General features: G+C 37.2%; 1 protein-coding gene across 1 annotated transcript; it reads right to left on the bottom strand.

Moving 5' to 3' along the window:
• Positions 1–42,380: 42,380 nt before the first annotated feature.
• LOC150102347 (U7-hexatoxin-Hi1a-like) lies at positions 42,381–102,034 on the bottom strand. Its single transcript, XM_090399162.1, has 3 exons — positions 101,735–102,034; positions 78,837–78,947; positions 42,381–44,323 (listed from the first exon to the last, which is right to left on the bottom strand). The coding sequence occupies exons 1-3, from the start codon at positions 101,927–101,929 to the stop codon at positions 44,219–44,221; spliced, it is 411 nt and encodes a 136-aa protein (XP_090255288.1). The 5' UTR covers positions 101,930–102,034; the 3' UTR covers positions 42,381–44,218.
• Between the last annotated feature and the right edge of the window lie 42,145 nt (positions 102,035–144,179).

Genomic DNA, 144,179 nt, shown 5'->3' with positions numbered 1-144,179 from the left:
GCTCGCCTTAAATCATTAAATGAACATTTATATGTTGCCAGATGCATATGTCACAGCTTTAATTTATGTGCAGCTGAGACATGCAAGAAACTACCAAATTCATTAGAACTCTGTGCAGATATTTACAATTTCATACAAAAGAAACCGAAAAGATTACCAGAATTTAAACAAATTCAGGAACTAACAAACTTAAAACCACATAATTTGCCGAGGTTGGGTCAAACTCATTGGCTGTCAATGCATGCTGTTGTGCAAAGAATAGTAGAACAATGGAATGCTTTGGTTTCATACTTTATCTTGAGCGCAGTAGAGGATGGAAGTGAGCAAGCCAAATCAGTTTTAACTGCACTACAAAATCCCTTAATTAAGGCATATTTTCTCTTCTTAGCATTCATCCTACCAACAGTAGTAAAGCTAAATTTAGATTACCAAGGCACTGAATATCGTCTTCATCTTCTTTTCTTCAGTAGGAGATAAAATGAAAATGATCATGAAATATTTCATGAAATCTCAATATGTTACAAATACACCAACTGAAAAGACAAATCCAGCTGATAATGGTCAGTTTTTAGACATAGAAAATGTATATCTAGGGGCGAGAGTGGAAGCCCTTCTAATGAGTTTAGATAAGAGTGAAGTTCCAGAAAGAGACATAACACACTTCAAGGTGAAATGTTTGTCCTTCTATGTTGAGTTCTGTAGCTAAGTTTTCAAACGAATAAATTTCAAAGATCCTGTATTAAAAAGTTTAGCGATGCTGAAATGTGCAAATCAAACTGTTTTTACAGTATAATGTCACTTGCTGTAAATTTTCCTAATGTTATTGAAGAAAATAGTTATGAAGACCTTGATAGAGAATGGCAATTATTGAAGACTGTAGAAGCATTGGAAAAAGGTCAAGAATTCGTGATTTTTTGGAATAAAGTTTTTGAAATGAAAAATGCAGTAGGAGAAAAAATGTTTCCTAATTTAACAACATTAGTTAAAGCTGTACTGTGTCTCCCTCATTCATCAGCAGCAACTGAAAGAATATTTTCAGCAGTGACAATAAATAAAAATAAAATATGAAATCAACTACAAACTCCCTTCATGAATGGACCCCTTTTCACAAAAGAAAAATTGAAACATTCATCAGCTACAAACTTCACCTATTTCTGAAGAGTTAATTTAGCAAAACCCATTAAAAATAATGAATAAATGCTTCCAGTGTTTTTCTTGTGAGTTGTAACCCCCTGTTATATATGTAAATAGTATATTAAATAACTGAAAATTTAATGTTATATTATTTACATAAAATGTTGCATAAAAATCTAGTACTTTTTTTTTTTTCAGATTTAGTACCTTTTTCCTGCATAAGTTGGTACAAAATTTTTTTGCTGGGTGGTCACCCTGAGTAGAGATGAAGAGTTGTAGGGTAGTTGTCCTCCCTCCAGGGGCGAATGCAGGTCTTGAAATTCACGCTTGCTCTGCTTATCATTCAGGGAGTGATTGAAGTCTGATTAGCGGAATAATGAATTACTGTTAAAAACTATATATTTAGAAATTTATCTACATTTAATCATACAAATAGGACATTTATTTTACAAACGATATTCTATCTTTTTCCTTTTAGCTACTTGAATACAAATTCTACCGTACGGTTCTTCTTTATGAACTAGTCAATAACATCGTTATAAAAATTTGGTTGTAACTTAATTTTCCCAAGCAACACGCACACTTGTAAAGGCTAGCTGAAGCTCACTGGCTAGAGCTACTTTGACTGCGTATGGCATTATGTTTAAGACCACGTGAAGGGAGTGGATATGGCTATGCGCGCGCATGAAATCACAGTGCTGCAGCGAGGAGAAGCTTCTACAACCGAGCAAGCCAAGGTAGCTTTGACTAGACGAGCAAGCATTGGCCTTTGATACACAACGCAAAGCTCAATTATTGCCGCGCAAGCTTAAGACGTCTTCTGTCTACAAAAATAAAAGCCTAAATGGAATGCTTATAAATGCATGCATTTATTAACAAATAAATATTACTTCTTTCTCAATTAATGAGCTTGCGCAGCAAGAATAGAGAATTCGCCACTGGCTCCCTCGATGAGTCTTTGGACTCCTTGGAGGTGCCACGTAATAATAATAAATATAATAGTCACTTTATTTCTTCTGTTAAATCTAAGAGAAATGACTAATTAATGATGAACTTCGAACAGTAAATTCAGCACAGGGATTAATATAATTTAACGTATTTGCTCATTCTGCCATAACCGAAGATATAGTAACAACACTATATCTTAGGTTATGGCAGATATAGTGTTATTACTTGAATTTTTTTTTTCTTAAAATGCAGTTTTTGTGATGGATCAGTGTAATATCATTATTGTCCTATGTTTTTTTTCCTTCATTATCAGTTTAATTTACTTGAGTTCAATGCATAGCTTTATTTTACTGTGCAGCTAAAATTAGTTATTAGTTTACATTGTAATGTCTTGTATGTTGACTAGTAAACATCATAAAACATCTTAAAATGTTTTCAGTAAATATCATAAAAATCCTGATTATTTTAAGCGAAAATTTCTTCAAAACAATTATAAGTTTTAAGATGTATTTTGAACAGCCTGCACTATCTGCGCTTTAAATAATGCCGCAATACCAATGTCGGCGCTAGTTGACAAGCTTCGTATTTTGGATTTTGAACAGTGCGCGCTATCTACGCTTTAAATTAAACCGCATTACCAATGTCGGCGCATGGCGCTATTGACAGCTTCGAGGTTACAAAATCTGATTGCATTGCCGAGATAGGAAGTTTCGCCTGGTTGCTCCTTAACTTCATTTGTTATTGAATCGTGTAAGAGAGGTGTTTGTTTCAAAACTAACTTTTTAGTGTGACTTTTCGTGTTTTCATTATTTGAGTGTAGTGCAAGTAAAAAATAAAAATAAAAAATAGATTAATTTTTTTATTATTTATTAACTTTGTAAAATTGTAAAAAAAAACTGATTAAAAAATTTAAAAAAAATAAAAATAAAATAAAAAGTTTTATTATTTATCATCCTTTAACAGCAGAAAAATCCAGAAGTTCAAAAAATTCAAAAGTACAAAATTTCATTTACTTTCCAACTAACTTTTATTTATTTTTATTCTTTTTATTATTATTATTTTTGGGGGCCCCAAATATAATTTGCCTAGGGGGCCCCCAACTATCCTTAATCCGCCACTGATCATAATAACGAACCTCAACTGCTAGGGATTTATTTGCTAATGTCAGTTGACTCATCAATAATTAAAGAAAAATAAGTAGTTTCAAGAAAGTATTTTACCTTGAGTATAATAAATGTTAAAGATACTAAGCTATTTTAAACCTGGTTTTACTCCATTTCCCAAGTAGCAAACATACAAACAAGTCAAGTTTGCACCTGCAAGTGTTGCAAGTCTAACTGACCCTGCAAGTAGTCCAAGACCAAGGCAACTCATGGAAATAGTAGAATAAGCTCTGATCACTAATCTTAATATTTACCCTTAATGTAAAACACATCTCCTAGAGGAGATGTATGATGATTTGTATTAAAGGCAAGGGGCCACTGCCCAGACCGGTTTCGACCTTTATTGCCTTTAATACAAGGCATCATACATCTCCTTCAAGAGATGTTTTGCATTAAGGGTAAATATTAAGATTAGTGATCAGAGCTTATTCTACTATTTCCATGAGTTGCCTTGGTCTTGGACTACATGCGGGGTCAGTTAGACTTGCAATGCTTGCAGGCGCAAACTTGACTTGTTTGTCTGTTTGCTACTTGGGAAATGGAGTAAAACCATGTTTAAAATAACTTGGTATCTTTAACATTTATTATACCCAAGGTAAAATATTACTTTCTACATTTATATCTCCTCCTGAGATTTTTATTTAATAAGGTTAAAACACCTTATTGTAACTTGTTCTGGTATAAGCTCTGTATTACTAAAATCTTGGTATTTCTAGCCTGGCTCCCACTGATGAGACCTCAATAAAGGCCGAAACCGGTCTGGGTAGTGGCCCCTTGTCTTTAATACAAAGCATCATACATCTCCTCCAGGAGATGTGCTTTGCATTAAGGGTAAATATTAAGATTAGTGATCAGAGCTTATTCTACTATTTCCATGAGTTGCCCCTTGGTCTTGGACTATGTGTGGGGTCAGTTAGACTTGCAACACTTGCAGGCGCAAACTTGACTTGTTTGTCTGTTTGCTACTTGTGGAGTAAAACCAGGTTTAAAATAACTTGGTATCTTTAACAATAAGTAGTTTGAAGTTTTTTAAGATTTCATTGAGTGAATCTACAGCCAAAACATTTTTTATAACAGTTACATTTAGTGCATCCACACTGTATTTTCTTAGCAATTTCACTAACAAGAGCAATTGTTTTCAATAGAGTTAGAGTATCCATAAGTCTCAAAGGCAGATTGTGTTCTGCAACATATGCAAATAATCTTAATTCTGGCTCTTTAATTTGTTTTTCCGACTGGTATTTGGAACTGGATTTAAACACTGGCATTATACGTGGTGTACTTCTTTTAGGTTCTACATTCTGCTTGTGTTTTGAAGTGTTTGCATGACGAATCATTAGACTTTTGCTACCATTAATGCTTTTATCACAAAATTTACAATAAGCAGTTTGTCCTTTACTTTTACCTAACCATGATTTAAGAATGGGATCCTCCAACCAGTCTTCTTTGAATTTTTGCTTATATGATTTTTTTATCTTTTTAGAATAACATTGTAAACCTGAATCTGAATTTTAATCATAACTAGCATCACTTGTCTTTTATCTGAATTACTTGTGTCAGAAGTGGTTTCTTGTGAGTGGGAAGGGCTGGCATTGAGATCTTCATTGTCAATGGCTCGTTTATTTAATTTCCACTTTGTCTGAGAGGGAAGTTTTTTGAGTGGAGAGTTATTGAGCTATAAGCTCGCCCTGGAAGGGCAGTGAGATTAGCTGTGTTCAGCTGAGCATAGAATTGAATTGGGTCTTTTGCATTTGTAGAATTCTGCTTCATGGTTGTCTGAAGCATGCTTGATCAGTGGATTTGGATGATTGCTTGTCTTGATGAAGAACGTTTCTGCTAGATCATAAAGGATGGATGTGATCAGTACCGTCGACAGGGTGTAGCCTACAGGCAGCCTGCCTCATGGCGTGGCTTAATAAGGGCGCTTGTTCAGCCATATTGCGGTAGGTGCCGTTGCTACACTAACAATTCCATAGTAAGTATGGAAAGAAGTTTTTCCATGCTTGATCTGATTAAAAATTATTTGCGAATAGTAATGACCCAAGAAAGATTGGTAAGTCTAGCAACTATATCGATAGAAGCGGACATACCTTATAATTTAAGTTTAGAAGAGCTTATGAAGAGTTTTATTGTGTGATATGCCTGTAGAGGAAACATTGAATTAATATTATTATGTAATCGATTTGCATTACTGTTTATCTTGTAATAAAAACAAAATAGCAACTGGAAATTTTCTTAAATTTTTGTCTTATAATCCATCGGGCGAAATTTAATTGTTTGCCTCAGGGCGCGACGGTACATTGCGCCCTTCGATTGGAATTGGCCTAAGTTCGATTCTCGTCGGGACGGGAGGAATCTTTATGTGGACTTTTTCAATCGAAGGTGAGTTAACCGATCTCATACGGAGGTAGCAGGGTTTTTTCTCCCGGAAACTCGGGTTTTTCATCCCGCATACAATTAAATCGGCCCTTCAGAACACATGCAATTTACAGACAAAAAATACTAATGGTGGTGGTGGAGATAGGCGGTAGATGGCGTCGATGGAGATGATTAGTAGTAGAGGTTCGGTGTAGTGGTGGAGACAGTTGTAAAGTAGGTAGGTGTCCTCCCGCGATGAGTCTTCGGACTCCTTGGAGGTGTCACGAATAATAATAATAATAATAATCTGGCGACGGCCCTGCCCCTACTGCAAAATACTACTCCATCATTACACTCAAAGTTAAGTAGTTTTCTCAAAAAACTAAACATCGCATATGAAGACTTGTGATTATATAAATGTATAATAATCCTTTCTAAACGAAACTCGCTTTAGCAGTGAAGTATATCGACTTGTAAAGGAAAGTGATTAGCTGCTGATTGGAGCAAAAGTACCTGTTTAACTATTTTGATTAACATATACACATTAAAAAAAAAAAAAGACACGTAGCCAGAAAAGCATCTCTGAATAATATAGATTTTGCCGTTTTAATGAGAATTAATTGAAAGAAAAGAAAAGAGATAAAAAGTGTACTCTTTTCCACACCACCTCAGAGGTAGAGTACCAGGCGCGTTTTTTTTTAGCGTGGTATCCCCCAGTAGGCCTAATCCACGATTTAATAGTGGTAGTAGCGGATAATTTTTTTTTTAATTTATTCATTTATTTTGGGGGAAAAGAGCAAAATATAATTTTTCATATAAAGAAAATAATATAATTAATACAGGGTTTCCATAAATGTTTACCCTCATTATAATATATATATAACTCTTTAGTGGATACTTGAAATGGAACACAAAGACTTCAATGCATAACATATAGAAAAAAAAAAGTCGATGAACAACTTCAACATGTGCACCGCCGGTAACACGTAAAATATCCAAGCGTAATCAATAACACGCCACACATTCTCCAACATTTGTTGTGTGCCCCCTTAAACTGCATTTCTGATGCATTGTCGCAAGGTCTGGAACTGGTGTTGCATAAACAAGATCCTTAACATACCCCCAAAGAAAAAAAGTCTAGGGGTGTAATGTCCGGTGACCTCGGGTCGGGAATTCTTGATTAAGACGATTGAGAACATCACGAGACCAATGAGGGGGGGGGTCTCCATTCTTTTGAAAGATAACATTTGGTTGCATCTCCTGTAGCTGGGGAATGGCATCATTATTGAGCATGTCTAAATACACATTTTCATTAATTGTCTTTTCAAGAAAAAAGAAAGGGCAATCACTCGATCATGCATTAGTCCACACGACACATTGAGTTTTGGACTAGCTCGAATGTGTTCTCTTATGGCATGTGGGTTTTTAGATTCCCAGATCCTTACATTGTGTCTGTTGACTACTCCACTCACGTGAAATGTTGCCTCAGAGAAAGAAACACGCTGCAAAAAATCATTATCCTCACCAATGTGGTTCAAAATGAGGTCAGCAAATTCTTCACGCCTTGGACAATCATCTGGCTTTATCTCCTGGACAATTTGGACTTTGTACGCAAACACTTTCAAACGTTTGAGTACCACTTTGTGGACTGTACTCCTTGGCATTTGAAGTTCTAGTGAAGCTCTTCTGATTGACTTCTGCGGTGACCGGGTGAAGGCAGTTTGAACTGCCTCAACTGTCTCCTCGGAAACCGATGGTCTACCACTGCTTGTACCCTTATGAAGTGAACCTGTTTCTAAAAACTTTGTCTTCCATAACTTAATGAGCTTGACATCAGGTGGGTTCTTTCCACACTATGCCCTAAACATTCGCTGCACTGTAACTGGAGATTTTGTTTCTGCTAGCCAGAGAACACATTGGGCTTTTTCCTGTACTGAAACCATTTTTAAAGAAACTCAGCAGCAGCGCTCCTGGTGGCAAAAGCAGTGTACTGAAGATACCAGTATGGAAACTTTATGAGTGTCCAAGTTTACCTGCAACAAAATTTATTCAGGTAGTTTCATTGTTAAAATATTATAGCCAGTTGAAATCAGGGTAATCCTTTGTGGACACTCTGTATAAAGATTGATTAACAATGGACAAGGACTGATCCCCGGGGGAAACTACTGGTCGCCTGAAACCTCGGAGACTCACATCCTCCAACATCTCTTTTTGATATCTGTCGCAAAATGGTAACAGCTAACAGCAACTGCCATTAATGCTTAATCCTATCGAAAAAGGTTTTGGCTGGATTAAATACCGTCTTCCCTACTGCTTCAATCTTCAACTATACACAACGATATGTTATCGTTGCCAGAGGTAGTTGTGATTGCTTTGTCTGTGAATGAGTTAAGAAAAAGTATGATAGGTATTGTGAATAATGGCTAGTGTGTCAATACAGGGTCTCCCGCGATGAGTCTTCTGACTCCATGGAGATACCTGTTGTAATAATAATAATAAAAGCACAAAGAATCGGCAATAATATGTAAACCAAAAAACAAATATCTGATTGCAAACGCTAAAGTCAAGCGGATCTTAAACAATTCATTACATTAGCCGACAATGCGAAGTATATCTATCTATATAAACGGGACTTTTTTCATTTTTCACATTTTTTGCCGAATATCAATAAACAAATTTCTGAATTTGTTTTATGACCAAATTTCTATATTACGATAAAATCTTATAATTATGATATTTCATAAGAAGTTATAACAACAACTATTTCCTTGTCGTTTTGTAATAGTCTTAAGAACTATGGGAAAAATGTACATAAAACAGAGAACAAAAAAAAAAAAAAAAAAAAAAAAACTTAAGCTTTCCCTAAGTTAATGACACATTAGTAAATAAATCAAACAAATTAAATATGTTTAAATGTTAGTCGGAGATTATACAAAGGTATTTATTACTTAATAGGGAAATTCTCGTTTCTTGAAACGAGAATTTGCTGCGAATGAAATATTCTGAAGTCCATATTCCTCTTTTTAAAACACACTTGATTTGGAAGTTTAGTTTAGGTTAGTTGAAGAAAGTTTAGAAAGATATGAGTCGAGTTAGGAATTAAGAATAAACCCTGATTGAAGGGCATAAGTATTTAGCCCTTTCTTTCCCTTACAGTTGACGATTACAATCGGATAAGTTTGGTTGATTCAAGACCTAATAAAAAAAATAAAAAAATAAAAATAAGTACGGAGAAAAGGACGTAATTTTTACAATAATAATCAAAACTTCAGTAATATTAGTTCACTTTATATTTTGACTAGGTTGAGACTAGGTTGGCCCAAAACTGGTTATTGAAACACAACAACGGGATTGGGGCCAACTGGAAAAAGATGGTATTGTACATGTGTCAGCGGATTCTTATTAATGATGTAGTTTCAATATAGAAAATGGCCCAATAAATGTTGAAGTAAGTTTCTCAGGTAGCGCCCATTTTTATTATCTCTCTCTCTCTCTCTATGGAAATCTCTCTCAAAGATAGATTGAGATCTTTGATACGTGTCTACCATTTATCAAACTTAGATCGTAGACATTTATTTTATTTTATTTTTTTTTTTTTTTTGGAATCGATTGTATACGAACTCGCTTCCGTGCTACAGGACGGACGCTAGCAGAATGTAATGAATTGTATTGATAATGAAGAGCTGGCATTGGGATTCATAAGTAACAGACATCTTTTTGGTATCCAGGTTGTTTAAGATTCTTCTGATGTCTTTCTTACAGAAGGCCACAGGAGACCTGCAGCACACTTTTCTGGGTAAATAAGGAAGTGATTTGTCTTCTTCATTTTCCAAGGATTAAATGAATCAGAAATGTTGTACCAGGAAACAGCCGCACGTTTTTAGCGATGATAGCAACGCAGTTTCTATTGTGACATCTATAAAACCCATATTATCATGTTTTAATCCTTCTCTATTGATATCAAGTTCCGAAAACAAACAGTCCTCCCTGCAAGTCTCTTTCTACGTAATAAATTAGGAAATGTTTTTTTTTTTTCTTAGAAAATGTTTCGTAATTATAACTATTACATCTGAATACTTCCGAAATCTTTTTCCAACTTGGTTGAATCATTTCCGACGATGTCCAAACGGTGGGAAATGATTAAAGCAAAGATTTCCATCATTAATTAATGATTGAAATATTCATTTCTCACTATGATGGAAAACAGAGCATGCAGAGCTTTCCACAGCGTTCCCAGTAATTGTTACTGGGACTACTTAAAAGCAGGCAACCTTAGCTTCCTATCGAAATATTTTCTCCAAGTGACTTTAACCTTCTACACTTCTTCACTGGAGTAGAAAGAATTTCATAATAATTCTAGCTAATTAACAGCAAATGTAAGAACTGCTCATCCGTATGTTTCTGATGGATGAAGAATTCAGATCGGTTTGTTTACTTAGGAAAAACGTTTAAAAGCTTTTCACTTTATTTGTTGATATTATGTGATCGGACGTGGATTATATCCCAAACTAATATTTAAATAAAACAACTGATGAACCTCATTGTAATGTGACTTCCGATTAAAACGTGTACTGATAAGAAATTTTGGCAAACTTTAACACACCACAAGAAGAAAGATTAATAAACCAATTCGAAAGACAATCACATCTGTAGTCCAATTTAGTGAATTTGCATGGTTTAGACTTAACACATCAATGGACCTTTTAAATCATACAGTCTCTATCTCTTTCTCTATTTCGAAATATCTGTTTTCAGCATATGCCTATATTATATGAAAAATATTGCAGACAATTCTTTTTTCATTCTGATTGCAGAAATCATTTAAAAAATCTTGAATGTTGAATACGGGTTGTCCATTGCTGGAAAGTGTTCTTCTTGTAATAGGTAATAGGTTCTTCTTGTAATATATATATATATATATATATATATATATATATATATATATATATATATATATATATATATATATATATATATATATTATGAGTAATAATAATAATAAACACTGCATAGTTGACATGAGTGAGAAGAAAACTACACCAATGTTACTTGTGTAAAAATGGCCGATTTGATATTGGAAGCGAAACTCCACACGAAAAATCAATTAAAGTATAAATAAAATATGATATTTCCAAATATTTTTTAAAATATTTATAAAACTCTTATTAAATTATTTAGGAAATTGAAATTTATTGAAATTAAAAATTTTATTTAGATGATTTTTAAAAAATATAAAAAAACAAATTTTATAAAAATTATAATCATAACTTACCAATTGTTATTTTACATAAGCTACTTACCACGTTAGTGGAGCAAGATCACTTCATCAATCTGAGGCAGAACAATCACGCCTCCTCTGAAACGGCATCTGACACTATAATTAACTCCTTAAGGAAGTTCTCTTGCAACAGCTCAATAAATTCAGTTGAATTCTTTTCACGAGACTTCAATGCTACCCAATGAATTTTCGGATAATTAAACTGACCAAAGATGGTTAATGGTTTGGCACTCATTAAGTTTATTTAATTGATGCATTTCACTGTCACTTGCAGCTGGTCCAGCAGGTCTAAAGATACACCCCCACCAGGTATTTGACCTTGTTAGATTCCACCTCACACCAAACAGCCTAAAACTCACTGCTCCATCGGATTACGAATACTGTTACTAATATTGAAATCATAATAATCTGTTCTAATTGGATACAATTTATCTGATATCCTTAGCATCACACTATTTCTTCTCCTGTCTTTCTTATCCTTGCTAATAATACTGTATCCTTTACACTCAATACCTTTTAGTATATCTACATTTGTGAGCCATGTCTGAATAATGCTAACAATCTTAGGCCCACCATATCAAGGCAAGAACCTCTACCCCTTTATTCCTTATACTCCCGGCATTTGTGAGCACGCATATCTATGTGTTTTTCTTTCTTTTTTGTGTACTTTCCTCTACAGCAGTGTTTCTCAATCTTTTTTTGGATCATGCCCTACCCCAAACGTCTCAAAGATTTTGATGCCCCCCTCTAGCCTAATAGTCAACCAAATTCTGAAAAAGTAGAATATAAATATGTATAAATATGTACATATACATTTTCTAATTGCCCCCAAAATATTCAAATTGCCCTCATGTGGGGTGTACGCCCCACGTTGAGAAACCTTTCTACAGACTGTATGACCAAGTAGGGCAGCTTTAAGATTCCTGTTCGTATGCAATACTTCCTTTTAATACACATTCATCTTTTCATCAAAATAACTTTAGTTGTTGATCATATTTATATCAGGAATACAGACGCATATCTTAATCGTTCTTACACCGATTCTTTCCATCACTCGTAAAATAATCTGGTTTCATCTCATCTCTCTCTCTTTGATCTTATTGCAATAAATATTTTCCTGACGTTTCTGATACCAAATACACAAGTACAGGCCATCCCTCTTGTATAAATCCCTTTTTCCTTTAAACTCACTCCACACATGAAATACTCGAAATCCTTTTTTCTACATAGATTAAGATCGAACTGTTTGTTATCATAATCCTTCATCTCAACTCCGTGTAATTCTTCTTCTTCTGCAGCTTCTCCCACTTAAGTGGGGTCACTGTTCATAATGAGTCTCCTCCACACCTTCCTGTCTTGGGCTGTCACCACATCCAAGTTCTTCATCCTCAAATCCTCTTCTACCAGCTCCCCCATCTCTTCTTTGGCCGCCCACGCTTCTGCCTTCCTTGCACATCCATCTGCATGACCCTTCTTCCCACATATTCGTCCTCCCTCCTCATCACATGACCAAACCATCTAAACCTTGCCTCCTGTATTTTCGCTCCTAAGTTCGTAACTTTCACTGTTCCCCTGACATAGTCATTTCTCAGACGATCCTTTCTGGGTACACCGCACATCCACCTAAGCATTCTCATCTCTGTTACTTCTGAGCCTGTGTAGCTCAGTGGATGTGGCGTTTGCATACCACGGCGCTTGGCCACACGAAGGAAGACTTGGTTTCGAGTCTAGTCGGCGACTAGAGGAAATTTTTCTAAGCCTTTTTCGACCGGTTCCCGAGTTAGTCGATCTCTGGCACGGGCAAGCGGGTTTTTCCTCCCGGAAACTCGGGTTTTTCGTCCTGTAAACTCAAGAAAATCGACCGTAGAACCCACATTATTTCAGACATTAAATATATTGTGTTAGGGTTAGGGACCACGAGATGGCGGCACATTTGAACCGTCTCTCTTCACTGTGTACCGCTTAATTAGTGATAGCCTTGGGCCATCTATCTCTGATTGGTACCAGTGGAGATTGAACTATCCACTCAGTCTCCAAAAGTTAGATAGGGCTAAATGGCCTCGCCTACTCCCCGTATACGGGAACAAAAAGGCGTTAGCTGATTTTTTTTTATCTCTGCTACTTCCATCCTGCTGATGTCATTTTTCCTCAGGGCCACAGTTTCTATAGCGTATGTCATAGCTGGCCTCACTACTGTCCTATAGATTTTGCCTTTCAGATTGATTGGCACCCTCTTATTGCATAACACTCCAGCCATCTCACTCCAGTTCCTCCAACCCGCTTGTATCCTGAATCCCACTTCCTTCTCAGCTCTTCCATCTTCTTCCACTGTTGAACCTAAGTATCTAAAGTTTCTCACCTTGCTGAAGACATTTCCTTCCAGCTCCAGATCTGTTTCCTGTCCGCCGCCCACTGTGCAACACATATACTCTGTCTTACTTCTACGGTCTCATACCTCTCTCTCTTCCAGTACTTTTCTCCATCTTTCCAGTTTAGTTCCCACTTCTTCTCTTGAATCTGCACACAGCAAGATGTCATCTGCATACAACATTGTCCAAGGCGAATCTTCTCTCACCTCCTCTGTTACCACCTCCATCACAATATTAAACAGAAACGGACTTAATGCTGAAACTTGATGCAAGCCAACTGTTACTTGAAAACTTTCTGTCTGTCACAGACAGGTCCGAACACTTGTCTTTACATCTGTACATTTCCCGCACCAACCTGACATATTTCTCCGGCACCTTCTTCTCCCTCAGACACCTCCAGACTTCTTGCCTTAGCACTCTATCGTATGCTTTCTCCAGATCAATAAATGCCAGATGTAGCTCCCTTTGTTTCTCTCGATACTTTTCCATCATCTGCCGTAATCCAAAGATAGTATCTGTTGTTGATCTACCAGGCATGAAGCCAAATTGTTCCTTTGCAGTCTACAACTCCTTCCTCAATCTACAATCAAGAACCCTTTCTAGGATTTTCATTGTGTGGGACATCAACTTTATTCCTCTGTAATTTTTACAGTCTTTTGCTTCCCCTTTACCCTTGTAGATGAGGACAAGAGTACTCTCCCTCCATTCCTCGGGTATATTTTCCTGTTGGCAAACTTTCATGAACAGGTCCCACAGCAGGTCAATTTCCTCTTCCCCCAGTGCCTTCCAAGCCTCCACTGGAATTCTGTCGGGCCCACCGATTTTCCATTCCTCATCCTCTTCATGGCCTCCGTCACTTCCACTCTACTGATGTTCTGCACCATCCCCTCAGAAGGCTGCCCATCTCTTCTGTGAGTCCTTGCATTTTCCTCATTCAAAAGTCCCTCAAAGTATATTTTCCATCTGTTTCTTATGTCCACATCCCTCTATAATACTCTTCCTTCAGCGTCTTTGATCTGCCTCACATGTAAGATGTCCCTTGCTGCTTTATTTCTACATTTCGCTAGTTGGTAAATTTTTCTCTGTCCTTTGTTGCTAATTGATCATACAGATCTTGATATGCCATAGCCTTCGCCTGTGCCACAAATCTCTTGGCTTCTTGCTTTCTCTCTCTCTACACCTCTCTGTCCTCTTCCACTCTTGACTCATCCCACTTCTGCTTTGCCTTCCTCTTAGCTGTCACTGCCACTTGTACATTATTATTCCACCACCAAACCTCCTTCTGCTTTCTAATCTTTCCAGATGTCTCACCAAGCACCTCGATTGCACAGCTCAGGATTACTTTTGAATTATGTTTCCACCAGTTTTACACTTTCCAGTCCATCCGAAATCCTCTCTAACACCCTCCCTTAAAACGATTCCTCAGACTCTCCTCTTTTAAGTGAAACCACTTAATTGTCTTCATCCCATGGCATCCGGAGGTTCTTATCTTCGATTTTATTTTAAAGTCTGCACACAGTAGTCGGTGTTGCTCTGCTACTTGATCTGTTGGAATTACTTTACAATTTGTCACAACTTTAAGATGTTTTCTTCTCGTCAAAATGTACTCAATTTAGGAGTTATCAAATGTTAACATTTGATAACTCCTAATTGATAATTTGATAACATTTAGGAGTTACTCCTAAATGTTATCAAATGTTCTTCCCTCTTGTAGAAAAACGAGTTCACAATTGCGAGATCAAACGCTACTGCAAAGTCCACAATCCTCTCTCTCTCTCCTGGTTCATCATTCCCACTCCGTGGCCACCATGCACCCTTTCACAGTTTCTATTCTGTCTTCCTATATGTCCGTTCAAGTCTCCTCCGACAATCACCATCTCCTTTTCTTCCAATTCCCTCATTTCTTCATCTAACACGGTCCAGAACTCATCTTTCTCCTCTGCTGTACAACCAACTTGCGGGGCATATACACATAATGCGACCACCCGCTCTTCTCCAAGACCCAATTTCATTCGCATGATCCTGTCGTTCCTTCTACCCACTTCCAGTACTTCACCCTTCATTCTGCAGCACACCACAATTCCTACACCATTTCTTCTCTCGTTATTCGCTCCAGAGTAGAACAATTTATATCATCTCCCAGTTCCTTTGCCTTTCCCCCCTTCCACCTTGTCTCCTGCACACATGAAATGTCCAACTTCCTCTTCCTCATCATGACTGCCACCTCTCTTCCCCGTTCTAGTCATGCTTCCAACATTCAGTGTTCCCACTCGCAACATCCTCTCCACCTGCTGGGCTCACGTCTTTAACCGTACCCGCCCTTGATGCGGTAGCCCTCGTCCACTTCTCGCAGCTGTAGGGCGATGTTGCATACTCGTCGCTTAAGGGGTATGCCCTAGCCCTTATATCATTTTCTCTTTGACTCATATCATAGTTTAATTTTTAATTCAGTGTAATCATATCTGATATTATATTAACTATTTTCACTTTCTCACTCTTCATTCTCGTTTCTTCGAGTAGTCAAGAGATCATTTCATATCCTCTCTCATACTGTATTTATCATCAGGCAAAGCGTTTACTCATTGTAAGACAATTGTCTCTTTTAGTTTTCCCCCCTGCTTTTTAAGGACATTAGTTGTTGTTGTTGTTGTTTTTAATTTGGCAGCCGGTAATCTAATCTCGAAGGCAGCAGCCCACTGTCACGTGTACGACCCACGTCAGAAACAAAGTTGGTAACTACAAATTCTCCATGAGAAATATCAAAACGAAGATGAAACACGACAATCAATTATAAACAAGGAATACTCGTACTAGTGAGAAAACCAAATTTTGGAAATACGCAGTGTCGAATTCTGAACAAAATGCAGCATAGGGAACGAGAGGAACTCATACCGTCAACATCAAACTTCAGAGAACTTTCCAGATCTCTTTCTCAAATATACGCAGTTTCATTTCTCACCTTAAAGATGTTCACTTCCACGTCCAGTCTATCCTGTATTTCCTGACAGTAACTTATATCTTAACCCTCTGAAAACACTACTCACCTCTGCTTTATAACTAACTTTGACTCCTTTTGTCTCCGAGGGGGAGAGTTGTGGATATATTCCCTCCGGTATACCATGCCAAATAGTATCCAAATGGAGTCTCCCAATTTTTAGCTCCTTTTGATAAAATCACTGAAAGTGCACTGCATATGTAGTCGCTCCTCTAGGCAGCTCAGACCACAATCTAATCCAGATTTGTTTCCTTGATTTTATTGATTTATTATTATTATTATTATTATCACGTCCAGGGAGTTCAAACACTCATCGAGGGAAGGAATCTTCTCAACGACTCTCCATCTCCACCAACCGCAACTACCTTCATCATCTACACCAACGCCATCTACTGCCGACAACCCATTCGAAACACAATCACATCTGTAGTCCAATTTAGCGAATTTGCATGATTTAGACTTAACACATCAATGTACCTTTTAAATCATACAGTCTCTCTCTGTCTTTCTCCATTTCGAAATTTCTGTTTTCAGCATATGCCTATATTATATGAAAAATATTGTAGACAAGTGTTTTCATTCTGATTGAAGGAATTATATAAAAATCTTGGATGTTGAATACGGGTTGTCCATTGCTCGAAAGTGTTCCTCTTGCAATAGGTTTTCATTTTTTATAAACAACAAAAACAACGTCTGTATAACAACAACAATAATAATAATAATAATAATAATAATAATAATAATAATAATAATAATAATAATAATAAACAGTGCATAGTTGGCATTATTTGTGTCAACCTCCACATGAAAAATGAATATAAGTATAAGTGAAATATTATATTTTCAAATGTTTCTTAAAATATTTGAAAAACTCTTTTTAAATTATTTAGGAAATTAAAAGTTATAATTTTATTTAAATGATTTTTAAAAAAAAATAAAAAAATAAATTTATCAAAATTATAATTAAAACTTACCAGTTTGTATTTTACATAACTTCCTTTAAATTATAGCGTACAGCTGTCAAACAAAATTACTATGTAGGCAGGGTGATCACAAGACACCAAATGTTGCATTCCAGGTTCTTAACTTTATTGGGCTAAGCAATACAAGGTGTAAAGAAGATATAGGATTAATCTTCTGATTAATGAAATCTTCTGAAAAATGAAAACCTATTGCCAAGGCCTTTGACAGGATTCCACATGGAATTCTAATCAGTAAATTGCAACATATGGGAATGGACATAGGGTTGGTGAGATGGATAGGAGGGTGGTTGACGGAGAGATATCAGAGAGTGGTTTACTCGGGAGTAGAGTCCACAAGACGGCCTGTGACTAGTGGTGTGCCACAAGGATCTGTTCTTGGTCCACTGCTGTTTAATTTGTTCATAAATGATATAGGAAATGATCTGAGAGGAACAGTTCATTTGTTTGCAGATGATGCGAAGTTGGGTAGGGCAATAGTGAATGCAGATGACGTCAAAATTTTGCAGGATGATTTGGATAGATTGGAGGTCTGGGCTAAGGAGAATGGATGTCAGTTTAATGTGGCAAAATGTAAGGTTATGCATTTTGGGGTGAAAAGATTGGCGGCAGTTTACTGCATTGGTGGAACTGTGCTCCAGGAAATTGATGAGGCACGAGATTTAGGAGTGTTGGTGGATAAGGAATTGAAATTTAGGGGGCACATTGCAAAAGTGGCCAAATCAGCTCATCAAATCACTTGGTTGCTGAAGAATACGTTGACAAGCAGGTTATTGTTCCTCTGTATTGAGCCTTGATAAGACCCCATCTAGACTACTGTGCTCAGATTTGGTCACCTAGCTTTCTTCTTGATGGGGAGGAGGTGGAGAGGATCCAGAGGCGAGTGACCAAGATGATAGCAGGTCTGTGGAATGAACCGTATGAGAACAGGTTGAGGATTTGTGGGTTGCAAAAATTGGTTGATAGGCAGAGGAGGGGAGATATGATTGAGACATTCAAATTACTGAAGGGTTTCTATAAAATTAATTCAGAAGATATTTTTGAGAACAGAGCTGGTTGTGGGAGGACTAGGGGACATCCATGGAAACTGGGCAAAAGTGTGGTTAGTAAAGGTGTTAGAGCTGGGTTCTTTACTTTTAGAGTAGTGAATGAGTGGAATGCGCTCCCTGAGTCTGTGGTGGATGCTGTGACAGTGAACGAGTTTAAGGCGAGGTATGATAGATACTGTATGAATGTCAAATAGTTGTGATGAATATGATTTGGGGACTCCCTCGATGAGTCCAATGACTCCCTGGAGTTGCCCGTAATAATAGTAATAATAGTAATAATCTTTAGCACTGGTTAGCCAAACTTTGACAAAAGTAAAAGGCATCAGTGAGACTTGGTTCACCGAGAATGATATAGTCATAGGAAGAGAATGCAAACGATAGAGTATCTTCGGAGAGAACAGAAAGAATAAGATGGGGAAGGGGGGTTACTAATAGGAGCAGACGAATTGAAGTCAGAAAAATGTAGAAGTACACCAGGGGTAGACAGGAATGCGAAGGGAAGTTAGTTCGAGGCCATCTAGTGTGAGATAGAGGCCAAAAGGACGAAATATGCAATTGGCACGAAGTTTGAGAGTGCTGCAGCTGATCATAGCATCAGGGAACTTAACAGTCACCAATCCACAATGTTCTTTAATGAAATATACACGATTTACTTATTCTAAATAACTCCGTCTATCGCGCGTACTTATAAAGGGTATCCCAAAATTCACGCAAGAAGTAATTTTGATAGAAAACACAGGTTTTTAATTAAAAATTGTAATTTCTTATTGATTCATAAAGTATACAGTATAGGGTTATGCATGGAATAGCATATCGGGGAAATGGCCTCCACGACTTTGCTGGGACATACGTACTCTTTTGTCGAAATTTTCCATGACCGTTTTGCATAAATGTGGCTGAATTTCGTTGATACAACGCTCAATTTCCACCTTTTAAGGCGTGGGTGGTCGTGGGTTTGTTGGCATAAACCTTAAACTTCAAAAAACCCCAAAGGAAAAAGTGCAACGGCGTTAAGTTACATGATCTGGGCGGCCAATTCTGATCACCAAAACGGGAAATTACACGACCAGGAAATGACTCATGCAGTAATTGAATTGTTTCTCGGGCTGTATGGCATGTGGCACCGTCTTGTTGAAACCACATGTCGTCCACATCCATATCTTGCAATTTAGGCACAAAAAACTGGATTATCATGTCGCGATAGCGAGCACCATTAACTGTTATTGCCTTACCAGCCGCATTTTCGAAGAAGAATAGACCGATGATGCCTCCAGCCCAAAATCCGCACCAAACAGTGACACATTGTGGATGCATTTGTTTCTCAACAATCACTCGTGGATTTTCTGAACCCCAAATGCGAAAATTTTGTCAATTAACGAAGCCATCAAGATGAAAATGAGCCTCATCGCTGAAGATGATTTTGTTCGAAAAATAAGCATCCATTTGTTGTTTTTCCATAATCCATTCAACGAACTCTCTTCGCTGTGTGTGGTCATTTTTAATAACCCTGAACTGTCAGCTGTCCTTTTTTTTTTCGTTGGCAACACTTTACCGCACAAATGGCGCTAAATTTAAATCTTGCGTGAACTTTGGGACACCCTGTAAAAGAAAATTGTACCATAAATTCAATCAGTATTATTAGTAAAAATTTGAAAAACAAATGACTTATCTTTCAGCTCTGCTTCGAACCACAGACGTTCACCAAATATTCTCGATCCCAAGTTGGAGATTAGCTCTTTCTCTTTTTTTAAGCACATACTGCTGCTCCACTATTAAATAACATCCTTTTCATTATTAATTCTAAAAATGACCCAAATAATTTCAATATAATTTTCATCCTATTAAAAATATAACTTGAAATCAAACAAAGGCAAACTTCGAAAAAATAGAATTACGGTTAGATGAATATTCATCTCCAAACTTCCTCACTCTCCGCAGGCTTCTCATTCTACGATTTCATTTGTCTGGGTTAAGTTAGAATTTAGAAATTATAAGAAACATTTAAGAAATGGAGAAAATGTAAAAGGGATTTTTTTTTTTCAGCGAGTTTAGTTGAATAGGAAAACCAGAATAATGCATGTAAGAAGCGATGCTGGATCTATTTGAAGAGTAATCGCATTTTGTTTTCACAGACAGGCCGATCGATCTGCTAAAAATGTTATAGGAACACTGGTCGTTTCTATTTCCTTCTTTGTTTCTGTCTGTATGCTTAATGAATTTAATATTTCATTTCTTTTATAATGTGTGCATTATTAAAGAAAATGGAGGCGTACAGAATGATGAATTGAAATAAAATGAAACTAATATGAAAGGAAGAAAATGGCAAAAAATTATAACCGATGTGATATGTGTACGATCTTCTCCTGTTGAGAATTCTTGAAATTATTGGCAGAAGAATAGACTAAAACGAAACAGAAATATTTCAGAATTGATTAAAACATAAAATTAGACATATTTCGATACTCCAAAATTGAACATTAAAGAAAGAAAAATGGAAATGTGTTTGGACTTGGGTGAGCAGCTGTTGCTTTTCTAATTCGGTCTTTCTACTGTTAGGAATCCATGTCACGACACGAATACTTCTTAATTCGTCAGCCTGCCTGCATAGTCAGCTACCATAGGCTTTCAGCGGTTTCGATTCTTGATTAATATCTGAATCTGAAGCACACATTTTAGGAAATCAACGAAAGAGGGGGGGGGGAAGGATTTTTTTTATCATTTTTTTTATTTTTTGCAGAACAGAGCAATTTAAGGGAATTCCTAGGAGAGGTTTTAATTATATCATCCTAGTTTCGCCACCAATTCTATTATGAAAACATATTTAAGTGATTTTTTTTCTTTTAAAATAATGAGCATATGTTTAACTAAAGTTGTTCTCAGTATGTCGCGGATTGTGATTATCGATTTCTATTTATTTATTTATTTTATAATAATCCAGATTTTCTTTAAGGCGATTGCAACCAACGTGAGAAATCTGCTAAAGAATGAAATACGTTCTTATAAAGAAGAAGGTTTCCAACTCTGTTCAATCAGAACAGAGTTGGAAAATACAGAAGAAGGAAATTTCGCAAATACTTCGGAGAAAATCTGCTGGATAAAAAAAAAAAATACTCAAGTTATTAATTTCTTATTCATAATGAAGGGCATTGTGGAAGGCTTCAAGGCTGCTTTGTGAACTAAAGTAAAAAAAAAAAATTCGTCAGAGCAGTGTCTTCGATTTCTCTCCATTGGTTCATTCATTGATAAAACAAAATGAAAATCTGCACGGAATATCTCCTTTAAACTGATACTGCAAAGAAGGAAACACGTGAAAAAAACGAAGAATGAAACAAATGAAAACAATGAAAAAAAAACAAGAAGTTGGAATGACAACCAAGGCGGAATTAATTGATAAAAAATAATAATGGAGAAACATAAGATAGATGGATGTATTCAGAGAAAGAAATATTTGATGAAATTTAGTAGAAAAAGGAGACGATATATATATATATATATAATGTAAAAAAAAAAAGATTAACGATGCATATTATAAGAGAAATTCGCCAAAAAAAAAAAAAAAAAAAAGTGGGAGAGAATATCACGAATAATACGACACCAATGATGTCTGCCAGTTTTAATGGGAACTATAATAACACAATGACAAATGTATGTACTGCATTACCAGCCCGGCATGTTTTATGATTACATTCAAGAGTTAGGTCATTGACTGGCAGCTTCCATTTTACACGATACATGCGCCTCTTTAAATTGAAATTAGTCAAGAAATTATATTCATGTTTTAATCTTTTATTTACTTCACGTAGATGCGCGTAAAGAATAATCAGGGGGAACCACTGCTGATAACAACGGTAAAACCACGGTTGAAGTAATGCAGAAGTCATATTTCCATATACAAGTAGTCAAAAGGTTTCTCATTTTATTAACAAAATACTCTGAATTAGAGATAGATGTTGAAAGATTTTTCACTTGTTTATACTGTCAATTAAAGATGCCAAGAAATTATATTCTTGGTTTAATCCTTTATCCAAATGTAAGCAAACAAATTTTGCGCGTGAAGTAACTTTACCAGGGCAAGTGATGTGAAGTAATTGGCCTCTATATAAAGTAGCCCTGTCGTGAAGTAACTTTGGCTGTTTTGGGACAGTTTGCTTTCTGTTTACCACGTCTCCATAATTACAATTCAAGAAAATTCCTATTCACTAAGGATATCCTTCCATGGTCATTCTTTCTTTCTTTTCTTGTTATGTAATGAAAGTATAAATTTCGGAGCAAATGAGTTTACGGGTTTTTCGTCCCGTAAACTCAAGAAAATCGACCGTAGTACCCACATTATTTCAAACAGTAACATCTTGTTAGAGTTAGGTACCAAGAGATGGCAGCACTTGCTTGCCAGCCTCTTCATCGGTCGCTGCTATAATTAGTGATAGACATGGGCCAGATATCTCCGATTGGCTACCGATGGAGATTGAACTACCCACTCAGTCTCCAAAAGCTAGATAGGGTATAAAGGCCTCGCCTACTTCCTATTAGGGAATAAAAGGCGTTAGCTGATTTTTTTGGTATAAATGACTTCATTGAGTGAAAATTATACAAATAAATAAATAAAATAAGTAAAAAACTAATAAGCAAATTGATCTTTTTAAATTTACTGTATCCTTAAGCAATAAATATTAATTTTATTAGTAACGCTAGGTTACGATTGCCACATCACGATCAACGCATGCGCAAAAACTTCAACTGAACATAATACAATTAAGATGTATACACAGTAAAATTAACCAAACTTATCACTTTGATGCTGCATAAGGGTCTCAAATATATCAATATTTTATGTGCTTTTAAATGTATAAATCATGTATACAGAAATTAATCATTACATTTACAATATTCATACTAATTATTCAAATTAAGTGGATATTGAATCGTACATTATTTCTTAGCCGAATAAGAAACTCAAAGATAGGAAATCTAATCTAAGAGTTTCATGCTGAATATAGAAAACTATAAAAGTTCGGCGAGTCCAAGCGTAAGCCAACACGTGGTACATGCTAGGGCAACTCGTCGTAGTAAAGGTGGAGTAAGATCCGATCACTGTCCTTACTATTTTCCCATAATGTAAAACACAACTCCTAGGAGATGTATGTTGTTATACATGATGGGAAAAGTCACTACCCAGACCGGTTTCGACGTTTTTTGAGGTGTATTTAAGTAAAGACCTCTCTTAAAATTAGGCGATCCCCCAGGCCACTCCCTACGAGTGACCGAAGGATCATCCAACTCAGCGTTGTTCCATTGAGTGGCAGGCTCACCCTGTCACCAAGAACTTCTCAGCGTTGGCTCTATCCAGTGGCAGGCTCACCCCACCACCAGACAGAGCCATAATCTCAGCAGTGGCCCTAATCAGAGAAGTCAAAAAATCTACCCCAAGCAGAGCCTCTCATGCATCAATGATACTTCTCTCATCAGTGAGTAGGTAGACCCAGATGTAAATACTGAGGTTTCAGTAGTGCAGAGCTTATTTCTTTACTGTAGGAGTTGTCAGAAGGTGCACTAATACAATTACTGAGATAAGAGTCAACAGGCTTCACTTCGGCAAAGTAACTTCACTTCATTTATAATATATCACATATCAATGTTTTTATTTTGACATCATCAACTAGGAATGAGATTACCATTTTAGCATACACCAATAGAGTATGCTAACAATTATCCCAAAATAAGGTAATTAGCATAGCATCCCTTAAACTATGGGTACACAATCATCTTAATTTTTTCCCCCTTCATAGTTGGACCTTTTCTAAAAAACAAAAAGGTGTCCGAATATAGTTAGTGTTTTTTGAGTACATTAATGAATACTTATATTTTCAGTATACTTATCTTTAGTATAATTTTGTTATATAAATGATTTCAAATTTTAATAATTCTTTAACAATGGCTGATAAAGACATTGTTAAGATATTTTAATGATTTCTGTATATTAAATGCAGTTAGGACTGTGTCTGGTGATAATGGAGTTTGGATTTTCAATTTTTTGCTGATCTGGCGCTGAATTCGCATACTTTTCATTATCTCAGTGGTTATGAATCGAACTCTAAAGTTGCTGATTTCGAGCTGTTTTGGGACAGTTTGCTTTCTGTTTACCACGTCTCCATAATTACAATTCAAGAAAATTCCTATTCACTAAGGATATCCTTCCATGGTCATTCTTTCTTTCTTTTCTTGTTATATAGCGAAAAAGAATTCTGATTTCCCTTAACCTGTTCACCTAACTATTTTCTTTTTTTCCCCCATAGTTTAAGTTGATCTTGGCGATGATACTCGCTCGTCGGCCTGGTTTTATTTTCTCCTTCTTATATCGCTTAAGTTGCACACAAATATAATCTACATAACATTTTCTTTTTTATGAAGCTCTTGTTTAATTTTTATTAAACTCTTTAACTCTGCCGTGAATACTTCTCTAGGATTGGAATTACAGCTTCCTACAAGTACTCCTTGACCACCTTCCATACAAATGCAAGCTGCCTTTTCAGTTTATTATATGCATACTAATTCTCGCAGTTCAATCTTCACCTGCCTGAAAATTTCATAGCGTCATAAAATGACGCTCCCTTTAACCAAAACTTCCATCCGATTTGCTACTGCTCTAGGTAAAATCAGCATCATAACGTTCACTAGTTTTATAGAATACAAGTTACGCCATTTATAGTCACACACACGCACACGTGTTAATATCGGGTTCCATTGTCTATTCCCACGAGTCCCTTTAATATGAACCTCCGTTGTTCAGTCAAGATCGACGATGCCCTTTGGTTGTTCGAATCTGGACTAAGACGAGAAGAACGTTTCTAAAAAATAAAATAAAAAAATCATCTAACGCCTATTTGTTCCCGTATAGGGAGTAGGCGGGGCCGTTTACCCTATCTAACTTTTGGAGACTGAGTGGGCAGTTCAATCTCCACTGGTAGCCAATCAGAGAGATAGATGGCCCAAGGCTATCACTGATTCATTGGTACGCAGTGAAGAAGGCGACAAGCTAGTGCCGCCATCTAGTGGTCCCTAACCCTAACACAATACTTTTAATGTCTGAAAATAGTGTGGGTTCGACGGTCGATTTTCTTGAGTTTACGGGACGAAAAACCCTCTAGCCCGTGCCAGAGATCGACTAACTCGGGAACCGGTCGAAAAAAAGGCTTAGAAAAATTTCCTCTAGTCGGCGACTAGATTTGAACCACCAAATCTTTTCTTTGTGCTGTCAAGCGCTGTAGAGTGTAAACGCCACTTCTACTGAGCTAAACAGGACGTTTCTAAGGGGTAATAAATCGTTTTTTTTTTTTAAAAAAAACAATCGGCTATGATCCCAATTAGCAACAACAACCCTTCCAAAAAGTGCTTCCTTACTAGCTATAAATGTTTTTCTCCCATTCTCCTTCTTCTGTCTCCAATTGATATATTTGAAATCCTCAATCTCATGATTGAAACATCCCATAACAACAACTCTTCTTGTATCCATAAGGCTATTTAATCTACCAGTGTATTTCCAAGTGATATTCGTTGACCCCGTGAATACAGCAGCATTACCTAACTACCTCCTTTGCTGTAAACATCAATTTTCCAACAAACAGTACTAATTGCTGTATAATAGGCCCTATTTGTGCCATTTTAAATCTCAATCTTCGACTTTGATGGCTGCAATCCATCAACATACATATATAAATACCATAATTTCTTCTCGTGGTATAGCCAATGTGTTAATTTGGAAATCTTCATGATAAGAAAGACATTTTTAGTGGAACCTTATGAAACTATCGAGAGTATGGTAGAAAAGTGTTTAAAATTTAAAATTAGTCCTATCATTTGCATATATGTTGTTCTAATCGTCTCGTCCAACATAAATTATGGTGTTTATTAGATTCTACATGAGTAATGAGCAACAAACTAAACAATATACTCACTATCTTTTAAGTCTAATTTGTGGAGAATTAAGGAACTGTTCATGTAGTCAAAAATTTTTCCTAATCTTTCGTATACGTTAGATGCACATTTCTAGACGTCATTAAAACCGCAACAAATAAAAGCTAATTGTTCTATTCGAGGTTGTCAGCAATTCAATAACAGTGTCGCTTATGCTGACGCATTGCTAATGATCTATTGTTGCAATATAAAAGGACACAATGACGCAGTTTTAAATTAAATGACAACTCAATGTTGCAAGTATTATTCACGATCATTTTTGCAAGTTTGATTAAATAACTTATAACGATGACAAACCACGTAGCACACAGCAAGATATAATGAACGTGCTACAGAAATGTTGTGCACACTACTTTAAATGAAGTGTAAGATAAGTTTAAAGGGAGATGGTAAATCCCGTTTTATTTTATAGCCGGGTACGAAACTCGGATCGAAATCCATCAAATCCATAGAGTTTCATGCCGAAAAAACTATCGGCGAGCCCAAGTGTAAGTGATCACTAGCACAAAACCGGGCAACTCCAAGCAAAGGTGGAGCAAGCTCCGTCCTAACCTTAATATTCTCTCATAATGTAAAACACAGCTCCTAAGAGATGTATATATACTGTTTTACATTATGAGAAGAGGTCACTACCCAGACCGGTTTCAACCTTATGAATAAGTAAAGCCGTCTCTAAAAATTCGGACGATCCCTAGGCCACTCAATTGTGGGCGAAAGACCGTCCATCTCAGCGTTGGCTCCACTCAGTGATGGCCTTCCACCCACCACCGAGCAGAACCGCTCATATTCCGAAGAAAAGCATTCACCGACAAAGCCCCTCACCGGGCCGTGCCGGAAAACACTCCCCCGGAGACTCAAATTGCTCTCTTAAGGCAAAATTAAGAGAGCGAACTGAAAATAGCCCCCCACCGGTTTCAACCTTTTTTGAGGTCTCATCAGTGAGTAGGAAGACCTGGAATATCAAGGTTTTAAGTGAACCGAACTTACATTTACCTCTACTATAGAATTGCTGAACTGGTGTACTCCTATATTGTTATTACTATTATAATAAGCCAAAAGGCTATTTTACCGGCGACATAAGTTAAGTTAAAGGGAGATGGTAAATCCCGTTTTATTTTATAGCCGGGTACGAAACTCGGATCGAAATCCATCGAATCCATAGCTTTTTGGCTTATTATAGAAGTGTAAGATATTCCATCATGGACTATAGCCAATGATAAAACAATTCGTAAAGTCTAAGAAATCATATAATTTTGTTAATGGATTAATTTTATTTATTTTCTTTTGAGGGGGAGGGTAGCGTTAAATTGCGGAATGCATTGTACATCGCTGGTTTTACATAACAACAACCTGTAGACACAGTGGCGTAGCTAGGGGGAGATCCGCCCCGGGCGGCACTTTGAACCTTACCCTACACGTCGTTTTGACTTTTTGTAGTATTTTTGGTGTGTATTGAGAGGGACGGCAAAAGCTTTAGCAACGCTACTGTATAGATATAAATGCTGCATGCATGTTTTTCATTGGTTGATATTGGTTGTAAAACTATTACACCAAATGGCGTCTCTGCCCAAATCCCTCTAAAACTGAAGTTTGCACATTTCACTTGAACAATCATCAAGCTGATAAACGGCTGAAGGTCTTATTCAAAGGAGAAACTATGAAGCACAATCCCAACCCAAAATATCTCGGAATCACCTTAAATCGCTTTTTAACCTTTAGGAAACACCTAGAAAATGTCTGACAAAAGTTACAAACTAGGAATAATATCATCAGGAAGCTTCTGTGTTCAGCTGTGGGGCAGGAGCCAACACTGCTGCCCATGCCCCAGTATTCTCTTGTGCAGAATACTGTGCTCCATGAGAATTATCACGGGTTGTATCAGTAGCGCACTCAGAATTTAATCTTGGGTGGGGGGGGGGGGAGAGTTGACTAGACCAGCGTTTTTCAACCTTTCTAAGCCCAAGGACCAGTAAAATGCCTAAAACAATTCTACGGACCACTAAGTTAGAGGCCTAGCTTGGGGAGGGGGGGGGGACCCTCCCCGGGATGCGCTTTTTTTGGCGTTTAAGAAATCTTGCCTGTCTATAAAACAGCAACTGAATGATGAAATAGACATCAACGATTTTGCGACCAAAAAAGCAAGAAAACTAACATTTTAGAATGTTGGAATTAAAGTTTTACTTCAAAAATAAGCATGGTGTACGTCATTGTGACTTTTTGTAATTTTTTTTTAAAAACTTATGTAGGAATTACCAACATTTCAGAAAAACTGTGCCATTGATAATTTAATAAATCTAAAAGCATGTTTTGAATACATTATGGAAACATAATTAATTAAATTGGAAGTAAGCGATTAAAAGTGCATCATCATTGAACAAAATTTTAATTTTTATTAAACAAGTAAATAATATGATATAATTATGTCACTACTTACTTTTAATGAGATGGTTGAGCTTCTCGGCCCTTGCAGAGTTGCTGGTTATCTGGCTCAATATTGGTCAACTTCAGTCGAAGATCGGCACGCACGCACACGCACGCACACACACACACACACACACACACACACACACACACACACACACACACACACACACACACACACACACACACACACACACACACACACACACACACACACAAATTAAGACGATTTCTGTATTTTGTTTTTATTTAAAGGAGCGATCAAAATCCTTTCTCACAAAGATAGGTCGTAGAAAACTGCATGACGATTTTCAATGCTTTTTCCAATAATTCGAGAAATTCACTTCTCGCCGAAGGCGAGATCAAATATCAAGCCAAACCAAGATCACGGAATTGCAAAAAAGAACAGTTCAATTAACTGTTCTTTTTTCGATAACGAAAGGTCGTTCTCGTGACTGCAAGCCTGAAATGGATCGCGAACCCACAGAAATTTCTTATAAAAGTTATTCGGAAAATATGTTTCAAAATTCCGTTTCAGATTTTTGAGGTGGTCACAAACCCTTTCCAGAAACTCAGAATCAACAAAATTATCATTTTTCACTAAAAAGGATTCCAGTGTTGGAAAAGGTGCGAATTCTCTCTCTTTTACATAATTAATGCATAAAACCAGTTTTTCTCGAATGCCTTTATTTTGTCGTAGGCATCAAGAACAGTTAAAGAATTCCCCTGAAGGGAGAGATTTAGTTCATTTAATTTTTAAAAAAAATGTCTGAAAGAGAAGATAGGATAGTGTTGATAGCCATGCTTCATCAACAAGGAGTGATGCAAAATCAGAATTACGTTCATTTACAAACAATAAAACTTCGTGCATTAATTGACATAACCTTGTTAGTACTTTGCCCGTGGAAAGCCAGCGAATTTCAGAATGAAGCAAAAGTTGTATATATTCACTGCCCATTTCATCGCAGAGTACTGAAAATAACCTGTTATTTAACTGTCGAGCTTTAATAAAATTGACTACTTTAGAGCATTGTATAGCACAGTTTTAAATTCTGGTGGCATTCCTTTGGAGGCTAACGCTTCCTTATATATGAAAAATGGAACCCATGGCCAAAACTATATCTTTCCCATGATTTAATGTCCCTAAGCGTCGCTGAAAAAATTTAATTGGCTTATTTTTATTTTTATTTTTTTCACATCACAATGTTTAGTTTCTAAATGTCGTCAGAGTTTCGCAGGTTTCATGCACTCGTTCGACAACACTTCATAACACAAAACACATTGAGGTTTCTCTTCACTTTCATCTCCACACCAAGTAAACCCAAATTGAAAATATGAACTGTTATATTTTCTACTGTATTTTTTCTTTCAACTACTTGTTTATTCTACTTTAATAGTATCAGATTTACTCGCCGTTACAACACGTGTATCACAATTAGGGTTAGCATCACTTGTTTCATTTGCCCTTCTTTTCAAAGTCCTAGTTCTAAGCCATTTTTCCATTATTAAAAAACGTTTCCAAAAATATATATAAATACTGGGGTTAACTCACGACACACTTTGTCCAAGTATCACTTAGCACTTCTGAAGATATACTGAGCCTTGGCTGAAGGAGGGAAACCTTCTACTAAAAATCAATAAACAAGCAATTAGTTGAAATGTAGATAACACATGTTCACTTCAAATCTGACAAAACAGCAAGGGAAGGTGGAAGCAATAAAACTATTATCATTATTAGACACCTCCAGGGAGTCCAAAGACTCATCAAGGGAGAGTGTGCCAACAGCATCGAACGATTGGGACCTCTTCCAACTACTAACCGCACTCAAACTTACTTAACTGAGCCATTAGTAGCAGAGGCTCTACCAATCAACCAACCTTTGCCGGCTTTTGTTCACTTCACCCTTCTTTTATTATTCGTCATTCTGCTGATACAAATTTAGCGGCAGAATGACGAATAAATCAGGGATGAAAGTGAACAATATAGTTTTATTGCTTCAACCTTTGAACATTCTGAAGCTATTTGTTGGTTTTTTTAAGTCTCCATTTGATTTCAATAATTTTTACTTATTTATTCAATTTTAATTTGTTAAAAAAATCAACTAATGCCTTTTATTCCCTAATAGGGAGTAGGCGAAGCCTTTATACCCTATCTAGCTTTTGGAGACTGAGTGGGCAGTTCAATCTCCACCAGTAGCCAATCAGAGATAGCTGGCCCATGTCTATCACTAATTATAGCAGCCGCCGAAGAAGAGGCTAGCAAACAAGTGCTGCCATCTCTTGGTACCTAACCCTAACAAGATATCTCACTGTCTGAAATAATGTGGGTACTACGGTCGATTTTCTTGAGTTTACGGGACGAAAAACCCGAGTTTCCAGGAGGAAAAACCCGCTTGCCTGTGCCAGAGATTGACTAACTCGGGAACCGGTCGAAGATAGGCTTAGAAAAAGTTCCTCCAGTCAGTGACTAGACCAGAACCTAGGTCTAACTTCAAGTGGCCAAGCACAGAGGACGCAAGTGTCACTTCCACTGAGCTACACAGGCCTTTTTTGTTTGGATAATTAAAAAATATATATTTATTTAATTAAGTCTGCCCGCAGACCACAGGTTGAGAAATACTGGACTAGACGATTTGAGAATACACACTACGCATCGCATACGAGCTATGACTGAGCATCTGCAATGATCGCTAATTCATAAATAGTACAGAAATAGAAGACATGACACAACATAAATGATAGTGATGAATTGAGGAGGCGGACAAAGATTATGAATATGCTAGCGCAGTTATGTGAGGAGAATGGAGTTCATTTTGTGAATGTGTGGGAGGAATTTGAGGGACAGATGGAATTGTATAAAGAAGATGGGCTGCATTTAAATGGTTTTGGTGTGAGTCTGCTGGAGAGATTGTTACTGGCAGGAGAAGTAATGACTGTAATGAATATATCTGAGGTGGTGCGAAGTGATATGAAAGAGCAAAAAAAGTAAGGTAGGGAGCGGTATTTGTTCATTTGCAAATGGGGAGGTGAATATTATGAATGAAGTAAATGAGAGAGTGGAGGTACAAGGTACAACACGAACAGGGAAACGGGGGGAAACTTTATGAAACATGCGGGTGCTGAATTCAGAGGTGAATGTGTAAGCAGACAAACACAGATTGAGATGGCCTGGGATGGGTGGGAAGAGTTTAGGTGTGAAGAAAGTTGTAGAATTGGTGGTAATATAGAGGAAGTGACTAGGGAAGATATTGAAGAGTTATAGGAGTGATGTTCTTAGGACTTGTAGAAGCAGTAATGATTTCTTATGTTTATTCACTAATGCTAGAAGTATTCGAAATAAGGGGAACGAAATTGTTGCTTTGCTCGAGCCTGTTCGCCCCAAAATTGTTGGTATAAGTGAGACGTGGTTAGATGACGATGACATCCTGACAGGAATAGAGATGAACGGATATGATATTTTTCATGAAGATAGATAGGGAAGGGAGGAGGAGTACTGTTAATGGTAGCATATGAGTTGTGCCCATCTAAGGTGGAATTGCAAGGTGCAAATAGTGGTCACGGTTTTGAGGCAGTATGGTGTGAGGTAGAAGTAAACAGGATGAAATATTTACAGGGTGTTCGGGATAAATTTGACAGTTTCGTAAGGAAAAAGAAAATCTTCTTTGTATCTATTAAATTTAATGAATTGACAAAAAAACATTACAGGCAGAGTTAATTACAATACTATCAACAAGATTTACTCAAAATAACCACCATTAGCATCGATCACAGCTTCAATTCTGCTTCGGAACCTCGAACAAGCTGATGCTACAGTCTCCCTGGGAAGGGCCGCAAAAACTGTTTTAATTTTATCCATTAACTGGGCTTTTGTATTACTGGAAGTGCGATTGGTGTCTTTTTCAACTGCGCCCCATACAAAATAATCCATGGGGTTAAGGTCTGGGGAGTTTGGAGGCCAAACATTTGGACTGGTGAAGTCGTAGAAATTTTCAGACAACCATTTTTGACTTTTCCCAGAGGTGTGGCAAGGGGCCGAATCCTGCTGCCATACATACGGCCTACCATTGGCTACCCTTGTTATCCAGGGCTTGACTACAGTTAGCAACTCCACGAACAAAGCCCGAATTCCAATGCCAGGGTTCTTCAACACCTGTTCCTGCAGATTTGCGAGGAATTCTGCTGTACGAACGCAGTCAGATCGTCTGCTAGGGATCTTTCTTCTTGCTACATCCTCGTAGTCACCATTGCAAGTCTCTAGTTCATGCCTGATTGTTTTTACTGTATTCAGGGAGCATTGGGCAGCAGTCGTAATATCCTTATTTTGATGGCGGGCACGAATCATCATGATACAAGTTATTCTCTTCCATGATTCAGGTGGGTTCCAGCTATCCATCCTTTCTGACATCTTGTATATGAATGAAGAAGGGTCCAAACTTTTAAATGAAGAGAAGTGTGTGTTAATACATGTAACTTACGGAAAAATATAATTAATTATAAATATGTCAAATTTATCCCGAACACCCTGTAGTTGGGTGTTGCTATAGACCTGGTAATATGAAGGGTAATGAGAAGGAAATGTATAAGCAAATTGGCCTAGCTAGCAAGAAACGAGTTATCATTATGGGCGACTTTAATTATGGTAATATAGACTGGAAGCAAGAGACTGCATCTGGGGGTAAAGAAAATGAATTTTTGGAGTTTTTGAAAGATAATTACCTTAGGCAGTACGTAACGGAGGGTACACGAGGATCAGGAGTATTGGATTTGATCATCTCATCAGATGATGTTATTATAAATGAGGTGTCAAATCTTCCACCATTTGGTGAGAGTGACCACGTGCAGGGTGACCAGTCATTCGAGGAAGTCTGTTAGAAAGGGATATATGTGGAATTATAAGACTGGTAATTACGAAAAGCTCAGGAAACAGCTTGCAATAATAAATTGGAAAGAGGAACTGGATGGAAAGGATATCAATGCTGCTTGGGCCATACTCAAGAACTATTTGGTGGAGGCAATATCAGAGTGTATTCCAAGAGTCAAGAGGGTAAACAGAGTGGGTGTAAAATGGATGAATCAAGAGATAAGGTATGCAATCTGGAAGAAGAAGGTATTATGGAAGAAACACAAAATGAGTATTCATAACAACCAGTTGAATGTGAAGTACAAAGAGCAGGCGAGGAAGGTGACTAGCGTGATAAGGGTAGCAAAAATGCAGTATGAGCAGCAGTTAGCTAAAGTGGCAAAAAAAAAAAAAAAAAAAAAAAAAAACCTAAGCAGTTTTTTCGATATGTCGCCAGTAGAAGAAAGAATGATTATGGTAGGATGGGATTGATTGGTGAAAACGGAGGAATGATAACCGCTGCAGAGGATATAGTTGATATTTAGTGAACAATTTCTAAAGGTATTTCATTTTTGTGAATGTGGCATCATGCAGAACTTGAAAGCGGTGGGAAAGGAGGAGGAGGAACTGTTAGTAAGTGAATAGGAGGTATATGAGGAATTGAATAGACTTGATGTAAAAAAGGCTGTGGGACTTGATGCTATTTCACCACGTGTCTTGAGGGAATGTACCAGAGAGTTAACAACAGCTTTTGTATATCTTTTCAACATAAGTCTCTCACTGGGTCAAGTTCCAAAAGAGTGGAAAGAGGGTAAAATTGTTCCAATTCATAAGGGAGGGATAAGAGTAAGGCTTTGAATTATAGACCAGTCTGTGTGTGTCTGGAGTTGTGGTCAAGGTATTAGAGAATTTAGTTAGGAATAAGATTCAGAATTGGGTTGACAACAGAAAAATACTCTTTGGCGGCCAGCATGGATTAACTAAAGGAAGATCGTGCTTTAGCAACGTGCTTACTTTTTATAATAAAGTGACAAATGCGTTGGATAAGGGTGTTGCATATACAGTGGTATATTTAGATTTTGCAAAGGCATTTGATAAATTGCCACATGACAAGCTGGTAATTAAATTGGAACGGATGAGGCTGAACAGTAGATTGGTTGTCTGATAGGTATCAGTGAGTTGTCTATGGAGGAGCAATATCCCAGAAGAGGAAAGTTACTAGTGGTGTACCTCAAGGGTCTGTTTTGGGTCTATTCCTGTTTAATTTGTATGTAAATGATATCTGGAGAGGTCTGAATGGTGATGTGCAGTTGTTTGCAGATGATGCAAAGTTGAGCAGAGCTATCAGGAGTAGTGTGGATGCTGTAGCTTTGCAAGAGGGCTTGAATACACTGTCTGAATGGGTAAATAAGTGGGGATGTCAATTCAATGTTTCAAAGTGTAAGGTTTTGAAATTTGGGAAGCAGAGATGGGATGTCAAGTACGCAATTGATGCGAATATCTTGGAAGAGGTAGAGGAAATGAGTGATCTGGAAGTGATTGTAGACAAGGACCTAAAATTTCGGGAACATGTTACTAAAATAGTGAAGACAACACAGCGGATAATGGGAATGATGCAGAGGACATTGACTTGTAGAAGGATGTTATGGTTCCTTTGTATAAGGCTTTGATCAGGCCACATATGGATTACTGTGCACAGATCTGGTCACCTGGTTTTCAAAAAGATGAAATTGCATTGGAAAATGTTCAGAGGCGATTGACTAAGGTGGTTTCTGGAATGTAGAGTATGAAGTCAGATTGACAAAATGCAATTTGCAGAAATTGGTGGATAGAAGGAGGAGGGATATGATTGAGACATATAAGCTGTTAAGTGGTTATTACCAGATCAACGTCAGGGAGGTTTTGCACAGAATGGGTGAGGATAGCAGGAGAACAAGAGGTCATTCTTGGAAGCTGTATAAGGAGGATGTGAGCAAAGGTGAGGAGCAGGTTTTTTGCATGGAGAATGGTGAGTGATTGGAATGCTTTGCCCAAGAGTGTGATGTGTGTGCAGAGACAGTGAATATATTTAAGGCACAGTATGATAAACTGTGTGTATAACAGTGGACCTCCCACGATGAGTCTTTGACTCCATGGAGGTTTTTATAATAATAATAATTTTTTTTTTTTTAAAAAAAAAAAGAATTTTAATTAGAAAAAGATTTATGGAAAATTTTCTAGTTTTTTTTTCCCTTTTTCTTTGGGGGGGGGGCCCTTGTTCCCCACTCTGGGTTGCATAAAATCTACACCTGTTGAGTGGTTACCAACACTCTAACATCATACTACCAGACCTAAGGAGGAAAGCTGCCGCTAACAGAAAGCGGATAAAATGTATGAGAAACAACTTACCCATCCATGAAGACCTCAAAGACCCCTACCTATTCGCTTAAAGTCCCACAACCAGATACATTCTTCTGAAACTGAATGGAAGAATCGCTGGCTTACTTCAACTATAAAAAATGGACACCTCACACAGAACCCACAACAGAGGCCCCTGGCTTTGATCTGCACAGATGACAATGGAGTAACACTCAACTGCCTGAGGACAGGTTATGCCAGATGTGCAACCATGATGTACAAGTAGAGCTTGTGTCAATCCCCAACATGTGACTGTGGTGCTGATCAACAGACTGTCAATCATACTATCCAGGACTGCCCACTGCAGTTTTTTTAAGGGCACAGTGATGGACCTGTTTCAGGCTACCTGGGATGCAGTCCAATGGATTATAGACAATCTGAACTTAAATTTGTCATTTTTAGTATCTAGTTTTAGCATGTGTATTCATTCATTCATTTTTTTCTGTTTTTATCTTTCTATTTGCACAAATCCAACCATATGAAATGTAATGTATGTATGTATTGGTTGATATAGCGCCTCCATAGTTCAGTCGATATAGACAAAGCCTTTTGGTTGGAAAAACCTGGTGTCAGTTCCCATCCATGACATGAGGTTTTTCATGATTGAGTTAGCTAGTCTCATATGGTGGTAGAGGGTTTTTCATCTCTCAGAACATGCAAATCACCCCATGAACACACACGTATCTACAGTCATAAAATATTAATCCCTAATGAGGGATTATATTAATGATGAAGTTTCCAATCTGTTGGGTAAACAAAAAAATAAAAATATAATTTGTTGTCGTTAATATCTGTTTTCCTTTGACCGCATTGTCTTTCTTTTCTTTGAAAGGGAGATAATTACATCCAAAGCTATCAGCAAGAATGTCAATGTGAAAAAAAAAAAAAAAAGCAGCTTAAATTCTGGACAAGATTACACTGTACTCATTGTACAGTGTACAGGATTTCACTGTACACTGCTTACAATAATTGCTAACCTACCAAAAGTCAACTAACAAACTGCAGATTATTATACGTGCATCCATCAGACAATTTACAAGTTAAATTATATTTTATTTCTCACCAAATATTTGGTTTCGAGGTTGCTATAAAATTATCCTTTGGAGGACGGATTCTGATCGCAATTATTTCTGTTTTCGAGATTATGAAGAAATATTTGGTTGTCTTATTGTTTCATTTCACTAGTCTGTTGGCAATATCTCTTCAGATCTTCCATACTAATTTTTGCCACAGGTGAAGAATATTCAAATCTAATGGTCTTTCCATGTCAGTTGTTACTATATTAAAGACAGTTTCTTTAAATCTTCAAATTGAAAGTTTTTTAAATTTCGACATGATGTTAATAAGTTTTCTTATAAATTCATCTGATTGTTTTGTATCGAAAACAACCGGAGTTCTACTTCAAGCTAAGTAAACCTCTACTCACTCTCTCTTTCTCATCCAAAGCCAAATTATGATGACAATTAAAAAATAAAAAGTGGTATACAGTGGGTGCAAATCTGCTAGAATTAAGGTCACTAGTGAAGTACCTCAGGGTTCAATCCTTTGGCCATTGTTGTTCAATCTATATATTAATGACATTAGGAAGGGTCTAACAGGGGATGTGCAATTGCTTGCCAATGATGCGAAGATAGGAGGGCAATCAGGGATGCTACTGATATCCAGCACTTACAGAATGATTTGAAGAGGCTGGAAATTTGGGCAAACGTAAATGCTATCAGTTTAATGTAAGTCTAAAGTTATGGATTTTGGCATGATGAGATTTCCAGTGGCATATTATATTAGTGGGGTTATGCTACAGGAAACTGATGATGCTAGGGAATCTTGCTGTAATGGTGGATAGGAATTTGAAGTTCAAAGGTCACATAGCAAAAGATGTGAATACAACTCAGAGGATAATTGCGATGTTCAAGTAAACCTTGTCATGTAAGGATAAGTATGTCATTTTGCCTCTTTAACAGGCTTTGATAAGACTACACCTGGATTATTGTGTGCAGATTTGGTCTCCTGGATTCCAAGGGGATAAAGAAGCTGTGGAAAGGGTGCAAAGAAGAGTCGCAAAGATTATATCCGGATTATGAGGACAGATTGTGAGTATGTGGATTACAGACTGGTTAAGAGGAGGGATATAATAAAGGTCTGTAAACTTTTGAATGGGTGTTATATCATCTGATGAAATTTTCCGTTACATGGAAGGTGGGGAGAGAACACAGGGATATTCATGGAAGTGAAGTTTGTTTGCAGTCAAGAAAGGAGTAAGAGCTAGGTTTTTCTCACATAGAGCAGTGAGTGAGTGGAATAGTTTACCTTTAGGGTCAGGGCTGGCTCTATCGACAGTGCCAGACATGCATTTGCATGGAGCAGCCCTGTTTAGGGTTAGTGAGAGCATCTGGTGTGAATGAATTTAAGGGAAGGTATGACAGCTGACTTGGGTGATTTATAGCCTCTCTCAATGAATACTTGACTCTTGATAGTCTCAGATAATAATAATCATAACATATCCTCCCCCCGTTAGTAACTCTTTGACTTAGCCAATTCCAGCAAAGAGCCTGTAAAACCACAAGTTCTTCTCTCACATAGTACATGTAAACACTGTCAGTAGTTTTGTTTTCAAAAGAAATGATAGTTCATTTTCATTGAAGTTTTCATCTTCCTTTTCTGTTTATTTCAAAGCCAAAATTGGTGCAAGCAAACTATCCACTCAACTGACTTTTAAAAGGCTAAGAGCAGGGAACTAACTTGTATCATATCTAAAGATCATGCTTTCTGGTCTCTTACCAAAACTATTTCCCATGACTTTTTTCTAACAGTGCTTCCACCTGTTTTTTACTTGGGTGATTCCATTGCATTACTATGGAAAAATTGTACCTAGTCAGTTTAGATGATGTTCTTTGGTTTTAAAGACCTAGGTTCAAATCCCATCTAGGATGCAAAGAACTTTTATCAGGGCTTTTCAACTGAATTTGAGTAAGCTGATCTCACATGGATGTGGCAGTGTTTCTCCCATAAAACAGGCAAACTGGTCATTAGAACACATGCATAATACACTGGTCTCAGAAGAAAAAAAAAAAAACAGTTTCCTGACTTTTTACTTTTCTTCTAATTCTTGCATAGACCATCTTGATTAATGCCTGGATTTTTTGCCAAGAGACCAGAAGAATCTTGTCCAACATGACAGTAGCGCACTCAGGATTCAACCTTGGGGGGGGGGGGGGGAATAAGTTGAGTAGATGATTTGAGAATACACACTTCGCATCACATACGACCTATGACTGAGCATCTGCAATGATCGCTAATTCATAAGTGGTATAGAAATAGAAGACATGACACAACATAAATTTCTAAAAAATGAATTTTAATTAGGAAAAGATTTTTGGAAAATTTTCTAGTGTTTTTCTTTTTCTTTTGGGGTGGCAGGGCCCCTTGGCCCCCTCCCTAGGTGCACCACTGCAACATGATAACAAAATACATCTTGGCCCTGACAGCATTTTTCCAATTGCATTGAAAGTTTCTGCTCTTGAGTTGATTCCCATTCTGTATTGCATTTTTTTCATTCCAGTGGTATCTATCTTCTAGCCTGATAATTAGCCTATACTTAATCCATTCCTGAAAAGTGCAACATACCTTTGTCATCTAATTATTGCCTAATATCAAGCACTTTTCTATCTAAAGTAATGGAAAAAAAAAACACTCAATTTTCTGAACCACCTTGAATCTTGTAGCTAATAAATTATTGCAAATATGGATTCTACCACTGTTTATCAACAGGGGATCTTGTTACGAGTTCCCTGCTCGTGTCACGACCTTTAGAAAAACACCACAGAAAAGTTTGTGAACTCTCAAGTGGTTGCTCTTGATATCTCTATGTCATTTGTTTGGATTTGCAAAGACTATTAAACTCATCTGGCTCTGACATGTATATATCAAGGTTGCATTGGACAAAGTGCATATTAAACATGCCACGCCATTGATATTACAGTGAATATATATCATGGATATGAAGTGCCTTGGGAGTGATATATTTCATCCACATGGACATTGGTGTGGTAAAGTTTGGTAATTTACAAAAGTCAGCTTCCATCATATGGCCTGTCTTCTGTAAATTACCAAACTTTCAGAATACCAATTTCTACAATTGTAAATGCTGATTTCCAAGCCATACTTCAATGCAGGTTCTGATAACATTCTTAATTTCAATGCTAATAAAACTAAATGCTTTACTTCACAAAAATAATTCTTTTGCTTCTACTTTTACTTTTGACATCACCAAAATCTCTGGACAAGATGGGATCTCTCTTCTTGGGATCACTCTATCTTCAAATCTCTCTTGGCAAAAACACATTATAAATATTATTATTATTATTACATGACACTTCCAGGGAGTCCAAAGATTCATATCCATGATATATATTCACTGTCTCCACCAACATATCCACCAACTACAACAAATTGCAACCACCATCATCATTATCTACTGCCCACCACCACTAGTATTTTCAGACAATCACAAACATCCATGCCCATGGCAGGATTCAAACCTGCAGCCTTTGAGCTGGAGAGCACTCACCAACCAGGTCAGCTCCTCTAATATCACCTTCAAATCATCCAAGAAAAGTTAGGTTTTCTCTTTTGCTCAAAACATTACTTCTGCCTCTGAACATTTGTTAACTCTATACAAATCACAAATCTGTCACACTGTTAAATACTGCTCTAAAACATTTGGGTGCACTCTTAAGAGCTACCTACCATGGACGCTGTATATATATCTGCATTGGAATCAATAATTCACTCACTCTTTGAAATCTGCTAAAATGGAGTAACTATTGTATAACAATATCCATTTAAAGTTTAACTCCAAACTCACAGAACAAATTTTTCTTCATCTTCGTTTCTTCTCCTGTTGTCTTTAGGAACACTCATCCTTATCTACAAGTCTTCAAATCCAATATTAAGTTTCTTTTTACCTTTCTACTCATTCATGGCACCGATGTAGTATAAGTTAAACCACAGCTCAGTATGGGATTACCATTAAGAAGTTTTGTCAAACTATCTATCTCTAGCTCACAGTCTGTGCAATGAAGGTGAAATCCATTCCTATAAGTTTCAGTTGTTCCTTTACCTTATTTCAATGAGGATGGTCTGCTATTTTCAGACCAAAATAATATATGTAAAGATAATTTAGTTTTATTCAATATTATTATTTTGCATATATGGGTATCTGGTTATTCTGTATCAAAAATATCATTAATCATGTTAGATAATCAATTACCAATCCAATCTACTAGCTTGATATTATATCCATATATTACAACTAAATATAAACATTAGCAATTTGTTAGGTGCTTTTGCCAAATCCAGAAAAATTAGAGTATGTTCAACTCTTCTTAATTTATAATAAACTAAAATTATATGAGTACTGTATGTCTCCCTAATTGCAAATTACTGTTTGGTAATACTTGTTATTAATCAACTGTCTAATACTGCCATTATCAGCTGTCAATGTCAATAAGTGAGTTTTTTTTAAATAGTTATATTATTAGTATGAGAATGTCTTCCTTCTCCTTGGTTGGTTAGAGTGATCATGCAGTCATTACTTGAGGGATGAACAGACAATCAGAAGTCTCAGGAGTCAGTGGTGCACCCAGAGGGGGGCCCTGGCAGCCCCCCCCCCCCCCAAAAAAAAAAACACTAGAAAATTTTCCAAAAATCTTTTCCTAATTAAAATTCTTTTTTTTATTTATGTTGTGTCGTGTCTTCTATTTCTATACTATTTATGAATTAGCGGTCACATAAGGTGGGAATACCTTATAGCTCTTGGGAATCATGACCGCTGTGAACACAAGGTGAACGAAGTAGTGCTTGGGTGAACCGAGTGCTACTACGTTTGCCTGAGCGCAAGTTGTGGTATAAAAAATTTGAAAAACTGTTTGCAATAGATCCATGCAAAAATGCCACTGATGCAGTTTCAAAATGATATATCCTAACATCTATAACTTATTAAAAATATTTGCAATGCTTCCGGTAACAACATGTGTCAGTGAAAGGTTCATTTTCTACCTTACGACTTTTAAAAAAACCTATTTAAGAGCTACCACGACACAATCACTCACTCACACTCACACACACACACACACAGATTAATGTAACTATGACTGAAGTAATTCAAGAGCTTTGTAAAAGAAAACTGGATTTTATTCTTTAAATAAAATTTTTATAATCACCTAATGAATTTTATTGAATTTACATTAAAAATATTTTTATCCGTTCGAATGTCCATAGCAAGATTAAATCCTGAGCGTGCCACTGTCAGGAGTATATGTAGAATTATCAGGCAGGTGATTGTAATACGTATAATATAACAATGCACAGAATAATTTGAAGGACGAGAGATCAGTAGTGCATGGAAGCTACTTAAATATTTGTTGGTACCAAATTACAATTATATATCATAAGTGAGATAAATAAAGAAATTTCGGATAAAATGACATCCATTTTATTTATTCAAACACAAATTTATTTATTTATTTATTCAAACAGGAAACAAATTCAAACATAAATTTATTTATTTAATCAAACAGGAAACAAATTTATTTATTTATTCAAACAGGAAATGCAGATGAAAAGAGAAGTTATGGAAAAGGTATAAAGAGAGGTAGAGTCAGTAGCATGAATAAGGTTCAAGATGAGAAAAGTGACTGTAAGGAGGGAAAAATTAGAATGAAAAGACAATTTTTTCTTAAAGAAAATCCCATAGTTTTTCATTACATGGCCTACAGGAAAATAAATGATTGTGGATGAGTAACTAATGCAGATTAAACTAGTAGAACTGTTTCATCCTGATGTAGCAATTTTAATTCCTGAAGATACAGAAGGGCAGAAGAATCAGAAACGAACAAAGAAGAGTACTCTAGATGCCAACAAGGTAGTGGAGTAGATGAGATATTGCTATATGTTTTAAGGAAATGACAGCAGGATAGAGCAATAGCAGTGGTAAAAATGAGGCATTAAATTATAGACCAGTAGTATTTCTTCTATGACTGTCAAGTGGAGAAATTAGTAAAAGTACGTATACGGAATTGGGTAGATGAAGGAATATTACTTATAAAAGTCAGATCTGTTAATAAGGCCCTGTTGTTTCAGTAATCTTGTTGCCATTTATTAGAAAGCATTCTTCTGTCTCCCATGTAATGAGAGAAAGAAGGATGGATCAAGACCACAAGCATTTAGTAATATATCATTGTGTTATGATATATTACTAAATGCTTTTGCAATTGTAATTTTTTTTAAGTGTTAATATCATATACAAATTGTTGAGCATTAGTTCTTTCAAATGTCTTACACTGCCAACGAATGCAGAAAGATTACTGCATTCACTTGCCTTTCTTATTTCCATTTTACCAGAAACATTAAATAAAATTGAAATGATTTACTCTCATGAAGATGCAGGTACGCAATTATACAGGTTATAGTAATATATAACTGATGGCATAATCTTACAGAAGTTGAAGGAAAGGGAGGATTTTGAGGTGATGGTGTGGAAAAGGACTTAAAATTTAGGAGATACACTGCTACATTTGTAAGAGATAACATGCATAAAGTAAAGAGGTTATAGCTCCTTTGTATAAGGACTTGTTCAGGTTGCATATGGATTACTGTGCACAGATTTGGTCATCTGGTTTTCAAGAGAACTGAGTATTCTTTCCAGTATAATTATACATTATACTGGAAAGAATCCAAAATCATAGACTAAGACGGTTTCTGTTCTCAGATATTGTGTATGAAGGAAAAGCAATTTACAGAGCACTGTGGATAGGAAGAGGGGATCTTAAATATAAGTTGATAAGTGGTTGTTACCAGATTAATAGGAAAGACATTTTTTGGTGAAGGGAGACTGGATAGAACAAAAGACCGTTTCTGGAAGCTGCATAAAGAGGGTATAAGCAGGGGTTTGCATAGCATAGGTTAAGCATAGTTTGATGAGTTGCATCAATGGGACATGGAGATCTCGTGATAATAAAACACTACTATTAGCATTATACAAATCATTTATTAACAGATAATAACAATAAATCCAGATGTTATGTTCTACTAATTTCAGTGATTTTTCATTAAAGTTCAATGAATAAACTTTAAAATAAAAACATGATAAAATAACTCTTCAACAATTTTTAGAATTCAGCATATATATATATTTGCTCAATTTTACAATAATAATAATAATAATAATAAAAGCAAAACATAAACAGTATGAATTTTGGTTCGATTCAAAATAAAATCTAAAAAAGCAAAAACAATTTCATAATATTCTACGATATCTAGCGTTCCACTTTGGTTGATTTTGGCTCACAGGAATAATGAAGTAACTTTTGAAAGTTCTCCCACTTTTTGACCCATACAGTTACAGCACATATTTCTGATGTCTGTAATAAAAAAAAAGTTTATTTTGTAATATAATATAAATCAATAATCATGATTTTCTTAGTGAAATACATTAATATCAGAAAATGTTTTTAGTGCTTTGATCAAGTGTGCTGATATGACTATTTTTTTTCAAACTTTTTGATCTCTTAAGAAATTTCAAACATGAGCTTCTAGAGTAGTAGAAGCTCATGTTTGAAATTTACGTATTGTTCTCAAGCAAATTATTGATCAGAAAATAAATTGTAATAATGAAACAAAGACGTTTCAATGTGGCAGAAAACTAAAAAGAATAAAATTCATTTGTATACACTACAAATTCAGTTTTTTTTTTTTTGACAATTTTTTTGAAAAAGTAAAATAACTATGCTTAATATCATTTTACTGTTTTCAAAATTTGGTTGCATTGGTGCATTATGGGTAATGTCGGCCTGGTTGGTCGAGTGGTTAGTGTATCCACTCTCCAGCCAAAAGGCTGCAGGTTTGAATCCCGCCATGGGAATGGACGTTTGTGATTGTCTGTGGAAATACCAGTGGTGGTGACCGGCAGTAGATGGCGTTGGTGTAGTTGCAGTTAGTTGTAGTTGATGGATTGAGTGGTGGAGACAGAGAGTTGTAGAATAAGTGTCCTCCCTCGATGAGTCTTTGGACTCCCTGGAGGTGTAGTAATAATAATAATACATGATAACCTTACTATTAATTTTAGTAAAAACTAAATGTTAAGATTAAAATTATTCTTGATCAGTTAACATTTTACAAAGTATTCACTGTGCTTTGCCTTATTTTCAATGAATCCAAATATGGGTTTACCCACAGTAAACACTGTGTCGAAAAGAGTAGTATAAGGAAAAGGTGGTTATCCCTGCTGCTGCTATATGGATTGTAAAAACCATATAGAAAATGGTAAAGATGATAAAAAAATAAATAAATAAAGGGACACAGAAATTAATCCTTTTCTTTGAGAGCTGTGCAAACTTTAAACAATGTTCTCCATATAAAGGAATAGTACTCTGTTCACACAAAAGGTGACTGAAGCTTAATGAGAAAGGGAAAAGAAATGTAAATGAGTATAAGAACATTGAATGCAAAATAATAATAAATTTTAAAAAGAAAATGGACATACTGTGAATGATGATAAACACACTTTTATGAATAACAGAACCTGAGATTACTAATACTAGTAGTACATAGTATATTTAGATTTTGCAAAGACTTTCGATAGATTGCCACATGACAGACTAGTAGTTAAATTGGAACAGATGGAGTTGAATAGTAGATTAGTATGCTGGATTGGATATTGAGTTCTGATAGGTATCAACAAGTTGTGTATGGAGGAGTGATATCCCAGAAAAGAAAAGTCATTAGTGGCATGCCCCAGGGGTCTGTTATGGGATCATTGTTGCTTAATTTGTATGTAAATGACATTGGAAAGGTCTTAAATGGTGATGTATAGTTTTTTGCAGATGATGCAAAGTTGGGGGGAGAGTTATGAGAAGTAAAGCAAATACTGTAGTTTTGGAGGAGGATCTAAATAGACTGTCTGAATGGGCGAGTGTGGAGATGTCATTTTAATGTTGCAAAGTGTAAGGTTTTAAAATCTGGGAAGCAAAGATAGAATGCAGAGTATAACATTGGTGGGGATATTTTAGAGGAGGTGGAAGAGAAGATGAAGGACTTTGGGGTTGTGATGATAGGGACTTGAAAATTTATGGACATCTTGAAAAAATGTGAGGGCAACACAGCAGATTGTGGGAATGATGCAGAGAACACTGACATGTAGAAGTAAGGATGCTCTGACTTCATTGTACAAGACTTTGATCAGGCTGCAAATAGATTACCGTACATAGATTTTGTTGCCAGGTTTGCAAAAGATGAGATGTTGGAGAGAGTCCAGAGACGATTCACTAAGTTGGTTTCTGGTCTTTGGAATGTTGAATATGAGAGAATGCAAATTACAGAGCCTAGTGGATAAAAAGAAGAGCAGAGACATATAAGTTGGTAAGGGATAATTTCCAGATTAGCGTGGATCAGATTTTTCATAGCATATCTGGAGACAGGGGAAGAACAAGAGGCCATCACTGGAAGCTGTATAAGGTAGGTGTGAACAAGGAGTTGAGGAGTAGATTTTATGCACAGAGAGTGATGGATGATTGGAATGCAATGCCTGAAAGTGTAGCGAGTGCATTTAATTCGAGGTACATAGTGCATGGGAAATTATGAAAAAAATTATATACTACGAGTGAACAAGAGGACACAATTTAGAGTAAAGTGGATGACCAACAATATCAAACAGGAACTGCATGTGAAAAAGAGGCTGTGGAAGAGATATAAGGAGACAGGTGAAAAAAAGATGCATGAAGAGTATAAGACACAGGCCAGAAGAGTGACTAGTATGGTAAGGAAGACGAAACTGGAATATGAGAGGAGATTAGCCCTAAGATCCAAAGAAAATCCTAGGGAGTTTTTTTTAGATATGTGGCCAGTAGGAGGAGATTTGACTGTGGAAGAATGATATTGTGGGATAAAAATGGGAATAGAGTGATGCAGAGGACATAGTAGAATTGTTTAATGAACACTTTATTGGATTATTTCATCCTGGAGGAGTCAGTTTTAATACTAGAGGGATAGGGCAGGTTCGAGGTTTAGAGGTACAAGAGGAGAGTGTGTTTCAAATACTGAGTACTCTGGATGTCAGTAAAGCTGTGGGACTGGATGGTATTTCACCACGAGTTTTGAGAGAATGTGCTAGGGAACTGACAGTGCCTTTGACCTGGCTTTTCAATGAAAGTCTGGCTGCAGGAAAGGTGCCCATGGAATGGAAGGAAGGTAAGATAGTGCCATTGCATAAGGGTGGTAGCAGACTGGAAGTGTCTAATTATAGGCCAGTTTGTGTGTCAGTAGTTAGTAAGATCTTGGAGAAAGTAGTGAAGGACCATATACAGCATTGGGCAGATGAGGGTAATGTTATCTGTGAAAGTCAACATGGATTTGTGAAGGGGTGCTCTTGTTTTAGCAATATGCTAGCCTTTTATGATAAAGTTACAAGAGTATTAGATGAGGGAAAGGCATATACTGCCATTTTCTTAGACTTAGCAAAGGTATTTGACAGAGTGCCACATGATAAGCTGATATTTAAGTTGCAGCACATGGGTCTGGATGTCAGATTGGTCAATTGGATTCAGGATTGGCTGTCCGATAGGTATCAGAGAGTTGTGTATGGTGGGGCAGTTTCAAGGAAGCAGAGGGTTACAAGTGGGGTCCCACAGGGCTCAGTACTGGGACCTATATTGTTTAACCTTTATATCAATGACATTGTCAGTGGATTGCAAGGGGATATTCAGTTGTTTGCAGATGATGCAAAGCTGGGAAGGATTATCAGTAATAGTGCAGATGCGGCAGCCCTGGAAGAGGATTTGAATAAGCTAGATAGATGGGCAAATGAATGCAAGCGTTGGTTTAATGCAGCAAAATGTAAGGTCTTGAGGTTTGGGAAACATCGATGGGACACTGCATACTCTATGGGAGGAGTTATACTGGAGGACGTAGGGGAGACAAGAGATCTGGGGTTGATGATTGATAGAAACCTGAAATTTAGGGGACATATTGCAAAGGTGGTGAAAGTAACACAGAGGATTGCTGCAATAATGGAAGGACACTGACCTGAAGAGATAAAACCGTTATTATTCAGTTGTATAAGACCCTGATCAGACCACACTTGGATTATTGTTCTCAGATTTGGTCCCCAGGATTTGAAGGGAATAAATTAACTGTGGAAAGGGTACAAAGGTGGATAACAAAGATGGTTTCAGGACTGTACAATGATAGTTATGAGGATCGGCTGAGGGAATGTGGACTGCAGAGTTTGGTGGATAGAAGAAGGAGAGGTGATATGATCGAGACTTTTAAACTGTTGAGAGGTGGTTAGAGGATTGACACTGGGGAGTTCTTTCGCTTGGTTGAACAGCAGGAAGAAGTAATGACAAGAGGCCATCCTTTTGCTTACAGTTTCCTTTCGTAACTGGAATTTATGAAAGGAAACTGTGAGCAAAAGGGTGAGGAGTGGTATGATAGACTTTGTGTTTCTTATGAAGGACCTCCCACGATAAGTCTTTTGACTCCATGGAGGCCTGAATAATAATAATATTGTTCCGAAAACTATGCATGTCTCTTTTAAAAAGTTCTGCAGTACTTATGCATAGCCCTAATCTCAACTTAATGATGGATTCTCTGCACCAAAAAATCTGGCTAATCTTTATTAAAAGTTATACTGTTTAATTATATTTAATTATATATGCTTTTATCACATGTATACACTTCATTTGATCCTAACAGTTTTTTGTTAGGATCAAATGAATATCATTTTTTTTACATGGCTGTCTCATAACTCATGTAAGGAAAGATTCCATTGTCTTTATATATTACGTTGAAACCTCTCAATTAAGGCAAATGACACTATTGCTTGGGGCATGCTTACTGAAAGGATGAACAAACTGCTAATAAACATGTCATAGGCTTGGACCATTTGCTCTACCAACTCCATATGAATGAAAATAATGCCACAGCTAAATGCAATGGCATAGACTCCACACATGTTCTTCTATTAACCACCTTACCGGCCATTATGGATCAAATACGCATCCTCATATGCTTCGTATTCATTATATATTTCAATGTAATATCAATGGTATTACAATTTTAATATGCACTTCACATCTATGATAACCTTGACATCCATAGACGTCAAGGTTATCATAGATGGCCGGTAGCGTGGTTAATGTGCATGTCGAACACCATATCTCATAGCATGTGTACTGAAGGGGGGGGGGGTCGAAGTACAGTTCTGATTTTTTTTTTTGCACCATATTATATTCATATATTATACCTTCATTGCTGTCTAATTTTTTAATTTCCAACTGTATGATACTGATGATGTTGATACATGTATCAGAATATTTGTGGTTTAATCTATGTTAATTAAATAACATTTTTCAACTGTGTCTGCATGTAACTTTAGAATAATGCACAGTTATCCCTTCATTAAAAACTACACTTTTGCTTTATCATACAGTAAGTAAATGGAAAAAAAATTTCAACTGATTATTTATTTAAAAAAAAAAAAGCAGCAGCTGTGAGTGGGAAAAGAAAGAAATGTTCTATTGCACAGGAAAAAGTTTCAACAGTAGGAAACAGGTTCTCGTTGTACTAATATTATTATTATTATTATTGTTCCGGGCAACTCCAAGGAGTCGACAGACTCATCGAGGGAGGCCCTAACATCATGTCAAGAACAACTATTCGACATTCACACGATATTTATCATACCTTGCCTTGAACTCATTCACGGTCGTAGCATCCACAACAGACTCTGGAAGCTTATTCCACTCATTCACTACTCTCCAAGTAAAAAACCTAGCTCTAACACCCTTGTCAACCACGCTCTTGCCCAGCTTCCATTCATGGCCTCTAGTCCTCCCACCACCTGTCATATTTTCAAAAATATCTTCTGGATCAATCTTATAGAAACCCTTCAGTAATTTGAATGTTTCAATCATATCACCCCTCCTTCGCCTATCGACCAATTTCTGCAACCCACAAATCTTCAACCTATTCTCATAAGGTTCATTCCACAGACCTGCTATCATCTTGGTCACTCGTCTCTGGATCCTCTCCACTTCCTCCCCATCACGAAGAAATCCTGGTGCCCATAACTGGGCATAGTAGTCCAGATGGGGTCTTATCAAGGCTCGATACAGAGGAACAACAACTTGTTTGTCTCTGCATGTTAAAGTATTTTTCAGAAGCCAAGTGATTTGGTGAGCTGTTTCAGTCACTTTTGCAATGTGCCCCCTAAACTTCAATTCTTCCCTATCCACCAACACTCCCAAATCCCTGGCCCAAATCCCAAATCCATAACCTTACACTTTGGCACATTAAATTGACATCCATTTTTCCTAGCCCAGTCCTCCAAACTATCCAAATCATCCTGTAAAATTTTGACATCCTGTGCACTCATAATTGCTCTACCCAACTTTGCATCATCAGCAAACAAGTGAACACTTCCTCTCAAATTATTTCCTATATCATTGATGAACAAATTGAAAAGCAGTGGTCCAAGAACAGAGCCCTGTGGCACTCCACTAGTCACAAGCCGTCTTTTGGACTCCACTCCTGAATAAACCACTCTCTGGTATCTCTCCTTCAACCACCCTCCTATCCATCTCACCAACCCTATATCTATCTCCATCTGCTCCAGTTTACTGATTAGGGTTCTATGTGGTATCCTATCAAAAGCCTTGGCAAGGTCCAGTAGTATTACTGTAAACCCATTTCCCCTATCCAGTTCAGCCGTCACTGTGTTATAAAACGTGAGCAAGTTACTGAGGCATGATCTACCCTTCACAAAACCATCTTGTCCCCCATACAATATCCCATTTTCATCTATCCAATCCTGTATTCTTTTCTTGACTAATTTCTCTAAGACCTTGACAATGATTCCTGATATGCTAATCGGTCGGTAATTTACAACAGCAGTCTTGGAACCACCTTTATGCAGTGGAACTATTTTCCCCTCTTTCCACCCCCTCGGGACTAACCCAGACCCGAGACTCAAATTAAACAAAATGGTCAAGGGTACTGACAATTCTTTAGCTGCTTCTCGTACAACGCGAGCTGGTATCCCATCCAATCCCACAGATGTATTGACATTGAGGTTATGCAATAGACTACTCACCTCCACTTCATTCACCACAATTCCCATATAATCTACTGTTACATTCGTTTCTGCAATGTCACCACCTGGATGATATATTCTTGCAAAGTACTCACTCAGTAACTCAACTATATCAACTGATTCAGTTACCTCCCTACCATCGGCATTCTTTAAAATCATTCTGCCATGCACATTTTTCCTTTTACTTGCTACATATCTAAAAAACTGTTTAGGATTCTCTTTAGCCTGCATGGCCAATGTTCTTTCGTAATCCTTTTTTGCTTTTCTTTCCACACTCGTTACCCTTCTGGCCTGCGCTTTATACCGTTCATGTGCCTGCCGGTTACCTTTCTCCTTAAATTCCCTCCATAGTTGTTTCTTTTTTTGCAGCTCAAGCTTAATGGTGTTATTCATCCATTTAACCCCTAGTTGATTTATTATTCGGACTCTAGGTATGCAGTCAGCCATTGCTTCATGCAAACACTTCTTAACTACCTACCATGCACTATCGACTTCTAGTCCTTGCAGTTGTACATGCCATGGCACTGAACCAATCAAACTCCTAAGCTTGTCATACTTTCCAGCCCGATAATTCCACATGTACCCTGTCTTAATTGAAAATTCTACACCTTTAGCCACCTCCCAAGTCAAGACCCTATGATCACTCTCACCGATTGGTGGCAATGTGGTCATATTTGTTACAGCCAACTCCTCAGATGTAATTACTAGATCAAGCACTCTCTGACCCCTAGTATTTTCCATTACATGCTGTCGCAGATAGTTATCCCTTAATAACCGCATAAAATCCAATTCCTTCCTCCAGTGTGTCCTCTCCTCACTCCAAACAATGCGACCATAGTTGAAATCTCCCATAATAATCACCCTCCTTCCACTCATTTCTTCTATTTGCTTGTGCATACTGTCACCACCATCTTTTCCATCACCTGGTCTATAGCAGCACCCAATTGTATATTTAGTTCTGCTAGCCACAATCTCACACCAAATGGCCTCAAATGTGCTCTTTTCTCTATCCTGCAATTCAACTTCTATTCTCCTTGGCTGCAGCTCATCAGCTATCATCAACAATACTCCTCCCCCCATTTTATTCTTCCCGTCATTCCTGAACACACTATACCCATCACATTCAATCCCACTAGCTATATCATCTACAGTCAGCCATGTTTCACTAATACCAATAACCTGTGGTCTGGAAGTGCCAACCATGGCCAAAAACTCTTCCTTCTTGTTCCTAATACTCCTAGCATTAGTGTATATGAATTTAAGACCCCCATTAGCCCCAACCCTACCTCGATGCCTTATATTAACTATCCCACTCTGATTTGTTGTCCTTATTTGCTCGGGCATATTATATTCATTCTTACATTCAACTGCCTCCCTAAGGACTGTATATCTACTCTCCCCCCTTAATAAATCTAGTTTCCCTGAATTTGCACATCCACCACATTCAGCAACACTTTCTCAAGTCTTCTTACACCGTAACCATTCAAATGAAAGCCATCCATCTTTTATAGATCCTTTTGCCCATTGAACTCACTCCACACGTCCACAAATTCCACACCACTCGTCATACATAACCCATGCATAAAGTCATTTGCAATTATGGCCCTCCTTTTAAACATTTCACTGTCATACCGTGGCAAAAGACTAATCATTCTAACTCTCTCACTCTTTTCTTTTGCTACCTCAAACAATTCATTCAGGTCTTCTATCATTTCCATTTTGTCTCCTTTCAAATCATTCGTACCTGCCACAACAATCATTTCTTTCACCCTTTCCTTTTGCTCTCTAATAGACTCAGTCACATCCTTTATGGTTGCACCAGGTTGGTACGATTTTGTCAAATCCTCTACTATCACACCTTGTACTAACGAGTCTCCATACAGCACTCCATCCTTCATTTTGTTCATGTTCACACTCATATGTCTATTTTTCCTGTCATACTTTTTATTATTGGCTGGTTCATTCAGTCGACTTTTGCTCATTCGCTCTAGCTGCTGTTTTGCCCTTTGTATCGCACCATTCAACAACGCGATCTCACTCATTGCGTCTATCTCATCTTTTTTATTCTCAGTAAAACCATTAATACTATCATTCACACTTTCTACATTCACACTCTCACAATTCTCTGGTACAACCTCGCCTTTTCTTGTCATATTCCTATTTTCTTCATTCTGAAGTTTGACAAAAATGTCACACTCAAGATCCGAAATATTCTTTAATTTCTCATTCTCCCTACATTTTCTACACACATTCACTCCTTTATTATCATCTAACCACACTCCGACCGCACTCCGCAAAGCGTACATTTCGCAGCTAGTACACTGAATCATCTCTTTTATACTACCGTTCTTTGATAAAGATGGTGAACCATCATTACTGGCCGCCATTTTCCTTCGTACTGGAGCCATACCTGCAACGTATTTTATCAAATTGTAACACACCAAAAACACACAAAAAGATGCACTAAGAGACGCAAGGCAAACAAAACTAATATCTGTTTCAAAGCATTCAGGATTAATTGCTGTATTCTGATAACTAATTTTATTTAGGTCAGCTCATACCACTCTTGTTTTAAAATACAGTACAACTAAAATAATTCAGTGATATTTATATAAGAATACTTATATATAATATTATAATAAGATAATGAACACTGAAACATAGAAAAAGAGTGTAATTTTGCCTCTTTACAAAGTTTTGATATAACCTCATATGGACTATGCACAGATCTAGTCTCCCGGTTTCCAAGATGAATGTGGAAGTGGAATGAAGATTACGAAGAGAGATTGAGAATTTGTGAACCACACACACAAAAAGGATGAAATAATAGAGACCTACAAACTCCTGAAAGTGTCATACAGGATACCAGTAGGTGCAATTTTTCATTTTATGGTGGGGGGTGAGAAAAGGATGAGAGTTTGATTTTTCTTTCATAGAGAGGGGGGGAGAGGATGAATAATTGGAATGCATTTTTGTAAAATTATGGAGACAACTACCGTGTTTGAGTAAAACTTTAGTTTAATATAAACCAAAATCAACACTCGACGTTTCGACCTTCATATCAAGGTCATCTTCTGGAGCATATACACTATATAAATACAGAGAAACAAGCTGCATTACAATCTACATGGTTTGCTAAAGTTACTGACCAACCATTACAATAATTATTGGCCTGACCTCTGGTGAAAAAAAAAAGTTTCTATTTTTATATATATATATATATATATATATTAAAAGCATGATTATACATATAAATTTCAACTAGTTGGTATGGAATAGTTTTCAATACTAGCTGAAGGTTGCTTAAAGTCCTAAAGTATGCTAGCTACTAAATATTAAGTAGGCTGAATATGTGCCATCCAGATTCTTGGAATTTTCATGCCACCATTATTGTTGATATTCAGGTGGTTAATCAGAATTTTGCAGGCTTCTTTAAATTTTCTTTCATACCAAGTTTTTGTATGGTGTAAAGAGCGGGTACTTTTCCAATCAATTTGGTGTAAAGTGTTGAGAGCGTGATCTGAGAGGCCTGCCTCGCCATAATTGTTATATTTAATGTGTCTTTTGTGTTCTTTTTTTATGTATAGGGATTGTACGTCCAGTTTCACCAATATAAGGTAAGTTACAGGTGCAGTAGATGCAATAAACTCCAGGATGTGCCAATGGGAGGAGAGGATCCTTAGAGGAGTTGAATATATTTTTTAGTTTTGTAGGTAGTTTAAAGATGGCATTGAGATTATAATGGTGTAGGATTCTGTTGATTTTTTCTGATAACCTTTAATGTATGGGATGGCTATGGTTTCACTGTAATCTAGATTCTTTTTTGATGAAGTTTTATGAAGAACTTTATTAATTCTGGAAGAACATGAAAGATACATTTGCTACTATTATTATGGCAAGTCGGGACTGGCAGACCACGCTTTGGACACTCCTTCACACAGGATTAGATGGAGGAAAACGAATGTGCTATTTAGGAGTCGTTATAAATCTGAAAGATTATTTTTTGAGTTAGCAATGGCTTTGAAGAATTCTCCCAACCTTAACAAATATGGTTGCATTAATTTGCCAAAAATTTGGGAGACGGTTATCCTAAGAAAAACTCCTGGATAACTGCTCTTTTTTTTTTTTTTCCATTAGAGGGTGCCAAAAAATAGGACTTTAGATCTTTTGTCTTTTGCAATTATATTGTTTCACTCACTCACTGTCGCGTTTACAAGTGTGTTGTGCTCTGATGATGCTGAGTTGAAAATCAGCGAAATATAAGTGTTAATAAAACATCTTTGTTGATAAAAGTGTTTGTGGTGTTGTTAATACTATGAAAAATAAGTCATGAAAGGGCTTGGAATATTGTAGAATCTCGAGAGTGTGAATACAGCTGTGGGATTAGATGGGATATCAGCTCGTGTTTTGCAGGAATGTGTAAGGGAACTGGCAATGCCTTAGACTAGGCTCTTTAATTTAAGTCTCAGCTCTGGTAGACTTCCAAGGGCAAAATAATTCCCTTGCATAAGGGAAGTTCTAAAACTGCAGTAGCAAATTATAGATAATCAGCATTTCTGGCAGGGTAGTTAAAAGTACTGGAAAAGTTGGCCAAAAAGAGAATTCAGGAATGGATGAATAGGAATGTGATACTCTGTGAGAGGCAACATGGCTTTGTGAAGAGTCAGTCTTGCCTTAGTAATTTACTAACTTTTTATAATAGAGTACCAGCTGAGTTGGATACTGCACAAAACTCTGTTACAAATTAGAACAAATGGGGATGGATATGACACTCGTTAATCAGATTTGGCAAAGAAACCAATTCAAAAAGTGATATCATATTAAACATTCTGATTATCCGAACATTGCCAGTCTTTCTAGGTGAACTGAGCAAAAGAAAGAATCAAGTTAGCTATTGATTCATTTGACATGCAAGTATTATGCAATATATTGTGATTCACAGTATGAATTCAAAATTCCAACCCTACCTTTTTTTGTAATCTCATTCTCTCATTTTAAATTATTATTTTTATTATTATTAAAAGAGACATCCAAGGAGTCAGGAACTTATCAAGGTGAGGCCAAACATCACAACAAACACACTGCAAAACCATTCCAATTATTCCTTTCTTTTAGGCTTAAACAGTGATCAGAATACATTTTTGGAAAATTATGGAGACAACTACTGTGTTTGAGTAAAACTTTAGTTTAATATAAACCAAAATTCACTGATCTTCCTGTTTGCCCATAATAGGCCAAGTCACAGTCACACGGAACTTCATACACTCCTGGGTGTGCTAAAGGGTGAAGTTTATCCTTAGGCGAGCGAGCGGATCAGAGTTGCCAGCTTGACATGAGGTTTGAAAGTGGTGCGAAGTCCATGTTTCAATAATACTTTGGCTATCTTTTCCGATGTACCTCTGATATAGGGAATAGAAATGATCATGTTGTATTCTTGTGTATTAGGGGAGGACAGAGTAATGGGCCTATGTAGTATTTTATCTATTTTGTAGGGATTGTAGCCGTTGGCTAAGAACATATGGCGCAGGTATTGGAGTTCAGTGGTCAGAGCTGTATCGTTAGAACAAATGGCTCTGGCTCTGTGTGAGAGTGTTTTTAAAATGCCGTACTGTTGGACTGCATGATGATGCGATTGTTTATGTAGGTATCTTCCTATGTGTGTAGGCTTTCTGTAAATAGAAAAAGATAGTGATCCATCTGAAAGGCGGGTGACTAATGTGTCAAGAAATGGTAAACAGTTATTTGATTCTTTTTCTACTGTGAAGTGAAATTTGGGATGTTGGCTGTTTAGGTAGGTGACAAAAGCATCCAAAGTGTCTTGTCCATGGGGCCAGATGGCAAACACATCATCTACATAGCATAACCACACTTGTGGCTTGCATGTTGATGATGCTGAGTTGAAAATCAGTGAAATATAAGCGTTAATAAAACATCTTTGTTGATAAAAGTGTTTGTGGTGTTGTTAATACCGTGAAAAATAAGTCATGAATAACCATCAACACCTAAGCTTATCTGTTAGATTGATGATTCTGCACGGAGAAGATACTGTATACAAAGCGCGACGGTTTGGTAAGTTGAAACTGAAATTGTCCAGAAAATTGAACAGGTTAGCCTTCCTTAAACGATGCCGCGACAATGATATCATTCCATCTTTTCTGAAATTCAAAGAAAAGTTGCAATCGGCAAAGGCACATCGTATTTATCGACAGGCGAGTTTAGCGCTTCTTTGAGAACAAATCACTGCTACTCGCACAGAGCTCAGTAAGCTAAAGAGCTCTATCACAGCTGTACAACAAGAACTAATCAACGTGTTAAATCCTGAAATATGGACTGTCCTACAGCACATCTCCTAAGTTGCAGCAAAAAAAGAATTCAAAAAGTAAAAAGCAAACATCTAAAGAAATATGAACTCCTACAACAGTGCCAACATATGAAGTCCCGACCGCAACTTCGACAAGACCACGTGGTCATAAACCTATCGTCAGAAACCCTCACTGAAGAAGCCCAGAACGCTCTCAGTCTAGGACATAACTTTGCCGTCACGCCCAAACAAATTCCTAAACTAGAAATTATGATGAAAGTAGAACGGGGTATCCACGATCTTCCGCCAGCAATGGCCAATAATGTGTGACTAGATATAGCAAGTATTATAAACAAGGCTAAGCCTCCAAAAAGCAATATGCCATGTAAGCAAATAACTGCTCTAAAAAAGTTATATAATAATAAAAATATTATTATTACAAAAGCCGATAAAGGAAATGCAACAGTTATCATGAATAAAGAAGAGTATAACAGAAAAATTTAGTGAATGAGAAAGTTTCTTATGAGCTCTGCGCATAAACACCTTCAAAGTCAGTGCCTGAGGGATCTGAATGGTTCAGACAAGTTTCTGCTGCCTGACAAGTTATGATCAAAGGAATGCACGGAGGAGAAGAAAGAACAGGTCGGTCTTAAAAGAAGATCAAGGAGTCGTGTTGAATTCTTCAGGGGTTACAACCTTTCATGCAAAGTCCCAGAGAAGGTATAATAAAAAGGGACTGAGCCGAACATCGAGAGGAGCCGGTCGGCGGCAGTTACAGTCATCGGAGGCGACAGTTTGAGCTAATATGACAGTTCTACATATCAAATTATACATCAAGACCCTACGATGTCTCAAAAGAAAAAAGTGACATCATGGCCCATAGAAATCATCAGGAAAATAAAACCAATTCATGTTAAACCACCCCGTATTTATGGATTACCAAAAATCCACACAACTAATATTCCACTACGCCCCATAGTTGATAGCACAGATAGTCCCACATATAAACTGGCCTGGCATTTAGCCAAGTCGCTTTCCCCCCCTCTTACTGGCAACTCTTCTACTTTTGTAAAAAATTCAATCCATTTCAAAACACTGGTTAAAAATCTAATCCTAAAAGATTCAGACATAATGGTTAGTTTCGATGTCACCTCCTTATTTACCAATGTACCACTTATAGACACTCTTGATTTAATCAAGTCTAAATTTTCCCCAGATATTTTTGAATTATTTCAATTTACCATGAATGCAGGTTGCTTTACATGGGGGGGGGGGAATTCTACAAACAGATTAATGGTACTGCTATGGGTCCCCCCCTCTACCCTGTTAGCAAATTTTTAGATGGAACACTTTGAAAATAAAGTACTTACCACAGCTACATACAAGCCACAAGTGTGGTTACGCTATGTAGATGATGTGTTTGCCATCTGGCCCCATGGACAAGACACTTTGGATGGTCACCTACCTAAACAGCCAACACCCCAAAATTCACTTCACAGTAGAAAAAGAATCCAATAACTGTTTACCATTTCTTGACACATTAGTCACCCACCTTTCAGATGGATCACTATCTTTTTCTATTTACAGAAAGTATACACACAGGAAGATACCTACATAAACAATCACATCATCATGCAGTCCAACAGTATGGCATTTTAAAAACACAGAGCCAGAGCCATTTGTTCTAACGATACAGCTCTGACCACTGAACTCCAATACCTGCGCCATACGTTCTTAGCCAACGGCTACAATCCCTACAAAATAGATAAAATACTACATAGGCCATTAATACTCTGCCCTCTCCTAATACACAAGAATACAACATGACCATTTCTATTCCCTATATCAGAGGTACATCGGAAAAGATAGCCAAAGTATTGTTGAAACATGGCCTTCACACCACTTTCAAACCTCATGGCAAGCGCAACTCTGATCCGCTCGCTTAAGGATAAACTTCACCCTTTAGCACACCCAGGAGTGTATGAAGTCCGTGTGACTGTGACTTGGCCTATTATGGGCAAACAGGAAGATCAGTGAATGAACATCTGCCTAGAAGAACATGAAAGATACATTCGCTACTATTACTATGGCAAGTTGGGACTGGCAGACCATGCTTTGGACACTCCTTCCCACAGGATTAGATGGAGGAAAACGAATGTGCTATTTAGGAGTCGTTATAAATCTGAAAGATTATTTTTTGAGTCAGCAATGGCTTTGAAGAATTCTTCCAACCTTAACAAATATGGTTGCATTAATTGCCAAAAATTTGGGAGACGGCTATCCTAAGAAAATCTCCTGGATAACTGCTTTTTTTTTTTTTTCTGTTAGAGGGCGCCAAAAAATAGGACTTTAGATCTTTTGTCTTTTGCAATTATATTGTTTCACTCACTCACTGTCACGTTTACAAGTGTGTTGTGCTCTGATGATGCTGAGTTGAAAATCAGCGAAATATAAGCGTTAATAAAACATCTTTGTTGATAAAAGTGCTTGTGGTGTTGTTAATACCGTGAAAAATAAGTCATGAATAACCATCAACACCTAAGCTTATCTGTTAGATTCCAAGACCTTCCAATTCATCCACCTCTGTTCCAACATAAGTATCTGTCACATAGGTCACAGCATTAACCTCGCTTGTATGATATACCCTTGCAAAATAGTTAATCGCTAACTGAACTATTTTATCTGTTTCTATCACCTCGTGGCCATTAGCACTCATTAACCTTATTCTTCCACAGTCATTCTTCCTCTTACTTGCCACATAGCAACTCTGAGATCTTCCTTAGCTTGCTTGACTAGTTTCTTCTCATAATCTGCTTTTGCCTTCCTTACTATACCGGCAACCCTTCTTGCCTGACCCTTGTTGAGTTCATGAGTTTACTGGTCACTTTTCTCTTTATATACCCTGCACAGCATTTTCTTTTACTGAAGCTCATGCTTAATGATATTACTCATCCATCTAACTGCAGCCTGATTATGGAATACCTCCTTAAGATAACTGTTGAAGGTTTGTGGGCTTCAAAAATTAGCACAATAGAGGGAACATGACAGAAGCATATGCTTATTAAAAGGGGTTTTATAGGATTGATACTAAACACTTTTTTTCATGACAGGAAGGAAGAGAACAAGGGGTCACCTGTGGAAGCTGTGGAAGGGTTTTGCTTAGAAGGTCGTCAATGGTTGGAATGGATTGCCAGAGGTGTCTGTGAGTGCTTCATCAGTGAATGAGTGCAAGGAAGGATATGATAAGGACTGTATGAATAATGGTTAGTGTGAATCATTGGTCTTCTGACTCCATGGAGATACCCATGGAATAATAGTAATAGTAATAATAATAATAATTTACTTTATTAAGCCACTTTAGTAATTTACATGTATATCATATCCCCCCTCTTTTCTGCCTATTACTAAACTTTGTAACCCACTAACCAACAGTCTATCCTCACAGGAGCACTTCACAAACCAGGAACCATTTTGGTCACTCATCTCTGAATCCTCTCCACTTTTATACTCTTCTCCCAAAGAAATCCATGCAACCAGATCTGTGCACAATGGTACACATGGAGTCATATGTTCTTAACATCCAAGTGATCCTTTGCAATATTCTGCCCAATATGTCATCTGAATTTCAACTCTCTATCACCATTACTTCTAATCCATAGTGTCATCAATTTCTAGTGCAGTTCCATTTAAGCAATACACAGACTGTAATTTTCATCTCAACATGTATAACTTTACACTCTGAGAGACTGTGTGACAGCCATTTATTCACCCAAGCTACAGTGTATTTAGATCATCCTGCAAGATCTGTATGTCTCTATAGCCCAAGCTTGAGATTACACTGCTGATCACATGCCTTCTCCGTGATTCAAGTTCACCATATACTACTCATTAATGTCTCTCCACCCTCTTATGTCACCAGGTTCACATCAACTCTGTTTGTTCCAAAATATATCCAACAGGGATCATGCAATATATCCTGTCAAATTATTTTGCAAAGACAATCATTACAATGTGTAACCATTTCCTTTATCCAACTAAGCTGTTATTTATTATAGAATGTGAATAAATTAGTAAGACTAAAAAGAGGTTCATAAAATTATCAATTCATAATTTTCATTTCCATCAGATAAGATGATTAAAAATTGAAGAATACAAGCACAGTTTCACCTTTCCTCTATGTAAAAAATTCATTCTACACACCTCTGAGCAAACTTATCAATTATTGCTACACAGATTGGAAAGAGAAATAAACAGTTCAGAATAAGGAAGTTGACTTTCTGAAATTCTTGAGACAACTAATTTAGGTAACATGTGAAGGAGAAACAATGAGAATTAATAAATTTAAAATTGGTCACATCACCAGAGGATAATTGTGAATTAGATATGATCTCTACCCCTAGAATGGAGAAAGCGTGATGATGTCAATACTTTCATGTGAGAAAGTATGTCGAAGTTGCTATATGAAAGGAAAAATGGTGATCATGATAGGCTTATGAGTTAGAAGATATATTATTATTATTATTACGGGCAATTCCAAAGAGTCCATAGACTCATCGAGGGAGGCATTACATCATGTCAAGAATAACTACTTGACACAGTATCTATCATACTTTGCTTTGAACTCATTTAAAGTCATGGCACCCACAACAGACTCTGGCAGCTTATTCCACTCATTCACCACTCTCCAAGTAAAAAAACCTAGCTCTAACACCCTTGCTAACCACACTCTTGCCCAGCTTCCATGTATGGCCCCTAGTCCTCCCACCACCAGTCCTATTCTCAAAAATATCTTCTGAATTAATCTTAAACAAACCCTTCAGTAATTTGAAGGGTTTCTTTAAGATTATCATATCACTCCTTTTCTGTCTATCAACCAATTTCTGCAACCCACAAATCTCCAACCTGTTCTCATAAGGTTCATTCCATAGATCTGCTATCATCTTGGTCACTCTTCTCTGGATCCTCTCCACCTCCTCTTCCCCATCCAGAAGAAACCCTGATGCCCATATCTGGGCACAGTAGTCTAGATGGGGTCTTATCAAGGCTCGATACAGAAGAATATTAACCTGTTCGTCTCTGCTTGTTAAAGTATTTTTCAGCAACCAAGTGATTTGATGAGCTGATTTAGCTACTTTTGTGATGTGCCCCCTAAACTTCAACTCCCTATCCACCAACACTCCCAAATCCCTGGCCTCGTCAATCTCCTGAAGTACAGTTCCACCAATGTGATATACAGGTGCTAATCTTTTCACCCCAAAATGCATAACCTTACATTTTTCCACATTAAATTGATCCAATTTCCTTAGCTCAGTCCTCCAAACTATCCAAATCATCCTGCAAAATTTTGACATCCTGTGCACTCACTATTGCTCTACCCAACTTTGCATCATCAGCAAACAAATGAACACTTCCTCTCAGATCCTTTCCTATATCGTTAATGAACAAATTGAACAGTAGTGGTCGAAGAACAGAACCCTGTGGCACACCACTAGTCACAGGCCGTCTTTTGGACTACCCCTGAATAAACCACTCTCTCATATCTCTCCATCAACCGCCTTCCTATCCATTACTAAATCACTTAAGGAATTGACAACGTAGATACGAATATAAATTAAATTACACTTTAATAAATATTTCCGATATTTCAGCAACGTCACGCTGCCATCTTCCAAAGGAACTCATAAAAAAGGCACGTGCACGTAGGCACTACAACACAGTAACTGAGAATGAAGTGATGAAGCTATTGTTCTCCTAAAAGTAAAGTGTAATTTAATTTATATTCGTATCTACGTTGTCAATTCCTTAAGTGATTTAGTAATGCATAACCAACGTATAAGCCTGTCTACAAGAATCACCTTCCTATCCATCTCACCAACCCTATATCCATCCCCATATGCAGCAGTTTACTGATTAGAATTCCATGTGGTATCCTGTCAAAGGCCTTAGCAAGGTTAAGTAGAATCACTGTAAACCATTACCCTTATCCAGTTCAGCCGTCACTGTGTTATAAATGTGAGCAAGTTACTGAGGCATGATCTACTCTTCACAAAACCATGCTGTTCCCCCATACAGTATCCTATTTTCCTCTTGACTATTTTCTCCAAGACCTTGACAATGATTCCTGATATGCTGATCGGTCGGTAATTTACAAAAGCAGTGTTGGAACCTCCTTTATACAGTGGAACTATTTTCTCCTCTTTCCACTCCCTTGGGACTAACTCAGGCCCGAGACTCAAATTAAACAAAATGGTCAAGGGCACTGACAATTCTTTAGCTGCTTCACGTATGACACGAGCTGGAATACCATCCAATCCCACAGCTGTATTGACATTGAGGTTTTGTAATAGACTATTCACCTCCACTTCATTCACCACAATTCCCATATAAACTGTTGGTTCTTTCTTTCCTGCAATGTCACCACCTTGATGATATGTCCTTGCAAAGTGCTCGCTCAGTAATTCCATTATATCAACTGATTCGGTTACCTCCCTACTATCGGCATTCTTTAAAATCATCTGCCGTATACATTTTTTCTTTTACTTGAAACATATCGAAAAAGCTGTTTGGGATTCTCTTTAGCTTGCATGGCTAATGTTCTTTCATAATCCGCTTTTGTTTTTCTTACCACACTCGTTACCCTTCTAGCCTGCACTTTATACTGTTCACGTGCCTTCCGGTCACCTTTCTCCTTAAATTCCCTCCACAGTTGTTTCTTTTTTTGCAGCTCAAGTTTAATGGTGTTATTCATCCATTTAACCCCTACTTTTTTAAAAGAGGTATACTGTGAGTAGACATATCAATACAAAATAAATAACGGAAAAAACTCACGTAGAAAGTAGTTAGCAGCTAGCCTTTTTAGATCTTCTAATTCTTTGCCAACCAGATGGTAACCTACATTTCTTAGTCTATAGAAAGAAGACTCATACAGGCCATTATATCCATGCGGAATCTCATCACCATCCCAGTCAAAAGGCAGGAACTATTAAAACACTGGTTCATCGGGCCCACTCCTTTTGTTCTTCAGACGATCTTTTACAGAAAGAACTACAATATATAACTTCTTCCTTTCTATCTAATGGTTATAAGAATTGCTTCATTAAAAGAACTTTGAGTAGTTTTAATATGTCTTCCTCTTCAAACACCGAGGAAATAACGCGCATTACTATCCCTTATGTACAAGGCATCAGTGAACGTATAGCAAAAGTTTTAAAACCACTGAATATTTTTGTTGCCTTGCGACTGTTTAGAAAAATCTCCCCCTTTCTCACTTCTCCTAAGGACAAGCTTCCACATCTTAATCATCCAGGTATCTACCAGATTCCGTGCTCTTGTGGATTATCTTATTTCGGACAAACGGGAAGATCTGCTTCTATTCGGCTAGAAGAACACCAATCTTATATTGAATACTTTAAACCTGAAAAGTCTGGACTTTCTGAACATGCCATCTTCACTAGACACAGAGTTCATTGGAGAAAGACAAGAGTTCTTCACAAAAGTCAGTTTCTCATGGAACGCCTTTATAAAGAAACATGTGAAACTCTACTTCATTCTCCTAACTTAAACAGATCCGACGGCTTACATCTATCCCCTTTATGGGAAATAGTACTTTACAAATCAGCTAATCATTCCTAACTTTTTATTGTATTAATTTTTAGGAAAGTTATTGACCTTTTTAGTTATCTTACACCAGCTACTTAGGTGGCGCTTTTTGGAATTGTCAGTTAGTGTTTAATTTTGAGCTTAATGTACTGAAAAATGCCTGTGACACACAGGCGAAAATTATACTATTAAATAATCTTTCTACATGAGTTTTTTCCGTTATTTATTTTGTATCGTTAACCCCTACTTGATTTTTTATTCGGACTCTAGCTATACAGTCAGCCATTGCCTCCTGCAAACACTTCTTAACTGCCTCCCATGCACTATCAACATCAGCACTTGTAGTTTTACATGCCATGGCACTGAACCAATCAAACTCCTAAGCTTGTCATACTTACCAGCCCGACAATTCCACATGTACCCTGTCTTAATTGTAAATTCCACACCTTTAGCCACCTCCCAAGTCAAGACCCTATGATCACTCTCACCAATTGGTGGCAACGTGGTCATATTCGTTACTCTCAGATGCAATTACTACGTCAAGAACTCTCTGACCCCTAGTATTTTCCATTACATGCTGTCTCAGATAGTTATCCCTTAATAATCGCATAAAATCCAATTTCTTGCTCCAATGTGTCCTGTCCTCCTTCCACTCAATGCTACCATAGTTGAAATCTCCCATAATAATTACCCTCCTTCCACTCATTTCTTCTATTTGCTTATGCATATTATCTCCACAATCTATTCCATCACCTGGTCTATAGCAGCATCCCACTGTATATTTCATTCTGCTAGCCTCAATCTCACACCAATAGTTTCAAATGTGCTCTTTTCTCTATCCTGCAGTTCAACTTCAATTCTCCTTGGCTGCAGCTCATCAGCTATCAGGAATAACACTCCTCCTCCATTTTATTCTCCCTGTCACTCCTGAACACACTATACCTCTCACATTCAATCCCACTAGCTATATAATCTTCTGTCAGCCATGTTTCACCAATGCCAATAACCTGTAGCTTGGAAGTGCCAATGAAGGCCAAAAATTCTTCCTTCTTGTTCCTAATACTTCTGGCATTAGTATACATGAATTGCAGAAGCCCATTTGTCCCATCCCTATTTTGATGCCTTATACTAACTATCCCATTCTGATTTGTTGTCCTTCGTACTCGCTTGGGCATATTATACACATTTATACACTCAACTGTCTCCCTAAAGTCTGCATATCTACTTCCCCCCCTTAATAACTCTAGTTTCCCTGATTCTGCACATCCACTTCCACTTCATTCAACAACACCTTTTCAAGTCTTTGTACACCAAATCCATTCAAATGCAAACTATCCATCTTATATAAATCCTTTCGCCCATTGAACTCACTCCACATGTCCACAAATTTCACACCACTCCTCCTGCATAATCCGTGCATAAAGTCATTAGCAATTTTGGCCCTCCCATACTCTTCACTGTCATACTGCAGAAACAGACTCACCATCCTAACTATCTCACTCTTCTCTTTTGCTACCTCAAGTAATTCCTTCAAATCGTTTCTCATAGCCATTTTGTCTCCTTTCAGATCATTTGTTCCTGCTACTACTATCAATTCTTTCACTCCCTGCTTTTGCACTCTAATAGACTCGCTTACATCTTTAATGTTCACACCAGGTTGGTACGATTTTGTCAAACGCTCATCTATCATACCTCTTACTAAAGAATTTTTGTACAACACTCGCTCTTTCATTTTGTTTACACTCACGATCATACTCTTATTTTTCTTATCATACTTTTGCCGTTTATCAGTTGGTACGCTTGGCAAACATTTTTGCCAACGCTCCAGTTGCTGATTCGTCCTATGTATCGCTCCGCGCAACCGTGTGATCTCACTCATTGCATCTGTCTCATCATTTTTATTATCCGTTAATCCATTCATTCGTTCTGTATTTTTACCTTCATTCTCATTTTCAATGCCGCTCTCACGGCTATCTGGTACTACCTCGCAAATATCACTATTCATACCTCTCATATCACTATTTTCTATATTCTGACTTTCAACAATGATATCATTCTCACAACTTGAAACATACTTTAAATCCTCACATTCCTTACACTTTTTGCACACATTCACTCCACTATCATTGTCTAACAAGACTCCAACTGCTCTCCTCAGAGCATACATCTCACAAATGGTACACTGAATAAACTCCTTTATATTAAAATTTTTTAACAAAGATGGCGATCTGGATGCCATTCTATTCCTTCTTATCAGCGCCATGTGCACGCTATTAATCGTATCTATCAAATTACTAATTGAAATAACTCAGAAAACACACAGACATGATGCTAAGATATGAAAAGTAAACAATACTACGTAAGATTCAAGCAAATTTACCAATTATTACTTAAAATAATACTTATCTTTTCAGGAGCTCTCTACAAACACTACACACCATGTAGCCCTCTAGTGGCCAAATTCAAACATGGATATATCATGGATAGAACATATCAGTGGTATTTGGAAGTATTTGATAACAGAATTAATGTGAAATTACAAAGCAAGTGATTATAATATACTTAGGAGGTATATCATTGATGAAAGTACTTGAATGAAAAGGGATTAGTAGTTCTTGGGAGTTATGAGATGTATCATACCAGATTATTGTGCACAGATTTGGTCACCAGGTTTTCATGGTGACAAAGATATGTTAGAAAGGGTCTAGAGAAGATTCACAAAGGTGGTCATTGGTCTTTGGAATGTGGAGTGCAAGGACAGATTGAGAGAATGTAAGTTGCAAAGCCTCCTGAATAATAATAAGAAGAAGAGGGGAAAGGAGATATGATTGAGACATATAAGCTGGTCAGGGATTGTTATCAGGTTGACATGGAAGAGATTTTTCACAGAATGGGAGAGGGAGATAGAACAAGTGGCCATCATTGGAAACTGTAAAGGAGGATGTGAGCAGAGGAGAAAGGAGCAGGTTCTTTGCATGGAGAATGGAATGCATTGCCTGAGAGTGTTGTGAATGTAGACACGTTGAATCAGTTTAAAGCACAGCGGGATGAGAATTATGTGCAATAGTGAGTACCTCCCACAATGAGTCTCTGACTCCCTGGAGGTCAGATGTTAATAATAATAATAAAAAACTGAATGTATCTTTAGTGTGAAGATAGTTCAGAGTGAAAGCGATGAATGGAAAGATCAAAGAGGAAGTTCAAATCAAGAAGAATGTAAAGGTATAAAAAATGGTTAGGAAGGTGGCTTTGAGGAAGAAAAAACATATGAGAAGGAAGGAGAAACTGAAATATGAAAAAAGACTAGCACTGTAACTAAGAGTTCTTTTGTGTATGTAGCCACAAGGAAGAAGAATGATTATGCCAAATTACCTGGGTGCATGGAGAAAGTGGTGACTTATGCAGATGCAATAGTACTTTTTAATTATCACTTTCTCAAAGTATTTCATTCTGGAGGAACAACTTTAATTCCTAGAGAAAGTGGCACAGGTTAAGGGTTTGAAAAGACCCCTTAATCTTTGAAGACTTCTTATCTGGAATAATAAATACTCCAGATGTTAAAGAGCCAAGAGGCTATTTTTCCGGCAGCGTAGATTAAGTTAAGGGGATAATAAATCCCTCATTATTTTAAAGCCGGATACATAACTTGGAGACCAAAATCTATCAAAATCTAAGAGTTTCATACCGAAGAACTATTGGCGAGTCCAAGCGTAAGTCAACACCTGGGCAGTACAACACTAGGGCAACTCGTTGCATGAAACTCTTAGATTTTGATCTCCGAGTTTTGTATCCGGCTTTAAAATAATGAAGGATTTATTATCCCCTTAACTTAATTTACTCCAGGAAAATAGCCTCTTGGCTCTTTATCGTAGTAATATCGTAGTAATAATAATATATGGGTACACCGGTCTGGCAATTCGTTAGTAGGGGTATATGTAAGTTCGGTTCACTTAAACCTTGGTATTCCAGGTCTACCTACTCACTGATGAGACCTCAATAAAGGTCGAAACCAGTCTGGATAGTGACCTCTCCTCATAATGTAAAACAGTAATACATCTCCTAGGAGCTGCATTTTACATTATGAGAAAATATTAAGGATAGTGACAGATCTTGCTCCACCTTTGCAACGAGTTGCCCTAGTGTTGTTCTACCCAGGTGTTGACTTAAGCTTGGACTCGCTGATAGTTCTTCGGTATGAAACTCTTAGATTTCGATCTCCAAGTTTCGTATCTGGCTTTAAAATAATGAGGGTTTTATTATCCCCTTAACTTAAATTACTCCAGATGTTGACAAGGTGGTTGTAATAAATGAGATTTCACCATACATTTGAAGAGCATGTGCTAAGGAACTGAAAGGACTATTGATGGTTTTTTTTTTTTTAATGAGCACTGCAAGTGGTGACTCCCTTGAAAGAAGAAAGAGGGTAATCTACAGGTAGCCCAGAAGTAACAGGGAAGTAAGAAAATTCACCAGAAAATTTTTCTTAGCAGAGCATAATATATATTCAGTGTATGTGCAGACATGAATATTTAGACACGCAACAAAACAGAGTGGTTACAAAAATTGTTCCAAGTAATCTTCATTTATATTAAAATTCAACTAAACTTGTATACACATCAAGATTTCCATGGACAGAGAGTGTCCATTAAATTTGCCATACCATTGATATTTCACTGGAATAACATGAATACAAAGTTTAAATAAATCTGCTAATGCCTTTTACTCCCATAGGGAGTAAGGTTTGAGTAACCCTGAAGTGACATTTTCATCCATCGTGCTAGGCCACCCGAAGAAACACCCAAGTTCAATTCTAGTTGATGACTAGAGGAACATTTTCTAAGCCTTTCTTTGACCATTTTGCAAGTTAGTCAATCTCTGGTAGAGACACGCGAGCCCCCCCCCCCGACACACACAGAATTTGGATTTTTTGTCCCATAAAATCAACTGTAGAATCTACACTATTTTAGATAAAAATATACTGTGTTAGGAACCAAGAGATAATGGCACTTATCTGGCATCTCTTTGCTGCATGCTGTTTAAAATTAGTGATAGTCTTAGGCCAGCTATCTATGATTGGCTAACGGTGAAGTTTGACTGCCCTTCAGGTTCTAAAAGTTAGAGAAATTTGCATATTTATCATGAAAATTTTTTGAAAGATGAGAGTGTCTTGATCTATCAAGGTCAATATATATCATTCCACTTCAACTAATGAAGGAAGAATCAGTTTGATAATTTTTCTTGAATTTTCCAACTGATGCACTGATTGGTGAATATCTTAACTTGAAATTTGGTGGACATTTTGCTAGCATTGTGAAGGTAAGAGAGTGGATTATGGGAATGATGCAGAGAACACTGACATGTAGAAGCAAGAATATTATGGTTCCATTGTACAACTTTGATCAGGCCACATATGGATCACCATACACAGATTTGGTCACCTGGTTTTCAAAAGAATAAGAGTTGTTGGAGAGGGTTCAGAGACAATCGACTAAGTTGGGCTTTTGATCTCTGGAATGTAGAGTATGAAAGCAGATTAAAAGAATGTAAATTGCAGAGCCTAGCAGATAGAATGGACATGACACTGAGACATATAAGACATAATAAGATTAATTTGGATGAGATTTTTCATAGCATGTCTGAAGACGAGAGGGGCAGGGGAGAACAAGAGGCCATAGCTGGAAGCTCTATAAGGAGAGTGTGAACAAGGGGCGAGGGATAGATTTTTTGCAGGAAGACCGATAGGCGATTGAAATGCATTGCCTGAAAGTGTGGCAAGTCAGGCACAGTGAATGCATTTAAGTCTAGGTACAATGAGCTGTGCATGGAAGAGTGGGTCCTCCTGCAATGAGTCTCTTGACTCCATGGAGGTCTGATGATGATAATGATAAACCATGGGATTCAGAGTGGAAGAGATTGAGATCTCTTCCACTCTGAATAGATGTGTAGGAGTAGATGAAGGATTTTGGGATGATGATGAAGCTGAAGTTTGAGGGGGGGGGACACAAAAAGTAATGATGCTATCCAGTGGACTGCTAAAATGATGGGAACATCGGCCAGTAGCAATTAGGATGTAGTGATTCATTGAATAGAGCTTAGATCAGACCACATGTGGATTAATGTGCAAAACTTCTCACCTGAGTTTCTACAGACATTTTTAAAAGAATGTAAAGGCAGATCATATCAAGGCTTGGAAGGTTTGTGATAAGGGCAGATTTAATAAGCAAATATAACCTACAGTGTGATCAGTAGGGGGAAGGATAATATGATTAATACAAATTTTGAGTGGTACATAGAGCAGAAATTTTGAAATTTCTGCTGAAAAGGATAAGGAGTTATCTCTGCAATTCATACATAAGAACAGGTGGGTTATCAATGGAAAGATATAGGTCTTTGCATGGAGAATGATGTGTAAAATAATCATAATTTACAATTATGAATTCTTTTACAATTGTTTTTCTGTTAGTATATTATTAGTTTTGATTTCATAACACAATCGACACTTGCGATGTGCCAGATAATGATATGTTAAAATGATAAGTAAAGCATTTGAAATTGATGTACTTACTAGATTCTGATAGTTGTAATAATTTTAATCTTCTTTAATGTAATTCGAAATTGTTAAATGTTGAGATATTTGTTGTTCTTTGTAAAGACATTCTCTTTTCGTTAATGACAACAGGTCAGCCACTACTATATAACTTCTCGCTTGCCATTTCCATGTAATGAACATGCTCACCGAGGAGACCGATGGGTGATTGACAGAGAGAGAGAAAGTGTTTGGTACCTAAGTAATGGATGTAAACAAGTATAGAGAGAATAATTTTCCCCAGTAGAATAATTTATTATTCTACTGGGGAAAAAAAAATGGAATTAATGAAATCTAAACTGTAAAGTGGCTTAACATCAAGAGCTCTACTTAGATTTGTTATTTATGAAATAGTAAAAGAAAGTTTTTTCTATAGCAAAGAATTGGTGATTTATGCATTATATTGAACTGTGTGAGGTAAGAATATTTGTAACTCCAGTGAGGCAGAGAGAGGATGATTAGAGCAAGTGTATGCTAAATAAAGAAACTAAAAAAGATCCCATGGAAGTGAAGAAGTAGTTTGTTATCAGAAAAGGCCTAACAAAGGAACTGACAGAACGAACATTTATTGTTTGTAGAAATTTATTGTGAAAACAAAATGTTCAGCCTGGTAGAGTTGAACAACTCAGTAATAGAATGAGTCAGAGAAAGAATGATTTTATTTTTTTAGGATAAAAAAAATCTTCAAAGTTTAGACTTATTTTAGAAGACTCGGATCCAATTAAGGGTCAAAGCTGTATAACTGAGAGGAGACCTCCACATAGCTTTTAAAGGAATGCGGAGAACTGACCACGGTTTATGACCTAATGTCCAATCCTCACCTTCTCGTGGTGCACCCTGTTGGGTATCAACCTGGATACTGAATGAACGAGGATGGACTGGCAATTTGGGATTTAGCCAAACAAATTGTATTCTTATTGGCTTAAACCAATATACAAAATGATGGTACAAGATGACAAAATTTCATGCCGGCTGGGGGCTTCGCCAGGTTAAACAAGGCCCCCCGTTGTTTTCACCAGTGAACCAGGGCGAACAAATCTGAAAGCACACCCCAACTCAACATCACCAGAGTAAAAGATCGGTACTATCAACATAAGAAGCCTGAATGGCAAAGAAATGGAGCTAGCCGAGGAATTAGATAAGTACCAGATCGACATAATAGGGGTGACTGAAACAAAAAAGACAAAAACTGGTGAGATCTTTCTAAGCAAATAAATACAAAAGGTTATATTCAGGCAATGGCAATCAAGGAAAAGAAAGGGTAGCCATAGTATTCAACACTAAATACGAGCTAATCTTCTTGAATGGCAGGCAGTCTCAAGTAGAGTGATGTGGGAAAATATCAGAATGGGGAACTGGACAATGAGACTTATTTGTGCCTAGTCCCACAGAAGGTTCTACTAAGGTAGAAGTGGAGGAATTTTTTGAGGCTCTAGAGAAAGCTACTGACACAATGAAAAAAAAGTTGGTCCTTGTTGGGGATCTAAATAGCAGAGTAGGAAGTAACTATCAGACATACAAAAATATTTTGGGAAAATTTGGAGAAAAGAGCAAAGCTAATAATAATGGCAAATACCTGTTGGATTTCTGCTCAGGACATGGACTGTCTATTACTAACACCATGTTCCAACATAAAAATGTGCACAAATTCACATGGAGAGAAGAGGCAAGGAATAAGAAAAGTCTCATTGACTATGTTATTGTTGATAGTGATGTTTTCTCCCTGGGTCAGGACACCAGAGTGTACAGAGGATTTGAGATTGGAAGCAATCACTATTTAGTCTTCAGCAGGATAAAATTGAATTTCATATTGAAAAGAATGACATGTAAGAAAGTTTTAAACCGAATAAAAGTAGAGCAGCTCTCAGATGTGAACTGTAGTCTAAAATACACAAAGATTATTGAAGAAAAAATGAAAGAGTTTTAGAACAAGAACCAAACCTTGGAGATTCAGTGGCAAACCTTGAAGAAAACCATGATTGTTTCAGCCAGAGAGGCATGTGGTGAGGTTGTCTGCAAGGATAGAAAAATCAGAACTCCATGGTGGACATAGGAAGTTAAAGAGGCAGTGAAGGAAAAGAAGAAAGCATATCAAAAGTTCCTGAGAAATAAGTCAGCATCTGCTCTTAGAGAATACAGAGACAAATGTAAGAAAGCTAAACACTAGTTAAACAAAAGTCATGGGAGGACTTTGGCAAGAACATAGAAAAAAATATCAAGAAGGTGGTAAGATATTCTGGAGATTGTTAAAGAAGCTTAGAAATGGAGAAAAGAGTGCTGTAAAAGGAGTAAGATATGATAAAGGTGACATGAAAACTGAAGAAAAACATATCATTGAAGTATGGAGTAATTACTTCGAAAAATTGCTAAATGAAACAAGCAGTGATAGCACAGTGGTAAAAAACACTCAACAGGCATACAGTCAGGAAAACATATCCATACTTGATGTAGAAAAAGCCATCAAAGGCTTGAAATGTGGAAAGGTAACAGGAGTAGATGATATTTGACCAGAAATACTGAAGTATGGTGGTATAAAAGTCTTACAGTGGCAGCACTGCATAGTTCAGAAAGCCAACAGAGGGACGAATACCCAATGATTGGAGTAGAGCTCTAATAGTGCCCATATATAAAAAGGGAAATAAAACTGAATGTGAGAATTACAGTGTCATTTCCCTACTGAGTGTTCCGGGCAAGATTTATGCCAGTATACTTGAGAAACGGTTGAGAAGAATTGTGGATGAAAAGCTTGGTGAAGAACAAGCTGGATTCAGGCCAAATAGAGGCTGTCAGGATCAGATCTTCACTTTACGAAAAATAGTTGAGAAAGCATGGGAATATAACAAAGATCTGTATTTAAGTTTTGTCGATCTGTAAAAGACATACGACAAGGTGCCAAGAGGAAAGCTATTCAATACACAACAGTTATATGGTGTCAATGGGGCATTATATCAAGCAATACTTAGTCTTTATTCGAGTTGTAAGTCAGCAGTTAGAATTGAAGGAAGTACAGGAAGCTGGTTTAATGTTAAATCTGGTGTGAGACAAGGATGTACATTATCCCCTCATTGCTGATGAACTGCAGTCAAGGAGCATTGTAGTTGTATCGCAGCATAGTGAAAAGAGCTCATTTGATGCTATTTAGTGTGATATTGAGACTGGCAGAACAAAACATACAGTTGGGTGCTGCTATAGACCAGGTGATGGAATAGATGGTGGAGATATTATGCATAAACAAATTGATGAAATGAGTGGAAGGAGGGTAATTATTATGGGGGATTTCAACTATGGTAACATTGACTGGAAGGAGGAGAGAACACATGTGAAGAAGGAAATGGAGTTTATTCAATTATTAAGGGATAACTATCTGAGACAGCATGTAATTGAAAATACTAGGGGGGTGTGAGAGTGCTTGACCTGGTAATAGCATCTGAGAATTTGACTGTAATGAATATGACCATGTTGCCACCTATTGGTGAGAGTGTTCATAAGGTCTTGACCTGAGAGGTGGCTAAAGGTGTGGAATTTTCGATTAAGACAGGGTATATGTGGAATTACCGTGCTGGCAAGTATGACAAGCTTAGGAGATTGCTTGGATCCGTGCCATGGAATGTAAAACTGCAAGGGCTGGATGTCAATAGAGCATGTGAAGTGGGTCAAGGAGCATTTACAGGTGGTTATAGCTGACTGTAAACCTAGGATCCGAATAGTAAAACAAGTAGGTTAAATGGACGAATAATACCATTAAGCTTGAGCTGCAAAAAAAGAAACAACTGTGGAGGGAATTTAAAGAAAGAGGTGACCTGCAGGCACACGAATGGTATAAAGTGCAGGCCAGAAGAGTAATGAGTGTGGAAAAAAAAGCAAAAGCGGATTATGAAAGGAAACTAGCTATGCAAGCTAAAGAGAATCCCAAACATTTTTTTCAATATGCTGCAAGCAAGAAAAAACTGTACACGGCAAAATGATTTTAAGGAATGACGATGGTAAGGAGGTCACTGAATCAGTCGACATAGTGGAGTTATTGAGCGACACTTTGCAAAAGTATATCATACAGGTGGTGACATTGAAAAAATGAAGGAACCATTAGTTTATATGGGAATTGTGATGAATGAAGTGGAGGTGATTAGTCTATTACAGAAACTTAATGTGAATACAACTTTGGGATTGGATAATATACCGGCACAGGTTTTACGTTAAGCGGCTAAAGAATTATCAGTGCCCTTGATCATATTGTTTAATCTGAGTCTCGGGTCTGGTTTAGTCCCAAAGGTGTGGAAAGAGGGGAAAATAGTTCCACTGCATAAAGGAGGATCCAAGACTACGGTTGCAAATTACCGACCGATCAGCATATCAGGAGTCGTTGTCAAGGTCTTGGAGAAAGTAGTTAAGGGAAAAATACAGGAATGGATTGATGAAAATGAGATACTGTACAGGGGACAGCATGGCTTTGTGAAGGGTAGATCATGCCTCAGTAACTTGCTCAAGTTTTATAACACAGTGATGGCTAAACAGGATAAGGATAATTGGTTTACAGTGATACTGCTGGACCTGGCTAAGGTATTTGATAGGATACCACATGGAATTCTAATCCGTAAACTACAACATATGGGAATGGATATAGGGTTGGTGAGATGGATAGGTGGGTGGTTTTAATGGAGAGATACCAAAGAGTAGTTTATTCAGGAGTAGAGTCCAAAAGACGGCCTGTGACTAGTGGTGTGTCACAGGGTTCTTCTTGAACCACTGCTGTTTATTTTGTTCATTAACGATATAGGGAAGGATCTAAGAGGAACAGTTCATTTGTTCGCTGATGATGCAAAGTTGGGTAGGGCAATAGTGAATGCAGAAGATGTCAATATCTTGCAGGACGACTTGGATAGATTGAAGTTCTGGGCTAAGGAGAATGGATGTCAATTTAATGTGACAAAGCGTAAGGTTAGGCATTTTGGGGTGAAAAGATTAGCAGCAGTATACCACATTGGTGGAACTGTACTCCAGGAGATTGATGAGGCCAGGGACTTGGGAGTGTTGGTGGATAGGGAGATGAAGTTCAGGGGGCACATTGCAAAAACAGCTAAATCAGCTCATCAACTCATTTGGTTGTTGAAAAATACCTTGACGAGCAGAGACAAGCAAGTTATTGTATCTCTGTACCGAGCCTTGATAAGACCTCATCTCGACTATTGTGCCCAGATTTGGTCATCTAGGTTCCTTCTTTATGGGGAGGAGGTGGAGAGGATACAGAGGTGAGTGACTAAGATGATACCGTGTCTATGGAATGAATCATATCAGAACAGGTTGAAGATTTGTGGGTTACAGAAATTAGTTGATAGGCAGAAAAGGGGAGATATGATTGAGACACTCAAATTGCTAAAGGATTTCTATAGGATTAATTCAGAGGATATATTTGAGATCAGGATGTGGTGGGAGAACTAGGGGACACCTATGGAAGCTGGGCAAGAGTGTGGTCAGCAGGGGTGTTAGAGCTGGGTTCTTTACATTTAGAGTGGTAAATGAGTGGAATAAGCTGCCAGAGTCTGTTGTGGGTGCTATGACGGTGAGTGAGTTCAAGGCAGGTATGATAGATACTGTGAGAATGTCGTGCAGCTGTGTGGACATGATGTTTAGGGCCTCCCTCGATGAGTCTAAGGACTCCCTGGAGTCGCCTGTAATAACAGTAGTAGTATATGGATCATATTATGAAGGAAAGTGGTATTAAACATGATATCAGAATCGGAGATGTTAATGTCAGCTCTTTGCTTTATGCGGACGATGTTATACTTCTAAATAAATCTGCTACAAGTTTTCAAGATTCGCTGACTAAATTGAATAACTGTTGTAATAGATATGGTATGAAGGTCAGCAATAAAAAGACAAAGACAATGAAAATAGGTAGAATCGATGAAAATGCCAACTGCGTTCTGAACGGAGAACCTGTGGAACAAGTAAAACATTTCAGCTACTTAGGCACGATTTTTAGTGAAGATGGTAAATTAAATATGGAAATAGACAACAGAATCAACAAAGCTGGTATGGCAGGAAGTCAACTGAATAAATTCATACGGAATAAGAGAGAAATTAGTCGGAACACTAAATTACCTATATACAAGACAGTGTTCAAACCAGTTTTAACTTATGGATCTGAGAGCTGGGTCAGAAGTAAAATACTTGACCAAAGACTAGAGACTGCATATATGAGAGTCCTAAGAAAGATTGGAGGCATGAACAAATCGCATCAATGGCAATATCATATTAAAAATGAGTATATTAAGAAAGAACTGGATATTGTCAGCATCCAGGAATGCGTAAGCAGAGCTAATCTCAGGTGGTATGGTCACTTAAACAGAATGGGGGAGGAAAGATTAGTAAAACAAATGTTCTCTGCCAGGTTGGCAGGAAAACGACCCAGAGGAAGACCAAGATATAGGTGGATTGATACGGTACAAAGTGCCTTAGACAATAGAAATATAAGATCTGATAATGTTGGAGTCTTGATAAGTAACAGACTGATTTGGAGGAAAATTGTAGATAAGAAGTTAGTAATGATAAATTTTTCATGTAGTACTATCATATACTGTACACCCCTTGAGGGTACATGTCAGGAATTTGATGATGATGGATCCAATTATATTTGTAGTTATTTAATTTTATTTAAAATATATATATTATTTATTTGATCTTGAGCCAATAATTTTCTATCTAAAATAACAGAATTAAGTCATTGCACCAATCAGATTGACCTCACATATTTATTTGCTAAACACTCAGTATAAAAACAAATCACTTTACAGAGATATAACAATAAATGATGCAGATGACAGATTTTTTAAAATATCTGGAACAACTCATATGACGTGATAATAAAATAACACATGTATATGTGAAATGCATTGCTTTAGAGGGTGAGCATGCAAAAAAAAAAAAAAAAAAAGGGTGTGAATGATTTAAAGATAAGATGTGATGGAGTCTGTAGGCTCTAAAGCAAACATCAAAACGTATGACTATAAGGAGAGCCAGTGATGGTCATAATAAATCTGGAAGGGAGAACTGCACTCAAACCTGAAATTCAACTTATTCTTTTTGTAATTTTATATTGAAATTGTACTTATTCTCTATTAAATACTACTCAATGTTTGAAATCAGACAAGTGAAAATAAGAAATAATAATAATAATAGTAGCAGTAGTAAGTTTTCTTGTGTATATGCAGATATGTAAATGACCAAATATATGCAAACTTCCAAAAATATTTATTTAAAAGTACACTCCTGCAATAATAAAAAGCAATAAAATACACTTACTTCATTTAACATAACTGGGCAGCTTCTGACTTCTGTAACAGTGGCATCATTTTTCTTACATGTTGTTGGGCCCACTTCCACTGTTAAATTGTATTTGAATCCAGCTACAACCTATAATAATATACATTTCTTTTTGATGAATCATAATTAATAACAAAAATAAATCAGTAATATTATATATTTATGAGTTCTAAGACATGTATAGAAAAATAGAATTACCGTAACTAAAAACACCAATATATTTCTCCAATGTTATATGGACGTCAACAGGGATAAAATAGAAGATCCAGCAACTGAATCTGAAGATGTCGATCATGTACTGTTCTTACTAGTTCTCGTCTAAATCACAGCTGAGTTATCAGGAAAATGCACTATTAAGAGTTCCTTATTCAATATTACAAAAAATAAAATAAAATAAAAAATTATGAACAGTTTATAGCAATTACTTCCCAGAACTTTGAGACGAGTATGCAATGAGTAGTTAAGATTTGGACAATGTCATAAAGTCTCAAGGATCAGACAGGAAAATTTAAATCTACTGGGATGAAAAGGTTGGTTCTGAAGAACTCTGTATCTAGTGTCAATGGAATGGGAAGCAAAGCCACTACCTTCTCCAATTCAAAAAAATATAATGTTCTTGCATTCTAATCTTAGCAATATGGACAGTCTGTCAAAATAACAGTAAACATGAACAGAGCACTTGATAGACACCCAGCAAGGAGGGAGGGAGGGAGGGAGGGAGAGAGAGAGAGAGAGAGAGAGAGAGAGAGAGAGAGAGAGAGAAGTAGTAATTTGCCCTTAGTAGATAACAGAAAAGAAGACAGCTTCTGAGCTGGTTTGAAGATAGTGTATAGATTCTACTCACAAAGAATCTGTGCTATTTGTTTCCACATTCCTTTAATGGAAGGTAAGGAGATTCTTTCTACATCAGATTGTGATCTGGCCAAATGATGATAGCTGCATAATTTTCTAGTTGGTAGCTATAACCATCATCATCATCATTATTATTATTATTATCCAGGCCTCCATGGAGTCAAGAGACTCATTGTGGGAGGTCGTTTTAAGGAAACGCAAAGTCTATCATACCACTCCTTAAACCCACTGACCTTTCCCACTCCAACCACTCTCTGAGGCAATTCATTCCAAGGTTCAACCGCCCTCCACGCAAAGACACCACTCCTCACATTCTTGCGCACAGCCTCCATTCGTAACTTCCAGGGATGGCCCCTTGTCATCGCTCCTTCCCGCCGTTCCACCAAGTGAAAAAACTCTCCAATGTCTACCCTGTAACTGCCTCTCAACAGTTTGAAAGTCTCGATCATATCACCTCTCCTTCTATCCACCAAACTCTGAAGTCCACATTCCCTCAGTCGATCCTCATAACTCATATTGTACAGTCCTGAAACCATCTTTGTTATCTGCCTCTGTACCCTTTCCACAGTCAATTTATCCCCTTCAAATCCTGGTGACCAAATCTGAGAACAATAGTCTAAGTGTGGTCTGATCAGGGTCTTATGCAATAGAATGATAACTCTTTTATCTCTGCAGGTCAGCATCCTTCTCAGTATTGCAGCAATCCTTTGAGTTACCCTCACCACCTTTGCAATATGCTCCCTGAATTTCAGTTTTCTATCAATCATCATCCCCAGATCTCTTGTCTCCCCTACCTCCTCCAATCGAGTATGCATCCTCCCATCAATGGATCCCAAACCTCAAGACTTGACATTTTGCTGCATTAAACCGACACCTCCATTCATTTGTCCATCTGTCTAGTTTATTCAAATCCTCTTGCAGGGCTGTCACATCTGCACTATTACTGATAACCCTTCCCAGCTTCATATCATCCGCAAACAATTGAATGTCCCCTTGCAATCCAGTGACAATATCATTGATATAAAGGTTGAACAATATAGGTCCCAGCATTGAGCCCTGTGGAACCCCACTTGTAACTTTCTGCTTCCTTGATATTGCCCCACCATACACAACTCTTGGATACCTATCAGTCAGCCAATCCTGAATCCATTTGACTAACCTGACATTTAAACCCATGTGCTGCAACTTAAATATCAGCTTATCATGTGGCACCCCGTCAAATACCTTTGCAAAATCCCCAAAAAATGGCAGTATATGACTTTCCCTCATCAACCGCTCTTGTCACTATTATAAAAGGCAATCATATTACTAAAGCAAGAGCACCCCTAACAGATCCATGCTAATTCTCACAGATAACATTACCCTCATCTGCCCAACTACTATTAGTTACCAATTAAAAAAAAAAAAAAAATTGGTGACTGATGGTTATAATGAAACCACCACCGAGAAATGATTGACAGCCATCATCCCTTGACCAATAATACATACATTTTGTATATGTGAACATATACAAAATGTATATGTTCACATATACAAATATGTGAACATATACTCCCTGACGGTATATGTACGTATCACTCTATATTAGTATTATTTTGCTTCCCTTAAATTAGTGGTTCAATGGCCTATTTACAATTATATTGAATAATAGGCCATTAGGCCTATTATTCAATGGCCCATGTAACTTGGCCGATTGATAGAAACATACTTAATGTCATGATAAAGTGTTTAATCAACACAGAATGCTATATCAATTATTTGTGTTTATTCATTGGTCAGTTTTTCTCTCTTGAAGGATGAAAAAAAAAAAAAAAAAATCAAAGTGATTGTCCTAATAGATAGCATTTCTACCCTCCAAAACAGGCTGTTTGGATCCCGCTCTGATATGGATCTTTATACAGATTTTTAAATTATAGGTGAATTTCACTGCCTAGTATAATTACCACCATCCTCAAGTAGCCTAAAAGTGTTTCATGTCTTGTCTTTACAGTTTCAGGATTTTATATTCATTTTACATTACTGTCATACCAGGAGAACACAGTTCCCCCTGGTGTGACAGTAATGAGTTGAAGCAGAGTTCATGAATGACATATTAGAGAAATGTGTGAGGAGAAAGGAGTGAAGTTTGGGAATGCATGGGATGAATTTGAGGACAAATGGAATAGAGTGATGGAATGGTTTAGATGGGGGTCATCTCAAGAGGTTGTTGATGGAAGGCAGACTGCAAGGAATGAAACTGCACAAATAAGAAGTGATGTGGAAGAAGGAATTATAGGAGCACTTACAAATGGAGAAGTAAGTAGCATGGGTGAGCAGAATGAGAGAAACGCAATGTAAGAAGGTTAATGCTCAGAGGAATTGAATGTGTGGGTCTACAGAGGATTCTGAGATAGGTAATGAGAGAAAGGAGGGGGGGTGACTTGGATGAGTCACATCTGAGAAGCAGTATCAGTGGAACTTAATACAGACCCAAAAATGAACTGTTGTGTTTGTATACAAATGCCAGAAGTATCAGAATGAAATTGTTGCACTAAGTGAGTTACAGTTAGATGAGGATCACACCTTGGCAGGAATGGAGATGTAAAGGTTTGATGTTTTTCGCGAAGATAGAAAAGCCAAAAAAAGCAGATGGAGTGTTGCTGATGATAGAAAATGAATTGTGCCCATGCAAGGTAGGGTGCAAAAGGAAAACAGTGGCAGTGGTTTTGAGGCAGTATGGTGTGATACTGAAGTGGACAGAATGAAATATTTAGTGGGATGTTGTTATAGACTTGGTAATGTGGAAGGCAATGACAATGAAAGTAGCAAATTAACTAAGCAAACAGGAAAAGAGTAATTATCATGGATAGTTTTAATTATGGTGATATAGCATAATTAAATAGGATGAGATAACAACTGGAAGCACAATGTTGCTTAACAAAAGGACAGACTGGGTCAATAGGCATGAGAGTGAGATTGATAATTCAATGTTGCAAAGTGTAAGGTTTTCAAATTCAAGAAACAAAGATAAGATGCAGATAATACAGAGTGTTTCAAAATACCCATTACAAACTTGTAAGGTATGGGGGGGGGGGGATCAGGGTTATATCAGGTTTTGATTAGCAATACATATCCCCAAAAGCAGCATTGCAATGGTACAGGTTGAGTTTTGTGTGCACATCACAAAGAACGTAAATATCATAATCACAGCATAAATTACATTTTAATTTCATAAACATTTACAAAAGGCACTCGACGTTGCAACCACCAACTTCACAGCATGCATTACACCTGTGTAGCAAGTTCTGGCACAACACTCTTTCAAAAATGCCTGCCATGGTTTGAATCTCAAATGCTGCAGTCAATATCCTTGGCAACAAATCTTCTACCGACTCCACAGGGGTTTTGTACATGAGACTCTTGTGTGGTCCCAGACAAAAAGTTCAACAAAGTCCAGTGAATATGCAAGTCATGCTACTGGGTCACCTCTGCCATTCCATCACTCACTAAATATTTGGTGGAGGTAGTGTCAGATGTCACATGAAAAATGTGGTGGTGCACCATCATGTTGAAACCATATGTGTTGCCTAATGTGCAATGGCACAGTTTCCAACAACTGTGACAGTGTCTCTTGCAGGTGGGGATGGAAGAAGATATGGTCCGATCAACTTATTATGAATGATGCCTGCCCACATGTCGATGGAGAACTTGTTCTGGAATCCATGGTGGTGAGTAACATGAGAGTTATCACTGGACCTTTGGGACTTTGGCAGCTCCACATGCCTTCCTTAGTGAATACAGCTTCATTGGTGAAGAGCATCAGTTCTGGAAATCAAGTCTCTTATATACAATATTGACTGAACCATGTACAGAACCAAACTCACAGTGCAAAATTGATTGGGCCCAGTGCATGAACACTCTGATACCAGAAGGGCTGGAGTTGATCGGCATGCAGAATCCGCTAGGTGCTGGAGTAAGGACACCCACGACATGCAATGACAAGGGGTATTAAACAGAAGGGTTTTCCTGAATCCAACGAACAACCCCTTGTCGAAGTCTGGGGTACGGTAAATCCTTGGAGCTCCACAGTCATGCCTGTTGGCATTGTAGGAACGTTTCCCACAACCACTGATTCGTACTGGCAAACAGGATGTATGATGGAGTTGGATGACATGGAAAACACTGTGCTTACATCTGTCAAGAACCCTCCCATTACACTAATCTTTGTCATACATTAACATCATGTTGGCATAGTCAGCAGTCAGTATTCATATAATTTGCCACTGTGCATTAATGTGATGTGCATCAATGCGACACTGTATTATCATCACTAGGGAGAGGATTTTTATGGTTTCTGTATGACCTCAGACTGATGGGTGATCCAAACTGTTGATCATGAGGGACTCTACCAAAACAAGTCAATCTGTTTGCTGATCACCTGTTTGTTGTGGTTGAGCTCATAATAAAATTACATAAACATTCTTCGCTAGTCATCACAAATCTGCCCCCTGATGTTAATTGGCCTGATCCATACCAGTGGCTGAACTTGTGTCAGCACAGACCTGGAAACGTTTTTGACCTATATCATCAAAATGCTGCATTTGGGGATGTGGGTTCTAATCAAAACCTAATCTACCCTGACACCTACACACCCTAGAAGTTTGTAATGAATCTTCTGAAACACCCTGTATAATTGGTAGGGTGAAGGAAATAAAGAGATCTAGGGGTGATGATGGATGAAGACCTAAAATTCAGAGGACTCACTGTTAAAATCATGAAGACAGCACAAGATATTTTGGCAATGATGCTGAGGACACTGACTTGTAGAGGTAAAGAGATTCTAGTTCCATTGTATAAGGCCTTGATTAGGCCACATATGGACTACTGTGCACAGATTTGATTACCTGGTTTTCAAAAGGATGAAGAGATATTGGAAAAGGTCCAGAGATGATTGACTAAGGTGGTTTCTGTTTCCGGAATGATGAGTATGATGAAAGGTTGAGAAAATGCAATATGCAAAATTTAGTGGATAGAAGGGAGGTGGGTATATAGTATATGATAGAGACATATAATTTGATAAAGATTTTTATTAGATTAATATGAAAGAGATTTTTCACAGAATTGGAGAATGGTAAATAATGAATGCATTTCTCGAGTGTGTGTGGTGACTGCAGGGAATGTGAGAGTGCATTTAAGGCATGGTATCGTGAGCTGTGTGTGTGACAGATGGACCTTCTATGATGAGTCAGACTCCATAGAGGTCTGATGGTGATAATAATAATAGTTTAAATATCTCAATCATGTCACCACTTCATCTTCTATATGACAGCTCTGCAGTTTGTGGATATGCTCTCAGTCTATTCTCATGGCTAACACGTTGTACTGATCTGATATCATTTTGTTATCTGTCTCTGTAGCCTTTACAAGAGTACTTCATTTTCTGAAAAATCCACGTGACCAGATTTGAGTAGACTAATCAACATGTGGTCTAATCAGGGTTTTGTACAATGGAATAACCACTCTTATCTCTTCTGGTCAACATCCTTCTTAGTACTGCAGAAATCCTCAAGGTTATTTTCACCACATTCACAATATGTCCCTAAAATTTCAAACTTCTACTGATTATGACCCCCAAATCCCTCACATCCTCTACTTCATTTAGTATAGTTCCATCAATACAAGGAGGCAGCCTTCCATTAATGGACCCCAAATTTCAAGACCTTATGTTCAGTTGCTAATATGTACAGCTTATTAAATCCTCCTGAAGGACCCTCCTATCAACACTATTACTAATAATCCTTCCAAGATTCACATCATCCACAACCAAATGAATATTTCCCTGCAATCCAATGATAATATCATTGACAAAGGTTAAACATTAAAGGTTCCAGTATCAAGACCTGTAGAACATCACCTGTAACTTTTTTTTTTTTGATACTGCTCCTCAACACACAACTCTCTGACATCTATCTGACAGCAAATTTCCAATCCATTTCACTATGATATTTAACTCCATGTGTTGCAAGTAAAATTCCAATTTATCATGTAGAATGCCATGCCATGCCATAAAATGCTTTAGCAAATCCAAAAAATGGCAGTATCTGACTTTTCCTGATCAACTGCTTTAGTTACATTATAAAAGGCAAGCAGATTAATTACTGAAACAAAAGCACCTCTTAATGAATTTGCACTGACCTTCACAGATTGCATTTCACTAATTTCTCCAAAATCTAACAACTACAAAAGAAATACAAACTGGTTTGATGTCTTCATTCTATCACCATTCTAATGCAATGGCATTATCGCACTCTCCTTTCACTCTTTGGATACTTTCCCAGTACACAGACCTTCAATGAACAAGGTTAACTGAGTTGTTAGTTTCTTAACATATTCTCTTAAAACATATAGAAAACAGCACATCCAGTCTCACTACCTTTTTGATTTACAGAGTCTTTAGTATATGAAATATGTTCTCCTCATGCATTTCTGAATAAAATCTACTTTTCAGGATGAAATAATCAAATAAAGTGATCATTATACAATTACACTATGTCATCTACATTGGTCACTTGACCCTCATTTCCATCACTCATCAACAATTATTTTTCTCTTCTTTCATTATGTTACATAATGAAAGAATTCCTTAGGATTTTCCTTGGACTAAATGGCTAATCTCTTCTCATATTCCATTTTATTAGTCACATATCTTACAATTCACATAAATTCCTTTCTGCAAGTCAAGACTATATGGTCAAACACTCATCAACTGCAGAGTAAGGATAACACCTCAGTTGCAATCAGATCCTGTGAGGCAAAAATCAAATCCAAAACTCTTGATCCTCATGCTTCTGTTACGTCGTTGTTTTCTTAAATATTTTACCTCTATTGTTCTCTTTGTGCCTACTGAGATCTGGCTTCTAAACTGACTTTCTGGGGCCGTTGATCTCTCTTTGAGCTCTGATGAAATTTGTTTTGTTAATGCTGTGCCAGTCAGAACTCTAGGATAGTAATTCTTATCAGAAGAAACTTTCCCAGAATTCAAGTAATACCTTATACAGATTAAGTAGTTAAGTAGATAGATTGATTCAGTAGATAGATTGAGTAGATTGAGTTCTCAGTATACAGTCATGGCCTTGACAATCTTAAATTCCCCTTTTTTCCTCTAAACATAGGTTCGATATTTTCGTGAGTGGTAAAATTCAATCTCTTACTCAGACAAACTCAGGTATACATGGAAAAACACATTTATCATTTATCTAAGAACATTACAACTTAAACAACACATATAATCAAGCAAATCAAGGTTAATACTAAAGTAAAAGTAAAGCAGGGTAATAATAATAATCAAACAGACAGGATATTCAAACATACTCATGAGAATTTTATGTTCATCTATATCACAAACATGGATGTCGGTATTAAACTAGATTATTATTACTATTATTATTATTATTATTTCAGGCGACTCCAGGAGTCCTTAGACTCATCGAGAGAGGCCCTAAACATCATGTCCACACAACTATGCAATTACATTCTCACAGTATCTATCATACCTTGTCTTGAACTCGTTCACTGTCATAGCACCCACAACAGACTCTGGCAGCTTATTCCACTCATTTACCACTTTAAAAGTAAAGAACCCAGCTCTAACACCCCTGCTAACCACACTCTTGCCCAGCTTCCATAGGTGTCCCCTAGTTCTCCCACCACCAGTCCTGATCTCAAAAATATCCTCTGAATTAATCCTATAGAATCCCTTTAGCAATTTGAATGTCTCAATCATATCTCTCCTCCTCCGCCTATCAACTAGTTTCTGCAACCCACAAATCTTCAACCTGTTCTCATATGGTTCATTCCATAGACCTGTTATCATCTTAGTCACTCGCCTCTGGATCCTCTCCACCTCCTCTCCATCAAGAAGGAACCTAGATGACCAAATCTGGGCACAGCAGTCGAGATGAGGTTTTATCAAGGCTTGGTACAGAGGTACAATAACTTGCTTGTCTCTGCTCGTCAAATTATTTTTCAACAACCAAGTGAGTTGATGAGCTGATTTAGCTACTTTTGCAATGTGCCCCCTAAACTTCATCTCCCTATCCACCAACACTCCCAAGTCCCTGGCCTCATCAATCTCCTGGAGTACAGTTCCACCAATGTGGTATACTGCTGCTAATCTTTTCACCCCAAAATGCATAACCTTACATTTTGTCACATTAAATTGACATCCATTGTCCTTAGCCCAGAACTCCAATCTATCTAAGTCATCCTGCAAGACTTTGACATCTTCTGCATTCACTATTGCCCTACCCAACTTTGCATCATCAGCGAACAAATGAATTGTTCCACTTAGATCCTTCCCTATATCGTTAATGAACAGATTAAACAGCAGTGGTCCAAGAACAGAACCCTGCGGCACACCACTAGTCACAGGCCGTATTTTGGACTCTACTCCTGAATAAACTACTCTTTGATATCTCTCCATCAACCAACCACCTATTCTCACCAATCCTATATCCATTCCCATATGTTGTAGCTTACAGATTAATATTCCATGTGGTATCCTGTCAAACGCCTTTGCCAGGTCCAGCAGTATCACTGTAAACCCATTTCCCTTATCCAGTTCAGCGGTCACCTTGTTATAAAACTTGAGCAAGTTACTGAAGCATGATCTACCCTTCACAAAGCCATGCTGTCCCCTGTACAGTATTTCATTTTCATCAATCCATTCCTGTATTTTTCCCTTGACTACTTTCTCTAAGACCTTGACAACGACTCCTGATATGCTGATCGGTCGGTAATTTGCAACTGTAGTCTTGGATCCTCCTTTATGCAGTGGAACTATTTTCCCCTCTTTCCACACCTTCAGGACTAAACCAGACCCGAGACTCAGATTAAACAACATGGTCAAGGGCACTGATAATTCTTTAGCCGCTTCACACAAGACCCGTGCCGGTATACCATCCAATCCCACAGATGTGTTCACATTAAGGTTCTGTAAGAGACTGGTCACCTCCACTTCATTCATCACTATTCCCGTATAAACTAATGGTTCCTTCATTTTTTCAATGTCACCACCTGGATGATATGCTTTTGCAAAGTGCGTGCTCAGTAACTCCACTATATCGACTGATTCAGTGACCTCCTTACCATCGTCATTCCTTAAAATCATTTTGCTGTGTACAGTTTTTTCTTGCTTGCAGCATATTGAAAGAACTGTTTGGGATTCTCTTTTGCTTGCAAAGCTAGTTTCCTTTCATAATCCGCTTTTGCTTTTTTTACCACACTCGTTACCTTTCTGGCCTGCACTTTATACCGTTCGTGTGCCTGCAGGTCACCCCTTTCTTTAAATTCCCTCCACAGTTGTTTCTTTTTTTGCAGCTCAAGCTTAATGGTGTTCTTCATCCATTTAACCCCTACTTGTTTTACTATTCGGACCCTAGGTATACAATCAGCCATTACCTCCTGTAAATGCTCCTTGACCACTTCCCATCGACGTCCAGCCCTTGCAGTTGTACATGACATGGCACTGATCCAAGCAATCTCCTAAGCTTGTCATACTTGCCAGCACGGTAATTCCACATATACCCTGTCTTAATCGAAAATTCCACACCTTTAGCCACTTCCCAGGTCAAGACCTTATGATCACTCTCACCAATAGGTGGCAACATGGTCATATTCATTAGAGTCAAATTCTCAGATGCTATTACCAGGTCAAGCACTCTCACACCCCTAGTATTTTCAATTACATGCTGTCTCAGATAGTTATCCCTTAATAATTGAATAAAATCCTTTTCCTTCCTCACATGTGTCCTCTCCTCCTTCCAATCAATGTTACCATAGTTGAAATCCCCCATAATAATTACCCTCCTTCCACTCATTTCATCAATTTCCCTATGCATACTATCTCCACCATCTATTCCATCACCTGGTCTATAGCAGCACCCAACTGTATATTTTATTCTGCCAGTCTCAATCTCACACCAAATAGCCTCAAATGAGCTCCTTTCACTATCCTGTGATACAACTTCAATTCTCCTTGGCTGCAGTTCATCAGCTATCATCAATAATACCCCTCCCCCCATTTTATTCTCTCTGTCCCTCCTAAACACACTATAACCTACACATTCTATCCCACTAACTATATCTTCTTCCGTCAGCCATGTTTCACTAATGCCAATAACCTGTGGCCAGGAAGAGCCAATCAAGGCCAAAAATTCTTCCTTCTTGTTCCTAATACTCCTGGCATTAGTATACATGAAATGCAGTGATCCCTTAGTCCCATCCCTATATTGATGTGTTATTCTAAATGACCCATTCCCATTTTTTGTCCTTAGTGCTGGCTCGGGTACATTATTACACTCATCTGTCTCACTGATGTCTGCATATCCATTCCCCCCCCCTCCTTGGTAGTTCTAGTTTCCCTGGTTTTGCACATCCATTTTCACTTCATTCAGCAACACTCTTTCCAGTCTCCGCACACCAAGTCCATTCAAATGCAGGCCAACCATCTTGTATAAGTCCTTTCGCCCTTCAAACTCATTCCACACATCCACGAATTCCACACCACACCATCTGCATAACCTACGCATAATGTCATTTGCGATTATGGCACTCCTCTTAAACTCCTCTCTGTCATACCGCGGCAACAGACTAACCATTCTAACTCTGTCACTCTTTTCTTTCGCTACCTTTAACAATACTTTCAAGTCCTACCTTTAACATTACTGCTACTAACGACCCATACACATTAAACTTGGTCTAGAGAACTTATGAACGTAGACTACCAGTCCAATTCGATTAAAATAACACAGGAAATTGTCTCAAAAATCTCTCCCTCTTCTTTTCTAAACTCTGTCCATTTTACACCTTCGTCATCAATAGATAACACATAAAAGGGAAGATTTGTACATTACCACTTATTTCTCGATCCTTCCTTCTATTCTTTGTTATAGATTGTCCCTCTGTACGATGGATTGCCACCATGTGGGAGTCATGTGCTCGTCCCAAATTAGCCACTTGTTTCTTCTGGGCTTATGAACTTTTCATGTCACCGTTTCTAACACGATTTACCTTCAAAGGAATCCCTTGCTGCTTTCTCATCAGTTAGATCCACATTGATGGTCTAAATCTTGAACACTGCCGTCATCTCGTGTTATATTTTCTTCGACTCACGTCGCTCAGCAGGGAAACATGCTGTCGCTTTACCTTCTTCACACGGCTTGTCGGTTATCAGGCATGCTAATCCGCTTGGGAACTTTAAGCAAGAGACCCACGGGGAGGGCACATGCGACAGGGGAACACCACAGGAACCAGGAAAAAAAACAAAAGGAGAGAGCTCTCTCCACGATGAATCCGTTTTTAAACCCTTCTATAGCACCCTCTTTCTGCACTCCAAACTTGTCTATGACGCTCTCCCATTTGCTGTCACCTCCTTGCTGTACACGCATTGCTCTTTTCAGGGAATGCGAATTTCTTGCGCCTTCCACGAATGCCTACTCATTGCTCGTTACGTCATCTTTGGTGGTCAAACTGCAACCTTTGAACTTTCATTTGCACGATGATACACGACTTTATACATGGCATAGTTTAACATTGATGTTTTTGAAAAATTAAGATTCCATCCATTTTAGACAATAACCCTAAATATCAATTTAATATTTATTTCCTACTTTGATTTCATTTTAATTTAAGATTCAACCTCTTCTTTTATATTTTAATTCCTTTTTAAGCAAATTTAATATCAGCATTTTCATATATTATGTCTGCTTTGGCAAGAGTACAAGTGTGCTTTTGCTTGATATTGTTTTCTTGTTAAATCTTGAATGAAGCGGTTCTATTCTTGATAGAGCTATCATTCAAGATCTAACACTTCCTCTATTATATGTTATCTAAGACATTTGTCCCTCAGAAATTCTGTTCCTTTACTACTGTATGTCGTTTCCTGCAAACAATTAGTACTGCTATAATTGAAATCTCCCATAACGATCACTCACTTTGCAACTGCCATGCTTATCTGCCTAAACATTTCCCTTTCATCACCCTCTAGGTTCCTTGATCTACAACATCCTAACAAATATCTTGTCCTGCCTTGCTCCACTTCACACCATACACTCTCATAACCATTTCCTTCCAAATTCTCTACTCTGTGAGGGCATAACTTATTACCTAATCATAAGTAACACTCCACTATTCAGATTACTTTTCTTATCCTGCTGAAATGTTCTATATCTTCTACTTCTCCTCCTGTCAGGATATCTTCTGTCAATAACATTTCATTGATTTCTGAAAGCTCTAGACAGGCTGAGGATATCAATGCCACCAATTCATTCTCTTTTGTTCTCTAATAATGGAACTGAATTTCCAGAATTCTTGAGAAACAAATATGTCGAGCAGTATGTAGTGAAGGGAACACAAGGATCAAGAGTTTCAGCATCAAAGGATCTGATCAAGACTAAGATGTCATGTTTGCTCCATGTTCTCTCTTCTCTTTTTTTTTTCATCTTTCAAAACATTAAATATGAAACTAAGCCTGAATAAGTACAGTCTCTCTATGGCTAAACTAAAAAAGAAACCTCTTTCCAAAATGCCCCCTCCCAAAAAAAAAAAAACCCTCAAAATCTCTCACACACACAAGAAAAAAAAAAATTCATATTTATTTTACCAACACTCATGGCATCAACAATAATTTAAATAACTTAAATACAGCAGCATGCACAATAATGATGTACAAGTGGCAGTGACAGCTAAGAGGAAGGCAAAGCAGAAGTGGGATGAGTCAAGAGTGGAAGAGGACAGAGAGGTGTACAAAGAGAGAAAGCAAGAAGCCAAGAGAGTTGTGGCACAGGCGAAGGCCATGGCATATATCAAGATCTGTATGATCAATTAGAAACAACAGAAGGACAGAGAAAAATTTACCAACTAGCGAAATGTAGAAATAAAGCAGCAAAGGACATCTTGCATGTGAGGCAGATCAAAGATTTCCAAAATGGACATAAGAAACAGATGGAAAATATACTTTGAGGGACTTTTGAATGAGAAAAATGCAAGGACTCTCAGAGGAGATGGGCAGCCTTCTGAGGGGGATGGTGCAGAACATCAGTAGAGTGGAAGTGACGGAGGCCATGAAGAGGATGAGGAATGGAAAATCGGTGGGCCCCGACAGAATTCCAGTGGAGGCATGGAAGGCAGTGGGGGAAGAGGGAATTGACCTGCTGTGGGACCTGTTCATGAAAGTTTGCCAACAGGAAAATATACCCAAGGAATGAAGGGAGAGTACTCTTGTCCCCATCTACAAGGATAAAGGGTATGCACAAGACTGTAAAAATTACAGAGGAATAAAGTTGATGTCCCACACAATGAAGATCCTAGAAAGGGTTCTTGATGGTAGATTGAGGAAGGAGGTGGAGATTGCAAAGGAACAATTTGGCTTCATGCCTGGTAGATCAACAACAGATGCTATGTTTGGGTTACGGCAGATGATGGAAAAATATCGAGAGAAACAAAGGGAGCTACATCTGGTATTTATTGATCTGGAGAAAGCATACAATAGAGTGCCAGGGCAAGAAGTCTGGAGGTGTCTGAGGGAGAAGAAGGTGCCGGAGAAATATGTCAGGTTGGTGCAGGAAATGTACAGAAATGTGAAGACAAGTGTTCGGACCTGTTTGGGACAGACAGAAAGTTTTCAAGTAAAAGTTGGCTTGCATCAAGGGTCAGCATTAAGTCCGTTTCTGTTTAATATTGTGATGGAGGTGGTAACAGAGGAGGTGAGAGAAGATGCGCCTTGGACAATGTTGTATGCAGATGACATCTTGTTGTGTGTAGATTCAAGAGAAGAAGCGGGAACTAAACTGGAAAGATGGAGAAAAGTACTGGAAGAGAGAGGTATGAGTCTGAGCAGAAGTAAGACAGAGTATATGTGTTGCGCAGTGGGTGGTGGCCAGGAGACAGATCTGGAGCTGGAAGGAAATCTCATCAGGAAGGTGAGAGACTTTAGATACTTAGGTTCAACAGTGGAAGAAGATGGAGGAGCTGAGAAGGAAGTGGGATGCAGGATACAGCGGGTTGGAGGAACTGGAGGGAGATGGCTGGAGTGTTATGTGATAAGAGGGTGCCGATCAATCTGAAAGGCAAAATTTATAGGACAGTAGTGAGGCCAGCTATGACATATGCTATAGAAACTGTGGCCCTGAGGAAAAATAATATCAGCAAGATGGAAGTAGCAGAGATGAGAATGCTTAGGTGGATGTGCGGTCTGACCAGAAAGTATCGTCTGAGAAATGACTGTCAGGGGAACAGTGAAAGTTACGAACTTAGGAGCGAAAATACAGGAGGCAAGGTTGAGATGGTTTGGTCATGTGATGAGGAGGGAGGACGAATATGTGGGAAGAAGGGTCATGCAGATGGATGTGCAAGGAAGGCGGAAGCGTGGGCGGCCAAAGAAGAGATGGAGGGAGCTGGTAGAAGAGGACTTGAAGATGAAGAACTTGGATGTGGTGACAGCCCAAGACAGGAAGGTGTGGAGGAGACTCATTACAAACAGTGACCCCACTTAAGTGGGAGAAGCTGCAGAACAAGAAGAAGAAGAAATACAGCAGCATGCAGAATAAGACTTAAGCTGAAAAAGGTGGCCATCAAGGGAAAATACCCCCCCCTTTTTTTTTTTTTTTAAGGCAGCCGGCACAAGAACTGATTGTAGACGAATTAGTTATTCGTCTAATCTTGGTATTTATAATCCAATCGTAGAAGACTTAATTATTCGTAACTTAACCATTGTCTTCTTACCAGAAGACAGTGGTTGGGTGACTAATGCATAGGATGTAGTTACAGTTATTTGAATACTAATGTAAGACATTTTGAATACCAGATGTAAGACAATAGTTGAATACTAAATAATCCAGATGTGAGTAAGGCAATGGCTGAATACTAGGTAATCCAGATGTGGGTGAGGCAATGGCTGAATACTAAGTAATCCAAATGTGAGTAAGGCAATAGGATGAGATGAGATTTTGTCAGATATGTTTTAAGGAAAGACGCTAAGGAAGTGACCATACTACTGACCTGGCTGTTTAATGAAAAACTGGTACTGCATATGAATGGTGATACTACCACCATTCTGTACTTCATAGGATTTTGGAGAAATTAGTGAGAGACATTATACAAATACAAAATTAGGCAGAAAAGTAATATCCAAGAGGGTCAACACAGATTTGTTAAGGAGTGCTAATGTTTCAGCAACCTGGTATCTTTTATAAAAAAGCAATTATCTGAATTTCCTCATAAACTGTTTTAGTTACTTGATTATAAAGGGTAAGCAGATTTACTGAAACGAGCATCCCTTATATCAAATCCACACTGAGTCTCATGGATTATATTACCCTCATCTACCCAATTTTGTATACGATCTTTCTCTCTCTAACCTTTATATCAATGATATTGTCAGTTGATCAGTTGTTTGCAGATAATGTGAAGCCTGGATGTTATATCTGCTAAGAATAGTGCTTATGTTGTGGTGGCTCTTCACAAAGATTTGCATAAGTTGGAAACATGGGAAAGCAACTAAATGTAAGGATTATGCAAAGGCATTTAACAAGATGCCACATGATGAACAGAGAATTTTTAGAATTTACTTCTATTAATTGCTCTCTTGTTTCCTCCAAGTTCATACCATTTTTTGTAGGTGGAGGCACAAAGTGCCACTCTACTGTCCTATTGCATTCTTTTTTGCATACTCAATCACACTACGTTTAAATGCAATCATATAGTTATGTCTGTGCTTTGTGGAATCCATGAGTTATAAAAAAAATGTAAATATAATAATGTATTGATTATTAGGTTAAATGCATGACCATGCAACTATTCAAACTGATCATGCATTAACAACAAGTGACAACACATTGTAATTGCGCATACATAAAAGACATCGATGTATAAGACACACTCTAAGATGCATCCTAATTTTCAGATAAATTTTAGGTACAAAAAATCGCATCTTATAAAGTGAAAAATATGATAATGCAGACATTTAAGCTTTTGAGAGCTATTTATTAGATGCGCAACGAGAAGATTTTTCATGTGGTAAAACAGGAGGAAGGAAGGAACATGGATAAAAGCTATTTCTGGAAGTTGTGAAAGGAAGTAGCTTTTTTTTTTATTGTTGTTGCATGGAAAGTTACAGGAGCACCACCTGAGGGTTGCAAGAGTGTAAATCATGAATGAGTTTAAGGAGTGGTATGAGAGAGACTTTGTATTGTGTAGGTGTGCTGAAAATATAATAATAATTAGTGCACAGACATCTTCATGGCGTCTAAAGACTCATCATGGAGCCCCATAATATCCATTATTCGTGTGATCGATATTGTTTATTGATCAGAGGTATGATCAATATTGTTATTGATCATACCTCTTCTTAAAGTTGTTCACCCACAAAAACTCACAACCACTTCTGGCAACATATTCTACTCACTTAGCACATGGGATAAAACCAGGGTTGAACCCTGGTTTTATCCCACACAATCATGTACTGGAAAATTTCTTTAGCATCTATTCTATACAACTCCCTTAGTAACTTATATATTTCTATTGCATACCCTCTTTTCTGCCTATCAGCTAAGCTTTGAAATCCATGACAGTTCGCTCTATCCTATCCTAAAAAATCACTCCAGAAATTCACCATTTGTGTCATATGCCTCTGAATTCAGCAATTTCACATTCCAAAGAACCCAGATAATAACTTCAGATATCTGTGCTTGTCGGTGTGTTTCTTAACATCCAAGTGATCCTTTGAGATATTCCGTCCACTTTTGTAACATGTGCTCTGAACTTCAATTCTATCAAACATTATTCCTAAATTGCTAACTTCAGCAACTAGTGAATGAGTTTCTTGCACTCCAGTTCTGTCTATGTAATACATGGCTTGTACTTTGAATTTTAGTGCAAAACTTTACACTCTAACATAATAAATTGACAGTCATTATCTTTCACCTAAACTGCCAGGCTATTCAAATCATCCTGAAGGTGCGCTACACTGCCATTCTCCCCACTTTAGCATTATCAGTAAACAAGTGGATATTCCCCTCAAATAATTAGTGCACAGACATCTTCATGGCGTCTAAAGACTCATCATGGAGCCCTATAATATCCATTATTCACGTGTCGTACGTGAAGTGGCTAAAGAATTGTTAGTGCCCTTGACCATTTTGTTTTATTTGAGTCTCGGGTCTGGGTTAGTCCCGAGGGGGTGGAAAGAGGGGAAAATAGTTCCACTGCATAAAGGAGGTTCCAAGACTGCTGTTGTAAATTACCGACCGATTAGCATATCAGGAATCGTTGTCAAGGTCTTGGAGAAACTAGTCAAGAGAAGAATACAGGATTGGATAGATGAAAATGGAATACTGTATGGGGGACAACATGGTTTTGTGAAGAGTAGATCATGCCTCAGTAATTTGCTCACATTTTATAACACAGTAACGACTAAACCGGATAAGGGTAATGGGTTTCAGTGATTCTACTGGACCTTGCCAAGGCCTTTGATAGGATACCACATGGAACTCTAATCAGTAAACTGGAGCAGATGGGGATGGATATAGGGTTCGTGAGATGGATAGGAGGGTGGTTGATGGAGAGATACCAGAGAGTGGTTTATTCAGGAGTGGAGTCCAAAAGACGGCTTGTGACTAGTGGTGTACTGCAGGGTTCTGTTCTTGGACCACTACTTTTCAATTTGTTCATTAACGATATAGGAAAGGATCTGAGAGGAAGTTCACTTGTTTGCTGATGATGCAAAGTTGGGTAAAGCAATTGTGAGTGCACAGGATGTCAAAATTTTGCAGGATGATTTGGATAGTTTGGAGGACTGGGCTAAGGAAAATGGATGTCAATTTAATGTGGCAAAATGTAAGATTATGCATTTTGGAGTGAAAAGATTAGCAGCAGTATATCACATTGGTGGAACCGTACTCCAGGAGATTGATGAGGCCAAGGATTTGGAAGTGTTGGTGGATAGGGAGTGGAAGTTTAGGGGGCACATTGCAAAAGTGGCTAAAACAGCTCATCAAATCACTTGGTTACTGAAAAATACTTTAACGAGCAGAGACAAACAAGTTATTGTTTCTCTATATTGAGCCCTGAGAGGAGGACCCCATCTGGACTACTGTGCCCAGATATGGGCAACAGGGTTTCTTCGTGATGGGGAGGAGGAGGTGGAGAGGATCCAGAGACGAGTGACTAAGATGGTGGCAGGTCTGTGGAATGAACCTTATGAGAACAGATTGAAGATTTGTGGGTTGCAAAAATTGGTTGATAGGCGGAAAAGGGGTGATACGATTGAGATATTCAAATTACTGAAGGGTTTCTATAAGATTAATCCAGAAGATATTTTTGAGAATAGGGCTGGTGGACTAGGGGCCATACATGGAAGCTGGGCAAAAAGGTGGTTAACAGGGGTGTTAGAGCCAGGTTCTTTACTTGGAGAGTGCTAAATGAGTGGAATAAGCTGCCAGAGTCTGTTGTGGGTGCTATGACCGTGAATGAGTTTAAGGCGAGGTATGATAGATACTGTTTGAAAGACGAATAGTTGTTTTTGACATGATGTTAAGGCCTCCCTCGAAGAGTCTGTCGACTCCTTGGAGTTGCCTGTAATAATAATAATAATAATAATTTCTGTTATCATTCATGTAAGAACAGCAGCAGCAGCAGCCCAAGTACAGGGTCCTATGGCACACTAACCCTAGTTACCCATCTTCTCTTTAATACAACTGCACCGCCATTCTGATTTACTCTAACTTGTATAAGAGGGTTCCATGTTTTATCCTGTTGAAAGCTTTGTAAATCTAACATTATGGTGCAGCCATCTCTCTTATCCAACTCAGCTGTAACTACTGTAGAAAGTGAGTAAATTTGCTAGCCTGGTTAACATACCCACTCTCTAACAAACAGGATGTTGGTTCCAATCCTGCCATGGACAAGGATTTTTGTGATGTCTTTAGGTTTGGAAATGAATTTTATCACCTAATGTGAGGCTGCCAAGCCACCCATTGAAGGCTTGAAGTTGCTTGAAAAAAGTTTCATGACTGATCTCTAGAGCAAGGTTTCTGGAGCATGTAAAAAAATAAATATTTTTTTAATGATAAAAAAATTCCTCACCCCACCCATGTATGTACTGTACTGTAGGTGCATCATGTTTCTTGGATGGGAGAAACATAAAAAATTACCAAGACAAGACCCATGAGATCATCTTGATGAGTCTTGTCTTGATGGGTGTAAGAAGTGGGGATGCGAAAACAAAACCAGGCTGTGCGCATAGAACATCATGTTAATATTCATCCATTCCCAATTCTGCCCTTAACCAATTTTTTCAATGTTTCAATCTCATCTATAATGATAATAATAATAAATGCTACTAGTTTTAGTAGTATTTAGTTACCTTTAGTGAAATTAGAACTTTTAGTCATTTCACTAAATGTTCCCTCATACTTCATCCAATGCTCTTTTACTCTGTTACTTTATATAGCATAACTATCTGACAAAGTTTGGAATGACAAGGACTAGGAATTAAATTTCAACTGTAACTATCATAATCACTTATGGTCTATCAGAATGTCAAACAAAATATTTCTTACTGATAAAATCTGTACTCTTTGATCTAGTCTGGGATATCTCAAAATATTTCTCAGTGATTTGCTATTCTAATTCTGAATATGATCCCTTCTTGTGGTTATTCATTGTTGTTTAGAAGTCTGTACCATCATCCATTATTGTAACTTCATATGCTGATTTCATAGGTTGTTGCAACATTTAAATGCAGTTTTGTGTGTGTGTATGTGTGTGGGGGCACTGATTGAAGTAACAAAAGGAGAATTATTATTATTATTATTATTTGTCACTTCCAGGGAGTCCAAAGACTCATCGAGGAAAGGTATTCACCCTGCAACTCTGCTTTCACCACTCACAATCCACCAACTGACCGCAACTACACCAATGCCATCTACTGCCAACACTAATATTTTCCACAGACAATCACAAACATCCATGCCCAAGGGGGGGTGGGGGGAGGATTCGAACCTACAGCCTCTTGAATGGAGAGCGAACACGCTAACCACTCGGCCAGCCAGGCTGGCAATGGGAACATACAGAGAACATGTTCTTTTCTCATGAGTATTAAAGTAAATATGAAAAATAGTCAGCCAAAGCAATGTGAATGCTTTCCTTAGTATGCTAAAGTGGGACAGAATGCATGTAGTATTATGGTGTTAAATGAGACATAAAAGTCATTTAAGAAAAGTCAGTGGCCATTGGTAAGAAAGATGAAGAACAGCAAAAGGATGAATAAGAAGTGGTAGCGAAGTTAGTCTGGAGCATAATGGAAAATGAGCAAGGAGATCCTAGGTCTCAACGCTCATTTAATCATTGAGAACTGGGAGCAGTGCTTCATCTAGATTTTAAAATATCAGAGAATAGCAAATTGTTAAATACAATTAACAGACAGTTACATCTAAAGTTAGTCTGGAGCATGATGGAAAATGAGCAAGGAGATCCTAGGTCTCAACACTCATTTAATCATTGAGAACTGGGAGCAGTGCTTCATCTAGATTTTAAAATATCAGAGAATAGCAAATTGTTAAATACAATTAACAGACAGTTACATCTAAAATGAATAATGTACATATATTGGTTGTTGCTGCATTTAAATTAGATAAATACTTGGAGTGTATTTATCAAATTTGTGTTGCATCTACCATTCTTTTACCTTGTATTAAATTAGAAGGGGAAATGGCTTTAATTACTTTCCCTAAACTTGTAAACAGTCATTTGTTCACTGCCTTAGTTAGATAATATTAAAACACAGGATGCAAACTACAAACAATTCATCATCCTATCTAACTAAACATTTACCATTTAGGAACCCTGGTTACAATAATAAAAATTTAAAAAAGAACAAGAGAGAGTGAAGAAAATTTATGATACATGAAGACTCATCAAACTTTTAAGAAAACAGACTAGAATAAGATCTCAAGGATTTTAAGAGTGATGATAACATTACTTCTTTCAGAATCAATACAACATAACTTGTCAGAAATATTAAATGAACTACTTAAACTGTTCATGACCAAAAAAAGGTCACATTTTGGCAAAAAAATAAAACAAAAAGTTATCATAATACATGACAAAATACAAGAAAAATAATAAAATAATAATAAAGTCTGTCAAACTGAATTAACTATGGCTATGAAACTATTGTGACATGTATCTTAAATGTGTTTTTTTGGTTATTTCTTTTTTTGGGGGGAAGGGGATGAAAACTGTATCCAGGAGAGAGAAGAAACAAAACAAAACAAAAAAAAAAAAAAGATGAAAACTTACAACCTATTTGTACATAAGAAGGGAAGAGCTATGTATTAACAGGTTATTGTTCTTCTTTATCAAGCCTTGATAAGACCCCATCTTGAGCAGATCTGGACACCAGGGTTTCTTGGTGATGGAGAGGAGGTAGAGAGGATCCAGAGGCAAGTGACCAAGATTGTATCAGTGAACCTTATGAGAACAGGTTGAAGATACAGAAACATCTGTAATACATTTGTGGGATACAGAAACTGGCTGATAGGCCAAAAATTAATGATATGATTGAGACATTCAAATTACTGAAGGGTTTTTACAAGATTAATTCACAGAAAATTTTTCAGAGTAGGCATGGTGGTGGGAGAACTAGGGGCCACCCATGGAAACTGAGCAAGCGTGTAGTTAACATGGGTGTTAGAACTGGGTTTTTTACTTGGAGAGTGGTAAATTGATTGGAATAAGCTGCCAGAGTCTGTTGTGGGTGCCGTGACTGTGAATAAGTTCGAAGCCAAGTATGTTAGATACTGTGCTAATGCTGAATAGTTTTTGACATGATGATTAGCGCCTCCCTCCATGAGTCAAAGGACTCCTTGGAGTTGCCCGTAATAATAATAGTAGTAGTGGGATCTTACGAGGGATAGACGCCCCTTAAGAACTAAATTAGTTGCACACAAACTTTCTAGTCGAATTTCTAATAATGAGTGACTTCATACCTGACGTTTCGCAGCAAGAATAGTAACGAGTTTCTTAATATATAACGAATTTGACTGCTCATCGATTTTCTCCACAGCAAATTCAGCTATACTTTGTAGTTCTTCGCTGTTTTCGTTAATTTCCAAATTTTGCCACCCGCCTGTCATTCGAGAATAAATGACAGGTAAAATACTCAACAATATTACAAAATGCATGTTGAAACCGTGAACGTAACGCGACACAATCAATTATAGCAACAACGCAATAACAGAAACTTATTGATAACAAAAACATATGGATAATAGAATTTCTTAAAAAAAAAAAAACATTTAGCACTTTCGTCAACTGAAAATAAACGATTACTTTCAACTTAATATGTGGTGTTGATAACTCTATTATTCCTTTTATTTTATTAATTTTTATAAAATTTATGAAACTTATAAAATTTTATAAAATAAAATTAATATAAAATATATTTCTATTTTATAAAACTTTCATGACAAGTGGTTGGCGTAGACGCTCTCCAACCAAACGGCTGCGAATTCGAATCCCGCCATGGGCATAGATGTTTGTGATTGTCTGTGAAAATACTAGTGGTGGTGGATGGTAGATGGCGTTGGTGTAGATGATGATAGTAGTTGCTATTCGTTGTAGTTGGTGGAATGAGTGGTGGAGACAGAGAGTTGTAGAGTAGACTGACCATACGAACCGTTTTGAACGGGCCAGTACCGTTTTTTTTTTTCATATTTCACGGCCGTCCCCTCGTTTTAATAAAAATGTCCATTTTGTTCCATTTTTAATAAAAAAAAAACTATAAATATACTTTAATATTGGTCAATCATAACTTTTTATTCATAACCTATAACCGTACATCAATATCATGGATACCAGTAATTTGTATAACCATGGGGTAGCATTGTTCGATACAAATATCGATATCTGCAGTGATTAATTTAGAGAAAATAAAAAAATGCATGTCGGCAACACTTTGGTGTTTCAGACGCGGCGTCTGTTTTGCTGTAGTGTTAGTTTTTGTTTTTCCTGAATGCTAATCGTTGGCTTTGTTATTCATTGCCGGTGGTTTAAATTTCATATTTTTTTTAAAGTTTTAAGTCTATCCTTGCAATGTCAAAGAGGCGAAACTGCAGTTTTAATGACAATCTCCAGAAAGCATTCAAAATTATTAAACTGGACAAGTTGTATAGCAATGGAACAAAATTTGTATGCCAACATTGTATTGTTCATTGACTGGGGAAAAAAAAAAGATGGCGGATTTGAGTGGTGAATTGTATTACGACGATTATGAATTGTGAGTGAATTTGATCAGTATTCGTATATTTCTTTTCGAGTTTGTGTGGTGCATTGAATGATCGATATAATGTTGTTATCTGATGTGCAGTTCTGGTTACTTTAGGTAAGTACTTTATTCCAGAAAACTGTGATTGCAACGAGGGTGATTGCGAGGTCTAATTTTGTTTCCGTTACACACCGTCGTTAGAATCGCTATTGTTGGCTTATATATACAGGGTGTCCCAAAATTCACGCAAGAAGTAATTTTGATAGAAAACACAGGTTTTTAATTAAAAATTGTAAATTCTTATTGATTCATAAAGTATACAGTATAGGGTTATGCATGAAATAGCATATCGGGTAAATGGCCTCCACGGCTTTGCTGGCACATACGCACTCTTTTGTCGAAATTTTCCATGACCGTTTTGCATAAATGTGGCTGAATTTCGTTGATACAGCGCTCAATTTCCTCCTTCAAGGCGTGGGATTGTTGGCATAAACCTTAGACTTCAAAAAACCCCAAAGAAAAAAGTCCAACGGCGTTAAGTCACATGATCTGGGAGGCCAATTCTGATCACCAAAACGGGAAATTATACGACCAGGAAATGACTCATGCAGTAATTGAATTGTTTCTCGGGCTGTATGGCATGTGGCACCGTCTTGTTGAAACCACATGTCGTCCACATCCATATCTTGCAATTTAGGCACAAAAAACTGGATTGTAATGTTGCGATAGCGAGTACCATTAACTGTTATTGCCTTTCCAGCCGCATTTTCGAAGAAGAATGGACCGATGATGCCTCCAGCCCAAAATCTGCACCAAACAGTGACACGTTGTGGATGCATTTGTTTCTCAACAATCACTCGTGGATTTTCTGAACCCCAAATGCGACAATTTTGTCAATTAACGAAGCCATCAAGATGAAAATGAGCCTCATCGCTGAAGATGATTTTGTTCGAAAATAAGCATCCACTTGTTGTTGTTCCATAATCCATTCAACGAACTCTCTTTGCTGTCTGTGGTCAGTAGGCTTCAGTTCTTGAGTCAATTGAACTTTGTTAGCATAAAGATGCAAATATTTCGTGAGAATACGCTGTAGAGAGCTTCTCGAAATGCCCAATTGATGTTCCTGGACTCTCAGCAACACTCTCACGAACTGCTTCGATGTTTTCTGTTGAACGACTTGTTGAAGGACGGCCAGCGTGTATAAGATCACTAATTGATCCAGTTTCCTTGAATTTTTTAAATTAATCTTTTCATAGTTGATGAAGTTAAATCACTATTCCGACCGTAATTTGTACGAAAATTGCGAACTGTAGCTGCCAAACCTTTATTAATTTTAAAATATTGCTCAACAATGAAAATGCGTTGTTCTTTCGTGTAGCGCTCCATTTTTAATAACCCTGTACTGTCACGCTGTCTTTATTTTCTCGTTGGAAACACTTTATCGCACAAATGGTGCTAAATTTAAATCTTGCGTCAATTTTGGGACACCCTGTATATATATATATATATATTAGAAATAACAGATAATTAACTAGTGATTCGTCCCGATATGGAAACCATCAAGGAGCAGATCCGGATCCTTAATAAGGAATAGTCCCTAGAGGTACTGAAGCTCATAATGGACAAGCTTTGATCCGACTGGCTGGGTTTTATTAAGCAATACATTCAAACTAAAGACCAGGATGGAGAGGAAGAGGAGGAGTCAACACAAGGAGAATTCGTTATTGTTCTGCCACCAAAATCCCCCTGTCAAAACAACTCTCAAGGGGGCGCATTCCAACAAATGATGAAGAACTACAGACGACGATAGACGAAGACTCACCAACATTAGCTGTCTCGAAGAACACAGGAAAGGTTCCCCATGTTATATGAAGGGACAAGGATAAATGAATCACTGTCTCATCAGCCCTTAGGGACCATAACATTTCATATTCCTGGGCCAAAAACCAAGATGGAGGAGTCAAAATCCAGCCAGCCTTAGTAACTGACTACAGACAAATGACAAAGCTAATGGATAACAAACGTCTTTCTTACCACATATTTGCTTTACCAAGTGAAAAGAATTTAATGGTGGTACTTCGTGAGGTAACCGAAGGTGTCACCTCTGAATAAATTACTGCTGACTTTATGAGTCAGGGCCTGACCCCAGTCAAAGTGAGCAGGATTCTCAGGTCAGATAAACGGCCTATGCCCCTGGTGCTGGTAGAGATTGACAAGACACAGAAGAACATATATGAACTGACCGCTATCTGTGGCCTCTGAATTTCTACTGAGCTGCTAAGGAAAAAGTAGTCAGCCAGGCAGTGCCATAGGTGCCAAAGGTTTGGCTATGCCCCAAAACTATGCAAGGCCAATTTCAGCTGTTTAAAATGCAGCCAGGGCCATCAGATCATCATATGCACCAAACCAAGATCCATGCCCGCTGTGGAGGACCTCACCCTGCCAACTACAAAGAGTGCATTGCACACCCAAAGAACCGTGGATCAGCAAAAGCTGCCCTTCCAATACCCTGCAGGGACGCTCAAGGCAGCAGTGTAGGTCGCGCCCCGGTCCAAACAACCTCCAGTTCGTCAACTCAGGAAAGAAAACAAGCTGCAGCAATGACCAAAACTTATGCCAAAGCCACACGAACTAAGGCTATTCCATCCCATGAACAAATAAGCTCTAATCTAACATCATTATTAACTGCTTCACTAGCTACCATGTTACAAGAATTCAGCATGACAAATCCTTCACCAGCCTCCTCAAAAAGATTCCTTCAAGGTACCCATTCAATTCTGACAGCTCTCAACAATGAGTAAAAGAAAATACAAGCCAAACTCTCTCATGATCACTGCATGGAACGCAAATGGATTGAACAACAAAATCCTGGAATTGCAAGAGTTCACTCACAGATACAATCCTGATATAATATTAGTAAATGAAACACATCTCAGGCCAGTTATTAACCCTAAATTATGGAGCTACATCCTGTAGATGTAGCTCCATAATTTAGACAGACTCACCACCAGTGGAGGAGGTACAGCCATATACATTAAAAACTACCTAAGCCACAATGTCCTGACCAACCCGCAAATCAAGAACCCCTAGAGATAAGAGGCGTTGAGGTTCATACAAACAATGCTGGCAGTATTAAAATCTGTGCTGTATACAATCCACCCAGTATCCCTTTACTAGTATCTGACTTGGACTCCATTCTCGGCTCCACAGATTCCATCATCATGGCTGGAGATGTTAATGCCAAGCATACAGCTTGGCACGGCTCCACAATCAATGATAAAGGTCGTGCTCTAAACCATTACTCAACGCAAAATTCTGTTGTCATAGCCGGACCCACAGAACTCACCCATCACAGCCCAGGCGGAAGTTCAGATGTATTTGACATAGTCATCCTCAGAAACATTAGAGACCAGTATCAGCTGGAAACATTAAATGTGCTATCTTCCGACCACAACCCCATTCTGCTTAAGCTTGGTACACAAGAGCAATTCTCTCTACCGCACTCTTTTATATCTTGCGACAAGCTCTCCAGAATTCTCCCATAGCACAGTGGCCCAGTCCCTGTTATTCACAATAAAGAGTAGATAGACTCAGTCGTAAACAACCTAACCAGTCAAATAAAAAAAAGCAATAAAGTGAGTCACCCATACTACAGTCTTTCACCCTAGCGGTCGGATCTCCGAGGAAATCATGGATCTAATTAGATTGAAAAACAAAGCCAGAAAGAGATACCATAACACAAGAGCCCCACAAGATAAAACAACCCTGAGTAATCTAAACAGACAAGTTCGCGAAGCCCAGTAAAAACATCGAAACCAAGATTGGGAAACCAAACTGACGAAACTAAACCCACAAGACAACTCCATATAGAAATTCTTGAGAACCCTCCGCACTAAAAGGCAACTCATATCCCCAATTCAGACCAAGAAAGGGGCAGCTCACACTGACAAAGAAAAAGAAGAAGCTCTAGTTGATAACTTGGAAACACAATGTAAGCTCTCTTATGAAAATCTGAACATCAGCATTATCTATAAGATTCACCGTCAAGTCAAGCAGATCATAACACAACAAAAGGAAAACTCAGAACCTATCCCACCTACTTCTCCAGGAGAAGTTATAAATATCATAATCCATTTTTCAACAATAAGGCTCCAAGTCTAGACGGAATCACAAACAGAATAATCATACTACTCCCCAGAAAAGCCATTGTGCATCTTTTCAATATAATCAATGCAATCCTCAGATTCAAGAATTTTCCCTTAACATGGAAGACGGCGGATATCACGCCAATCAAAAAGATTGGAAAGAACTCCCAGCTCCCAGAAAGCTACAGACCTATCAGCCTCCTGTCCAGTCTTGGAAAGGTTGCGGAAAAAGTCATCCTCACAAGGCTTTAACCAGCAACATATAAATTAGGTACTATTCCTAATGAGCAGTTCGGATTCAGAAATAACCATAGCACTATACAACAAATCGCCGACTGTTCGAATTTACTGTATTATTAAAGGTTTCAACTGGAATCTCCACACAGCTGTGGTCTTTATAGATGCTGCGAAGGCTTTTGATAAGGTGTGGCATCAGGGTCTTCTCTACAAACTCATGAAATTCGAAATTCCAATTAATCTAGTAAAAGTAGTTCAGACATACCTCAAAGACAGATTCATGCAAGTCAAAATAAACGAAACTGTATCAATCAGACGCAAGATCCTGGCAGGTGTACCACAGGGCTCACTTCTGCCCCCCCCTGTTATTTTCTATCTACACAGCTGATATCCCTCAAAACCCAAGTTCAATAATCACAGCGTTATATGCAAAAGATGATATTGCTTTATTAGCAAGATCTCTCAGCCCCAAACTAGCTATCAGACGACTTCAAAACAGCATTCATACATTGGAGAAGTGGCTGATGGACTGGAGGATCCAAGTAAACCCACAGAAGAGTTCAGTCATACTGTACACTAAAAAGAAGTCTCAGACCAAGGAAGACAGTGATACACCTGCTATGAGTCAAGATTCTATGGCAGACCGAAGTCAAATATCTCGGCGTGATGCTTGACAAAAAACTTCAATTCACCAATCATATAAAACACATAAGCATGAAGACACCCAAAGTAATCGCTCAGCTCTAACCCATGATCAACAGAAAAAGCAAACTGAATACTCGAAACAAACTACTCATATATAGAATGGTAATACACCCAGTCATCACTTACGCATCTCCTACATGGAGCCATACCTCGGACACAAACATTCAAAAACTGCAGAGAATATAGAACAAATGCCTGAGAATGATTCTGGATGCCCCATGGTTCATTAGAAACTACCAGATTCACAGAGAAGTCACCTGTGAATCACATCCCTACATCATATCCCTCCTTTATGATCTAGCAGAAAAATTCTTCATCAGGGCAAGTAATCATCCAAACCCGCTGATCAAGCAAGCTTCAGATTACAGTGAAACAGAATTCTACAAATTCAAAAGACCCAAGTCAATTCTATGCTCAGCTGAACACAACTAATCTCACTGCCCTTCCAGGGTGAGCGTAAAGCTCAATAACTCTCCACTCAAAGAACTTTCCTCTCAGACAAAGGGGAATATGAAAAGCATTTATGCTTCACCCATCAATTCAGTAATGTTCTGTTCTGTGTGTATTGTTCATTTTTCCGTTGCTCATGGAGGCAGAAGCAACATCAAATAACATCCACGTAGCCAGAAACAAAAGACTCTGGCTTTAGTTAACAACATCAGCTCATTTATGGTGAGAGATGATAGTGAAAGCGATAAAATTGAAGCAAGTGAAGTTCTTGTTGCTTATCCTACTGTGTGTCACGGCCAAAGTTTTCGCGTAAATGACTGCTTGTAGACACTGACAAATAAAATTTATGAACCAAAATTTTCATCAGCACATAACAAATCAGAAGCAACGATTAGCACTATTTTGTCACCATACATATTGGGCGAAATAATAGAGGATTTGAATAAAACAAGAAGCATTTAAAGACATCAAACTTTTTCCAATCGTTGCCCTGTACTTTTTGCGAAATTGTGGTGTTCAAGACAAAATTATAGATTTTATTTCCTTACCTGAAATGCAGTCCCCCTCTACGTCAACCTAAATTTTTGTATGGGTTCTGTCACTGAAGAATAATGGTAAGCTCAATATGCTTATGTAATAATTTTTTTTTATCATCTTACGTTTTCAGAATATAAAATATTACGTAACCCTCCTTCACGTTTTTGCCATCCCAATGTCCCGTTTTTGTCTCAAGGAAATATGGTCAGCCTATGTATATACAATATTACAATGTAGATACATAATAGCCTACGTATGTGGGTAAAATATGCACATTAGTGACATTATATGCATATACATGTATAAATGTGCATCGAGAGGTCCTCAGTTTAGTCCCGAGCATCCCCTTAAATTTGCCAGCAAAAGTTGATCGATTGTTAGAGCCTCTGCTACTAATGGCTCAACAAAAGGTTAAGCAAAATTGAGCGCGGTTAGTAGTTGGACGGGATCGATCGTTGGATGCTGTTGGCACACACCCATCCTTGATGAGTCTTTGGACTCCCTGGTGGTGTCACATAATAATAATAATAATAATTTGTGTGATTACACAAGTATACAGGCTCTATCGCCGACAATAAAAGGGGGAGAATTTACAGAGAGATAAATTTTGTCGAAAATAAATAAATAAATTACCCACTAACGTTGTTTATTCATGCCATCGAAATGCAAGTCAGTAGACAATCCTGCAAGCATGTAATGATGGTGAGCCAGATCTATCATTAAATCAAAGCCTTTGCGAAGATAGACATAGGTACAAATGACAAATGTTGCCATCTTGTGGCCATAAATCATAACACTAATATTATTATCTGTAGTAGTGTGAGATATACGTTCAAATTTTCTTGAGATGCAGGGTTAAAACAAGTTTTCGGAAGGAAACCCTACTTGCCCATGCTTGATAGAGAGAGAGAGAGAGAGAGAGAGAGAGAGAGATGGATTAACTCAAAAACCGGTCCAAGAAAGGTTTAGAACACGTTCCGTTAGTCAGGAATAGAATCGAACTGACAATTATCTTAATTTCTTTGTGTGGGCTAACACTTATTACTATTACTACACAGGTTTCCATAAATTAAGGAAGAAAGAAAAATCACTAAAAAACTGCGTGATTAATTTTTACTCTAAGTTTCTTCGGAAGAAGTAGCAGTGAACTCAATGTTGCATATACCAGGTTGATAGCTTTTAGCAAAATGACCACTCATTAGTTGAACAACCTTTTCTGCATGTGTCACCCTCACACCATCTGCATTCAGAAGACTTATTCTTTCATGTTCATTCTTTAACATAATTCTTTAACATTATTATGTTCAATCTTTCTTTTACTTGCCACATATCAATAGAATTATCGTGGGTTGTCTTCAGCTTGTAGAGCCAGTTTCTTTTCAAACTCAGATTATGCTTTCCATACAACAGTTGTGGTTCTTCTGGCCTGCTGCTTATAATTTTCATAACGGACATCATCCTTATGAACACGGTATTCCTTTTACATCATTCGTTTCTTACGAATCTCTTGCTTAATAAGATTACACATCCATTTTACTCCTACCCTATTTATTCTTCAACTTTCGGGACACTTTTTTATATCGCATCATTCGAGTATTTTTTTTAAATGCTGCCCATGCACTGCTAATGTTCTTCCCATTGTCAACCGATACTATCCGTTGAAATCAGTATACTCCTCAGTTGGTCATCATTTTTTGCTATGTAGTTCGCATTAAATTTAGTTACTTCCCCACTGAGTACCAGATGATAACAATCACCAACTGGAGACAGAATAGTCATGTCGTTAACTGAAACACCCTCTGCACTATAATGAAATATAATACTCTGACCTCGAGTTCCCTCTCATATGCTACTTGAGGAAGTTGTCCTGCAACAACTCAATAATTTCGGTTTCATCCTTCTCATGAGATTTTATTGCTACCAAATCAATTTTTGGATAATTCAAATTTCTCATTTTGATTAATCTTTTCTCCCCTTCCTTATTATTATTATTCGTTACACCTCTGAATACTCATCTTAAACAGGTCTGGATAGTGGCCTTTCTCCTAATGCATTGCATTATACATGTCCACAAGGAGATGTGCTTTACATTATGGGAGATACTAAGACAAGTGATCAGAACTGACTCCACGTTTACCACGAGTTGCCCCAGTCCCGAAAATACTTCAGGCGCAAACTTTGTTTGCTTACACTTTGATAAAGGATTAAACCAAATATATATTCTAATTGGTAGTTTTATAGTTCTTGCAAGCCTTCATATCGCCCTTCTTAAGTAGTGGTATGAAAATCGACTTTTTCCAGTCTCTAGGCCATCATCCTAATCAATCTATGAAACACGCTTATCGCTCCATCTCTTTTATTCTTAATTAACTCTGCTGGGATTCCATCTGCACCTCGGGCCTTATTGCTGCTAAGCTGCTTAAATTGTTCTTTCAACTTCATGACTAAGTGGAGGAGGTTCCGAATCAGAATTATCCTGGTGAGAGGGCTCCTCCAAATTTTCTTTATCCACTCAATTGTACAGTACCTCACAGTATTCTTTCCATCTGTTTTTCCAATTCTTCTGTTATTAATGCTCCATTCCTGTATTTGATGACATGAGCTTAAACTATTGCTTTAGGTCACGAACTAAATAAAACATCACTGTATAGTTGTGCTTCATCATGTGCAACTCTACGTCTTCACATTTATTAGTATAAAACTTTTCCTTGTTCTGCTTGGCGGGTCTTCTGACTTCTCTATATAATCTCTTATATTCTTCAGTCCCTTTGTCTCTATTTTTCGAACCGCCTTCTTTTGATTAATTCCCATGTTGAATTTGATATCCATGGGTCTCTTGGCCTTCTTATTGGGCCAAAATACTTCTTGGCTGTATCCTGTATTATAATCCGGACTCCTTTCCAAATCATTTCTGGGGAATTCTCCTCATTGGTCTCCAAAAAGTCATCCAACCGAGTTAATGTTTCTTCTGTTAATCTGCTAGGAATTACTCTAACATCCAATCTAGTAGGATGTACCTGAATGGGAAGTTTTCAGAGTCTTAGTCTTACTTTGGCTCTTATTAGCTGATGATCTGTACCACAATCTGCTCCAAGACAAGTATGCACATCAGAGATGTTTGTCTTCCACCGGTGGAGAGCCAGAATGCAATCAATCTGGTGCCTTGACCTATCAATTTTAGATATCCAGGTATAGGTCTGTCGTTGAAGCAGGTATTGGTAATAACTAATCTGTTAGTATGGGCAAATTTCAACAGTCTATCACCACGGGCGTTACATTAACCCAGACCAAACATGCAACACTCCAGCCTAATTCTCATACTATTTCCCACTTTTGCATATAAGTCCCCTAAGATGTAAAATATGTCTCTCCTTGGTAGGCAGTTCAATAAGTCTGTAAGGTTTCATAGAATTCCTCACTCTGTTCATCAGGCCTATCCATGTGGGGTGCATAAACAACCACGACTTTTATTAGACTTAAGGCTCAGCCATTGGTAGGCTGAGTCTTAAGTCTAATGGAAAGTATGCTATCATTCTTCTTCTTATTGTGCTATCTTCTATCGAAGGTCAGCGACCATCTTGGCGAACAAACTGCGCTCTTGTGCTAATCTGAGCAGTTGTGCACTGCTCTTTCCTGTCCACGTCTTGATGTTGTCAAACCATGATATTCTTTTCCTTCCTCTAGTTCCTTTGCCACCAATTCTTCCTATAAAAATAGTTTGTAGAAGTTGGTATTTGCTGTTTCTCATGATGTGGAGAAGATATGATGTTTTTCGTTTCTTGATTATTTGTACAAGATGTTTAGCTTTGCCAATGGATTTTAAGACATCTTCATTGGTAATTTTTTCTGTCCATGATATCTTTAGCATTCTTCTGTATAGCCACATATCAAAGGCTTCGATTTTCTTGATGGTTGTCGCCTTCAATGTCCATGTTTCTACTCCATAGAGCAGAATAGACCACACATAGCATTTCAGCATTCGGCATCTGACTTCCACGTTTAGGTCTTTATTGCAGAATAGTGTTCACATTTTCATGAAGGACTGCCGTGTAACTTCAATCCTTGTCTTTATATCTATTTCTGGATCCCACCGTTCATTAAGCCAGCAAGATGCTTAAATCTTGACACTTGATCAATATTTTTCCCATTGAGTATCAGTTTCATTGATGAGGCTGGATGTTTGCTGATGATCATGTATTTTGTCTTGTTGATGTTTATATTTATTCCCATTCTTTGGCTTTCTATGTAAACTCAGTCAATGAGTTTTTGGAGATTCATAATATTATCTGCAATTAGCACGGTGTCATCTGCTTATCGTAGGTTGTTAACAATCTTTCCATTTATTGTGATTCCCTCTGGACATTCTTCCAATGCTTTATTAAAGATGACCTCTGCATATGTGTTGAACAGGAGTGGTGAGAGCACACATCCTTGTCTCACTCCTCTTTTGATGTTAATATCACTGGTGGTAATGTTGTCTAATTGAACGGTAGCTGACTGATTCCAATACAGATTTGTTATTAGTCTTATGTCTTGTTCGTCTAGCCTTATTTGTTGAAGGACTTCTATTAAGTTAGTGTGTCTGACTTTGTCGAATGCTTTTTCAAAATCTATGAAACACATAAAGACAGATTTCTGTTTTTCTATGCATTTTTGTATCAATATTTGGGTACAGAAAAGGGCCTCTCTAGTACCAAAACCATTCCGAAAGCCGAATTGTGTTTCACTTAGAGTTTCTTCACTTTTTCTATAAATACGATTCTGAATTACTTTCAAAAATATTTTTAATGTTTGGCTCATTAGACTAATAAGTCGGAAGTCACCACAGGAATTCGCTTTGGGTTTCTTTGGGACAGTGATAAATGTAGATTTGAGCCAATCTGATGGAAATTCGTCACTTTCATATATTTTATTAAATAGTTTTTCAAGAAGTTTGATGTTATCTGGTTCTATTAATTTTAAAAATTCTGTTTGCACACCATCTGGTCCACTGGCTTTTCCTGTTTTACTTGTTCGTATAGCATTCTCTATTTCGCATTTCATGATTGCTGGTCCTTGAATGTTATCTTTTATATTTATAGGCTTCTGTCTAGTATCATTGAAAAGTTCTGTTACATATTTTATCCAAATCTGTGCTTTATTCTCTTCTTCTAGAACTATTTTTCCATTTTCGTCTCTTAGAGACACTATTTGCTTTTTCCTCAGTTTTCCAGAAATTTCGTTGATTTTCTTATACAAATTGAAATTATCATGTTTCTTCTGAAGCAGTTCAATTTCAGTACATAAATTTTTCATCTAATTTTCCTTGGCTTCTTTTATTTTTTTCTTGATGATGTTATGTGTTTCTGTATACCTGGCAAGGTCTTTGTTTTTGTACATTCTTCTTGTATCAATAAGAGAAAGAATCTCATCAGTCATCCATTCCTGTTGTTTTATATTATTCACATAACCTACTTCTTCAATACTTGTAGTTACGATGGCATTCTTTAGGCTATTCCAAAGAGATTCCACACTTTTATTTTCTTCTATGTTAATCTGTTGTAATCGCAGGTTAAGCTGTGTCTTGGCACTTTTATTTATGTTCGGGTCTTTCAGTTTTTCTACATCAATTTTCTTTTTCTTCTTTTGTGATTTTTTAGCTGATTTTAATCTAAGACGTACTTCTGCAACTATGGGATTGTGGTCTGATGAGATATCTGCTCCAGGATAAGTCTTTGCACTCATTGCATGCTATCATTAATGAGGTTATAACCAAGAAGGCTTCTTGCCTGAGCTATCTTCAGAATCACAGCTACCCCATGATGATTTGAGTCACCTCCCCCTCCCCGAATGAACAACTAGCTTACTATCCTGTCTTTTGAAGTGACCTCCATTGCATCTGGTCTCACAGGAAGTCATTTTTATACCTATCCATCTATTTACAGACAATCTCAAGAGTACCCATCTGCAGACCCCGAACATTCCATGTACCTATGTAAAATTTCCTTTTGATGGAGACTATAATATACTTCTCGGAGAGGACCCTCTGCCTAAGTCCTCATCGCAGCCCTGATTACTCTGCGCAACAACCGATGCACATGAGATGTATTATAAGGAACAATCATATTAGCATTTTGGAGTCAAGTCACTGCAAGAAGAAAGTGGCATGGTTGTAGAGGCTCTTTCCACATAAAATAGTAAAGATTCACCCCTAGCCTTCGAATATTCTAATAGCATTGGGGGAAGAAGCAAGAAGAAAGAAATAAGGAAAGAAAAGAGGGGGAGGGATCAGTCTACAGATAATATAACAGATATATATTACATGAAGTAAGGTATGATCTAGCATCAGGTACCTCGGGTTTGCCACACATATTTACATGTGTGAAGCCGTTATTCAAAAAATAAATAGCATGGCTTACGCGCATGTCTCTATTAAACAGTTAGCAACCGTAATTTTCATCTTTAAACATGCTGAGAGACTCGCATTGTTCAGAGAGTTTCTTGATGTATTTTTAATACGGTTCACGTTCGAAAATGTTCGCTCGCAAAAAAAAAAAAAAAACTAAACATAAACTGCGAGAAGTCAAAATGAAATATTTTCATACTTATATACGGGTCCGGTGAGCTACGCCACGCATTGAAGAAAATTTGATCGCATTGAACACACGGATATTATTCTGCTACCGTTCTATCCCTGTTGTAAACATTTTATGCACGCCACCGCCATACGGATTAACCTTCGTACCCCTAGAGTTCGTATGCCTTGCTTACTATACGCAAACAAACTAAAATTGAGAAGTTGTGGATTAAGGCGGCTGGGGATTCCTTAGCGGTAAAATTTACGAGGGGGGGGGGTCCCTAAAAACTGTTTATATATGTATACGCTACACAGAGAACTAGGGCTTCACTATAACAACAAAAAAAAGAAACATTTTTTAATATTTGATTTAATATTTTAATTTCGAAACATTGCAGTAAATTTTTCTTTATAATAACATGAGGCATAAAATATATTTTTTAAAAAATTAAAATTACAACAAAATAAATATTTTAAGAAAAAAGAAAGAAATATGTTTACGTTGGAGGAAAAAGTTATTTTTTCCCTCTATTTTTCTACAGGAAATTAATCAATTATTTTCGAAGTATTGGATGTCACTTAACAGCGCCATAATGTTTCATCTTTCTTCTGGCATCGTAGCTCTACGGCAGTGTTTCTCAAACTTCAGACATCCGCGTATCCCTTCTTAAATTTTCATTATTACCAAGTACTCCCTTATCAAAATAATCATAATAATAAATAAATAAAATATATTTCGTTGTAGATGTCTATTTTATTTGAATTTAAATGCACGTGTAAACAAAAAATATGATTTACTTTTAATAAAACAAACTTTATAAAGATATTATAAATTTTTACTTACTTGAAATAATTTATCATCAACGAGAGGAGTGAAATTGCTTATGGTGAGATAAAATTTCAGCAAAATTTGTCTCTATAGTTGTTAATTTCAACCTCAGAGGCGGTTCGACATCTATAATGCGATTCCTCTTCTTCGTCTTAATATCTACAAAGGCCGAAAATCCAACTTCGCACAGATATGAACTTGGAAATAGAAAAATGAACCTTAGAGCTTTATCTGTTAATTCAGGAAATTCATTCTGATAACATATTCTCCTGTATTTATTTTTTAGGAAACCATCAGAAGCTAGTTCTAAAAGTTGCTCTTCTTCTATTCATGATAGACCCTCTGGCATAGATTTGTTGATATCGAAAGGGTATCTTATCCACTCAATATTAATGTCCAATTCAGAGAAATACTTTTCTAGATTCATCTATAAGTTTTGTAAATGCTGCATGATAGTAATTTTCAAATCATCATGAATTTGTTCATTTGAACTTGCGAGCAATTCATGAAGAGATGGAAACGCGTCAAATTCTCCATTACCAACCCACTTTTGCCATAACTTCATCTTTGCCAACGTGGCGCTCACTTTATCTTGGACGTGAAATATAGAAATTTCCTTGCCTTGTAAAGATAAATTATGACTATATTTAATACAGTAAATATATCTGCCAAGTATGCTAATTGACTGAGCTATTTCCATTTATGTAAATGCTTTTTTAATTCAAACTTTAAAACTTGTAGTTCATTCCGAAGTTCAAATAAACGAGTAAGGACTTTTCCACGAGAAAGCCAACGAACATCGGTATGGAAAAAAAAGTTGTGTATAGATGCTTTCCATTTCTTTGCAAAGTTGAGAAAAAACGCTGGCGTTTAGAGGACGGCCTTTAATATAATTTATGACTTTTACAGCTTCATCAAGAACTTTTCTTAGGTCTGTAGACATTATATATGTAGCCAAAGCCTCCCTGTGTATGCAGCAGTGTGTCGACTTTGCATATGGTGCAATAGCTTGAATCCTTGAAAAAGCTCTTTTTTAAATCTGACCATGGATTTCGCTCCGTGCTTATTCCAACACAACTTTTCCAATCAAGCTTGTTTTGATGTATAAAGGTATTTATACTGTTGAATATTTCTTCTCCTGTTGTATGTTCTGGCAAGGGTTGGCAATATGAAAGGTAGGCATGAATCTTTTGATTTTTTTCGTACCTAACGAACACTAGAAGATTTGCAAAATTTGTAATGTCGGTGGACCTGCAACGCATATTAACGACTCTCACGTATATCGGCTAACAATGTTTGTTTTATATTTTCAGCCATTTCAGTGATTCTTCGATGAACAGTACTATTTGAAAGGCAAATCCGATCAAAATATCTTTTTGCATTATCTCTGATCATAATTTCTGCTGCAGGATTGACCAAAGTTTCACCAATTGTTTCTGCTTCATCACTTCTTGCTATTAATAGCGATATACGATGTGAAGCTTCTAAAGCTTTCATATTTTCACCTCCTGACATGATCGACATCACTTTTTGAGATTTTTTAATTTTTTTTAGTTTATTTTGAAAAAAAATCGACAGGTTTGTCCTTATATTCATTAGGTTTCGATTCAAAATGGCGATTTAAATTAGATGGTTTCATGCTTTAATTTTTTAAAGTTTCACCGCAAATTACACATAATGGAATAGGTTCCTCTTCATTTCCCTTCCATGAAAATCAACATTTCAAATAATTTATATCGTACTTACGAAGTTTTCTCATCGTCTTCCTAGTTAGTTCTTTAGAGATGTCAGACGACACACCCTTATCAATTTCACTTGATCCAGATACAGTATCAACGTTTTCTTGTTGCTTACAGCTAATTGTATTTGCTATATGGCTCTCTTTTGAGCATTATAAAAATCCAGTCTTTAACTAATGATCCATACTTAAGAATTTGAAAGCTAAAAAAATTACCGTATTTAGCGAACAGTCCTTCAACAATGGCTAGTGAAAACAGAGCTCGAAACAGACAGCAATGGTAGGCCTGTAGAGAAAAAGCAGCTATGAAATCGTTCATATGACTGGTGCGGTATTAACAAAAGATCACGCTACTAAATGACAAAGGAAAGCCGATGGTTGAGTTGAAATGCTGATTCTCTTCAACCGAATTCCTTATATAATATCTGAAACACATTCACTATATATTTCTTAGTTTTAACACGTTCACTCAAACAAAACCAAATGTTGCCGGTGCAACTTATGGTTTTGCTTAAGTCTATACAGCATTTTCTGTGGTAGGGGACATGCGATTCAATAGTTAGTACCGTTTTTATCCCAGTTGTCTCTAATTGCACTGTTTGTTGAGAAACATATTACACAGCATGCAGATGTCTTGTCTCTGTTGTCTCTGTACCTTATTCAGTGATACAATAGGAACGTTTTACGATCTCGAACTTCACGGATACATTAAATTTTATTCCATGCGTTAATGACGCATAGCCGAAAATTGCCACAGACACCCTGAAGACCTTTCACTTCCCCCCGGGGATATGCGTACCACACTTTGAGAAACACTGCTCTACGGGAATGGTCTGAAAACCTCTTGGCCTAACAATGAAAAAACGAATTTATAACTTCAAAATTATTTTTGTTTTTCAACATAATCTCTTTTAAGAGTAATACATTTATTCCAGCGATGCACCAGCACCATTATCCCGTCCCTGTAGTGGTTCTCAGTAAGATCTGCAAAATACCCCTCTACAGCTGGAATCACTTCTCGATTTGAAGGAAAACGCTGACCAGCGAGGAAGAGTTTTAGTTTTGGGAAGAGATAGAAGTCCGTGGGAGCCAAATCTGGGGAATAGGGTGGATGTTCCAACATTTCATAGTGCAGATCCCTTAATTTTCCCATTGCCAAAACACTATCGTGGGCAGGTGCGTTGTCCCGATGAAAGATTTTTTCTTCTGCAAACCGGTTCTTTTCTCACGAATTTTTTCGTCTAGTCGGGTTAAAAGATCGGAATAATATTCCCCAGTTGTTGTATTACCCTTTTCAAGATAAACAATATGCGTTTAGCATCCTAAAACACTGATGAAGCCGACTTTGTCTTGTTTGGTGCGAACAACTGGTTTCTGTCCACTGTTTTGACTGCTGTTTGGATTCTGATGTGTAATGGTGAATCCAACTCTCATCCATAGTAATAAATCGATGCACAAAATCAATCTTATTCTTGTTAAAATGCTCCAAGCACTGTTCAGAGATTTTCATGCGAGTGCGTTTTTATCTGCTGTGAGCAAGCGCGGCACTCATCTTGCGCAAAGCTTTTTCATTTGCAATTCTTCATGCAAAATATATCCTACACGTTCTTTTGAAATGCCTATAGTCTCAGCAATTTCATGCATTTTGACTCACAGGTCATCCAATACCATATCGTGCACTTGATCAATGATTTCTCGTGTTGTTACACTTTTCGGACGTCCTTCACGTGAATCAGGCTGGCCACTTTTAAACTCAGCAGCCCATTTCTTAATTGTCGAAAACGAACGAGAAAAGTACCCATAAACTTATATATATATATATATGATTCCACGTCCGTGGAACACTTGTTTTTTATGTGAATTATTTCAATTCAACTTTTTTGGTAACAATTTAAATTTTTTTTCAGTGACTGTTGTATTTAGCTAACGTCCGCAATTAATTGCATTGGTCCAATGCAATTAATTGTTGGATAACTCTGGATACTTTAACTTATCAATTAATGTAACTTTAAATATGGAAAACATAAAGGTCAAATGAACAATAGCTATGCTCTTGTTCATTTGACCAGAAGCACAAACGATTTACGCTGCGTGGTAAGATTAGATTTATCATTGCCAAATCTAGAGTGAGACACCAATAATTTGAATTTTGATATGATTTTTAAATACAACCAATACGCACAGAAATCGGAAAAAGTAATCACTTGGGAAATTATTATTTTTTCGGATTGAACCAAAGAAAAGCTGAAATAACTCGTTTTACTTAATTACAGCAATCCCTCGGTTAATGCGCCTAATGCGTTCTTTAAAACAGGCGCATTAATCGAAACTCACTAATCGAATATAATAACCTATGGGAAAAAGTATAATTCGTTCCTCCAATTTTTTTTTTGACCCTTATTTTTTTATACAAGAATTAGGGTATGTCTCAGGGCCTAGTTAAAGGAAAACTATGACGCTGAAAGACAATAAAACATATTCAGAATATAAATTTATTATTCTACTTCTTAACAAAGAATTGAGCTAACGTAGATTGGCGGTCATTCTGTTTCTTTTTTTCATACAAATGACGGTATGGCCCTATGGCCTCTTCTACTACTGCCATTTTACTGCTTTTCTCTTCATCAGGGTTTGCCTGTTAGCATTGCTGCTTAAAAACTTCGATTGCACGAAATATTTTTTCAATCGTTTCTGTGATATCTCTTTAGGCTTGTCAGTGATTACATTTTCTTCATATTCTTCACGAACTTCACGCTGTGCATTTAAATTTAGCAGGTCGTAATCACCCTATTCCTCAGAATGAGATTTAATTAACTTAGATTCATTTGAAAAGCCTCTAAAATCATTTGCAGTAATTTCATTCGACTTTACGACTTTATAACCAGGATGAGATTTCTTTGATTTGGCCAGAAAAGTCTTGGAAGGCATTCGCTTTCTAAAACAGCTGGTTTCATCGACATTAAATATTTGTTGGTTACAATAGCCAACAAAGGGTTGGGGGCCCCTTCTTACAAAATTTTCTTCAAAATCTTTGGATAATTTGCAGCCACCTCCTCATCCGCACTTGCAGCTAAGCCTGTGATTAGAACATTATGTAGGCTATTTCTCTTTTTGATACGCTCAAACCACCCAGAAGTAGCATGGAATTCCTCTTCTTTTCCATCATTGATAGCCCTTTCTTTCAAGGTTACAAAGAAACTCAATGCTTTTAATTTCATAAGGTCAGTGCTTAGTGGGATCAGTTTTTGGTTACAATCTTAGATCCATGTAGAAAGACGTCTCTCTGATTCAATCATTATAATATTTTGATTTTTAGTGCTCTGCATGCAAGATGAACTTCAAGCAGCCTTATCTTTCTCTTTATATTCAGCAACGTTGCTTAAAATTGTTCTTATAGTTGATTCACCCATTTTGGTGTCCTTATTCTATCTTTGCTCTGGACTTGACTTGTTCATTATCTTTATTATTTCAAGTTTTTCTTCCGATGAGATTAATTTTCGAATTATTTTCACACTTCCACTTTTTTGCTCACTAATTCTTTTACTCATGATGAAAGGTTGAGAAAATACTCCAAAATAAAAAAAATAAGGAAAACATTTGCAATGAAGGCACGAGATGTGATCAGCAAAATGCTATGTAATTAACAAAAGACATACATTTTGGCGGTAAATTTGAAACATAGTGTAATGGAAATAGTGTAGCATGCCATTAAAAAATAACTTTGTAAAATTTTTTAAATCGGTAACTAAATTATTTCATCCGGGTGAGTGATTTTTTAAAATAGTTAGCCATAAAAATGTATAGATAGAAAATTTTTTAAAATCGTTAACATTTATTTTTAAGATGTATATAGGCGCACTAATCGAATTTTAGAGGCGCACTAATCGAATTTAGGTATAGAAAAAAATGAGGCACTAATCGAAAACGCACTAATCGGGGGTGAATTAATCGAGGGATTGCTGTATACACAAGTGTCAATCCTTCGACTATAATCATACAATCCGCGAAAGCTCTGGCAGAAAATTGGACACTCAGTGGATCATCAACACTGTTTCCCATTGTAAATATGGGGAAAATGTTATAAATAATTTATAAAAAATTGTATATTAAAAAACTTATCTGTATCGGTTTCCTAAACACGTCAGTTCACACTTCATGCACGCAAAACAGATGAAACTCAGAAAATAAAAACACCAACTCATGACAAACGACAACATTCAATTGGACTGGTTGACACAATAACCAATCACAGCTGGTCACTGATGTCTGGGTTGGGTACTATTATGTCAGCGCACACCCTGAATCGTCTTCTGGACTTTTCAAAACCACTGGAACTCGATGAATTTGTCGCGCTGCGTCATATGTACTGTTTAAAGGGCTCAAAGATGTCTGTAAATAATACAGAGTTAACGCTATTAATGCGAATGCGATGTAATGTTTATACATCGAAAAGTATCTTCTTCTTGAAACATTGGTATATTGTGTTTAATTTTAAGAATTACGCGAAGCCAGAAACAATTCTGGGAGTTTTTAACAGGAATAACTGTATAAAGATATAATATCAGTGATATTGCTATTTCCGTCGGAATATACGCCCGGAATACACGCCCATTGTTTATATAGGACCGCAATATGCAAGCACCACATTACCCGAACGAACATGCAACGTCCTTTTCTGTGGAAAAAAGAGTCCGTACATTATGACATGGAAGCTTGGAAAGCTGTGTCATGGAGCGCTGAATCGCGCTAATTAAAAAAAAAAAAAAAAAAAAAAAAAAAAACCTTGCCCACCCACGGTACAAATGTACAATTATAACCTTTCGTGATTGGTAATCACATTAAAAATGTATATGCTGATGAATAATAAATGAATACTCTTTTTGCTAACTTTTTCTCCACAAGTCACTCATTCAAGAATAAAACGGACAAATTTCCACCTGATAACCAAAATAAAAATAAATTTCAAATCAGTGTACTAGAGATTAAGTGACTTTCTTGGATACAGATCGTATCAAGCGAACACACATGAATTGTATGGAACTTTAAAATGCAATTGGTTTGCTTTCGCTTTTGTTATTCTTGGTTAATTACTGACATTTTTTTCCAACCAACCTTATCCATATTACACTGATTACTTAAATTAGTTTAAAAATATTACTGAAAAACACAACATAACCAAAACTTGCCTAATAACACTTGTGCACTAACCTCAAAACGTGTCAGACCTTCATCTTCCTGATTTATATAAACGTGCTCTCTGATCGCAAACCAACTTCATAGTTTTGCTGAAGCTAGCATTCTCCACTCGTCCTCCTCATGCTTTAAGACTTGCAGTGCTCAAACCTCTGAAGCTTCAAGATCATTCTGAAATAAGTGTCCTGAGAACTGATTCTGCAGCATTCTTGATAGGAGTGAAAACAATTTAGTCAACTTCGATGCTCTTCCAAAAGACAGTTTTGCTTGATTTCTCCCCCCCTCCCCCCAAAAAAAATAACAGAGAGACCTTCAGGTCTTCTCTACCTACTTTTGATGATGCTGAACTCAACCGCCAAGACCAAAAATGTCTTCTCGGATTCACTCTTACTCCAAGCTTTTCCTGGCATAATCATATCACCTGGATAGCAACATCAGCTTCCAAAAAAAAAAAAACAAAAAAAACATGGCATGCTTTTCTGGATGATTTAAATGAGCTGGCAATATGCACAAAAGATAATGTTCATCAGTTCAATATTGAAAAGTATTAAGTTATGCATATTGGAATTAAAAGATTACAAACTGTGTATCACATTGATGGAACTATATTCCAAGATATTGATGAGGCTAGGGACCTGGGGGTGTTAGAGGATAGAGAATTGAGGTTAAGAGAGCATATTGCTAAGCTGTCCAAGATAGTTCATAGACTTTTTTAGTCATTGAAAACAAAGTAACATGCAGAAATAAAAAGTTGTAATTCTTCTTTATATCATCACCATCAAATTCCTGCCATGTTCTCTCAAGGGGTGTACAGGATATGATAGTACTACATGAAAAAAATTACATCATTACTAACTTCCAATCTACAATTTTCCTCCAAATCAGTCTGTTACTTGTCAAGAGTCCAACATTATCAGATCTTATATTTCTATCCTCTAAGGCACTTTGTACCGTATCAATCCACCTATTTCTTGGTCTTCCTCTGGGTTAGTTTCCTGTAACCTGGCAGAGAACACTTGTTTTGCTAATCTTTCTTCCCCATTCTGTTTAAGTGACCATACCACTTGAGATTAGCTCTGCTAACGCATTCCTGGATGTTGACAATGTCAAGTTCTTTCCTAATATCCTCGTTTTTAATATGATATTGCCATTGATTCCATCTGCTCACGCTTATAATCTTTCTCAGGACTCTCATATCTGCGGTTTCTAGTCTTTGGTTTCACAAGTGTTTTACTTCTGACCCAGCTCTCAGATCCATAAGTTAAAACTGGTTTGAACACTGTCTTGTATATAGGTAATTTAGTGTTCCAACTAATTTCTCTCTTATTCCATATGAATTTATTCAATTGACCTCCTACCAGCTTTACTGATTCTGTTGTCTATTTTTATATTTAATTTACCATCTTCACTAAAAATCGTGCCTAAGTAGCTGAAATGTTTCACTTGTTCCACAGGTTCTCCATTCACAACACGGTTGAGATTTTCAATGATTCTGCCTATTTTCAATGTCTTTGTCTTTTTATTGCTGACCTTCATACCATATCTATTACAACAGCTATTCAATTTAGTCAGAGAATATTGCAGACTTGTAGCCGATTTATTTAGAAGTATAACATCATCCGCATAAAGCAAAGAGCTCAGATTAACATCTCCAATTTTGATATCATGTTTAATACCACTTTCCTTCATAATGTGATCCATATAGATAATGAATAACAGAGGGGATAATGTACATCCTTGTCTCACACCAGATTTAACATTAAGCCATCTTCCTGTACTTCCTTCAATTCTAACTGCTGACTTAGTTAGTCTTTATTTGAGATATTCCTTCAATTTTAAGTATTGCTTGATATAATGCCTCATTGACACCATATAACTGTAGCGTATTGAATACCTTCTCTCTTGGCACCTTGTCATATGCCTTTTCCAAATCGATAAAACTTAAATAAAGATCTGTGTTATATTCCGATGCTTTCTCGACTATTTGTCGTAAAGTGAAGATCTGATCCTGACAGCCTCTATTTGGCCTGAATCCAGCTTGTTCTTCACCAAGCTTTTCTTCCACAATTCTTCTCAACCGTTTCTCAAGTATACTGGCATAAATCTTGCCCGGAACACTCAGTAGGGAAATGACACTGTAATTCTCACATGCAGTTTTATTTCCCTTTTTATATATGGGTACTATGAGAGCTCTACTCCAATCATCGGGAATTCGTCCCTCTGTCCAGGCTTTCTGAACTATGCAGTGAAGCCACTGTAAGACTCTTACACCACCACACTTCAGCATTTCTGGTCGAATATCATCTACTCCTGCTGCCTTTCCACATTTCAAGCCACATTTCTTCTTTATAGGCGTTGATAAATCTGGATTCCTGTGCTCAGATCTGGTCGCCAGGATTCCTTGGAGATGAGGAAGTGGTAGAAATGATTCAGAGACAAGTGACGAAGTTCGTGAGTAATGTAAGGAATGCTCCATACATTGGTAGATTGAGAGTTTGCGGATTGCAGAGGTTGGTTGATAGGTACAGAGGAGGGGGATATGATAGAAATATTTAAGTTACTAAAAGGTTTTTATAAGATTGATGCAGGGGCAAATGTTTCATCTGTGTGATAGTGATGGAAGAACAAGAGGTCATCCCTGGAAATTAAGGAAAAGTCTGGTTAACAAGAGCGTAAGGACAAGATTTTTCGCTTGGAGAGTGGTGAATGAATGAAATTCATTACCTGACTCAGTTGTGAGTGTTTCGTCTGTAAATGAGTTCAAGAAGTGGTGTGATAGGTATTGTGTGGACAGTTTGGGTCTCCAGCGGTGAGTCTTCTTACTGCATGGAGTTGTCCATAGAATAATAATTATAATATTAATAATGATATCTGCATTGCAGGTTGTCAGCGTTTATACTACTGTTAGAAAAGGTTGTATTTCGGAAATCCGAGGTTTCCGAATTGGCGGCACATGTTGAGCGACTTGCTTCACTGTGTGCCGCTTAATTAGTGATAGATTTGGGTCATCTATCTCTGATTGGGTACTAGTGGAGATCGAACTGCTCACTCGGTCTCCAGACGTTAGATAGAGCTAAATGCCCTCGCCTACTTCTTATACGGGAATAAAAAGGCGTTAGCTGATTTTATATATATATATATATATATATATACACTCGGGCGGTCTGAAATGTTCTCTGCCTCGACCATTGCTTGCAACACTATCAGCAAGATTTCCCCCCCCTAAGTTGGTACATCTGTCATAAGCATCCATGTGAAATTGCAACTAATTCTATAATTAATTTTGTTTATATAGCTGTCTGAAACAAACGTTGTTTGTATCCCTTGAAATGGATACAATTGAGTATCGTGCGGTTATAAAATTCTTTGTAAATGAAGGCTTAACGTCAAAAGATATTCATTCGAAGTCTTTAAACGTTTATAGGCTCTCTTCTTCTTCTCCTTCGTTATCGATAAGTAACAAATAGGCTGCCGAGTTTAAACGTGGCCATAACAGCCTTGAAGATGATCCACGTGAAGGTCGTCCAAGAAGTGTAACAACACCAGAAATCATTGATCAAGTGCACGATATGGGATTGGATGACCTGCGAATCAAAGTGTGTGAAAATGCTGAGCATTTCAATATAAGCATTTCAAAAGAACGTGTAGGATATATTTTGCATGAAGAATTGCAAATGAAAAAACTTTGTGCACGCTTGCTCACTGCAGATCAAAAACGCACTCACATGAAATCTCTGAACAGTGCTTGTATTGAAAACTTAACATTACCGAGGTATTGTTAAGTTTTTAATTGTAGAGTCCATGGATGAATCTACGACTTCCCTCCTCATCTTCTGAAATTTCAATTTAAATTTCAGCATATTGAAACAACTATTTTCAATATTTTTCAGCATATTAATCGCCAATCCTTGCAATAGTATAGATGAGGGGTTCTCAACCTTTTACCGTGGCGTACCACTATATTTAATTAAAGATATTAGATGTACCAGTAAGGCAGTGGCTCATACCACCAGTGGTACGCGTACCATAGATTGAGAATCCCTGGTATAGATAAATGTAATAGGTTACTTTGAGAATGGGTATTGTTTAGAACGACAATTGTGAAAGTTAATTTCGTGAAGAAAATGTGTAAAATGACTAAGGTATTTTCCAATACCATAGTGGTCTTTGTGAAAATAAAAAATAAAACGTTTATTTTTATAATAATTTACAAGGAATTGGACAAAATGACCGGAATATACAGAAGCTCATTTGTCGTTTTTCTCTCCCCAGTTTTTTAATATGGCGTTTACTATTTTTTTGTTTTCATTAATTATTACGTAAGGTCTCAAAGTATTGAAATCAAAGATCACATTTTCATCAAGTCATGATGCAATTTTTCACTAAAAAGTATGGAATGTCTATTAATATTTGAAATTTTTTAATGAGTAATATATTTGTAACTTTACTGTTTTTTATTTTTAAATGTATTAAAAATTGCATAATGTTGCACATATATTTTATCTTGAGTATTAATTGAAGTTTATTACCATGAATGAGAATTGGATTCACCATTACGCACCAGAATCCAAACAGCAGTCAAAACAGTGGACAGAAGCTGGTTGTTCTGCAGCAAAGAAGACAAAGTCGGTTCCATCAGCTGGAAATGTCATGACACCGTTGTTTTGGGATGCTAACGGCATTTTGTTTGGTAATTATTTTGAAAAGGGTAAAACAATAATCAGGCAATATTATTCCGATATTTTAACTAGACCAGACGAACAAAGTCGTGAGAAAAGTCTCTATTTGGAGAAGAAAAAAATCATCTTTCATCTGGACAATGAACCTGCCCACAAAGGTGTTTTGGCAATGGGAAAATTAAGCGATGTGAACTATGAATTGTTGAACCCTCCACCCTGTTCCCCAGATTTGGCTTCCTCTGACTTCTGCCTCTTCCCAAAACTAATACTCTTCCTCGCTGGTCAGCGTTTCCTTCGAATCAAGAGGTGATTGCAGCTGTAGAGGGGTATTTCGCAGATCTTACTGAGAACCACTACAGAGACCGGATAATGGCGCTGGAATAAATGTATTAGTCTTAAGGGAGATTATGTTGAAAACTAAAAATAATTTTGAAATTTTAAATTCGTTTTTTCATTGTTAGGCCGAGAACTTTTCAGACCACCCTCGAATATAAGTAATTTTTACTATGATATAAAAGACAAAACCCCTTTTTTAACGCAATGATCTTATTTGTTATTGAGTTGACTTTGTAATTACAGTTAATGAAATGCTTATTTGCAATTAAACTGTATATCGGATCGTAATTAAACGAGGGCACGCCTACGTACCTCAGTCGGTATAGAGGAAGCTGTTTGGTCGGTAAGACCTGGGTTCGATTCCTGTCTGCGACGTGAGGAACCTTTATCTGGTCTCTTTCGACTAGAGGTGAGTTAGCCGGTCTCATAGAGGATTTTTCTCCCACAAATTTGAGTTTTTCGTCCCACAGAACAAGTAAACCGGCACACTGAACACACACGGATCTACAGTTAAAAATACATATTTAAAAGTCCCTCATTATAAGTCATTATCTCAAAGGTGATGGTGGGGAAAAATTGGGGAAATCCAACACGACTGACACACAAGACTTACCATTACCGAGGTAATGTGATGTTTTGAATAGTAGATAGCATGAATGAATCAACGATTTCCCTCCTCATCTTCTGTACTTTCCACTGTATTTATATTTCGGCATGTTGAAACAACTATTTTCAATATTTATCAACATATTAATCGTCAATCCTTGCAATAGTAAAAATAAATGAGTCAGGTTACTTGGTGAATGGGTGATGTTTAGAACGACTATTCTGAAAGTTATTTCGTGAAGAAATGTGTAAAAATGACTAACGTATATTTTAATACCATAGTGGTCTTTGTAAAATTGAAACATAAAACGTTTTTTTATACTAATTTGCAAGGAATTTGATAAAATGCCCTGAATATATCACATTTGTCGTTTTTCTCTCCACAGTTTTTCACATGGCATTCACTATTTTTTGTTTTCTTTAATTATTACGTTAGGTCCCAAATTGTTTAAATCGAAGATCCCATTATCATGAAGTAAGGAAGCAATTTTTGACTAAAACGTTTGGAATGTCTATTAATATTTGAAAATTTTTAACGAGTATTGTATAGTGTTGTACATATATTTTATCTTGAGTATTAACTGACGTTTTAACCGAATTTTTACAGCAGCATAGAAAAGCAACTGTGGATAGAATTCATTTTGCATATTAAATATTCAAAGATCTTTATAATTTTATTTTCAATCTTTTTAACTTTCAAGGTATATAATTATTAAACGCATTAGTTAATTTGTAGATTTTCAATTGGGTTTTGTGATGGTATTTTTGTGAATCTACTCGTAAAAAGTTAAATTTTTGAAATTTTATTTGTACTTCAACGAAGCATTAAAAAAATGCAATATATATATATATTGCCAGAAAATTAAAAAAATCTTAATTCCATCTTGAAGTAAGATCGTGCGTTTTCATTAATAACTTCAATTTAACACAACGTGGTTCGTATCATCTTCTGAATACTTAAAAATACATTTCTGATTCCTGCCAAGAACAACTGACTCCTCCCCTCATATAACGACTTGAAATGAGATGAGAACTAAACATATGAATGTGCATTTTCTCACGAAAGGAGGTAAAAGCTTTAGGATATCGCATGACATAGTAATATGAGCATAAACTGAAGTGCGTTTCAAACGCATTGCAGCACTTTTGTCTTCCTTCAAGAATATAAGTTCTTGAAATCCATGCCGTTGTCTTACATTAAAAATGTTCGCTATGAGGTATATTCAGTGGAGACGACAGAAAAATGATTCGTGACTTTATTGTACTTATATCTCCATGGGGAAATAATAATGATAATAATAATGAGTGATTATATATACAAATTTCTGCATTTCCTTATAAGGATTACTTGTAGATGAGTGAGGCAAGTTAATCCCACCTGCTTCGAAGCTTGGGTTAGCTTTTATGAAGAGAGTGGGATTTAGCCTTCACTTTTTGTGTTGTTGCAAATGTTTATGTATGGGATGTAGGCATTGGATGCAAGTGATTTGTGATGTGTATGTTAGTGTTAATGGTGTCTTAACTATGTTGGTATATTTTTTTCCAGAGTTCGTTTTTTAATGTTCTGTAGTTTTCTACGTGTTTTAACTTTCTTGGTAGGTTGTTGAGTTGCGTGGGTATCTGATGTGATCTCACAAAAGAACCGTATGAGTTGTTGAAGGGTGTGGGGATGTACAGAGTTGTTGTAGGTGGTGTTATACGATATGTGTCTCTGTTGTTTCGATAGGTAATGTTGAAGTAATTCCTTGTTAATATCATGTAGTGTTTCAGGTTTTTAATGCTCGGAATTTTGTGTATCGCCATGTGCTTGTCTGATATTGGTTGTTGCGTGTAAGGTGTCCCGATCACTGTTGACACGATTTTCCTGTGTAGTGTTTCTAATTTGGTTAGGTGGCTGTTGGATGTATTTGCATAGACTGTTATTCCATATCTGAGTAGGGATTCGCAGATACCGTGATATAGGAGTTTTTTTATGTTGGGTGGAATAAACATCATTAATGTATATTATAGTGGGTGATAATATGGCACCTTGAGATACACCGTGTTTTACTTGTATACTCCAACTGTGACATGTACCTATTTTTGTTACTTGTGTTCTGTTTGAGAGGTAGTTCTTGAACCATGTATGCAGTGTTCCTCTGATACCTATTGAGTACAGTTTGGTGAATAGTATGCCATGTTCAAGTGTATCAAATGCTTTGGATAGGTCCATCAGTATAAGGTCGGCGTTCTTGTTTTTGTCGAGAGCTTTGTTTATTGTTTCGGCGATGTCTTCTAATAAAGTAATGGTGCTTTTTGTTTTCTGAAAGCTATATTGGTTTTGTGATATGATGTACTTCTGTAAATAGTTCTGTAGTCTGGTTCGTGTTATTTTTTCTAGAATTTTTGAGATGACTGGTAGTGTAGCTATTGGTCTGTAGTTCTGAGTATCGTTTCTTTTGCCGTGTTTGTATATTGGCGTAATTACTGCAGTTTTTAGTTGTTGTGGGAATAATGCCTTTGTCGAATGTTATGTTTACGAGTATCAAAAGTATTGGATTTATTTGTTCAAAGTGTGTTATAAGGTCTGTGAGTCTTATTTTGTCTATTCCTGGAGTGGTCTTTGGTTTTAGTTGTAGGATTGCTTCTTTCAGTTTCTGTTTTACTATGGGTGGAAAATACATCGTTTGTTTTTGACTTTGTGTCCGTAGTTTTTTGTTGATCGCTGGTAGTTTTTCTTTTTTGAGTTGCAAACAAATTTTTGCAAACAAATATTTTGCTGAAGTTTTATTTTTTCGGGTTTCTAGTTCTTTGAGTGTAGCCCATGTTTGCTTAATGTTGTCGTTATATTCCATGAATTTTTGGAAGTAATAGCGTCTTTGTGCCCTACGAATTTTTGTTGATAGTTTATTTCTTGTGTTTTTGTATAAGGTTTGTAAATGTGTTAGTGGGTGACTTTTTAAGTTTTTTCCATTGATTTTCTTTTACAGTAATAGTATTTAGTATGTCGTAATTTATCCATGGATTATTGGCTGTTTGTCGCCTCGTTTGTGTAGGTTTTGTTGCTTTTTTGTATATTTCTGTGGACTTTAGTTGTAAATTCTCGTATAATGTTACAGGATGGTTTATTTTAAGTAGGCAATTCCAGTCTGTATTTTTTACTTGGTTATGGACAATGCTCTTTAGTATGATCGAGTTTTGTCGACTTTTGTTTTGGTGGGAGAGGGCGGGTAGGAGAACGTAATAAAACGAAGTTGAGACAAAGCAGTGATCGGCAATTTTTACTTTAATTACTGATGATGTATATGTATGGAGGGGAGCCCGTGTGTTGATATGATCAATGCATAATTATGTTAGTGAGTTATTAAGTATTTCTTCTCTTGTTGGAGAGTTAATGGTAGGGTTTATGTTGTACTGATTTAGTATAGCAGAATATGTGTTACTGGTTGAAGAAGCATGGTCAAGGGTATGTATGTTAATGTCTCCTATTAGGATGAGCCTGTGTGTTGTACGCGGTTCGATGCCGCTTAGCCATATTTCTAACCCGTGAAGAAAACTGAGTGGATTATTATCTGGGGGTCTATATATTGTATTTATTGTGTATTTCATACTATTGTGGCTATTTGTGAGTTCCAAAATTTGTGTTTCCGCATGATGGAAGTGAGTTTGTTTTTCTGTCACATTGTATTTTTCTTTGATAAATGCCACAATGCCACCCCCTCTTTTGTTTGGTCTACATAAGTTGTAGGTTTGATAATTATTTATGTTGTATGTGTAAATTTCTGTGTCGTTTATTGCAACTTCGATCATTATTAGCGGATCTATGTTTATCATGGTATAATTGAGCTGTGTTATCAGTGTAAGCCAGTGTGTTTTTATACTTCTTATGTTTGAATGTATGATAGTGAAGTTGGTGTTGTGGAAATGTTGTCTGACCATTTCTTCAAAGCGCCAAAGACCTTGAAGTTTATGTTGTCTGACTGGATATGTTCGCCAGTGTTTGAGATCTCCATTATATAGTTTTTAAATGAGTTCTAATCTTATTCTTAAGGATGTGAAAAGTTAGTGGTGTTTTGTATTGGTAGGCTGTCTAAGTCGGATTCACTTGTAATTATGTATACTCGAGTGTTTTCATTATTTCTCAAAAATATCTGGGAATTCTTTGTCCACAGGAACTTGTAGGTTTTCTCTGTTTTTGTCTTCCTTGCTTGGTACAGAAGATTTTTGAAGTATGGAGTCCAGTGTTCCGTTATATAGATTGGTGTTGGAAGTTTGTTATCAGTTAGGATCATTGTTGTCGGCCTTGTTTTCTTGCTTGCTGTAAGAATGGAGTCTCTCGGATTTCTGTTGGTAAAACGAGCGATGATTGGTGGCGGTCTATCTTTATTTTTTTGCGGGCCTCGGTTGATATAGGTGATATCTGTGGTTGCGATTTGAATTACAATTTTACTGCCGACCAGTAGCATTTTGTTGCTTAAGTCTTCTGTATTTTCTTTCGTTATTCCCTGAATTTGAAGTTCATTTCTTCTTTCTTTTTGTAGCATGTATTCCATTTGACACTTGAGTTTGTTTACTTCTTTCCGCAATTCTTGATTTTCGCGTTGGAGTGTTTCTTGCGTTTCTATCGCTACCCTTAAATTCGTCTTTATTTCTCGCACGGTTTCTAACATTTTTTCAGAGGTCTCGTTATTGAATAGTATGTAATGTTCATATTCCTTGAATTTTTTGTTAATTTGTTCCATGTGTGCATTTAATAAGTCTTTCACCATGAGTTTAAATGAGTCAAAGTTATCTATAATTTTACGATCCGTTAGATGGCTATTCTGATTTCTCTATGTACTCTTACATTCAACAGTTCCTGTGTCTCTTTGCTTATCAGACCACCTTCTTTTGATTAGTTTCTATGTTGAATCTGATATCCATGGGTCTCTTGGCCTCCTTATTGAACCGAGATAATTCTTGGCTGTATCATGTTGTAGTATAATCCTGACTCCTTTCCAAAGCATTTTAGATGAATTCTCCTCATTGATCTCCAAAAAATCATCTAACCGAGTTGATGTTTCTTCTGTGAATCTGCTAAGAATTACTCTAACATCGAGTCTAGTGGTATGTGCCTGACTGAGACGTTTCAGAGTCTTAGTCTTACTTAGTCTCTTATTAGCTGATGATCTGTACCACAATCTGCTCCAAGACAAGTATGCACATCAGTGATGTTTGTCTTCCACCGGTGGAGAGCCAGAATGCAATCAATCTGGTGCCTTGACCTATCAATTTAGGATATCCAAGTGTAGGTGCGTCGTTAGTGTTTCAGGAAGCAGGTATTGGTATAATAACTAATCTGTAAGTGTGTGCAAATTCCAGCAATCTATCACCACGGGAATTACATTCACCAAGACAAAACATGCAACACTCCAGCCTAAGTCTCATACTTTTTCCACTTTTGCATGTAAGTTCCCCAAGATGTAAATTATGTCTCTCCTTAGTAGGGAATCGAAAACAGTCTGTACGTTTTTATAGAATTCCTCGCGCTGTTCATCAGGCCTATCTATGTGGGACATATAAATGACCACGATTGATACATTGGTAGGCTGACCCTTAAGTCTAATAGAAAGTATCCTATCATTAATGGGGTTATAACCAAGAAGTGTTCTTGCCAGAGCTATCTTCAGTACAGCTACCATATGATGATTTTGAGTCACCTTCCTCCCCCCAGAATGAACAATTATCTTACTATCCTGTCTTCTGAACTGTGTTCCATACCATCTGGTTTCTGCGTAATTACTACGATGTCAATTTTATACCTATCCATCTCTTTACAGATAACTGAAGAGTACCATCTGCAGACCCCGAATATTCCGTGTCCCTATGTAAAATTCCCTATTGATGGAGACTATAATATATTTCTCGGAGAGGGCTCTCTGCCTAAGTCCTGAACGCGGCCCTGATTACTCTGCACGACAACCGATGCAACATGAGATGTATTATAAGGAACGATCATATTAGCATTTTGGAGTGAAGTCACTGCAAGAAGAAGAAAAAAGTGGAAATAGGAATAGTCGTCCCCCTGAAAACGCCACGTCCGATACCCACTTGATCCGCATATATATATACAGGGTGTTCGGGATAAATTTGACAGTTTCGTAAGGAAAAATAAAATCTTCTTTGTATCTATTAAATTTAATGAATTGACAAAAAAACATTACAGGCAGAGTTAATTACAATACTATCAACAAGATTTACTCAAAATAACCACCATTAGCATCGATCACAGCTTCAATTCTGCTTCGGAACCTCGAACAAGCTGATGCTACAGTCTCCCTGGGAAGGGCCGCAAAAACTGTTTTAATTTTATCCATTAACTGGGCTTTTGTATTACTGGAAGTGCGATTGGTGTCTTTTTCAACTGCGCCCCATACAAAATAATCCATGGGGTTAAGGTCTGGGGAGTTTGGAGGCCAAACATTTGGACTGGTGAAGTCGTAGAAATTTTCAGACAACCATTTTTGACTTTTCCCAGAGGTGTGGCAAGGGGCCGAATCCTGCTGCCATACATACGGCCTACCATTGGCTACCCTTGTTATCCAGGGCTTGACTACAGTTAGCAACTCCACGAACAAAGCCCGAATTCCAATGCCAGGGTTCTTCAACACCTGTTCCTGCAGATTTGCGAGGAATTCTGCTGTACGAACGCAATCAGATCGTCTGCTAGGGATCTTTCTTCTTGCTACATCCTCGTAGTCACCATTGCAAGTCTCTAATTCATGCCTGATTGTTTTTACTGTATTCAGGGAGCATTGGGCAGCAGTCGTAATATCCTTATTTTGATGGCGGGAACGAATCATCATGATACAAGTTATTCTCTTCCATGATTCAGGTGGGTTCCAGCTATCCATCCTTTCTGACATCTTGTATATGAATGAAGAAGGGTCCAAACTTTTAAATGAAGAGAAGTGTGTGTTAATACATGTAACTTACGGAAAAATATAATTAATTATAAATATGTCAAATTTATCCCGAACACCCTGTATATATTACAGAAATTATTAGAAATTTACAAAAGTTTATCATGCAGTTTTTTATATTTTTATAATAGCTTTACTTTAACACAAAGTGGTTCTATTGTTCTCTGAACGATAACTGAGAATGTGATATTTTTGATGTTTGGTAGGAACATTTGATTCTCTTTCTCTCTCTCTCTCTCTCTCTCTCTCTTATAACGAGCCGAGATTAAGTTAAAATATGACATTTCTGAATGTTTTGACGAAACGTACCTTTTGTTTGCAAATTGCAGCAGAGCTTCATGATGTCAATATGACTCAGTAATATGAGATCATTAAATCACGTGTTATTTAATCACAGAATTCGCATTTTTTGCTTCGTTTAAAAGCGCTGTATTGTGTGCTGCACTGGGTACTTAGTGAAGACCAGACAAATATCTGACTCAATATTCTTACGATCACATTCTAGCTCAAAAAATTGTACAAATATAAATTCTTCATAACGTTGATTTGTAATAAAATATTCCCAACATGACTAAAATGATACACGTCCACGGAACACCTGTCGTTTATCTGAAGTATTTCAATTCAAATATTTTTGACAATTTCAATTTTTTTCGGTAACTATTATTTAGCTAACTTCCACAATTAATTGCTTTGGTCCAATGCAATTAACCACTCTCATCTGCTTAGCGATTAGCGTATCAGCTTTCCAGCCAAAGGTCAGCGGGTTCTAATCCCGCCGTGGACATAGATATGTGTGATTGTGTGTGGAAACAGTAGTGGTGGTGGTGGTGATCGGCGGTAGATTTCGTGGTGTAGTTGCAATCAGATGGTGGATTGAGTAGTGGAGACAAAGTTGTAATGCATGTGCCCTCCCTCGATGAGTCTTTGGACTCCCTGGAGGTGTCAAATATATATATATTTTAATAATAATAATAACTTTATTATTACAATATTATTTTTTATTACATTACATACATTTGTTACAGTTATTACATACATTTGTTACAGTTATTACATACATTTGTTTACATATAATACATACATTACATACATTGCTTTACATATGATACCTATATTACATGCTTTTGGTTACATTCGATCCAACTTGAATGAGATGTAATTTCTTTGCTTTCATCCTCGAAACTTATAAGTAAGCTTATCCGAGAATGACACCAGTTGGTCATTATTTGTTGTTTTTTTTTTGCTGTGTTCGGACGCTACGAAATCTATGATTGAGAAATTCGTTCGGTCACGCGCACGCACGCACGCACGCACGAACGCACGCGCATAATTATAATAATAATAATAATAATAATAATAATAATAATAATAATAATAATAATATAATACAAATATAATAAAATAATAATTATCTTGAAAAGGGAAAAACAATAAACCAGGGAATATTATTCCCATCTTTTAACCAGACCAAACGAAAACATTCGTGTGAAAAGTCCCGTTTTGAAGAAAAAAAAACATCTTTCATCAAGACAATGCACCTGCCCACAAAGGTGTTTTGGCAATGGGAAAATTAAGGGATCTGCACTATGAGTTGTTGGAACATCCATCCTATTCCCTAAATTTGGCTTCCCCCGACTTCTATCGCTTCCAAAAACTAAAACACTTCCTCACTGGTCAGCGTTTTTCTACGAATCAAGAGGTGATTGCAGTTGTAGAGGGGTATTTTGCAGATCTTACTGAGAACCACTACAGGGACGGGAAAATGGCGCTCTGGAATAAATGTATTAGTCTTAAGGGAGATTATGTTGAAAAATTAAAAATAGTTTTGAAATTATAAATTGGTTTTTCATTGTTAGGCCGAGAACATTTCACCCAACCTCGTATTTAAGTAATTTTTACCATGATATAAAAGACAGAATCCCTTTTTTAATGCAATGATCTCATTTGTTATGGAGATAACTTTTGTAATTACAGTTAATGAAATGCGTATATGCAATTAAACTGTATATCAGATTGTAATTAAACGAAGGAGAGCCTTCGTAGCTTAGTCGGTATAGCCGAAGCCTGTTGGTCGGAAAGAGTTGGGTTCCGTTTCCGTCCATCACGTTAGGAACCTTTATCTGGTCTCTTTCGACTAATGGTTTGTTAGCCGGTCTCATAGAGGATTTTTCTTCTGCAAACTCGAATTTGTGTTCCAGAGAACAAGCAAACTGGCACCGTGAACACACACAGTTAAAAATACATATTCAAAAGTTCCTCCTTATAAGTCACAATCTCAAACTTAAGGAGAGTAGAAAAAGTTAGGGAAATCCCACACGACTGACACACAAGATTCAACATTACCGAGGTCATGTTGAGTTTTCAATAGTAGAGTGCCTGAATGAATCTACAATTTCCCTCCTCATCTTCTGCACTTTCAATTGAGATTTCGGAATGTTGAAACAACTATTTTCAATATTTGTCAGCATATTAATCGCCAATCCTTGCAATAGTAAAAATAAAGGAGTCAGGTTACTTGGTGAATGAGTGTTGTTTTGAACGACTATTCTGAAAGTTAATTTCGTGAAGAAATGTGTAAAAATGGCTACCTGCCAGAACGTATATATTCTTCCAAGTTGCCATGGACGCGAATTGCATATTAAAACTGCAATCCCATTGATATTATATTGAATTATACGTTGGATACGAAGGTTTTCAGGATGCTCATATGATCCATATTGGCCAGTATGGTGGTATTTAATGAAAACTATATTTGTAATTGTACTCTTTTTTATTCTTAAATGTATTAAAAATTGTATAATGTTGTACATATATTTTATCTTGAGTATTAATTGATGTTTTACCCTAATTTTTACAGAAGAATATAAAAGCAACTGTCGATAGAATTCATTTTGTATATTAAATATCCATCGATCTTTATAATTTTATTTTCAATCTTGTTAACTTTCAAGGTATATAATTATTAAACATATTAGTTAATTTGTAGATTATTAATTGAGGTTTGTGATGGTATTTTTGGGAGGGGGGTGAACACCTTCTCGTAAAAAGTTAAATTTTTGAAATTTTAATCAGCATTTACAGTTCCATAATACATTTAAAAAAATGCAATGTTTTTCAGAAAATTACAAAATCTTAATTCCATCTTGAAGTAAGATCGTGCGTTTTCATTAATAACTTGAATTTAGCACGACGTGGTTCGTATCAGCTTCTGAATACGTGAAAATAGATTTCTGATTCCTCGCAAGAACAATTGACACCTCCCCTCATATAACGACTTGAAATAAGATAAGATATAACATCTGAAGGTGCATTTCTTCACGAAAGGAGGTAAAATGTTTAGGATATCGCATAACATAGAAATATGAGCGTAAACTAAAGTGAGCTTTAAACGCAATGGAGCACTTTTGTCTTCCTTCTGCAGAATGGGATAAAAGTTCTTGAAATCCATGGCGTTGTCTTACATTAAAAGTGTTCGCTATGCAGTATATTCAGTGGAGACGACAGACAAAAGATCGGTGACTTTCTTGTATTTACAATCAAACTCTGCCATCAATGCAAAAATAGTAAAAATTTCAGTTCTTCTTATAGTAGTATTCCGTGGTAAAGAAATCTTCCAAAATCCCGTCTAATAAAATATAGAAAGTTGAACGAAAAATGTAACCGTTCTATGTCTTATTACATAGTCTGCTACATTTCGGCAATTGCTGCCACCTAGCTCACTCACTTCGTTATGAGCAATTGAACTGTAAACACACTTATTATGATGTGCACGAAGACAATATTGATAATCGATAACACATATTCCAATCTCGATAATTTACAATCTTGTTTAGCAAACTAATGTTTCCTGTCATTTTACAAGTGTCAGTGACGTGAGGGGGCGGTCTGCCCCGTGCGGTACTTTGCGTTTAAGAATGTCGCCATACTGTCTATAGACCAGAAACTGAGTGATGAAATAGACTTCGACAACTTTGCTAACGGAAATGCAAGAAAAAAAAATTTAGAATATTGGAATTAAATTTTCAATTCAAAAATAAACGTAGTGTTTCTAATTTATTTCTCTATATGTCGTTTCGATTTTTTGTAGGATTCTTGGTGTGAATTAAGAGGGGCGGCAATCTCAGGGACCCCATCCCCAGGCAGCAAAAGCTCTAGCTTCGACACTGACAGGTGTCACGAACTATTATTATTATTAAGTGGTCATCTTCATGGAGTCCAGTTTTATTGTGGGAAGTCTACACTAATCATGATCCACAAGATTTATATATATATCTTGTGGATCATGATTAGTGTAGTAACGTAGCAGCACTCTTCTTCAGTTATATATCTTTTAATCTTCAGTATATGGCATTTCTGATATCATCCCACCTCTCAATCCTCTACAACTTTTGAATGTATGCCTTCTAAAGTTCAATTCCCTGTTCATCATCCCCAAATCCCTGGACACATCAACCCCATTAATATAGTACGTAGATTGGACTTTTTCAAACCGAAGTACATAATGTTATACTTTGCCACATTATTATTTGTTGGTTTGTTTGCATTACAGCGCTAATTTGGTTTATATTCTTCTGTGCGTATGTAATTTCTTTAAAGGAGAATAAATATTAATAAAATATACATATATTATTAGGTGGCACCTCCAAGAACTTGATTACAGGAGGACACTCCATTCCACAGAAACTACCATCTCCGACTACCATCTAATGTTCATCAGGAGTATTTTTACATCACCACTTTCCAGGTATTATTTGCAGTATGTGAAGTTATTGAAAATAAGTATTAGATGTCATTGATTTATTTTTTATTTATTCTGTCTTGCTCACTTGTTCTCTACACTCAGATTTCTTCTTCACTCTTCTTCAGTTATATTTGTCATGCAGCTTCTCTTGATATTTCGTAACTCAAACTCTCCTTTGTTACTCTCCTACGCGTTCACGTGGCTTCTTACTTGCTGCTGCAGTCTCTCCAAATGGCTCGCACTAAAACAATTCAGTGGAAGTCCATCATTCTTATACATTTAATTCTTCCTTCAGACTCATTTTAAACATTAAAAAACTGCATTCCATTCTCTTCACACATCTCTGCTTACATATCATTCATAATTCTTGCTCTCCATGTCATCTCATCACTGTCATACCTGAAAACACACTGACCACCTTTCTTATTACAAATGTGAATTTTCTAAGACTGCGGCTAAGAGCTCATTCTGGAAGACTCAAGAACTGTTCTGTTCAAGCATTGTCATTTATTATTATTATTATTATTACTATTATTATTATTACGTTACACCTTCAGGGAGTTCAAAGACTCATCGAGGGAGGGTATCTAGTCTACCTCTCTCCGCAAGTAGTCAATCCACTGACTGCAACTAACCACAACTACATCAACGCCATCTGCTTCGTGAAACCACCTCTAGTATTTCCACAGACAATCACAAAATCCACATCCAAGGCAGGATTCGAGCCCGCATCCTTTTGGCTGGAGAGCGGATACGCTAACCTCTCGGCCAACCAGGCAGCTTATTATTTCCTTAATAAGAAGCAAAATCAGATCTACTCCCACTACCTTGATGACACAGGTTATATTGTACGATAATATATCCTCTTCATTCTTTCATATTCTACCTTTACTCTTCTCTATGAATAAAACATGCTTCTCCCGGATTAAGTTCCTTAAAGAAAAAGTAATATCCTCTTATATTCTCATTTTTTTCTTTTTTACTGTAGTAGTCACTTTTCCAGTTTGAGACATATTTCTAATGCAGCTGCTCTCCACTCTCTCTCTCTCTCTCTCTCTCTCTCTCTCTCTCTCTCTCTATATATATATATATATATATATATATATATATATATATATATATATATATATATATATATATATATATATATATATATATATACATAACACAGGTTATATATATATAACCTGTGCTACAATATTCACGTCAATTTGACCATATAATTCCATTTGTATCGATGTATGAAACTCTTAAAAGTGCATAGCCCATTAGCGCTCATCCTAATTGGTCCAATGCAATTAATTGTAGAATATATTTGCATACTTTAATTTATGAAGTAATTCTAACCAAATCTCTGTAGAGTGGGGGAAAAGGTATTCAACTCGCATTGTGAAAGCGAGAAGTGTCACAAATTCTCATTTTTACATCTTTCTACTAACTCAGTAAATACTGAAGAGGAGGTTGAGGCTTACCTCTTTTCATTACAATCATACAATACACAAAAGCTCTGGCAAAGAATGGGACATTCGATAGATCATCAACACTGTTTCCCATTCTAAATATGGTCGAAAGATTGTTAGTTTTTTTATAGTATATTACAGATTAAAAACTTGTCTCTATCGGTGGCCTCAACACATCAGTTCACACTTCACACGTACTAAACAGATGAAACTCAGAAAACAAAAACAGCAACTCATGACAAAACGTAAAGTTAAATTGGATTGGTTGAGATTATAGCCAATCACGCAGATTGCTAGGTGCTAGATTGCTAGATTGCTAGGTGCTAGTGTCTCAGGTCACATTCTACCTCACGTCTGGGTGGGTTAAAACCATTAGAACGCTACGACTTCCACTGTACCATCTGCACGTCTGTACAAAAGTCTAAAAGTTGTCCATATTTTTGATTGCACACCATCTATTTACTATCACATGAGCTTTTCCATTCTTAAACATTGTGTTTAATTTCAGAAATCATGGCAGCAAACAATTAGGAGAGTGCTTAACAGGTATCAACATAACCAACTTCAGTTCCCAGGAGTTTATAAAATCATCTGCAGTTGCGGAAAACCGTATTATGGGCAAACCGATAAGTCGGTCTCACTAGGTCTCGAAGAGCATCAACGTGATATCTCTTACAAGAGAACCGTGCAAGCGCTCTCTCCAGTCATGTCCTTTAATTTAATTTAGAAGACCGTCAACACCAGATTGCCTGGAATCTTACTACTAATATCCATAAATGCGCTGACGAACTTTAAAACCGCATCTTAGAATCAAAAGAAATGGCTCTGGACCCTTCACACATGAATAGTAATTTAAATTATAGCTTACCTTACTCACACAGCGCAGTGATTCAGTTGTGGTGCTCTCGAGATAGTTGCCACTCACTAACGCCTCACGCTAGACCTGACACGCGGACATCAGTTCAAACTTGACTGTTGTTATTCCTAACTTGTTTATTTGAGAAGTCCATCTTGCTATTTTTCCAGTTTTTGTGAAATGTAAACAACTGAAGAAGTCGATGTTCTGAAGAAAGTAGTTGCATTTTAATTAAAATTTTTATCTTACCTTATCCCGGTCTGGTGTTCCTAGTTATTAAAATTATGATTAAAAGCACACACACACACATACACATGTGTGTGTGTGTGTGTGTGTGTGTGTGTGTGTGTGTGTGTGTGTGTGTGTGTGTGTGTGTGTGTGTGTGTGTGTGTGTGTGTGTGTGAATATTACTGGAACCTACGGGGCCCAACACTCCATTTTCCTGGCTGGTAGGCTGGATTCTCTTGAATTCTGACGACTCGAATTTTGAAGACTCGACACACAAGTAGCCACAAAATTTGTAAACGTTAAAAAAACGTGACATACAAATGTGACATAAAAGGCTTATATATATATATATACATATATATATATATATATATATATATATATATATGTATCAAGGTTCATTTAGTGTGTGTAGGTGTTTCGTGTGTGTAGATTCTATTGGTGTGTGTAGGTTTTCTGTACATCGAAAGTTTAAGTTTTTGAGAACTGGTTAGTTTAACGTCCTGGAAAGGCAGAGCACCATTAGTTTCAATTAGTTTCATTCCTGGCTGAATTTGAAACTGATGAGTCCCTGCCTTTCCAGTACGTGAAACTGACCAGTTCTTCTTAGAAAAGTAAAATGTCGATGTACAGAAAACCTACACATACACCAATAGATATCTCCATAGTCAATACCATAATTTTCCCTCCTCAGAAACGTGAAATAATTTCTATTTTGGGACATAGAGCTCGCTATCTTCTTGACGACCCAGATGAACTTCGTAAAGAAATCAATTTTCTTAGATCTACTTTTATACTGAATGGTTATTCTCAAACAATTACTAAAAAATATGTTTTTCAATCTCCTGGTCGCCATACTGAAGAAAGAATAATGTTAAAGAGAATACACCTATACCATACATAAGCTTAGTCTCTCAGAAATTAGACA

Source organism: Typopeltis vanoorti, chromosome 10 (genome assembly GCF_054136105.1).
Source record: "Typopeltis vanoorti isolate ZY-2024b chromosome 10, IOZ_Tvanoo_1.0, whole genome shotgun sequence".
NCBI classification, from domain to species: Eukaryota; Metazoa; Arthropoda; class Arachnida; order Uropygi; family Thelyphonidae; genus Typopeltis; species Typopeltis vanoorti.
The sequence above is the reverse complement of the archived record's forward strand: the minus strand, read 5'-3'. Positions and strand labels throughout refer to the sequence as shown.

Bases quoted from the DNA above. Each gene is read 5' to 3' on its own strand.
- LOC150102347 (XM_090399162.1), bottom strand. From the start codon at position 101,929: ATGCATTTTGTAATATTGTTGAGTATTTTACCTGTCATTTATTCTCGA. The intron at 78,948-101,734 runs GTATGAAGTCAC...ATATTATTATAG, and splicing joins TTCTTGCTGCGAAACGTCAG to GTTGTAGCTGGATTCAAATA. The intron at 44,324-78,836 runs GTAAGTGTATTT...TTTTTATTACAG, and splicing joins GCCCAGTTATGTTAAATGAA to ACATCAGAAATATGTGCTGT.